Source organism: Bombina bombina, chromosome 4, assembly GCF_027579735.1.
Source record: "Bombina bombina isolate aBomBom1 chromosome 4, aBomBom1.pri, whole genome shotgun sequence".
Lineage (NCBI taxonomy): Eukaryota > Metazoa > Chordata > Amphibia > Anura > Bombinatoridae > Bombina > Bombina bombina.
The window spans coordinates 1079670812-1079814990 of record NC_069502.1 but is presented as its reverse complement, the minus strand read 5'-3'; positions in this window follow the sequence as shown (position 1 = coordinate 1079814990).

Below are 144179 nucleotides of genomic sequence, written 5' to 3'. Positions count from 1 at the left end.
ATTCTGATTTTTCAGATGTTTTTAATCTCAAGGAAGCAGAAAATTTGCCCCCTCACCGTCCATACGACTGTCCCATTGAGACTAAACCAGGTACCACTATCCCTTTTGGTCGTATTTTTCCTTTGTCCCAAAAGGAATTAATATATCTTAGAGATTATCTTGATGATAATTTAAGAAAGGGATTTATCTCTACCTCAACCTCACCCGCTGCCGCGGGGATATTCTTCGTAACTAACAAGGACGGAACCCTTAGGCCTATTATTGATTATAGAGGTCTAAACGCAATCACAATTAAAAACAGGCATCCCCTGCCTCTTATCCCTGAATTGCTAGAAAGGCTGACAGACGCTACTGTTTTTACCAAGTTAGACCTCAAGGGGGCGTATAATCTTATCAGAATGCGAAAAGGGGATGAATGGAAAACAGCCTTCAGGACCCGTTATGGGCTATTCCAGTATAACGTCATGCCGTTTGGCTTAACAAATGCCCCCGCCACATTCCAATTTTTTTTCCAATTTTTTATCAACAATATATTCAAAGATCTAATGGATGTGTGCGTAGTTATATATCTAGATGATATATTGATTTTTTCTAAAAATATCACTGAACATGTTAAGCACGTACGTTGGGTCCTTACAAGATTAAGAGAACATAGTTTATATGCCAAAGCTGAGAAATGTGAATTCCACGCAAATACAATTAAATTTCTTGGATACATCATCACCCCAACTGGAATCCTTATGGATCCTGACAAGGTGGAAGCCGTACTTAATTGGCCAACACCCACAGCGCTTAAATCTTTACAAAGATTTTTAGGCTTCTCAAATTTCTATAGAAAATTCATACAAGGGTTTTCAACAATAGTTCAACCATTAACTAAGCTCACTGGCAAACAAAAATTCAAATGGACAGACTCAGCTCAGGAAGCATTTGACCTATTAAAGAAAAGTTTTTCTATAGCACCAGTTTTGCAGTTACCGAACCCTGATTCTCAGTTCACCTTGGAAGTAGATGCTTCAAATATAGGTCTTGGAGCCATTCTGTCTCAACAGCGCAAAGGAACTCAAGACCGTCATCCTGTTGCCTACTATTCTCGATTACTTACCACTGCTGAAAAGAATTATTCCATTGGAGATCTGGAGTTATTAGCAATAAAGAGTGCCCTTGAGCATTGGAGGCACCTACTAGAAGGAACTGAAGAACCTTTCCAGGTATTAACTGACCACAAGAACTTACAATATCTAAAAAGAAACAAGACTCTTTCTTCAAGACAAGTACGCTGGTCACTTTTTTTTGACCGCTTTAACTTTCAGCTAAGTTACAGACCCGGGTCAAGAAACATCCAGGCCGACGCTCTATCAAGATCCTTAATTCCACACTATGAGTCAGAGGAAGTCAGATCTATCATCCCTTCGCACAAGATCTTAGCAACAGCAAGCACCTTCTTATCAGACCTACACACTGCTCAAGATATGGACAACTCCATACCAACATCATGCTCGAAAGATACTGTTTCAGGGTTGTTCCATTTTAATGAACTCATATACGTACCATCATCTCTACGCAAGGAACTTCTTCAACATATTCATGACCCCCCGATGTCTGGACATCCAGGAATGAATAAAACCCACGACTTATTAAATAGACAATACTGGTGGCCACACATGAAGGCGGATGTCATTTCTTACATACGAAACTGCGATGTTTGCGCAAGAAACAAAAAGGCACATCATAAACCTTTTGGCTTATTAAACCCTCTACCTGTACCAGAAGTTCCATGGACCATGATTGGCATGGATTTTATCGTAGATTTACCTAACTCACAAAATTTCACAACCATTTTGGTAGTGGTTGATCATTTGACTCGTTTGGCACATATCATACCTCTGAAGAAGACCCCTAATGCAATAACAACCGCAAATGTGTTCTTCTCAAATATCGTTAAACTACACGGTTTACCCACGTCCATCGTAACCGACCGAGGAACACAGTTCACCTCCAGGTTTTGGAAAAAACTCTTTCACCTACTCAAGATAACTCCTAGAATGTCAACAGCTTTTCACCCTCAGTCAAATGGCCTAACGGAGCGTCTTAATCAGACCTTGGAACAATACTTAAGATGTTATGTATCACATATTCAAGATGACTGGGTAGACTGGTTACCCATGGCTGAGTTCTCATATAATAACACCTACAATTCATCCATAAAAATGTCTCCCTTTTTTGCCACATATGGATTCCATCCTTCGACATTACCCAAAACGTCTGCTACATCATCTACTCCTTATGTAGAGGATCATCTTACCAATATCAAGGCATCCATGTTGACATTGAGGAAACATCTTCAAGACGCAAAAGATAACCAGAAACTTTATTTTGATAAAAAAACATAAAGCACCTCCCTCTTATAAACTAGGAGATCTAGTGTGGCTCTCTACGAAAAATCTCAAACTCAAAGTGCCAGCGAAGAAATTAGCAAATCAATACATCGGACCATTCAAGGTTATAAAGATCATTAATAGTAATGCTTTAACTTTACGTTTACCATCAACATTGAGAATCCATCCATCCTTCCACCTCTCCCTGCTAAAACCTTATCTTGGATCAACAGATTCATTATCTCACACTGATACCACCTTAATTGTTGATGATCAAACTGAATACGAGGTTGAGAAGATTCTTGACTCTCGTCTGCGACATAATAAGTTGGAATATTTGGTTCATTGGACTGGGTACGGTGTAGAGGAGGATTTTTGGATACCTCTGAAAGATATTCATGCTCCCCGTTTACTTAATGAATTTTATAGTCATTATCCTTCCAAACCGGCTCCGAAAACACGATACGCCCCTTCCTGAAAGGGGGGATCTGTCACGATACTGTCTCTTTAAGAAGATCCATTACCTGCTCTAAGTTCACTCCCCTTAAATAGCTTGATCAGAACACCTGTAGTTGCTTGTTTATTGAATCACACTTGCTGACAACTTTCAAGCCAGTCAGACCTACCTGCTAAGGTGAATCGTTACCTGTATTCAAGTCTGAAAGCTCTTACACTGAACTATCTTGTTCTTGGAACTTGGACAATCTTATTGGAATAACCTCTGTATTCGCTCTGGATTAAAAGCACTACAGGAAAAGTTTATTCTCTCCAAAACATTACCGCTGCACTACTAAATCCGGAACGCTGTTCAGCTGACGTCATCTGCTCTCTGTCAGTGCACAGAGCGCCTTCCTTCTCACGCTGCCGGATCTCTCCTCCTCTCTGCAGCACAGATCTACAGCTCCTCGCTGAACAGCTGACAGGCAATCAGCACGCATTCGGTTTGACACAGAAGAGCCTATTTGTTTCCGCAAGTATTTTGTAACATAGTCACTTTATATTAAGTTACTTTCTTAATATCACTTATTGCAATAACACATGACCGGATTGAGTATGAACTGTTACTTGCTGCTAGAATATTGACTCTCAGTTTCTCTTTGTATGCTAAGCAATATCCTCACTAAACCTTGCACTGAATTAATGAAACACAGTACAGACGAACAGGTTGTTATTTTTCTAATATCCTCATACCTGGATCTAATTTCTGTGTTAGCCTAAATATGTTTACTAATTAATACAATTCCTGCAATTGAAAACCATTCAGTTGTGAAAGAAGGATATATTTCTTTTTATAATTCATTGAACTGCTTACTAGTTCGAATATCCACATATCAAGCAAAGGAATATATGCTGGAAATTCCTACTCAAGCTACAAAACCTCATTTTTATGAGACTAGTTTAATTATTTTACTAAACATTCTCAGCATATCATAGAATAAACAAGCCTAAAAAAGATGGATCCAGCTTCTATGGCTACCGAAATAACTACTTTAAATCAAAAAGTAGAAATTCTGGCACAAGGTCTAAATGAGTTAAAAAATGAAAACAAATTACTATTTTTCACAGAAAACAACAGAGCATCCAGAACCTCATATTAACCCTCCTCCTATTTTTTCTGGCATATGTTCACGTTTCCGTGAGTTTAGAAACGCTTGTATATTGATGTTCACAATGAAACCTAAAACATACCATACTGACAGAATAAGAGTATGTACTGTTATTTCGTTTCTCAATGGAGAGCCCAGATCATGGGCAGACAGGTTTTTCGAAACCTCTGATCCTATCTTGGAGTCTTTAGATGATTTCTTTAAGGCTATGTCTGTTTTATATGAAGACAGTAATACTCAAATCACTGCCGAGAACAATCTAAGGACTCTGAGACAAGGAAAAAGACCAGTGGAAAATTATGTAGCAGAGTTCCAGTTATGGGCCACAGACTCACAGTGGAATTCTGTGAGTCTAAGAAACCAATTTAGATTGGGACTCTCAGAACATTTAAAAGATGAATTGTCTCGAATTGATTTTCCAGAGTCCTTAGACGCTCTTATTAAAATATGTATTCAGATGGACCGCAGATACAGAGAACGACGCTCTGAGAAACAACACACTGAACCCTATCCAAAGAAATATACAACTAATCACCCTGACAGAGGTAACATAACACCAGTCCCTATGGAGATAGGCACTATCAAGGGTCCACTTTCCCAATATGAAAAGTCTAGAAGAAGACAAGCAAATTTATGCATGTATTGTGGTCAAAAGGATCTAATTGTTCTATCTTGAACCGACAAAAATGGGGTAAGATTTTATCAGTTAACCCTAAAACTGTATTTAGTTGTGATACATGCATAAAAATACCGTTGTCTTTGCAGTGGGATCAACATCTTCTCAAGAACGTGGCTATGATTGACTCCGGTGCTTATGGAATGTTCATTGATAAAAACCTTGTAAATAAAAATAAAATACCTTGTGTGCTCAAGCAATATCCTGTGTATGTGAAGGTAATTGATGGTTCCACTTATTTAAAAGGGCCTATTACACACCATACAATACCTCTCTTAGTTACAACTGACAAAAATCACAAGGAATATATCACCTTTGATGTAATTCCTAGTTCTCTACACCCCATTATATTGGGATTCCCATGGTTACAAAAACACAACCCTATAATAGATTGGTGCAAAAACTCTTTCATCTTCAACTCATCCTATTGTTCCACTACATGTTACCCGTATGTAGAAATTAATCATATTCAAAAACAGATACCCTCAGAATATTCTGATTTTTCAGATGTTTTTAATCTCAAGGAAGCAGAAAATTTGCCCCCTCACCGTCCATACGACTGTCCCATTGAGACTAAACCAGGTACCACTATCCCTTTTGGTCGTATTTTTCCTTTGTCCCAAAAGGAATTAATATATCTTAGAGATTATCTTGATGATAATTTAAGAAAGGGATTTATCTCTACCTCAACCTCACCCGCTGCCGCGGGGATATTCTTCGTAACTAACAAGGACGGAACCCTTAGGCCTATTATTGATTATAGAGGTCTAAACGCAATCACAATTAAAAACAGGCATCCCCTGCCTCTTATCCCTGAATTGCTAGAAAGGCTGACAGACGCTACTGTTTTTACCAAGTTAGACCTCAAGGGGGCGTATAATCTTATCAGAATGCGAAAAGGGGATGAATGGAAAACAGCCTTCAGGACCCGTTATGGGCTATTCCAGTATAACGTCATGCCGTTTGGCTTAACAAATGCCCCCGCCACATTCCAATTTTTTTTCCAATTTTTTATCAACAATATATTCAAAGATCTAATGGATGTGTGCGTAGTTATATATCTAGATGATATATTGATTTTTTCTAAAAATATCACTGAACATGTTAAGCACGTACGTTGGGTCCTTACAAGATTAAGAGAACATAGTTTATATGCCAAAGCTGAGAAATGTGAATTCCACGCAAATACAATTAAATTTCTTGGATACATCATCACCCCAACTGGAATCCTTATGGATCCTGACAAGGTGGAAGCCGTACTTAATTGGCCAACACCCACAGCGCTTAAATCTTTACAAAGATTTTTAGGCTTCTCAAATTTCTATAGAAAATTCATACAAGGGTTTTCAACAATAGTTCAACCATTAACTAAGCTCACTGGCAAACAAAAATTCAAATGGACAGACTCAGCTCAGGAAGCATTTGACCTATTAAAGAAAAGTTTTTCTATAGCACCAGTTTTGCAGTTACCGAACCCTGATTCTCAGTTCACCTTGGAAGTAGATGCTTCAAATATAGGTCTTGGTGCCATTCTGTCTCAACAGCGCAAAGGAACTCAAGACCGTCATCCTGTTGCCTACTATTCTCGATTACTTACCACTGCTGAAAAGAATTATTCCATTGGAGATCTGGAGTTATTAGCAATAAAGAGTGCCCTTGAGCATTGGAGGCACCTACTAGAAGGAACTGAAGAACCTTTCCAGGTATTAACTGACCACAAGAACTTACAATATCTAAAAAGAAACAAGACTCTTTCTTCAAGACAAGTACGCTGGTCACTTTTTTTTGACCGCTTTAACTTTCAGCTAAGTTACAGACCCGGGTCAAGAAACATCCAGGCCGACGCTCTATCAAGATCCTTAATTCCACACTATGAGTCAGAGGAAGTCAGATCTATCATCCCTTCGCACAAGATCTTAGCAACAGCAAGCACCTTCTTATCAGACCTACACACTGCTCAAGATATGGACAACTCCATACCAACATCATGCTCGAAAGATACTGTTTCAGGGTTGTTCCATTTTAATGAACTCATATACGTACCATCATCTCTACGCAAGGAACTTCTTCAACATATTCATGACCCCCCGATGTCTGGACATCCAGGAATGAATAAAACCCACGACTTATTAAATAGACAATACTGGTGGCCACACATGAAGGCGGATGTCATTTCTTACATACGAAACTGCGATGTTTGCGCAAGAAACAAAAAGGCACATCATAAACCTTTTGGCTTATTAAACCCTCTACCTGTACCAGAAGTTCCATGGACCATGATTGGCATGGATTTTATCGTAGATTTACCTAACTCACAAAATTTCACAACCATTTTGGTAGTGGTTGATCATTTGACTCGTTTGGCACATATCATACCTCTGAAGAAGACCCCTAATGCAATAACAACCGCAAATGTGTTCTTCTCAAATATCGTTAAACTACACGGTTTACCCACGTCCATCGTAACCGACCGAGGAACACAGTTCACCTCCAGGTTTTGGAAAAAACTCTTTCACCTACTCAAGATAACTCCTAGAATGTCAACAGCTTTTCACCCTCAGTCAAATGGCCTAACGGAGCGTCTTAATCAGACCTTGGAACAATACTTAAGATGTTATGTATCACATATTCAAGATGACTGGGTAGACTGGTTACCCATGGCTGAGTTCTCATATAATAACACCTACAATTCATCCATAAAAATGTCTCCCTTTTTTGCCACATATGGATTCCATCCTTCGACATTACCCAAAACGTCTGCTACATCATCTACTCCTTATGTAGAGGATCATCTTACCAATATCAAGGCATCCATGTTGACATTGAGGAAACATCTTCAAGACGCAAAAGATAACCAGAAACTTTATTTTGATAAAAAAACATAAAGCACCTCCCTCTTATAAACTAGGAGATCTAGTGTGGCTCTCTACGAAAAATCTCAAACTCAAAGTGCCAGCGAAGAAATTAGCAAATCAATACATCGGACCATTCAAGGTTATAAAGATCATTAATAGTAATGCTTTAACTTTACGTTTACCATCAACATTGAGAATCCATCCATCCTTCCACCTCTCCCTGCTAAAACCTTATCTTGGATCAACAGATTCATTATCTCACACTGATACCACCTTAATTGTTGATGATCAAACTGAATACGAGGTTGAGAAGATTCTTGACTCTCGTCTGCGACATAATAAGTTGGAATATTTGGTTCATTGGACTGGGTACGGTGTAGAGGAGGATTTTTGGATACCTCTGAAAGATATTCATGCTCCCCGTTTACTTAATGAATTTTATAGTCATTATCCTTCCAAACCGGCTCCGAAAACACGATACGCCCCTTCCTGAAAGGGGGGATCTGTCACGATACTGTCTCTTTAAGAAGATCCATTACCTGCTCTAAGTTCACTCCCCTTAAATAGCTTGATCAGAACACCTGTAGTTGCTTGTTTATTGAATCACACTTGCTGACAACTTTCAAGCCAGTCAGACCTACCTGCTAAGGTGAATCGTTACCTGTATTCAAGTCTGAAAGCTCTTACACTGAACTATCTTGTTCTTGGAACTTGGACAATCTTATTGGAATAACCTCTGTATTCGCTCTGGATTAAAAGCACTACAGGAAAAGTTTATTCTCTCCAAAACATTACCGCTGCACTACTAAATCCGGAACGCTGTTCAGCTGACGTCATCTGCTCTCTGTCAGTGCACAGAGCGCCTTCCTTCTCACGCTGCCGGATCTCTCCTCCTCTCTGCAGCACAGATCTACAGCTCCTCGCTGAACAGCTGACAGGCAATCAGCACGCATTCGGTTTGACACAGAAGAGCCTATTTGTTTCCGCAAGTATTTTGTAACATAGTCACTTTATATTAAGTTACTTTCTTAATATCACTTATTGCAATAACACATGACCGGATTGAGTATGAACTGTTACTTGCTGCTAGAATATTGACTCTCAGTTTCTCTTTGTATGCTAAGCAATATCCTCACTAAACCTTGCACTGAATTAATGAAACACAGTACAGACGAACAGGTTGTTATTTTTCTAATATCCTCATACCTGGATCTAATTTCTGTGTTAGCCTAAATATGTTTACTAATTAATACAATTCCTGCAATTGAAAACCATTCAGTTGTGAAAGAAGGATATATTTCTTTTTATAATTCATTGAACTGCTTACTAGTTCGAATATCCACATATCAAGCAAAGGAATATATGCTGGAAATTCCTACTCAAGCTACAAAACCTCATTTTTATGAGACTAGTTTAATTATTTTACTAAACATTCTCAGCATATCATAGAATAAACAAGCCTAAAAAAGATGGATCCAGCTTCTATGGCTACCGAAATAACTACTTTAAATCAAAAAGTAGAAATTCTGGCACAAGGTCTAAATGAGTTAAAAAATGAAAACAAATTACTATTTTTCACAGAAAACAACAGAGCATCCAGAACCTCATATTAACCCTCCTCCTATTTTTTCTGGCATATGTTCACGTTTCCGTGAGTTTAGAAACGCTTGTATATTGATGTTCACAATGAAACCTAAAACATACCATACTGACAGAATAAGAGTATGTACTGTTATTTCGTTTCTCAATGGAGAGCCCAGATCATGGGCAGACAGGTTTTTCGAAACCTCTGATCCTATCTTGGAGTCTTTAGATGATTTCTTTAAGGCTATGTCTGTTTTATATGAAGACAGTAATACTCAAATCACTGCCGAGAACAATCTAAGGACTCTGAGACAAGGAAAAAGACCAGTGGAAAATTATGTAGCAGAGTTCCAGTTATGGGCCACAGACTCACAGTGGAATTCTGTGAGTCTAAGAAACCAATTTAGATTGGGACTCTCAGAACATTTAAAAGATGAATTGTCTCGAATTGATTTTCCAGAGTCCTTAGACGCTCTTATTAAAATATGTATTCAGATGGACCGCAGATACAGAGAACGACGCTCTGAGAAACAACACACTGAACCCTATCCAAAGAAATATACAACTAATCACCCTGACAGAGGTAACATAACACCAGTCCCTATGGAGATAGGCACTATCAAGGGTCCACTTTCCCAATATGAAAAGTCTAGAAGAAGACAAGCAAATTTATGCATGTATTGTGGTCAAAAGGATCTAATTGTTCTATCTTGAACCGACAAAAATGGGGTAAGATTTTATCAGTTAACCCTAAAACTGTATTTAGTTGTGATACATGCATAAAAATACCGTTGTCTTTGCAGTGGGATCAACATCTTCTCAAGAACGTGGCTATGATTGACTCCGGTGCTTATGGAATGTTCATTGATAAAAACCTTGTAAATAAAAATAAAATACCTTGTGTGCTCAAGCAATATCCTGTGTATGTGAAGGTAATTGATGGTTCCACTTATTTAAAAGGGCCTATTACACACCATACAATACCTCTCTTAGTTACAACTGACAAAAATCACAAGGAATATATCACCTTTGATGTAATTCCTAGTTCTCTACACCCCATTATATTGGGATTCCCATGGTTACAAAAACACAACCCTATAATAGATTGGTGCAAAAACTCTTTCATCTTCAACTCATCCTATTGTTCCACTACATGTTACCCGTATGTAGAAATTAATCATATTCAAAAACAGATACCCTCAGAATATTCTGATTTTTCAGATGTTTTTAATCTCAAGGAAGCAGAAAATTTGCCCCCTCACCGTCCATACGACTGTCCCATTGAGACTAAACCAGGTACCACTATCCCTTTTGGTCGTATTTTTCCTTTGTCCCAAAAGGAATTAATATATCTTAGAGATTATCTTGATGATAATTTAAGAAAGGGATTTATCTCTACCTCAACCTCACCCGCTGCCGCGGGGATATTCTTCGTAACTAACAAGGACGGAACCCTTAGGCCTATTATTGATTATAGAGGTCTAAACGCAATCACAATTAAAAACAGGCATCCCCTGCCTCTTATCCCTGAATTGCTAGAAAGGCTGACAGACGCTACTGTTTTTACCAAGTTAGACCTCAAGGGGGCGTATAATCTTATCAGAATGCGAAAAGGGGATGAATGGAAAACAGCCTTCAGGACCCGTTATGGGCTATTCCAGTATAACGTCATGCCGTTTGGCTTAACAAATGCCCCCGCCACATTCCAATTTTTTTTCCAATTTTTTATCAACAATATATTCAAAGATCTAATGGATGTGTGCGTAGTTATATATCTAGATGATATATTGATTTTTTCTAAAAATATCACTGAACATGTTAAGCACGTACGTTGGGTCCTTACAAGATTAAGAGAACATAGTTTATATGCCAAAGCTGAGAAATGTGAATTCCACGCAAATACAATTAAATTTCTTGGATACATCATCACCCCAACTGGAATCCTTATGGATCCTGACAAGGTGGAAGCCGTACTTAATTGGCCAACACCCACAGCGCTTAAATCTTTACAAAGATTTTTAGGCTTCTCAAATTTCTATAGAAAATTCATACAAGGGTTTTCAACAATAGTTCAACCATTAACTAAGCTCACTGGCAAACAAAAATTCAAATGGACAGACTCAGCTCAGGAAGCATTTGACCTATTAAAGAAAAGTTTTTCTATAGCACCAGTTTTGCAGTTACCGAACCCTGATTCTCAGTTCACCTTGGAAGTAGATGCTTCAAATATAGGTCTTGGTGCCATTCTGTCTCAACAGCGCAAAGGAACTCAAGACCGTCATCCTGTTGCCTACTATTCTCGATTACTTACCACTGCTGAAAAGAATTATTCCATTGGAGATCTGGAGTTATTAGCAATAAAGAGTGCCCTTGAGCATTGGAGGCACCTACTAGAAGGAACTGAAGAACCTTTCCAGGTATTAACTGACCACAAGAACTTACAATATCTAAAAAGAAACAAGACTCTTTCTTCAAGACAAGTACGCTGGTCACTTTTTTTTGACCGCTTTAACTTTCAGCTAAGTTACAGACCCGGGTCAAGAAACATCCAGGCCGACGCTCTATCAAGATCCTTAATTCCACACTATGAGTCAGAGGAAGTCAGATCTATCATCCCTTCGCACAAGATCTTAGCAACAGCAAGCACCTTCTTATCAGACCTACACACTGCTCAAGATATGGACAACTCCATACCAACATCATGCTCGAAAGATACTGTTTCAGGGTTGTTCCGTTTTAATGAACTCATATACGTACCATCATCTCTACGCAAGGAACTTCTTCAACATATTCATGACCCCCCGATGTCTGGACATCCAGGAATGAATAAAACCCACGACTTATTAAATAGACAATACTGGTGGCCACACATGAAGGCGGATGTCATTTCTTACATACGAAACTGCGATGTTTGCGCAAGAAACAAAAAGGCACATCATAAACCTTTTGGCTTATTAAACCCTCTACCTGTACCAGAAGTTCCATGGACCATGATTGGCATGGATTTTATCGTAGATTTACCTAACTCACAAAATTTCACAACCATTTTGGTAGTGGTTGATCATTTGACTCGTTTGGCACATTTCATACCTCTGAAGAAGACCCCTAATGCAATAACAACCGCAAATGTGTTCTTCTCAAATATCGTTAAACTACACGGTTTACCCACGTCCATCGTAACCGACCGAGGAACACAGTTCACCTCCAGGTTTTGGAAAAAACTCTTTCACCTACTCAAGATAACTCCTAGAATGTCAACAGCTTTTCACCCTCAGTCAAATGGCCTAACGGAGCGTCTTAATCAGACCTTGGAACAATACTTAAGATGTTATGTATCACATATTCAAGATGACTGGGTAGACTGGTTACCCATGGCTGAGTTCTCATATAATAACACCTACAATTCATCCATAAAAATGTCTCCCTTTTTTGCCACATATGGATTCCATCCTTCGACATTACCCAAAACGTCTGCTACATCATCTACTCCTTATGTAGAGGATCATCTTACCAATATCAAGGCATCCATGTTGACATTGAGGAAACATCTTCAAGACGCAAAAGATAACCAGAAACTTTATTTTGATAAAAAAACATAAAGCACCTCCCTCTTATAAACTAGGAGATCTAGTGTGGCTCTCTACGAAAAATCTCAAACTCAAAGTGCCAGCGAAGAAATTAGCAAATCAATACATCGGACCATTCAAGGTTATAAAGATCATTAATAGTAATGCTTTAACTTTACGTTTACCATCAACATTGAGAATCCATCCATCCTTCCACCTCTCCCTGCTAAAACCTTATCTTGGATCAACAGATTCATTATCTCACACTGATACCACCTTAATTGTTGATGATCAAACTGAATACGAGGTTGAGAAGATTCTTGACTCTCGTCTGCGACATAATAAGTTGGAATATTTGGTTCATTGGACTGGGTACGGTGTAGAGGAGGATTTTTGGATACCTCTGAAAGATATTCATGCTCCCCGTTTACTTAATGAATTTTATAGTCATTATCCTTCCAAACCGGCTCCGAAAACACGATACGCCCCTTCCTGAAAGGGGGGATCTGTCACGATACTGTCTCTTTAAGAAGATCCATTACCTGCTCTAAGTTCACTCCCCTTAAATAGCTTGATCAGAACACCTGTAGTTGCTTGTTTATTGAATCACACTTGCTGACAACTTTCAAGCCAGTCAGACCTACCTGCTAAGGTGAATCGTTACCTGTATTCAAGTCTGAAAGCTCTTACACTGAACTATCTTGTTCTTGGAACTTGGACAATCTTATTGGAATAACCTCTGTATTCGCTCTGGATTAAAAGCACTACAGGAAAAGTTTATTCTCTCCAAAACATTACCGCTGCACTACTAAATCCGGAACGCTATTCAGCTGACGTCATCTGCTCTCTGTCAGTGCACAGAGCGCCTTCCTTCTCACGCTGCCGGATCTCTCCTCCTCTCTGCAGCACAGATCTACAGCTCCTCGCTGAACAGCTGACAGGCAATCAGCATGCATTCGGTTTGACACAGAAGAGCCTATTTGTTTCCGCAAGTATTTTGTAACATAGTCACTTTATATTAAGTTACTTTCTTAATATCACTTATTGCAATAACACATGACCGGATTGAGTATGAACTGTTACTTGCTGCTAGAATATTGACTCTCAGTTTCTCTTTGTATGCTAAGCAATATCCTCACTAAACCTTGCACTGAATTAATGAAACACAGTACAGACGAACAGGTTGTTATTTTTCTAATATCCTCATACCTGGATCTAATTTCTGTGTTAGCCTAAATCTGTTTACTAATTAATACAATTCCTGCAATTGAAAACCATTCAGTTGTGAAAGAAGGATATATTTATTTTTATAATTCATTGAACTGCTTACTAGTTCGAATATCCACATATCAAGCAAAGGAATATATGCTGGAAATTCCTACTCAAGCTACAAAACCTCATTTTTATGAGACTAGTTTAATTATTTTACTAAACATTCTCAGCATATGATACTATGTTAGGGCTTGTTTCCATTGAGCTGCCATTGGGTTTTCACAAGGTCTCAAAACAAAAAAACTTCTGTTGGAAGCCATTACGATTATCAACAGTTTGCGACAGCGTGTTTTCTTTCATTACCACATCCTATAGAAAATAATAGAAGCCAAAAAGCGCAAAATTGCACCTGGTTTCCACTGAACACGCAAACAGGTAAAACACTGACGAAAGTTGTGGATAAGGTATCAAACATTTCCGCATACTTAACTAGGTGTAAAAGAGGAAAAATAAGCTTCTCGAGGCTTAGTTCCCATTGCGATATTAGATAGATAGATTACAAACAATGCAAGTGTTTAACTTTACACATTTATTGTTATATGTAATATTTATTTCTGCCACAGGTACAGGACCAGTTGGAGTTATGTTCCTACTTAAATATCAATATGTATTTACATATAGAAATATAATCAAGCACATATCTCCATAATTCCAACAAGGCCTATGCCTAGGGTAACAACATTTACTACATATATCAATAAATTTAAAAATGTAATAATAAATTATTTTCCTTAAATAATTTTTTTTTTTTATATTTTGTATCTTTCGTTTTGTGACCTACATAACTTCTGTGTCTTTCTCTCTAGAGTCAATCCCAGGTAAGGAGTGCAGGCGTTTAACATAACTTTTATAGTGTTAGGATGGGTTACCATAGCTGTGAAACTTGTTAAGGTGCAATTTTCAAGAAATCCAACGTTGGATGGAAGTGTTAACACAACGTTAACTTACACATACACAAAAAAACTGACTGCACGCACTGCGCAAAATATTTTAATGGAAAACTGGTACTAAAATGGAGCGGTTTACTATTTTTAGCTGTTAGCAACTTTGGTAGCTTACTGCTCAATTTTTAATGACTTGGAAACAAGTTCTGAGTTGGTTAAGTCTAGCCTGTCAACAAAATCAAATTTACACAGTTCACAAAAGGTATAAATCAATCTCACCTTCAACATTACATTTAAAGCACATTTTCATTACAATAAAAATGTAATGTAAAAAGGAAAAAAAAAACATTCTTAAATTTGATTAGTTTATTAGTGACAACACATTGCTAAGAACATTTAAAAACAATAATCACAATAAAGAGAGAATGATAGAAACGCATTTAATAAACTTTTCTTTCTTATGCAAACTTTCCCTTCACGCCATATTACAAGATGTTACAACTACTACAATAAAGAAACAGTTTGGCCTACTTAACTTGGAAGTTAAGCATCCTTGGCAAATACATCTCTTTATTCTCTAGTATTTACTTCCCAAAGTACAGTATTCTCTGATTACTCCCTCATAATTACATATCTTCAGTCAAAAGTCTTGAAACTTTTCCAATGGAAAATGCATTAAATTCATAGCAGAAATGTTCATCATAAGACAAACACAAATCTACTAGATGCAAGCCAATTTATACAAACAGCTCATTCATGCTAGGAAAGCACTGAATGTTAGTTATTAGGAAACAGATATTTAAAAAGCACTGAAAAGTGAGGGGGAAATGAATACTATTTTAAATGTGAATTGAGCTTATTAAATTAGATGAAGCAATAATTATGTAATGTATAAAACTCCACTTGCGGAAACAATAGTTTATGCAAGACAGACTGTAGTTTTAATAAACATAGCCACATATCTGCCCATCTTCTTGTAGTGGCTCAACCCCACTAATAAAGTACTGGGAATCCTTAAATTGTCTTTTTTTCTTTTCTTTTTTCTTCTAATGGGAGATGGGTGAATGAACACCAAAACAATAGAGGAAAGGAATGAACATTTTTCTTCAATTTGGACCAGTACTATGCAAATAACTACAACAAGTACATACATAGCAGTGACTCTCACCGGTAAAGATTAGCCCTTTTTATAGGGCTAAAGAGAAACCTTAAAGGGACAGTCTAGTTTAAAATAAACTTTAATGATTCAGATAGAGAATGTAATTTTAAATTGTTTACAATTTACTTTTATCACCAATTTTGCTTTCTTCTCTTGGTATTCTTAGTTGAAAGATAAACCTAGAAGGCCGCCTCTTCTCTCAGGGCATTTTGACAGTTTTTCACCACTAGAGGGTGTTAGTTCATGTGTGTCATATAGTAAACACTGTGCTCACGCACGTGGAGTTCCAGTGAGCCAGCTCTAAATTGGCTAAAATGGATGTCTGTCAAAAGAACTGAAATAAGGGGCAGTTTGCAGAGGCTTAGATACAGTGTAATCACAGAGGTAAAAAGTGTAATTATATGACTGTGTTGGTTATGCAAAACTAGGGAATGGGTAATAAAGGGATTATCTATCTTTTTAAACAATAAAAATCCTGTTGTAAACTGTCCCTTTTAGTTAAAAAACCCAGCATTTACAGGTGGCTATACGGATCCTCCCCTTCCCCTCACTGAATACATTAGTTTATTTTATTTTGCTTTATCCTACTATCATACACAAGCAAAGATTTTCCAACTAGTACAGTGGGTGCACTTTCTTCATCAAACTCCTAATTTGAAATTTGTAATATCTCAGTATCAGCTATTAAATAGATGTCTAAAAAAAATGGATGGTCAAATAATCACAAGTATAATTGAACTGAAGGTCAAACTCCGTAGAATTCAGGATCCTCTTTAGTGTATTTCATTTGAAGTATGCAAACATTATTAAGGGCATGGCCCCAGAAGTTGTTCATGATAGCTGGAACTTGGAATAAATTGATAGAACTGAAGTGAGTGCTGCTCCTTTTTTTGTTGGACTTTTGTTGGAGGTTTTGTGCAATGCCCCTTGCAGAATTGCCCAGCTACTAGTCACAATGTGCTAGACTTTTCATGTTTATCCATTCTCTATAGAGCTTTTAACTTAATATTAAGTCATCTATGAAAGAAAACAATATAAATAGGTGATGAGAAGTGATTACTGCCAGAATAAATGTGGCACAGCTCCCAGAAACCCACTGTAGCTTCTATATAAGCAGCATATATACATTAGACCCTAATACAAGACCCCTGACCCTGAAGCTCCATACCCATATTTATTAAGCAAAATAAATAGGTAAGAAGTGATTACTGCTAGAATAAATGTGGCACAGATCCCAGTAACCCATTTGTCAGAATGGTGTAGGATAATGGTCTGAGATCTCTAACTGATAATATTTTACTTAATGTTACTTTGACATTCCTGATCAAAATATTTAAGCTTATTTGTAAATATACTAATTGTCTTTTAATTTGTTTTCCCTGATAGGCGTTGTATCATGTCAATAACTTAATCAGGGATGCTGAACATTTTATTTAAATGCTATCCCAGAGATTTGTGAAATTAGACGATTCAGTTTCATTTGTAGGAAACTTTGTGGTCATTAAATCTCTAGGGTTTTGAAAAATTGTTGGATATTTCCAGTAAAAAAATAATGTCAAATTTAAGTCTCATGTCCAATAGAATCTAGGTTAACAGGTAATAAAAAAATGTAATAAATGTATATAATTATCAATGTGATGACAGACAAATTTTAAAATTGTAACTGGTAATCAAAACCCAAATAGGAAAAGGAAATCTGCCTAAAAGTAGATTGTGCCTCCCCCACTAGAAAATAAATCAAATATTGTTTAATTAGTTAATTACATTAATTACCTCACTGGTACTATTCTTAAGTATACACCAAGATGAAAACACACAGATTTAAAGAAGCGCCCAACGATGTGTACTATTCAAAAAATAGCTTCCAAAACACAGACACACATGTTCACATCTGCAGCCAGAAGTTTTCAAAATGGCAGTGTAGGTATAGCCAAATGTTCCACAGCCAGCTAGCTTCCATATATAAAGTAAGCTGTTTAGTATTTCCAAATGTACAAATATAAAAGCATATACATTGCATACATAATGAACAATTTAGATAAATGCACATAGAATAAGCTTGATTTTTTTTCTACATGAGGCCCCAAAGTGAATAGTATAAGTGTGCTTGTCTTATAGCCAAACTTCCTGTGGATGGAACCAGAAAACAAACAGTACCTGAAGGTTGAAGGACAAATAAGAGTTTACGGCAGGAACAGGAGTTGTCCTATTTTCACTTAAAATTTTGAGATCTCAGGCTTTGGGTTTCTGTACAGTCATAGGCCTCTGCAGTTTTTTTTTAAGGGGGAGGCAAAAATAGAAATAAAATAACATAATCATAATAATGTTGCATCACACTAGGCATTTTTTCACATGCTCACTGTCAGCATTGGGTTTAGCACCCAGGGTAGTGGATAACCATTGGTGTGTACTGGGGAGGGACATACACAACTAGTAAACTGATAGAAATATGCAGCTATTATGCAGGGAAACATGTGACTCCTCCCCTGTAGTGGTCCATGTGTCCCTAAAGCTCCATACCCACATTAGATCTCAGATCAGATCCATGTCTCTGCAGTCTCTTTCTCAGTTACATACCCATATCTATAAAAAAAAAATCAGTAATGAAACTCAATTATCAGGATGGTGTAGGATGAGATAATAATCTGAGACTGATAATATTTTACTTAATGTTACTATCATATTCCTGATCAAAACAGTTAAGCTTATTTGAAAATATACTAATTGTCTTTTAATTTGTTTTCCTGCGCTGCGGAATCTATTGGCACTCTACAAATAACCGATAATAATAATAATAATAATGTTTCTTAGCTCTGTGTTCTAATTCTTAGCAATATCCCTCTAAGGCAGGGATGAGCAACTATCGGCCTTCCAGATGTTATGGAAGGTTATGCCAGCATTATAGGAGATGTAGTCCATAACACCTGGAGGGCAGATAATTGCCCACCCCTGCTCTAAAGACATGCATGTCTTATGTAGGTTCTTATATCCTCAGCTATGTTCATCCAATTTTGAGATCCATCATTTCCTCAGCTTAATGGTCCCATTACTTAATGAAAACTACTTCATCCAAACTAAAGGTTCTTTACATAAACATATATGTATTGCAGACAAATTCAAACTGATCTTTCTTTTACCTACAATATATAAATAAAAAATTTAAAAGACAGTGGATTTTTACCAGGACATTATAAGTGAAAGGTACTGTTAAATGTTGGAAGTCAGAGAGAAATGAATGCTACTAGGATGTACTGGAGGTTTGCCCTAAAATAAAAGATAAAAAGTCCAAAATCCTTAGTTCCTTTATTTCATTCTTCCTTTATTACAGTAAGTTTCTTTCATATTCATATTTTTCAGAGATTAAGATTTGTTTTGGGAATAGGACCCCTCCTGAGAACTTAAAACCTCTCCCACCACTAATTTATGGACTCGTTTGGACCATTGTATTTTTTTTTTGTCCAATTGTATATTTGGGATGCTTCTGAATAATGCATTTTTAAAGGTAAAGTAAAAAAAAAAAAACTTTTATAGTTGATAGAGAATGTAATTTTAAACAACTTCCCAATTTACTTCTATTCTCAAATTTGCTTTGGTATCCTTTTTTGAAGAGTAAACCTTTGGTAGGGTCATAGGAGCTCAGGAACATGCATCTGTCTTTAGCACTCTATGGCAGCAGTTTTTGCAAATATGCTATAAACATTGTTGCAGACACTGTTGCCATAGAGTGCTAAAGACACGTGCACGCTCCTAAACCTTCCTAGGTTTACTCATCAACAAAGTATACCAAGAAAATAAAGCAAATAGAAGTAAATTGTAAAGTTGTTTAAAATTACATGTTCTGTCTTAACCATGAAAGTTTAATTTTAACGTTACTGTCCCTTTAAGTATGAATCACTATAATACAAACTAATGGTCACTGTGTGGATACTATAGTCATGAACACTTAGCATTGTGTATTTCAAATTCTTACAATGATGCTAAATTCATATACTGTATTGATCATGATTGAAGTCTATGGAGATTTTGTATATTAGCACCAGTTTTTAGTTATTGAAAACATATTTATTACATACGATATTGATTATTTACCTTCATGTAACCTCTGTGGGCTCTGCACTTGTGTATATTGTTCCTTCTCAACTTGCACAACAGTTTCTGAGATGACATTACACAGCATCTCCTCCCATGCCTTGTATTGGCCAACTTGGCCCACCATCTGTACCACTGGCATAGAGTGCCTGGCATAGAGTGCTTGCTTTGCTATCTTTGCCTTTACTTCTCTACGATAGTCATGGTATATACAGTATGTGTAATACTGGCCAATGATTTTTTTTAAAAGCACAAAAAGAAAGGAGCACCAGACGGGAGTATAAAAAACTATAAACTTTATTATAAAGTTGTTTAAAAGCCAGGTTACACAGGCTAAAAAATTATGTGCAAAAGGAGGTGAGCATGCAACAGCTGATAGAGGACCTGGATAACAGGGGCTATCGTCAAAACCTGAGAATTAGGGGAATCCCCGAAAATGCAACATCCAATGACCTCCCACAATATATACAAAACCTATATGACACTATAATTCTAGATAGAGTCCATAGAGCTCTGCAACCTAAACCATCGGTCTCATGTCCGCCAAGAGATGTCATATTGAAATGTCATTATTTCCAGGAAAAGGAGAAGATTCTGGCTATGGCAGCCAGGAAAAAATCACCAATACAAAGGGAAAGATCAACCCTACAAATATATGCAGATCTGAGCCCTCTTACACTAACAAAACATAAATAAATAGGGTTTCTCACAGCAAACTTAAGAGGACTTGGCATTCCATATCGCTGGGGCTTCCCTTTCTCATGTAAAGTGCTAAAAGACAATAAAGAAGCGATATACCAAGATCTAGATGACCTAGAACAATTCTGTTCCCAATTTAACATTCCATGACTGAACATACCTTAACTGGAAGACATGACACAATACACCCAGAATCAAAAAGCTACTCATTCCAAACCGCAACGCCAAAAGTGGACTACAATACCCAAGAAACAGAAACCTTCCAGTTCTACAAATCAATCCATGAATCCTCGCTGTAAAACACTGCCCTGAGAGCCTATCTACTCCAGTCGGATGGATATAACATGGGCATATCAGACTGTATCCTGTTGCCAGAAAAGGAAATATTATGGGTCACCTTCTTAGGTTCCCTAGCAGTACACTCTGTTAGTTACCTTAATTTCCTCCACAGACATTCATTACCCCTCTTAGGAAATAGTTGAATAGAAGAAAACCAAGCTTGTTGATAACTATTACACATATAGAGGTAGTCAACTATTTTACCCCCCTGAGCTCAAAATAAGTCATGAGTTAAGCTCAAGGAGCAGTAGCAGTGTTCAGCTGCTACAATACCCCCCCCCCCCCAATTGCTTGTGTTTATTATTGGTAATGTTTTTAGTTTCATTATTGTATTTCTAGTTTGCTCAATGTTCATTGTTTATTTGATCATTCTAGCTGCCTTGACTAATCAGGTGAACAACATATGCTGTACCATCCTACAAAAGTAATTTCCCTCTCCCTGTCTCCCAGATCCCAATGTGGAGAATAAAACACCTGCTCTCGCAACCTCATACCAAGATAAGACACTACATATAATCCCACACAGATTTAACCTCCCACACATATACACATCATGAATAGATCCATACGTATAATTTTACAAAACACTAAAGGCCTTAACTCACCCAAAAAATGCTCCATCGCCCTGAGGTGGTTCGCAAAACAGAAAAGCTCAATAGTTTTTGTACAGGAAATCCATTTCCATAAATCTGCAGAACCAAAATTCTCCTTTAAAGAATTACCAACAGGATATTCCCAACAGGATATGAAAGGAAAAAGAATGGAGTAGGAATTCTCATTCACCGTAATGTCCCTTTTCAATTACTAAGCACTACTTCAGATAAGGAAGGTAGAATCCTAATAGTGGTGGGACCAATGTTTAATAGGCCCATCACTGTGGTCAAATATAACCTCCTTCTTTAGACATTTGCTATCTCTGGTACTAGAGACCAGGAAGGATACATTGGTTTTAGGAGGAGACCTAAATGTAACGATGGATCCAGCATTGGACTCATTGTCCAGACCCCCTGACTCAGTCTTTAACTGTTGTAAGCATCTAGTACTAGTGGACGCATGGAGGATTCAACATCCCCAGCAATGGAACTACACATTTTACTCACATCCTTGGTCTTTGTACTATATAATTGATTACTTATATATAGACCAATCTAGCCTTCCACTTATTTCTGACACAGACATACACCCGAAAGCCTCGACAGATCACTCTATGATTACACTTGAGCTAAGGTAGCGTGACTCCCCAATACACCCATTTATATGGAAATTAGAAGATTACCTACTACATCACCCACTGACTCTCCAATGATTACAAACCTCTATCACAGAATTCTTTCAGTTTAACAACACCCTCGACTCTTCACCCCTCACACTATGGGAAGCACATAAGGCAGTTAAATAAGGAGAATGTATTAAAGAAAAGGCTCATCTCAAAAAAATATAACTCTACAATGAATACGTTAACTGCTAGGCTGCGATGGCTAGAACTACACCACAAAAATTCTCCCAAAAATGCTAACCTTTTAATACTATGGAAGTGTATAGGTCTCCAGCGCCAAAGAGTATTACTACTATAGCTCCTAGGTGCAAGATCTCTCGACCTGATCTTGGTTTGATATCAGAGAATGGTGGCTGTTAGAAGCGCTGAGATCACCTAATAATAGGGTTCTCTGCTAAGTAGAGTCAGGGATATCCCCAAAAAATTTTTTTGAAAAATTCTAAGTAAGCCAACCTTAAAAGATATACATATTTATTGCAACAAAGGATGAACTAAAAAATTATTTAAAAGACAATGATATTAGACATTGACTCTGAACCAATATTCGTGCTCCTGAATAATGATCAAGCTTCTAAATGATATAATTACAGTAATATAATGTATTGCAAATTTTCACATGTGAAACAATCATATATTGTGGAAATAAAAATTCAATCAACCATAAAATTAGGTGTACACCTTTAAAAATTAAAAAACAAAAATCAAAAATCAAAAAATGTATTCTCTTTGTGAATATATCTGTGAAAAAATTTGAAAAAATGTGAAGAAATGAAAAAATGTGATGAAATGAAAAAAGTTTTTCCTTGAAAAATCCTTAAAAAATCCTTAAAAAATGTTTTTGAAAGTAAACGATAATTAGTCTATATGTATGTGAAGTTAATAACAAAAAGTCTCTTGCTGTGAATATTTAAATTTCTTCCAAGGGATATGTGTCCAATTATATCCTCTTTGGGATGTTATTATTGGTGTTTGTCTTATGTTCCTAATAATCCGTTGATCAAGGTGCGATTTTAAAGCTTCTTTATTGTCCTAAATAAAACATAAAAGTACATAGTGCAATATTGTAGTAGAAAATGTGGCTATAATTGGTAAAAAACTCACCGGATGGGGACCTGAGCCGTTTATACCAGTGTATTGTCTACGCGTTTCAATCCTACTGGATCTTTCTCAAGACTGGTAAGGCTCTAATAGGTCCCTTGTCTTAAATAGGCCGTTTGGCCCAAAAAACGCCAAATGAGTTTTGCGCGCCAAAAAATGCGCTATTCTCATTAGTACATATGGACCCGGAATTTTAAAGGCTGTTTCGCTGATCCGGATGTTTATAGTATACCAGATATGTGTTATTCTGTTCTTACATCGCTGTCTATGTCCTCTATGGTATCTCGCAAACAAATCTTTGTTGTGCTACAAAGCAAAACCGGAAGTGGTGTTCTGCGTGTTACGTCACTTCCGGAGTTTTGATTTCTTTGTGTGTCATCTAGAGGGAATAACATCCCTAGGGCGGTATGATGGCTCAAGTCCCTCATCGGGAGTCTCTTTACCTTACATTATATAGCCACAGGTGTTAACGGTCTAAGTTATATCAATACCAGTGCGATCCTTTAACATAATAATGTTCCTAATAGAAAGCTGGGTTACATTCGTGTATAGATAGAGTTACATTCTTATTATAAACACACATTCATCCACTGTTATAGGTGGAAATATAAATGTTTTTACGATGTTTCTATTCATCCAAGAAATACATCTTTAAAGCCTTTAGATCAAATTACATTTATAGCTCATATACCAATTCAATATAAAATACATTCAAATGTCCATAAAAAACCCATATAAATAGTCATATATATAAAAAGTCAATATATTTGTAAAATCTTATATAAACAAGGTTATATAAAAAAGGTTATACGAAAAATGGCTTATATGGTACATGGATTAATATTTAAAACTTAATAACATGTTCTTAAAAACTGATGTGTATAATCCCATATACTTATGTCCTAAAGATATGTTCAAGCCACATGTGATGTTAAGCTAATCTAATCATTCATTCATGGAATGATTAAATTCGTTCTAGAATTGGATAAAATTTAATATAATTTATTCTAGAAATAGATAAAAAACATTAAAAAATGGATAGAATTTATAAAATGGTGGTAAAAAAATACAATATATTAAATCCATAGACGGTTGGAGTATCTGTCCATAGAGAAGTCCTTATTTCAAAAGATTTGTAATTGAATAAAAATATATAGCAGACAGTAAAAATCATTTTTAAAAACTTTTAAAACTTTTAAAAAAGGTAAACTTGTTTTTGGACTTAAAATTTGAACATAAAAAATCAATAAAATTTGGACAAGAAAGAAATCAATATAATTGGAGATATAAAAAATTAGAGATATAAAAAATTGGAGATAAAAAAGGAAGATAGGGTTATGGCTTTATTTATAATAGATGCAATATTTCTGTGTTACCATTAAAACCCTTGGGGAATAGGCAGTCTAAATTAAAAATCCATTTGGATTCTTCTCTCAAAAGTGACTTTTCAAAATCCCCTCCTCTCCAATTTTTCTTAATTTTGCTTATTCCCATATATCTAAGAGTTTTGTTGGAGCTGTTGTGGACTTCTTTAAAATGTTTGTATAAAGGAAAATCATCCTTTTTCCACTTAATCTGTAACAGGTGTTCTCTTATCCTGTCTTTAAGTTTCCTGGAGGTTTGACCTATATATTGAAGTCCACATCCACACTCTATTAGATAAATAATGCCACTATCTTGGCATTTAATCATATCTCTTATATTAAAAACCTCTCCTGTTGTTCTAGATTTAAAAGTCCTTGTTTTTCTACCATGTTTACACGCTTTGCATACGTGACATGGGAAAAAACCTTTCAGTTGGTTACCTAAAACGTCGTTTGATCTGTTTTTTAAAATCTTTGGGACGCTTGGTGTGGTGCGAGGATACTTTTCAAATTCCTTGTCTTCCTATAGATGAACCTGGGTGTTTCATTCAGGTCTTTTCCAATAATGTTATCCTCCTTTAAATAGTGCCAATTATTTCTTATGATGTTTTCAATTAGGAATCGATTCTCACTGTATTCAGTTATGAACGGTACTTCCAGTCCTATAGTCTCTTCACATTTCTTCTTTGATTTATATTGTAACATCGGTGTCCTGTCCATGTTCTCGATTTCTTCTATGGTTTTGTCTAGGGTATTCTCTTCATACCCCCTTTCGAGGAATCTCTTCTTTATAATCTTTGACTGTTCCCTCCATTTCCCGTCATCTGAGCAATTCTTTCTGATCCTCATCATTTGACCTTTGGGAATATTGGTCTTCCATCTTTGGAGATGGCAACTGGTTTGGTGGATATAATTGCAAGAGTCCACTTCTTTGAAGTACGTTGCAGTAGATATCTTGCCTTTCTCCACATATATGTCCAAATCTAGAAAATGGATATTGGTCTTGCTTAGTTCGTGGGTGAATCTTAAATTTGCGGTGTTCTTATTCATTACATATATAGTGTGTTCCAAATCTTCAATACTGCCCTTCCATACTAGTAGGATGTCGTCTATATACCTTTTGAAGAGGACCAGGTCTGCGCCTGCTGGGCAGGAGTCCCAAAAAAGGTTCTCCCACTTTCCCATGTACAAGTTTGCATAGCTAGGCGCATGCAAACTTGTACATTCAAACAGAAAAGCTCAACCGTTTTTGTACAGGAAATCCATTTCCATAAATCTGCAGAACCAAAATTCTCCTTTAAAGAATTACCAACAGGATATTCCCAACAAGATATGAAAGGAAAAAGAATGGAGTAGGAATTCTCATTCACCGTAATGTCCCTTTTCAATTACTAAGCACTACTTCAGATAAGGAAGGTAGAATCCTAATAGTGGTGGGACCAATGTTTAATAGGCCCATCACTGTGGTCAAATATAACCTCCTTCTTTAGACATTTGCTATCTCTGGTACTAGAGACCAGGAAGGATACACTGGTTTTAGGAGGAGACCTAAATGTAACGATGGATCCAGCATTGGACTCATTGTCCAGACCCCCTGGCTCAGTCTTTAACTGTTGTAAGCATCTAGTACTAGTGGACGCATGGAGGATTCAACATCCCCAGCAATGGAACTACACATTTTACTCACATCCTTGGTCTTTGTACTATATAATTGATTACTTATATATAGACCAATCTAGCCTTCCACTTATTTCTGACACAGACATACACCCGAAAGCCTCGACAGATCACTCTATGATTACACTTGAGCTAAGGTAGCGTGACTCCCCAATACACCCATTTATATGGAAATTAGAAGATTACCTACTACATCACCCACTGACTCTCCAATGATTACAAACCTCTATCACAGAATTCTTTCAGTTTAACAACACCCTCGACTCTTCACCCCTCACACTATGGGAAGCACATAAGGCAGTTAAATAAGGAGAATGTATTAAAGAAAAGGCTCATCTCAAAAAAATATAACTCTACAATGAATACGTTAACTGCTAGGCTGCGATGGCTAGAACTACACCACAAAAATTCTCCCAAAAATGCTAACCTTTTAATACTATGGAAGTGTATAGGTCTCCAGCGCCAAAGAGTATTACTACTATAGCTCCTAGGTGCAAGATCTCTCGACCTGATCTTGGTTTGATATCAGAGAATGGTGGCTGTTAGAAGCGCTGAGATCACCTAATAATAGGGTTCTCTGCTAAGTAGAGTCAGGGATATCCCCAAAAAATTTTTTTGAAAAATTCTAAGTAAGCCAACCTTAAAAGATATACATATTTATTGCAACAAAGGATGAACTAAAAAATTATTTAAAAGACAATGATATTAGACATTGACTCTGAACCAATATTCGTGCTCCTGAATAATGATCAAGCTTCTAAATGATATAATTACAGTAATATAATGTATTGCAAATTTTCACATGTGAAACAATCATATATTGTGGAAATAAAAATTCAATCAACCATAAAATTAGGTGTACACCTTTAAAAATTAAAAAACAAAAATCAAAAATCAAAAAATGTATTCTCTTTGTGAATATATCTGTGAAAAAATTTGAAAAAATGTGAAGAAATGAAAAAATGTGATGAAATGAAAAAAGTTTTTCCTTGAAAAATCCTTAAAAAATCCTTAAAAAATGTTTTTGAAAGTAAACGATAATTAGTCTATATGTATGTGAAGTTAATAACAAAAAGTCTCTTGCTGTGAATATTTAAATTTCTTCCAAGGGATATGTGTCCAATTATATCCTCTTTGGGATGTTATTATTGGTGTTTGTCTTATGTTCCTAATAATCCGTTGATCAAGGTGCGATTTTAAAGCTTCTTTATTGTCCTAAATAAAACATAAAAGTACATAGTGCAATATTGTAGTAGAAAATGTGGCTATAATTGGTAAAAAACTCACCGGATGGGGACCTGAGCCGTTTATACCAGTGTATTGTCTACGCGTTTCAATCCTACTGGATCTTTCTCAAGACTGGTAAGGCTCTAATAGGTCCCTTGTCTTAAATAGGCCGTTTGGCCCAAAAAACGCCAAATGAGTTTTGCGCGCCAAAAAATGCGCTATTCTCATTAGTACATATGGACCCGGAATTTTAAAGGCTGTTTCGCTGATCCGGATGTTTATAGTATACCAGATATGTGTTATTCTGTTCTTACATCGCTGTCTATGTCCTCTATGGTATCTCGCAAACAAATCTTTGTTGTGCTACAAAGCAAAACCGGAAGTGGTGTTCTGCGTGTTACGTCACTTCCGGAGTTTTGTTTTCTTTGTGTGTCATCTAGAGGGAATAACATCCCTAGGGCGGTATGATGGCTCAAGTCCCTCATCGGGAGTCTCTTTACCTTACATTATATAGCCACAGGTGTTAACGGTCTAAGTTATATCAATACCAGTGCGATCCTTTAACATAATAATGTTCCTAATAGAAAGCTGGGTTACATTCGTGTATAGATAGAGTTACATTCTTATTATAAACACACATTCATCCACTGTTATAGGTGGAAATATAAATGTTTTTACGATGTTTCTATTCATCCAAGAAATACATCTTTAAAGCCTTTAGATCAAATTACATTTATAGCTCATATACCAATTCAATATAAAATACATTCAAATGTCCATAAAAAACCCATATAAATAGTCATATATATAAAAAGTCAATATATTTGTAAAATCTTATATAAACAAGGTTATATAAAAAAGGTTATACGAAAAATGGCTTATATGGTACATGGATTAATATTTAAAACTTAATAACATGTTCTTAAAAACTGATGTGTATAATCCCATATACTTATGTCCTAAAGATATGTTCAAGCCACATGTGATGTTAAGCTAATCTAATCATTCATTCATGGAATGATTAAATTCGTTCTAGAATTGGATAAAATTTAATATAATTTATTCTAGAAATAGATAAAAAAACATTAAAAAATGGATAGAATTTATAAAATGGTGGTAAAAAAATACAATATATTAAATCCATAGACGGTTGGAGTATCTGTCCATAGAGAAGTCCTTATTTCAAAAGATTTGTAATTGAATAAAAATATATAGCAGACAGTAAAAATCATTTTTAAAAACTTTTAAAACTTTTAAAAAAGGTAAACTTGTTTTTGGACTTAAAATTTGAACATAAAAAATCAATAAAATTTGGACAAGAAAGAAATCAATATAATTGGAGATATAAAAAATTAGAGATATAAAAAATTGGAGATAAAAAAGGAAGATAGGGTTATGGCTTTATTTATAATAGATGCAATATTTCTGTGTTACCATTAAAACCCTTGGGGAATAGGCAGTCTAAATTAAAAATCCATTTGGATTCTTCTCTCAAAAGTGACTTTTCAAAATCCCCTCCTCTCCAATTTTTCTTAATTTTGCTTATTCCCATATATCTAAGAGTTTTGTTGGAGCTGTTGTGGACTTCTTTAAAATGTTTGTATAAAGGAAAATCATCCTTTTTCCACTTAATCTGTAACAGGTGTTCTCTTATCCTGTCTTTAAGTTTCCTGGAGGTTTGACCTATATATTGAAGTCCACATCCACACTCTATTAGATAAATAATGCCACTATCTTGGCATTTAATCATATCTCTTATATTAAAAACCTCTCCTGTTGTTCTAGATTTAAAAGTCCTTGTTTTTCTACCATGTTTACACGCTTTGCATACGTGACATGGGAAAAAACCTTTCAGTTGGTTACCTAAAACGTCGTTTGATCTGTTTTTTAAAATCTTTGGGACGCTTGGTGTGGTGCGAGGATACTTTTCAAATTCCTTGTCTTCCTATAGATGAACCTGGGTGTTTCATTCAGGTCTTTTCCAATAATGTTATCCTCCTTTAAATAGTGCCAATTATTTCTTATGATGTTTTCAATTAGGAATCGATTCTCACTGTATTCAGTTATGAACGGTACTTCCAGTCCTATAGTCTCTTCACATTTCTTCTTTGATTTATATTGTAACATCGGTTTCCTGTCCATGTTCTCGATTTCTTCTATGGTTTTGTCTAGGGTATTCTCTTCATACCCCCTTTCGAGGAATCTCTTCTTTATAATCTTTGACTGTTCCCTCCATTTCCCGTCATCTGAGCAATTCTTTCTGATCCTCATCATTTGACCTTTGGGAATATTGGTCTTCCATCTTTGGAGATGGCAACTGGTTTGGTGGATATAATTGCAAGAGTCCACTTCTTTGAAGTACGTTGCAGTAGATATCTTGCCTTTCTCCACATATATGTCCAAATCTAGAAAATGGATATTGGTCTTGCTTAGTTCGTGGGTGAATCTTAAATTTGCGGTGTTCTTATTCATTACATATATAGTGTGTTCCAAATCTTCAATACTGCCCTTCCATACTAGTAGGATGTCGTCTATATACCTTTTGAAGAGGACCAGGTCTGCGCCTGCTGGGCAGGAGTCCCAAAAAAGGTTCTCCCACTTTCCCATGTACAAGTTTGCATAGCTAGGCGCATGCAAACTTGTACATTCAAACAGAAAAGCTCAACCGTTTTTGTACAGGAAATCCATTTCCATAAATCTGCAGAACCAAAATTCTCCTTTAAAGAATTACCAACAGGATATTCCCAACAAGATATGAAAGGAAAAAGAATGGAGTAGGAATTCTCATTCACCGTAATGTCCCTTTTCAATTACTAAGCACTACTTCAGATAAGGAAGGTAGAATCCTAATAGTGGTGGGACCAATGTTTAATAGGCCCATCACTGTGGTCAAATATAACCTCCTTCTTTAGACATTTGCTATCTCTGGTACTAGAGACCAGGAAGGATACACTGGTTTTAGGAGGAGACCTAAATGTAACGATGGATCCAGCATTGGACTCATTGTCCAGACCCCCTGGCTCAGTCTTTAACTGTTGTAAGTATCTAGTACTAGTGGACGCATGGAGGATTCAACATCCCCAGCAATGGAACTACACATTTTACTCACATCCTTGGTCTTTGTACTATATAATTGATTACTTATATATAGACCAATCTAGCCTTCCACTTATTTCTGACACAGACATACACCCGAAAGCCTCGACAGATCACTCTATGATTACACTTGAGCTAAGGTAGCGTGACTCCCCAATACACCCATTTATATGGAAATTAGAAGATTACCTACTACATCACCCACTGACTCTCCAATGATTACAAACCTCTATCACAGAATTCTTTCAGTTTAACAACACCCTCGACTCTTCACCCCTCACACTATGGGAAGCACATAAGGCAGTTAAACAATGAGAATGTATTAAAGAAAAGGCTCATCTCAAAAAAATATAACTCTACAATGAATACGTTAACTGCTAGGCTGCGATGGCTAGAACTACACCACAAAAATTCTCCCAAAAATGCTAACCTTTTAATACTACTCACGGCCACTCGGAAAGAAATTAACAATATTCTTCATAAAGAAGCACAAAGGAAAGCCCTAATTCTAAGGAAACCCTTCTTTATGAAGGTAACCGGCCAGGCCCACTCCTAGCGAGAGCTTTAAAAGCAAAAATGAGCCTTACACATATACACAAACTAAAAAAAAAAACAGACAATACATACATTTATGACAGTAAAGGTATTACAAATCATCTTAGCGATTTTTAAAAAGAGCTATATAACCTGAAGACTCCAACATCACAGGAACATTTCAATAATACAAAACAATATGTAAAGATGGCGGGTCTGAACAGGTTAACTCCAACCCAAGCTAATGACCTAGACAAACCAATATCTTTGACTAAAATACGAACAGTTATATCACAACTACCATTGGGTAAGAACCCAGGACCGGATGGCTTTACTAATTATTATTACAAGACCTTTAAAGACCTTCTAGCCCCTCACCTTCTAACCCTTTTCCGCGATATAGATAACTCCTCCAAATTCTCACCGTAATACTTAAACCAGAGAAACCACCAGATGACTCCAGCAGCTATTGACCTATCTCATTATTAAACACAGACATTAAGATCTTCAGCAAAATATTATCAAACCACATTAACACTGTCCTCAATTAATTAATACATGCAGATCAGGTGGGTTTTGTCCCTCATTGCAAAGCTCGGGACAATACACTTAGAGCTCTAACACTCATAGAGTTTGACAAATTTCACAATATTTAATCGGTCCTAATCACAACAGACGCCGAAAAGGCATTCGACAGAACAAGCTGGCAAGGTCTTATGAACACACTGACGTCATTTGGACTCAGAACCAAAATAATTTCATGGATCCTTAGTCTTTATTCCCAACTTAGCGCTAGAGTGAACGCTAATGTTATATTATCAGAGACTTTTCTCATACAAAACGGTACACGTCAGGGATGTCCTCTATCCCCTATCTGGTGGTTCATTTTGACCATGGAAGTCTTAGCATCTTATATCCGTAACAACAAAAATATAAAAGGTATCCCAATAGGACCCAATAACTTTAAAATTGCCATGTATGCTGAGAATGTTCTGTTCTTGGTCGCGTCTATCTCATCCCCCATACCAGCTATAATGCACGAAATAGACAAATTCTGCCTTTACTCCAATTTCATAGTGAATAAATCAAATCAGAAATTCTAAGCATATCCCTATCACCGACTGAGTTCCGTAGATTCTCTTCCATTAGCCCACTATGCTTATAATCAGACTCCATCAAATATCTGGGAATTCACCTATCCCCCTTTTCTCAACTCTTTTTGAAAAGAACTATAACACCTTACTATTTAACACATATAGAGATCTTACCAACTGGGCGACTAAACCCCTCTCCTGGTGGGGATGGATTCAATCCATTAAAATGACCACCCTTCCCAAAATCCTCTACATTCTTTAAGCCTTACCTATACACTTACCCAATTGGTTCATATGCCGTATGCAAAGTTGTATCAACTCCTACATATGGGGAAAATGCAACCACAGAATCACCTGTAACACCCTCTATAGATCGACGACACACAGAGGTTTAGGATTCCCAAAAATTGAAGACATCTATCATGCTGTAACACTGCAGAGAGTTTTAGACTGGCATGGAGCCGGGATCACAAAGCATGGGTCTCCATAGATTCTCACATCCTGAAAGCACCACTTGTGCATGCCTTATGCTGGGTGCAAAATGATCTTAGACCCCCACAATGCCAATATTTAGAAACCCATAAACACTTTTTCGAAAACAGGGACAAGATCATAACAACCACACATCACATAACCTCAAGTAGATCTCCCTTATTTCCCTTACTACTGAACACTGAGATGATTGTGGGCCTGGACAAAAGATTTCGAAGACTGACTGAATGGGGGTACACAATTCCGTTATGCAGATTTACAGAGGGAGGGAAACTATGGAAGAGACACAAACTTGATAACCTAGCAGAGGGAAGATTCACAAGCTGGTTAAAATATGCACAACTGCACCACTTTATTCAGAGAACACCACATAAAACAGGTTTGCTACAACCACTCACTCCCTTTGAGAGCCTGTGTGACAGCTGGAACACAATTCAACACCCATTATCAATCTTCCGCAAGTTATTGCTAGAGCACCACAAAACACAACTACCACCATATACGATCAAATGGTCTAACGACCTGAATATTCAGATGGGACAGAAAGACTGGGACAGAATTTTTCAATACACCAAAAAATCCTCAACATCACCACAATTACTTGAAATGAACTATAAAATATTGTTGCAATGGTACCTCACACCAACTAGACTAGACGCCATATATCCTGATTCATCACACACATGTTGGAGGGGGTGTGGAGAACCTGGTAGTCTACTGCATATGTGGTGGCACTGCACTAAAATGAAACCTTTATAGAAGGAGGTAGAACATTTTTAGTCTATGCTAGGGGGAAAATTCAAACTAACCCCTAGCACAGCATTATTGAATGATCTTCCCAAACTCCCTTGTAAATTAAAATCCCTTCTCCTACAGATAGGACTTAATAGTGCAAGATCCCTAATTGCCCAAGCATGGAAAACACCAGAATCACCTACAACGTCTAAATGGATAGAAAGGATGTCAGAGCTGTTGGGTCTAGAGGAATATGGATACCTAAAACATAACAAACTAACATTCTTCTTGAATGCCAGATTTCTCTGGGAGGAATCACTCCATACACCACCCACCACAAACACCACTGACACCAACATACCTGCTCAACAGCAACAACACTATCTTGCCAAGGGTGGGGAAACTCCAACCTTGGGACGTGAGACAACCATTTTTCCCTCAGCAATACCATCTTCCCTTCACCTACCCGAGTGCCCCTATCGCTTTACCCTCTTGATATGACTTCTTTTTTTTTTTACCCTTTTTAACCAGCACACTAACCGAAATTGTACTCTTAATGTCCTCATGTGTGAACATTATTCTGAGAACAACTTTTTATACTGAAAGTACGGACAATAAGCACTGGAAGCTAATATGGACTCTTGCATTCCCACCTGTGGACTCACTTGAAAAGAAAAATCGGTAGGCTAGAGTATAATAACGAACATAAGAATTGAGTAACTTGTTAGAAGTTAATTGTTATTTATTATTATCACTGTAACCTGAACAAGGCTTTGTAACAAAAGCTTTCATAATGACACCTCTTTGCCTAATGTATAATGCAAAATGAAAAAAATTAATAAATAAATGAACAAACCTAGATCTAAGAATAAAAAGAGAAGGGATACATTTAAAAAAATAACAAAAGAAAAAAAAATATTATATAAAAAAGGGGTATGTGATAGGTAAGGGTAAGGTTTTTAAAGGGCAGATGGGGAGGGAACAAGGGGCCCGATGATCTAAAGGTCTCTGGGCTGGTGAGATTATTAAAGAATGCTTGCCAGTGCTTCTATTTCCCTGGTGGGTCGCTAAGGGGCGTATACTGCATTTTCGTATGGGGAGGAGATGCAGACATTACAAAACTGCAAAATAAAATGTAAAATCTTACAAATTAATAATTAAACTATTCACACAAAAATATGCAGAAAAAAATTGTGCATCAAAAATCATAACAAAATTCTTGAACAAAAATCTTATTTGATCAAAATATAAAAATTTCATGTAAATTAATCAGGAGTAAATCGTATTAAAAATGAACAGCGTAAATCGAAATTTAAGTAAACTGGATATGCACTTTTCATACTTTAAAGTACAAAATATAAAGCATAATTGTTGCTTTTTCATAAAATGGGCTGAATATGGGCGTTCCATGTGCGTATTTGAAATTGTCTCTCTAATCCCAACGTAATTTTGTAAAGATTTTCGTACTACAGATCTCACAGGATGGCGATCTTTTCTCAAACACTCAAAATAAATATAACCCTAATAGAAAAACAAAAGCATATGAAAATTAGGTGAATGTAAGATGCTATACACAGAAAACATCATAATGTGATTTTATTCGCTACAGGATTTCATTTTTAAAGTGCACCCCCTGCTCACTGCTAAAGTCCCTCCCCTGTGTGAAGTGTCTCTTTACAGTGAGCTCATTTACTTTCAATAGGAAACATCCAGTCGCAGAGACTGCCCCTTTTATATGATAATTCCACCAGGGCAGCCCCTTTGAGGGTCAGAAAGAAAAGCCACATCTGAAATTGCAGGGTTTGATCATAGATGTGGTTAGTGGAGGGAACGTTAGTGTGAGATAAGGCTGGGATACTGGGTTAATGCGATGGAAAAAAAAATCTAGACCTAAAAAGGGATGGGATAAATTTATAAAATAAAGGGAAAATATTATAATATAAAAAGGGATATGAATTGGGCAAGGGTAGGGTAGTTAAAGGGCAATGGGGAGATGACAAATATGTGGTTAGTAGGGTAATGTGAGATAAGGCAGATGGGACTGGGATATGGGGTTAATAAATTGAAAATAAAAATGTAAAATATGTATGAATGTTATGTGTGATTGGTATAAAATGTAAAAATAAATGTGTGTTTGTATATATGTGTGAGGTTGTGTGTGTGTATATATTAACTAATGTATGGATGTGTGTTACTAAATGTGGTACTAAAATAGAGCCATAAACTACTTTTAGCTGTTGGCAAATTTGGAAGCATACAGCTCCATTTATACTGACTCAGTGGAAACTAGCCCAAAGTTGGATAAATGCCATGACATGCTAAAACACATTTTCCATTATTTTTGGACTTCTTAGAATCACTGATGGTATAGAGAGTATGTTGGCAGAGTTCTACAACAGAAAAATTGAGGTGAGTGGACCGAGCGCTAGAAGAAGGGGCCTTAAGCTTACTAACAGACTAGACTCCTAGTAGGCTAATAGAAAAGGAACACGAGAAAGGGTGATAGTAAGTGCTAAAAAAGCTTAAAAGGCTAAATTAAATGGGTACAATTTAATACAATAAAAATGTTTGCCTCACACATAGAAATTGAAATAGAATTAAAACAAATTGCATGGATCCATGTCTGACAGATAATAAAAACACATGAAGACAGTCTAGCATATATAAAACATACCAAAAAGTAAAAAATGAGAGATATCTCTAATGATGATGTAGCGCACGATGAGTGGACTAGAGTGATAAGTAGGGGGCTCTACCGTGTGAAAAAAGTGTGTATAAAACCGTAGTGTGTCAAAACAACAAGTCAAACTGAACTCCCAATTGTAAATAAGTACAAATGTAAACCATAAAAATACCAAAAAGTTAAACAAAAACCAAAGAAACCTTAATAAAGTAAATTGGAAAAACTCCAGTGGGGAGTGTATTTCCTCTAAGTAATTCCAATAACGCTGAAATGTCAATATAGTCACAATAATGATAGTCCCATGTAAGTCTGTTGAAGGGTCCTCCAGGTGTCGTGAAGATGTGCTGATACGGATAAAAAGTGTTTTAAAAAATTCCAAACTTCAAACTCCAAATCCAAAACACAGTGTAAAACAAGGGCAGTGTGTAGAACGTCTGAAAATAGTAAATGAACTTATTCAAAATGTCAAATCCAAAAAATATAAAATATCAAATCCAAAAAATACAAAACATCAGATGTGTGTGAAAAAACTGTGAAAAATAAAAATATATAATATAAAAAGAAACCTAGAAAAAATAATAAGTGACAGAGTCACATATGCAAGAATAAAGACTGGATGTCTGAAGTCAAATACTCATAAGAAAATCCTCAAAACGTGAAAAGCCTAAAGGGAAAAAAAGAGAAAAACAAATAGTGCAACACTGTATACAATAAACAATATTGATAATTAAAAACAAGCTCACCAGTATGCCAACGCGTTTCGGCCTAGATTAGGCCTTTCTCAAGACTATACTGTATAATTGAGTCTGGGAGCTTTTGTAGGGTAAGTGTAAAGATGATTGGTGATGTTTTGGCACCAAAGGTGGAAGGCCCTCCCCTTCCTGTTTGGCCCAGTGCATCTCTGGGAAATTCCCTAGTAACATTTTCTGTCTTATGTTACTTGTTATCTACACCAGCCTGAATAAACGTATGTGTATGGAGATCGAACTTTAATTCTAAGCCTGAATTGTTTGCTTAAATTTCACTACTTCTAAAATCGTGAATCTTTGCCGCTTATCGTTATGTTGGCGGTAAATTAGTGTAGTTCCATACTGAAGCTCATATTATGGCTCTGTTGTAAATCTAAGTAACACCATCCACTTGGGATCTTCATAACATATTGCTCCTCATGGACTGGGTATATTGCGATCCCTTACTACTGATAATATGGTGAAGGAATATCCTTTAATTTCTGTCTCAATCTTTGTTATTAAAACAAGTTTCGGCTATAGACCAGATTTGACCGGATGTGGTAATGCTGACTTACGCTTTGACTTCTGGGACATGTAGTCCACTACTGAACCCGTCTGAGTGTGACTAAAGCGGGTTATGGCTAAATCCCGGCTCTAACCGTATGTGACGATGGCGGTTGCCATATTGTCCTCTGGGATATGTAGTCAGCTAACTTACCGGCCTAAATGTTATACCAATTACATTAAGTGTGTGTATTTTAATCGGTAGTTAGGAAAGATTGCATGTTATTTGGATCATGTCCTTCAAATCCCTATCTTATTCCATTACGCTATCTCCTCAGTCATATCCGTCACTCCTTGTCAAAAAAGTGTCCATAACTAGAATTGTCATTTCCTTGCTGTTTGTCTGTTTCTTATTTTGATATTTTCGTAAAGAACTTCCGAAACTACTTTTGTGTTTTAAAATATGTTGGTACTAACGTCTGGAGTGGTAAAATATTCTTCCATCTTTATAATTTGTAGTTGTAACCACTAACTTTATAAACAGTGTGTGTCAAAAACTGATAAAAATTCCGAGAGTTATAAAACCATTATCATCCCATAGTGTCTGAATGTTCACTATCTATCTCAAATGCCTAATTATCAGTTTAGGGAAAAGGTTTGTTAAGGACAGTGTCATAGTCTATACCTTAAAAAGGGGGGGGGGGTAAGCTGCGAGAGAGTATAAAGGAGAACTGCAAGTAAAATCTCTATGTAAATATACTCCTTAGAATGATTGATCTTTAGCTGTGGGCTGATACAGGGTAAATAATATTATGATCTTTTAGTTACAATGTTTCACTTCATGTACCAATTATATGTTGGTAAGCTGTATAGAATGAATGGAAGGCTTCATCTATCTCCAGAAATGTGAAAGTATGTAATGCCTTTAATGCTCATACGCATAAATGGATATTATAGTACTCTATGACTTACTATGCTGAATGTGTTGTCCCATTTATAGCTAATTTCCAGATCTTATATATGGATCTGTTGTCGGATGTTAAATCCTAAATAACACTTGTACTATTGTGTCTCTAAGCTGAGAAGATCTTATATTCAGTGCTATGGTCTTTACTTAAGTGTTATCGTGCTCTTGGTAGACGCCTAGCTCCTACAGTATAAAATGATTGTGTTTAACAAATTCAAGTGTGTATTTAGCTTATTTGTAATTTTCAATTTAATCTTTTGTTCTATGCTTATCAGTCCAGTGATAGGTGGGTTTTTTCGATGGTTTACCCCACTTTGAGTTGCATCTTGACATGAACGCACTTGCATCTTTTAGTCTATATAATTCATGTCTATCAAGGAGACTTCATTGCTACTTGGATTGGAAAGGTAAGTGTCATTGGTGACTTCCTAGATTAGGACACTGTTATGGAGGACACCAGTTTTGCCAGAATATCAGTGTACCGAAAGGATCAGTGCTATTTAATAGAGAGCAGATGTGCAAGGTCTTCCTTGTGGTTCAGACCTTTAGGATAAAGACAATCCATCATAAAAATCCATCTGGACTCATTGAATAATAGTCTCTGTTCATGGTTCCCTCCTCGCCAGTTTTTCTTAACCTTTTGTATCCCAACATAACTGAAGTCTTTCACATTTCCCTTGTGAGTAGTCGCAAAGTGTTTGTATAGTGGAGTATCTATTTTTCCTTTCTCTATACATAGGATGTGTTCCCTAATCCTATCTTTAAGGGCTCTCTATGTCTGCCCTATGTACTGTAGACGGCAGGAGCAGGAGATTAGATAAATGATGTTTTTATCGCTACATCTGATCAACTCTTTGATCCTATGTTTCTCATTTCTGTTATATGATGAGAATGTGTCTGTTTTGTATCCATTTTTACATGCCTTACAACTTGGACATGGAAAGAAACCTTTAATGTTTTTGCCTTGATGATTGGTGATGTTATTGGTATCCCCTTTTCTTGGGATACTAGGAGCTATAATCGTTTTTAAATTCCTGGTTTTCCTATAGATGAATTTCGGTTGGGAAATCAGCTTCTCCCTATACTCAAGATATATAGACGACATCTTTATGATCTGGAGTTGAACATTGGAAGATCTGTTACACACCATCAGTGTAATGAACCACAACGAGAAGAATCTGAAGTTCACATACCAATACAGTCATGAAAGACTGGACTTCCTGGACTTAAGAATAGAAGTGAAGAATGGAAAAATCGAGACGTCAACCTTCTTTAAGGAGGTTGACTGTAACAACTACATTCACAACACAAGCTGCCATCATCCCACATGGAAGTCAAATATTCCCAAAGGACAATTCCTAAGGGTCAGGAAGAACTGCTCTACCACAGAACAATGGATTAAACAGGCGGACATACTAAAACAGCGTTTTCTGGATAGAGGGTATGACAAAGACACCCTAGATGAAAAGATCAAGGAAGTAAGCAAGGTTGACAGAAAGAATCTCCTTGGTTATAAAACCAAACCAGGGAAAACTTGGAATGATAGGCTAATTGACATACCTATGATAACTGAATATTGTGAGAATAGACACATTCTAGAGAAGATCATTAAAAGACATTGGGCGATACTGAAAGAAGATGACGTGATTGGGGAGAAGCTGATTTCCCAACCGAAATTCATCTATAGGAAAACCAGGAATTTAAAAACGATTATAGCTCCTAGTATCCCAAGAAAAGGGGATACCAATAACATCACCAATCATCAAGGCAAAAACATTAAAGGTTTCTTTCCATGTCCAAGTTGTAAGGCATGTAAAAATGGATACAAAACAGACACGTTCTCATCATATCACAGAAATGAGAAACATAGGATCAAAGAGTTGATCAGATGTAGCGATAAAAACGTCATTTATCTAATCTCCTGCTCCTGCGGTCTACAGTACATAGGGCAGACATCAAGAGACTTAAAGATAGGATTAGGGAACACATCCTATGTATAGAGAAAGGAAAAATAGATACTCCACTATACACTTTTTCGACTACTCACAAGGCAGATACGGATAGGGTATAGCGCTAGACCAAAAGCCTACTTAGCCTCACTAAAGGTTATTGTCTCCTCCCTAGACAATAGAGAATTAAGAATGTAAAATCAGTGGATATAGGAGGCGCTATGGAGCCGTAGGATATATAGATATAAATAAATGTAAAATTCACTGTGTCGTTACCAGTTAAAACAATCCAAAAAATTAAAAATCCAAAAATCCCAATGACCCTTAAGGGATAAGTTAAAATACTATTTATGTGCAAAATCTGTGATAAAAAATCAGTGATAATTAAAAATAAAGGAAAATATCTACGTACATATATATAAAAACAATTTATCCAAGTGAAAAATCAAAGTGAAATAAATGCAGTATATCAAAGTGTGATCAATGATCAAGTGACAATATTTAGTAAAACACAGATGTGATATTTAATAAGTCAATGCATAAAAAGTTGACACATACAATCCATATAACAATAAATCATACATAAAATAAAACCGGTTTAAACATACACACTATACATAACCCCTCAGATTCCCCAAATCAAATGTGGCTGGTGGAGAAAACCTATAATGACTGTGTTCTAATCTTGGTGTTAGTAATTCAAGGGGATCCCCCAAAAAAAGATGGTCCGGAATGATAATGTGGGTTTAATTATTGTAAATCCAAAGATATAAATGTTAATGTTTCTGAATGGTGCCGTTATATCCCCAGTCTTTTTTGGTCACAAATAAAAGCCCACGATGGTATAGAGCTCCTTCCTTAATGTTCTCTTAGTTAATAGGCAATTAAGTATTTATAACTTAGCCGGGAGGCTCTCCTACCTTCTTACAAGTGTCTGCCAGCGATCTCCTTACCTGGCCCGACACTCCGGCTGCTCCTTTAGATGTCTGCTCAGCGAAAATCCTGTGAGTGACGTCACCCGGTTCCGGGTCCTAGGTGACCACTTGCCCAAGTGTTTGTTTCCACAGGATGTCCTCTGTACGCCAGGGTACAGAGAGTTCACTTCAGCTTCGGTCCTCCAAAAAATCACAAACAGTAGCAGGTAAGTCCTTTACGCGTTTCAACCCCTTCTGGGTCTTTTTCAAGAAAGTTCAATTGCTACTATTTTCAGACGTTCTACACACTGCCCTTGTTTTACACTGTGTTTTGCATTTGGAGTTTGAAGTTTGGAATTTTTTAAAACACTTTTTATCCGTATCAGCACATCTTCACGACACCTGGAGGACCCTTCAACAGACTTACATTGGACTATCATTATTGTGACTATATTGACATTTCAGCGTTATTGGAATTACTTAGAGGAAATACACTCCCCACTGGAGTTTTTCCAATTTACCTTATTAAGGTTTCTTTGGTTTTTGTCTAACTTTTTGGTATTTTTATGGTTTACATTTGTACTTATTTACAATTGGGAGTTCAGTTTGACTTGTTGTTTTGACACACTACGGTTTTATACACACTTTTTTCACACGGTAGAGCCCCCTACTTATCACTCTAGTCCACTCATCGTGCGCTACATCATCATTAGAGATATCTCTCATTTTTTACTTTTTGGTATGTTTTATATATGCTAGACTGTATTCATGTGTTTTTATTATCTGTCAGACATGGATCCATGCAATTTGTTTTAATTCTATTTCAATTTCTATGTGTGAGGCAAACATTTTTATTGTATTAAATTGTACCCATTTAATTTAGCCTTTTAAGCTTTTTTTTCGCTTACTATCACCCTTTCTCAGAGTTCTACAACAGTCCAATTCTTTTACCTGGACAAATTTCTTTTGTTTAATGTATGGTTTTTAGCTGTATACTTTTAAGCTAAAGCTCTAAAGGCAGAATGTACTGGTATAGAAAAAAATACACTGGCCTCTATTTATCAAGGTCTGTCGGACCTGATCCGACAGTGCGGATCAGGTCCGACAGACCTCGCTGAATACAGCGAGCAATACGCTCGCCGTATTCAGCATTGCACCAGCAGCTCACAAGAGCTGCTGGTGCAACACCGCCTCCTGCAGACTCGCAGCCAATGGGCCGCCAGCAGGGGGATGTCAATCAACCCGATCGTACTCGATCGGGTTGATTTCCGGCGATGTCTGTCCGCCTACTCAGAGCAGGCGGAAAGGTTATGGAGCAGCAGTCTTTGTGACCGCTGCTTCATAACTGCTGCTTCGGAGCTTGATAAATATGCCCCACTGCCTTTAATGGATCAAAACTGCATCCTTCATTACTGTAAAATCTTAACCTTTGTAACAAAATTATTGAAGCATTAAAGTATAGGGGATACATGAATGGACATAGTATATATACATATCCCCTTAAGTGCGCATCCGCACATTGTATTTACTGTGGATGACGACCACGTGTGGTCATGGAAGGGGGGTGCTCTCAGAGTTTATCGAAGCCTCCCCTCACAGTCTCACCTAATTCCTGGTGGTCTAGTGTGCAGCATCGCCTGGGGAGTCCAAGGATGTCATCATGCCCCCAGAAACCCGTAAGTGTCTCAGAAGGGAAGAGGGCTTAAGGGAGCTGGTTGGAGGGGATGTTGTTTAATCCCCTCAATCTCAGCTCCCTTAATCCTTAGAACCCTCCAAGACCTACCATGTGAAAGGTATTTCATGCTCTTTCAAATGGTCTTGGTTTAATATAAACACATTTTTTTAAATGAAAAAAAAAACACACGTGTTAAAGCACAACATAAAAAAATCTCCCTCTAACAGGTCATTCATGTCTGTTTGCAGATATACAAAAATTTGTAATCGAGTTGCTGTTCTGGGGGGGGGGGGGCGGTAGACAAAATAAGAAGTTATATAGTATATACAACAATTGGAGGAATGGACAAATGACTGGGATCTAAAGTTTAACCCTGCAAAGTGTAAAATTATGCATTTAGGGAAGAAAAATCTAAACTTTAATTACACTTTACTGACTTACAAATGACGATGTATTGGTAGAGGTAGTTGCAGCAGAAATGGTAAGGTTCTTATGCCACTTTACAGATCATTAGTTAGGCCTCATCTTGAGTATTGTGTGCAGTTCTGTAGGCCATATATCCAGATGTATATAAACAAACTTAAATCTGTGCAAAGAAGGGCTACCAAAATGGTACATAGTCTAAAAAATAAAACGTACCAGAAGAGGCTCAATGACCTAAATATGTATAGTTTAGATGAGAGAAGGGAAAGAGGTGATGTGATAGAAAGTTTCAATTATATTAAAGGGCTAAGGCTGAGTATTTTACATAAAAAAGAAAAATTCAAGAACACAGGGTCATGATCTCAAGCTGAAGGGTAGTATATTCAGGAGTAATTTGAGGAAACACTTCTTTAGAGAAAGGGTGATTGATTCATGGGGGTAGATTTATCATAGTGCGAGCAGACATGATATGATGTAGCGTATTATGACTGCTGCACATTGATAAATGCCAACAGCATACACTGTCACCATTTATCATTACACCAGCAGTTCTTGTGAACTGCTGGTGCAATGCCGTCCCCTGCAGATTCACAGGGGGTGTCAATCAACCCGATCGTATTCGATCAGGTTGATTTCGGTCCACGGCCTCAGAGCAGGTGGACAAGTTTTGGAGCAGTGGTCTTTAGACCGCTGCTTCATAACTTCTGTTTCCGGCAAGCTTGATGGCTCGCACGGAACAGGGATAAATTGGCCCCATGGAATAAACTTCCACAAGAGGTGATAAAGACAAACACTGTGGGGGATATAAAGGGACACTGAACCCAATTTTGTTATTTCATGATTCAGATAGAGCATGCAATTTTAAGCAACTTTCTAGTTTACTCCTATTATCATTTTTTCTTTGTTCTCTTGGTATATTTATTTTACAAAACAGGAGTGGCTACATTTAGCCAACAATCAGCAAGCCCTATCCAGGTTCTGAACCAAAGTTAGACGGTCTTGTAAGCTTAAATTCCTGCTTTTTACTACAATGCTTAGCTGAGAAAAACACACACACACTACTTTTTATAACCTTGTTTATTAAAATTTGAATAAAAAATACATTTTTTTTACAGGTTTCTTACAGGTCATGGTATATTCATAAAATAATGGTATAACTCGAATCTTCTGGGTGTCCTGAAAAAAAATTATAATATGTGTGGGTTTCTCACTGAAAATGACCTACAGTAGGGCCTAAATATATGCAATGTAGCTTAGCAGGTGGAAATGGCTCAGCAGTTCAGCTATACAACAGTGGGTAACTGTCTCACATAAGTGTCTTGGCCTATATATTAATTGTACTGTAAATGCATTGCATGTGTATAACTGCATCCTTTCACATTTAACCTCCCTGGTTCTAAAATTAAATTTGCAAAGGTTGCACTTTACCCACCTCCCACTTATTATTTTTCATTTACTGATTGTGCTTACATTACAAATGATCCCTGTGAACTACATTGTGTTGGATTAGCACATAATAGACCCTACCCTAAATATACAGGACAACTGACATTTTTCAAAAAAGATCATCTTAATTAGAAAGATTATTTAATTTAATAAAAGTTGAAAAGGTGGTCTCTGTTTCATTTCATTTCCTGTACATACAGTCTATTATTTTGGACATTGCATTTATGGTGGCCTAATAGGGAACCTACTCCAAAGGTAGTCAATCCTTTTGAAGGCTAATTATGCCTCCCAAGAAAGCTCTTCAGCATAGCTAAAGGAAACCTGATGTTGTAGCTGTTCACTACTTATGTTTAGCATTATTTAAAGGTATTGGTAAACAATTTATTCTTTCTCAAGCACCTTAAAAAGGGAAGAACTTTTTTTGGTCTGTTTCTAGATCATTTAGATCTGTGTGTAAGTTTATCATGTATAAGGACAACAGTTTTATACAGCCTTACCATTCTTCCAAAGATATAAAAGAATTTTCATCCTCCGTTAGTCTTTAGAACAAGTTTTTAAAAGCTTGCCATTTCAACAGCCCCTTCAGTCTATCATTAGAACCTTTTAACCTGGTCTGTGGTCAGCGCCTTGGAACTTATTCAGTAAACACTAAATATATACTGCATGTCTTCATGTTATTACCCATAAAGATTACTTCAAGTGTCTCTGTTTAAGAATAATTTTATCTCTTTCTCCTGGATTGACCACTGCTCCAATTACCTTAATCACATTCTATGCCATCTATGAAAAATATAAGGTCACTTTCTGTGACTCGTATTATCTTGATAAAATTCTGGGGAAGGCTTTGTCTGCACAATTGACAGCCTGTACCACATTCAGAGTGATTCAGGCTCTTCAAGTTTTTGATTGGCAAATCAGTATATCCAAAATCTCTCATGTTTCAGAGGGTAATTCTGGACATTTCAGCCCTATAAGTTCTTTAACAATTAAAGAGATATTAAACTCTAAATTTAAAATCAAAATCTAAAATTATAAGTAATAAAAAAATGATTTCAAATATAAACAACATTGCAATGGGCCTGCTGTCCCTGGGATTTAGCTGAAAATTATGTTTTTTTCTAACACCTTTTAAGAAGCTGGAATCCATCTTACTAAATCACAAACTATGACCCTAAAACATAAATGCATTGTTTCAACATTATCCTTTCTCTCCAAGTGGCCACAGCAAAGAAGATAACTTTACAGTACTTAAAATGCTTTCAAATTGCATGTTTCTGCATATCTTGAACTCTTTGGTGGAGACTGTCCTGAAGTTTTCTGAAGTCATCTTCTGGTTTATTATACCAGGCTTCTTTCAGCACTTCCCAGAGTTATTTATTTCTTTCTCTGTCCAGGTGATCCCATACTGCCTCTATAATATTCAGGTCTGGACTCTGTAGAGGCCAGTCCATGACTGTCAGTGTTTTATTAGCTGTTTTTCTCTCCAAATATGGGATGGATATCATGCTGAAAAATGAAACCATTCCTAATCAGGCCCTTTCCAGAAGGAATGGCATGACGAATTAAAACCTGTGTGTACTTTTCAGCATTCATGATCCCATCAATTTGGACAATATTTTTTGCATATCTTAGCCTTTTCACCCTGTTCCCCTTCCGGAAAAAATGGTTTCTTGGCTGCTAAATTTCCACAAAGACCATTCCTGATCAAGCTTCTTAAGACTGTAAAAGGGTCAACTTGGTATCCTAATGAAGCTGCCAGATACTGAGCCAGGTATATAGTAAAACATTTTATTTTCTTTAATATAATATGAAACTAAATCATCTTGCAAAACAAAATTTATGTTAATATTGAACTTTTTTTTTTATTATTATAAGTTTTTATTGAGGAAATATTCAAAATACTTGTACATAGAGTCAGCAAATAAGGCAAATACAACGTAGGATATTGAGAGAACCCATAACAGCATGGAAACATTATTACAGTCTTAAAGACTATGACTGTCTCAAATACACCTAAATAGGATTGGTATAGACAGCGTGGTTAGTTAGATTAATGCACAAATCTTCTTTCTCAAAGGCAACAACCAATTATGGTGTAAAAAAGCATGTAGACAGTAACAGAACCTCAATTTTTAAAATAATATAGTTAAATTGCTAGAGTAACTCATTTTCTGGTCACTATTGGGCCAGCTAGAACCGTAAGAAAAGATTTAGATAAAAAAAAATACACACATAAATCACTCAAGATATTGGCAATAGGGGAACCTCGTACCAGGTATGTATATATATATGCTCCTTATCTAGAGAGGGTGAGCCCACATAGGGGGTACAATTGTAAGTAGAGTAGAGTCAAAGGGGGATGGAATAGTTCCAATTCACTACCATACCTAATCCCCAGATCCAACCGGTCAGTGGAGTAGTAGTAAGGAACAGTTAAACAGAGGGAACCAGAGGAGGGGCAGGGGTAAGCAAGGAAGAGTTAAGGACCAATCAGAGTCTATCTGGGGGAGCAGACAGGGGAGACAAGTGGGGGGGAGAGACCAAGAATGATGGGGGAACCTGAATGTAAAATTCAAATTCTCCAGGTATCCTGGGGACCTCTGTTAAGTCTAAGTGCCTCCAGAGTCCTCTCGTCTATGGGTCCATAAGTCCCAAATTTTCCAGTATGTGTCCATTTTATTCAAGTGCTGGTAGAATCCTCTTTCCATCCTGGCATAGGTTTCGACAATTTTTTCAATATCAGATATAGTGGGAGGGTCTATTTGTTTCCACTTCCTCGCAATGGAGGATTTGGCAGCTGCAAATATAAATATAGCCAATTGTCTATGAATTTTCAGCGTTTGTCTTGCAAAGATATTTAGGAGGGCCACCTTAGGATTCTCCGTGAGAGTAATTCCTACTGATTTACAGAGATCAAAAACGTCCCTCCACATTCTCTCCAGTAGTGGGCAAGCCCACCACATATGGAGGTCCGTGCCCACCTGCCCACAGTTTCTCCAGCAGAGGGATGACTGAGTTGGGGCCATCCGAGCCAGCCTCAGAGGAATATAATGCCATCTCAGGCATACCTTCAGGTAAAGCTCTAGTGAATTAGCACAGTGGAGAGTTTTCTTAGTGAGCAGAATTGTTTGTGACCAAGTCTTTTCAGATATTCAGAGTTTTAAATCCTTTTCCCATGCCCTCAACTGCCAAATAGTCCCTGAACATTCATCTTTCAGAATTAGCATATAATGGGAGGACAGCGGTCTTATCAAGGACTGACCTGACTCCCACCTCTGCTCCCACGCAGTAGGAGCTCTGAGGTCCTTGGGGGGGAATCCCCAGCTCAAAAGAAATCTGTGGAGGCGGAAATGTTCAAATGGAAACCACTGGGGTAGGTTCATATCGCTGCCTTGCGGGACTGGTTCCGCTAACTGTAAGGTATTTTGCTGGTATAAATGAGAGACTCTTAGGAGATTCCACTGGAGCCACCTAGTAGGATGGGAGTCTGGGAGGGCTCTAAGCAAACCAGCTATTGAATAAGTGGGAGAAGGATGTGGAGACACGTCTACATGATACCTGATAGTCTTCCAACATCCTAATGCTTGTTTCACTATGAGATTCCGGATATCAACCGACTTAATCATGTAGTCGGGAATCCAGGGGAGATCTTCCAAATGAATCCCCGCCGGTAGAAAGAACTGTTCGACTTTCATCCACCTGGAAGAGTTATCTTTTATCCCCCAGCTAGATATGTGAGATAATCTAGCTGCCTCATAGTAAGCGCCAATGTTGGGGAGTGAAACTCCTCCACAGTGATGGGGCCTTTGTAGTGTTTTCTTGGCGATCCTAGGTTTTTTTCCCTGCCAGATATATCTGGAGATTAGAGCATCAAATTTGTCTAATAGGACCGAGGAATGTTAATAGGGAGGCATCGAAAATAATAAAGGATCTTTGGAAGGAGGGTCATTTTGACCGCAGCAATGCGTCCAAGCCAGGAGATCTCACCAAAGGACCATGAGTTGAGTAGAGTTCTAGTCTCTAATAGGAGTTTGTCGTAATTTTTGGACCTGACTGTATCAATCTTTGGGCCTAATTGGACCCCCAGGTGGGTGATGGTCTCCGTTGCCAATTGAAACTGGTAAGAGTCTCGAAGAATCTCCATTTCAAAGTTAGGGATATGTATAGCTAGTGCTTCAGTCTTAGTCAAGTTAAGTTTGTAGAAACTGAGGGAGCTGAATAGCGATATTATTTCAAAAAGCGCCGGGAGGGAACCCAGAGGGCTGGTCAAGAAGAGAGTGATATCGTCTGCGAACAGCGCAATCTTTTCCCCTCCTCCTCCTTTCTCTGACTCACGCAGACTCAGCGGGACTCCTCTAATTTTAGGGGAGTTTCTAATTGCCTGAGCTAGCGGTTTGATAGCTAGTGCAAATACAATGGACGAGAGAGGACATCCTTGCCTCGTGCCATTTTTTATAGGGAAACTTTGAGAGCAAAATCCCAATCCACTCACTCTGGCACTTGGGGAACTGTATAGTGCCTGTATAGCTACTATAATTTCTCTGGGGAACCCAAAAGACGAAAAAGTCTCCCATAGATATTCCCATCTGACCCTGTCAAACGCCTTTTCGGCGTCCAATGACAGGGCCAGCATAGGCACTCTCAAACGATCTGCTTCAGAAAAAATATTTAAAATGCACCTGGTGTTGTCTGGGCCCTCTCTCCCCCAGGTAAACCCAACCTGATCCGGATGGAGGAGGCTGGGTACCAAATGGCGTAGGCGGTTCGCCCACAGCTTTGAGTAGAGTTTCACATCTAAGTTGATGAGGGAGATGGGCCTGTAACTTGCACATTGAGTAGGATCCTTATTAGGCTTTGGAATTGTAAGGATCGTTGCTTCCAGGAGTTCCGGCCTGAAGGAACCCTTTTCCCTAGCTTCCGCAAAAGACTGGAGGAGGAGCGTCGAGAGTTCTGGGCGAAAAGTCTTATAAAAGATGGCTGGAAAGCCATCCGGACCCGGAGCTTTCCCATTCTGAAGCTGAGTGATTACCATTTTCAGTTCGGCCATCGAAAAAGGAGTCATGAGTTTATCTATCTCTGACTGGGTCAGTGATGGCAGATGGAGGCCTGTAAGGAAGGCTTGGATCTCGTCTTTGGGCAGAGGTCTCAGTCCCTCCCTCGTCTGGAGGTTATAGAGATTTGAGTAGAATTTTGCGAAACCCTCTCCAATGTCTCTAGGAGAGGTGACCCGGTTGTTTCCTTGGCCCAAGGAAAGTATCCGGGAAGATGCAACTCTGCCCCTCAACTTCCTAGCTAGGATAGAGGACGCTTTATTTCCTTGATAGTACAGTAGTTGTCTAAATCTAACCACTGCCTCCTGAACTCTGTTTACCTCCATCTCCTTAATTTGGTTACGGAGAGTTGCTATTTCATCAGCTAATTTTCGATCAGGGTTATCTTTACACAGTCTTTCTTTTGAGCGAAGGGTAGCTGCTAGCAATCCTAAGGCGACGCCCGCCTGCTTTCGCCGGGATGCTTGTTTATGGATACAGACTCCTCGTATATAAGCCTTAAGGGCTGCCCATACTGTCTGGGGGGACGGGGTAGAATTGCTGTTATGAGTTAGGAATTCCAAAATGGAATCAAGGGCTGGAAGCTCGGGTCAGACCAAAGACCAGCAGGGAGCCTCCATCGCGGTCTCGGCGATGAGCCGAGCCCCGAGTCAAGGCGAATGATGAGGGCATCATGGTCAGACCATGAGCATGGTCTAATTGAAGCAGTTTTAATTGCATTGAGTGTCCAAGAATCTGAAAAAAAGTAATCCAGTCTGGAAAACGAATTATGTGGTCTAGAATAGTAAGTATAGTCTCTGGTGGTTGGGTGGCATGATCTCCAGATGTCGTATAGATCATACTCAAGTATAAGTTCACGGAACTTCTTAGCTGTTGATAACGAATATGAGTCAACAGTCCTATCCTGATTGATCTTTTTATCCCAAGAGGTGTCCCAAACCATATTGAGATCACCTCCCAGAATGAGCCTACCTGACTTAATTTTAGAAACATTATGCAGTATGGTTTTAAGAAACCTTGGCTGACTTTGGTTAGGGGCATAGACGTTCACTAACGTATATATTTGCCCATCTAGTTTACAGATCAGTACAATGTATCTACCTTCTGGGTCTATTTCCAGGTAGATTTGTTCGAAACTGACTATCCGATGGATGAGGATTGCTACCCCTCTAGTTTTATCTGAATGGGAGGCTGAAACATAGGTAGGGAAATTCTGAAATTTAAATGTTTGTGCAGGCTCACACAGCCAATGTGTCTCTTGAAGGAAAGCTACCTGTACATTATTGGATTTCATAAAATTTCCCATGAGACTGCGTTTTGTTGGGGAATTGAGACCCTTGCAATTCAGAGAAGCAAAGGTGAGAGTGGACACAGACGGTTGCATCTCGTTTGGTATAAACGGGGGCACTAGGGGCCAGAATCAAAAGCAAAAACAAGAGGGCGACCCCTAGTGCAGATCAATGATGAACCAGTGGTGGAAATCTGTTAGTGCTGACGAATGGATACTCACAGAAAAAATTGCACCCTGTAGTGCAAATGTAGCATACTAGGAATATAATAGTGTCCTAGTGCACAAATCCACCCCAAAAGGCACTGTCGTGATGGCCAATGAACTTCAAATGTATGAGATGGACGTCAGGATGGTAAAAAAGATAAAGAGAACTCCAGTATCGATATAAAAATATTTAATAAAAAGATAAAAAATGAACATACACAGATCAACAATGACATCTGTTGTAAATTTGCTACGCGTTTCTAAGCGTTAACCACGCTTTTTCCTCAGGCAAATGATACTGAATGTGCTGGAGTCTCTTACATATATACCCCTGTGTAGGCTTGATGAAATCAGCTGTAGCTTATTAGAACAGGTGCTGCATAAATTAGCTCCCTTGATAGTCTAACCGGATGTTTAAAGAAAATAACAATGTTACAATCCAATGTGTATAGCCAAATATCTAATACAATAATACTCAATAGTCCTTCTAAACATATATAAACTGAAATAAAAGACACATATAAATACCTCAAGCTTTAGGCTCTATCAGTTGTCCAGAATGTTTAAAAACCGTATTGGGAATAATCGTCATAGTATGTATACATGTATATGCAAAGTTTATTTCTGCCGATGCGCTATTTATATATCTATTTATGTTCCTTGATGGTATTTGTGGAAATGGCCCTACAAGTAGATAATGAACTGTGAAGATACGATCCTATATTTCTAAACATGAAGGGGTGTGTATCATTGAACGAATTAGAATGTTATGTGACTAGCCAGTCCGATTGCTTCGTCAGAACAGGGTGTGTTGCGCTAAGCTAATAGCCGTGTTGTATTCAAAATATCTCCATACTGTGTTGTGTTGCTTCACCTGATTGGGGCTAAGGTTGTGTATCTAATGACGTAAAGATGCGTGCATATGCACCAATGTAAACAGAAACATTAACCTCTGTTGTTAGGTGTTTGTGGTTGTGGGTGTGTATCTAATGACGTGGGGATGCGTACAAGAACACCCATGGATACAAAATCTGTTACCTATGTTGCTATGTATAAATATAGCGTGTTAACCGTAATAAATAACTGATACCTTAGTGTGCAAAAAAGAAGAAAAGCTGAGTTGGCTTTGACTATAATATTAACTACATTCCTGACAAGTGTGTATGTGACGTGAATATAAGGACCACAATGCGAATATATAAAAATAATATAAGTGTGTATAAATCTGTGTCTTAGTGATAAATGATGCGATTTATTGCATCGTTATATCTAAACAATATGTTCATTTTTTATCTTTTTATTAAATATTTTTATATCGATACTGGAGTTCTCTTTATCTTTTTTACCATCCTGACGTCCATCTCATACATTTGAAGTTCATTGGCCATCACGACAGTGCCTTTTGGGGTGGATTTGTGCACTAGGACACTATTATATTCCTAGTATGCTACATTTGCACTACAGGGTGCAATTTTTTCTGTGAGTATCCATTCGTCAGCACTAACAGATTTCCACCACTGGTTCATCATTGATCTGCACTAGGGGTCGCCCTCTTGTTTTTGCTTTTGATTTCCAGAATACAGATATCCCTTCTGCGTTTGGGAGGAGCAGCCCTCTAAGCATAGTGCACAGTCAGCTGGGACACTGTGAAGTTCCCAGACCGCTCATCTAGGCATTACCTTTGCCTCTCCACATTGTGAGTATGCTTACTTTTGCATTATCTCCTATATAAAAATTGGCTACACTAGGAGGCGCCCTTCTCTTTCCTTTCTGTTTTACTAGGGGCCAGAATGCCCGGCAAGGGGAGAATGATAGAAGAGTAAGAAAAAAGAGAAAAAGGGAGGTCACTCCACTGACTCGATTATGGAACCAGACTCGTGAAAGATTAGGAAAACTCAATCGCATGTTGTAGCTAAGTAGTATACCCTAACCCACTATGGGGTCACCCAATCCAGGGAGGAGTCAGCCTGTAGTATAAGTAAGGGTCCCTATTTTCTATATATATAAAAAAAAAAAACTCTTAAGCGTGTGATGGAATAAGCACAGTAGGTTTAGTATGGACTATTACTAGATTTAGCCTAGTTATAGCCTATACTAAGTATTTGCGGCGGCACTATTCACCGCCTTCCAAGGAATCGATAACTGGACCTAAAGGGAACGTCAATTCCTTGGACTCATTGGAGAATGAGAAATTAAGTATTGGGGGGGGGAATGGAGTAAAGATCCGAGCTAGATCTTATGTCTGAGTGTCAGTTTATAAGCTTATAAGGGGAAGTTAAGGGGAAAATCGGGAGGAATTTGGTGAGAAAAACTAAAAAGTCCAGGGACTTTAATGTAGTAGGAACAAGCAGGGATCCCCTCAAGTATCCAAAGAAGACTAAGTGGGCTTACATGGCCACAGTGTTTGTATAATTAAGGGGGGGGTGTCCCTACCTGAGTACAATTCAGTAAATTAAAGTACAAACTTGCATATAGCAACAAGTAACAGTAGTATTGTATGAAAAAAAAAAAAAAAGGAAAGAAAAACCAAGGAGAAACATCAACAGGCTCAACAAATGACATACAGAATTAACATAGTATAGTATAACTTTTAGAATATACCTTGGCCACCTCCCAGAACCCTCTGCAAGTGTAGGTAAGCCTATCTCCTGGATATATGCTGGACACTAAAACGTTAATTAATAGGAATTCACCAGGGATTACTGTGTAAAAGGTGTTTTAAGGGGTGTCTGGGCAGGTGAAGATTATGTTATGCATGTAATGTATATGTCGAATAATGTATCAGTAGGCTTGCTACTAGCTAGTGTGTGACTTAGGTTGTGTCCGTGAAACCCTGGTATACCCTTATCTAAGTGCGTATAACACAGACTGGATAGCAAAGTATGATCTTACCTTGACCAGCATACTTATTAAGGGACCGAACTAGGAATCTTCAGCCTACCTGTGGGTGGGGTAAGCCCCTCAAACTGCGGCCCACCCTGGCTGCAGAGGAGTAACCTACTGGGGTCTGGGAGGAAGCGCATAACAATTTATCAACATTAAACATGAAAGAGAAAATGACATCTACGTCTAAGGCTGTCAAATGGGAAGATCATCAACTCTAGGGAAAAGCTGACAGCTAGTATGTCACTGAGTCTGTGGATGTAACTGTCTATGTGGCTGTAAAGTTATCTCAGCCAGTTCAATCAGGCAAGTTCTTCCATGGATTGAGATCTGGGTGCAGACTTAGGTTCTCCCATCTTCGACCCTAGGGAGGGTCTTTGAGGAAGGGGAGTCCACTCCGAAGCTGAGGCCTGTAAAGAAGTAGAAGGGAAGTTCGCCTTGGTAGAATTATTCGGGAGTCTCTGCAGGTCCCATTGTTTAAGCAAGTCCATCCCATCATTCACTGAAGAAACCGTATGGGTAGAGCCATTTCTGGTGACAATGAGTTTGGTTGGGTAGCCCCAGCGATATTTCACATTATGTTGTCTGAGAATCTGTGTAAAAGGGGTGAAGGATCTTCTTCTCTGTAGTGTAAATTGTGACAGATCTGGGAAGACTAGTATGGGTTGGAATTTTTCAGGTAACTTGGGTTTGTTTGCTAGTTCACAAAGAATTTTTTCTTTATGAGTGAAATAGTGGAATCTGGCCAAAACGTCTCTAGGTTTATCAGCTGAGATGTTACGCGGCCTTGGGGTACAGTGAACTCTATCTATGAGAAAACCTGAAGAATCCAGGTCAGCCAGGAAAAGCATACAAAATTCTCTGATAAAATTTTCAAGCTCGCCAGCAGCCACCTCTTCTGGCACTCCTTGAAATCTCAGGTTATTTCTTCGTGACCTGTCTTCTAGGTCTGAGAGCTTGAGTTCCAAATCTGATATTTGGATGGCAAGTGACTGTGAGTAGGAGAGCAGATTGTCATGGTCTAGGGCCAGATCTTCCTGCTTTCGCTCCAAAGCCTCCGTTCTTTCGCCTATTACTGCCATATCTCTGCGAAGTTCAGCCGCTGACCCCTTGATAGCTTTAATGAGGGTATCCTGCAGATTATTCATGCGTTTAGATAGAGTATCCACTATAGTGGCCGCTACATTGTCCAGAGGTGGAGTCTGGAAAGAGTTGTTTAGATGAGTGGTTTCAGGATCTTGCCCGTCCAGGGAGCAGGAATTTTCAGGAGAAGAGCATCTTTCTTCACGGGCTGAAGCTTTAAAATGATCAACTACAGTCCTCCTGAGCTGTCCCATCTGTTTAGGTTTTTTCCTATGGGATTGAGACATTATGGTGAAGATACTACTGTACTTTGAACTGGCAAGGGAGTTGCTCCCTATACACGCACAATAAGGATGATGGATTGTACTTTATTCTTTCTCACCTCCTCCCGCCCCTCACCTACACCCCTAGGCCATCTTGTTGACCAGCATGGTTAGTGGGAAAATAAGCAAAATGCAGTGTCCTGACTTGATGGGGCCTCTCTCCCAGGGGGATGTGTCACCTAGTGATGATGCTGGAATAGGAAACAGGGATATGACCCACTGAGACACCCTCAATGGGAAATGAGAGGAGAGAGGCTAGTTGAGACTGCTAATGACCAGTATTGAGGAGCTGCTGTTTTATTGTCTCATCCAGGGAGACAAGTACTAGTCACTTTACTAGATCAGTTCAGGAGATCCGTGAAGCAAAAGGAAGATGGAGTTAGACCACCAGGGGACTAGGATGGGAGCTCCTTCACCTATTAGTAACTAGATCTGGTAGATCAGATATCAGGCCAAAATCCTCTCTTTCTAAAAGCAATGTTTTGAAGGCATGTGGATTTAAACAAGTGAGAGGCTGTGCAGCTTAAGTATCCCAGAGATCAAAAGGGAGTTAGGTGAGAGCTGCTGTTCAGAATGAGAGCAGAGACAGGCCTGATATAACTTTTCCCCCCTTTCAGTGTAACAGACCGTTCTTAAATTGAAGAGGCCTGAGCAGTAGCAGGGTGTAAGAGAGCTGTGGGGTGGAGGGGTATTTTATAACATTAGTCTGACCTTTAGGGCTTTAATGTGGCTTGCAGCGAGTGATGGAACTGTGAGGAGCGCTTTAAATCAGCCGGAGGGAGTCAGGTCTGGCGCAGTTCCAACTAAGGCTGGCGTGGAGGAAGGTAAGATGGCGGCTTTTCGCGCCGCACTATACTAGGTCACACAGTCTGGGTGCACTTACCCTCACAGTCCCGCACAACTTATGCAATAAGTGGAGATCTCCTTACCCCTAAACACGTTCCGGTGAGGTGCTGGAACGCTACCGCAGGACTTACAGCCAAGTCCCCTACGTAGCTTGATGTCTGTCGGGTCAGCGGCCTGTAGCGGTGCTAAAGGAGTAGGTTGCTAGTAGCGGTGTCAGCTCCGGAGCGGAGCCCCGACCCTCCGGAGCTCGATGACACAGATGGCAGCCGACGGCAGAGGTATTAGCGATGTGGCTGTGTGCGGTCTCTTCTGGCTGCAAGACGTCCGGTCTCACTGCGGCTCTTCTCAAACACCCACAGATAGCGATAAGAAGTAAAAATATAGCCACCTTATGGCTTCAGGGCTTAATGTGTAAGCTTTAAGTATAGATAGGTTTAGGTTATGGGCTTGTAATATCACAGATTAACCTTATAATACTGATCATTAACAGGAGCTCATCTCTGCTGCGACCACTCAGCTAGGCAGCTAGCTCCGCCCCCCCATATTGAACTTTTTATATGTATGTCTTTTGAAACTAAGTAAAATTATTATTTTATATTACTTGGAGTGGTTTGTCTTTTCCATTTTATATATATTTAGCTTTATGTACTGAATCAAAATCCACAAAGGGATTCCATTTAATCTACAGTCCACATCATACTGTTAAACACATAAGTAAATTACTCTGTTTAGACTGAGTAATTTCTTTTTTTAAAAACTCAGGCGCACTCAAAAACTCCCTTTTTTCATGAAATATTAAACCCAGACACAGTGTTAAAGGGCCACTAAACCCAAAATCTTTATTTCATGATTCAGATAGAGAATAGACATTTAAACAACATTACAATTTACTTCCATTATTTATTTTGCTTCATTCTTTAGATATCCTTAGTTGAAGAAAAAGCAATGCACATGGTGAGCCAATCACACAAGGCTTCTATGTGCAGCAACCAATCAGCAGCTACTGAGCATATCTAGATATGCTTTTCAGCAAAGAATATCAACAGAATAAAATAAATTAGATAATAAAAGTAAATTAAAAAGATGTTTAAAATTGCATTCACTTTCTAAAACATAAAAGAAAAAATGTGGGTGTCATGTCCCTTTAAAGGGGCAGTTCACCCAAAACTTTCTCCCCTTTAAATTATTCCCAATGATCCTTTTTACCTGCTAGAGTGTTTTAAATTAGTTGCAAGTGGCTCCTTTACTCCTATTTCAGCATTTGAAATAGCTGATTTAGCTTGTGGTTTCCCAACCTATACTGAAAGTTTTGATACTGGCGTATACGCTATTGACAAGCCTAAGTAAACACAGCCAGCAGAAGAGATTACACCCTCAGTGGGGGGCATGATAGTTAAGTAATAAAATGTTAATTTTCCATTGTTCTCTCTATGTATTGAGCTTTGGTGTTCCAGACAAATATAAGATAAGGAAGCAAGTCTGTGTACATAAAAGTGATAACATAATGAGATCTGATATTACCTGAAGCTCAACCCATTGTAATAGGCTGTGGTTTCAAAGCACAAAACCAGCTACTTAAGATACACAAATAAACCAGAAAATGCAATTTCTCAAATATTTTATACTCTGCAGTTGGTATAACAAGTCATTTAAAATACATTTATGGAAAAACAATTTTACAGTGTACTGTCCCTTTAAGGTTTTACCGTGTCCTTTTGAGCGTTTTTTTCCTTGCACAATAGCACCACCTACTGGGGAACTTAGATATATTCTCTTTCTGAGAAAATATATTTTAACAAGATACTTTTTTCTTGCTGGACTTCTTCCGGTCTCTCAAAGAAGAAACTCTGAGAAACTTATCATCAGATTTTTTTTTTTTTTAATATATTTTTTATTAAGGTTCATCAAACATTACAAAGAGAATGGAACATCCATCAATACACAACAATGACACAGAGTTTCCAATGACAGTGATGAGTACATAATCAATGATGCAAGATTAGGGTGATCGGTAAACTAACTATACATAATGAAAGCTAATCTTAAAACCCTTATAATCTCAAGTCATTTAGGAAGGTTATAGAGAATGAATGGTCCCTTATCGGGCATCTTTTCAAAGAGAGAACCCGATTTTCCATTTTTTTTCCCTTTCAAAACAAATGTTAAACATTTTTTATGCTGATAGGTATACGTGCCAGAAGGTTCTGGTGGAAAAAGGGAGGAAGAAGAAGGAGAAAGGAAGGGAGAGAGGGGAGGGGAAGGAAGAGAAAAAAAAAAAAAAAAAAAAACAGCCAAAGGCACTATATGGTTTTGTTCCAGTATGCTATTATAAGTTCATAAGTTTCTAATTTATGACTTTTCAGGTAGTGATATCTCTCGAGTAGTAACAGGTCTTCCACCTGATTTCGCCATTCTTGTTCAGAGGGGGTCGTTTGTCATTTCCAATATTTTGGAATAATCTTTTTAGCTGCTGTCAGCATCAGCAGGAACAGTGCTTGCTTACCCCTAGCTGAAAGCTGGGGCATGGAGCAGAATAGTAATGTTTCGGGCACTAACGGGACCGTTGCGCCCAATATTTCCGACATGGCCTGGAACACCCCACTCCAAAAACCCGTCAAGCGTGGGCAGCTCCACCAGATGTGAAGGAGAGAGCCTATCTCTCCACACCCTCGCCAGCAGGTGTTGGTCGTGCCAGGAAACATTTTGCTCAATCTCAGTGGGGTCAGGTACCATCGGACCGCTAGTTTGATGTGAATTTCTTGTATCCTAGCCGACACTGACGAGCGTTTAATGAGTTTAAATGCTCTCAACCAAATCTCGGGGTCTATATTTTGGTTCAATTCCCGTTGCCATGAAATTGTATATGAAGGGAGGGGGGCAGTGGGGGGAGTGACAATAAGTTTGTACAATTTGGATATCAAGTGGCTAGGATAATTAGGTTGTGTACAGAGCTTTTCAAATTGTGTGAGGGCTCTCCCAAAGTCTGGTCTGTCTTTGTGATGTGAAATATAATGAATTAGTTGGTTGTAATGGAGCCATGAGGAGAAGATTCCCCCATGGGTCTCTGCCAGAGTCTGCTGTGTTTTCAGCTTGCCCCCTTCTGAGATGAAACAGATAGAGCCGTCTCTAAGGGGGTATGGGGTCGAGAATTTATTTTTCAGTTTATGATAGGGAAGGTCTACATTCTCAAGCAACGGGGAGAGCGGGCCAAATCTAGAAGAGATATGTGTTGTAGTAGAGAGTATTTTGTCCCACTCTAGTAAGATATGCGTCGTGATGGAGTACTGTTGTATGTGTTTGAGTCTCTGTTGTGTAGGCGTCCAAGCTAGTGTTGCTACATTATTTACCTTGAAGATATCCCTGTCTAGTTGAAGCCAGATCTTGTTGTCAGAATTGTGTGCCCATTCTGCTATATGACGGAGTACAATTGCTTGTTTATAAGCCGTAAGGTTCGGAATCCCCAACCCCCCACTATCCCTGGGAAGATATTGTGTTTTCCTTGGGACTCTGGGGCTAGTGCCAGCCCATATGAACTGATCTATTATCTTTTGCAGTTGGGGGAGATAGTTATCTGGGAGCTGTATGGGTAGCACCTGCATCAGGTATAAGATACGGGGGAGGACATTCATTTTTATGACCCCTATCCTGCCTAGCCAGGACAGAGGTTTGTTTCTCCAGGAGGATAAGTCCCGTGCTATATCATTTTTCAGGGGGCTATAATTAAATTTGAATAAGTCTTGAGTATTGGTGGTCAGGTGAACACCCAAATATTTCAATGTACATGGGGCCCAAGGGACTCCATAGGTGTCTTTAATGTTCTGTAGAATTGTGGAGGACGTATTAATGTTCAATATTTCTGATTTTGAGATGTTAAGTTTAAAGTTAGATACCCTGCCATACGCTTCCAGCTCGGATAACAGTTCAGGCACAGAGCTCTCTGCCTCAGTCAGGGAGAAAAGAATGTCATCAGCGTATAGCGCTTGTTTATGTTCCAATTGGCCTATTTTGAGGCCTTTACTTATCATCAGATTTTGAAAGTTTTCTTGGCCTTCCAGCACTTTTTTTCCATGACCTCTCCCGATTCTTCAAATTTCTTTATACAGCTTGAATACCACATCTTGAGTATCCAGTGGTGCTTGCTGATTTCACTTGAGAGTGGCATTGCTGATGCAAAACTGTGATTTTATGTCTGTCAAATTCTGTGATCTTTGGCATTTTGAATGGAATGATGTGATTGAAAGTTGGTCTTATTAGCAAGCTTCCAAATAATTAAACTCATACCACATGTGTATGTAATGCTCAAGCATGTCTTGTACAAAACTGGTGTAAAAGACCTTTTTCATAGCAGTCATTTTAACATGAAATAGTAAGCAAAATACAGGTGATATTAATTACATTAATTAGGGTTTCATTCCACTTAGCTTTACAATAGCCAGGTTCCTTCTATTGCTCAAGTGTAAGGGGAGGTCACACTAAATACTTGCCACTTTAGCCTATAGAAGCTGTTTTTTCTAGGGGGGGGGTCTTTTTTTTAATACTGCATACAAATATCCTGTATTTTCTGGTTGTAATTTAATAGAGAGACTGAGAAATAATTACGTATGGTCCTTATACCATTGCTAAAAGAAAAAATCTAATGGTGGCCCAAGACTTTTGCACAGTACTATATATATATATATATATATAGATAGATAGATAGATATAGATAGATAGATAGATAGATAGATAGATAGATAGATAGATAGATAGATAGATAGATAGATACATACATACATATCATAGATACATACATACATACATACATACATACATACATACATACATACATACATACATACATACATGTTTTTAATGTGATTTTAAAGGGTTTCAAGACTGTTCAAACAATTCAAGTTCACATATCATCCTTGTGCATGGGACTGTATGGTTGCTTTGGTTTTGATGACGCCTACTTTTAACATAATCCCAATTGCAAAGTTGTATGTAACCACTGCAATGTTGCTTCCTAGGTAAATAAAAATGTGATTATCTTTTCTCAGATTATTTAAATAGGTACTTGATGAGTAAACTTCTAAATTCCAAAATATACATCATGGTGGTGATCTCAGTGACTTTCTACCTGTCAATAAAATGCAGGTACACATCATACGTACATAGAAACATAGAAACTGACGGAAGATGCCAAAAGGACCATCAAGTTGTTTTCTTAGGACAGCCTTATGCATGTCCTAGACATTTTTTAATAATTTTACAGTCCCTGTGTTTAGCAACTCTATTCGAAGTCCATGTCTGTGAGATCAGCATATTGGGAATGTAAACTGTGTCGATCTTATAAAAAGCTACTTTTTTATATGACATATATTCTAAAGTTGCTTTCCAAAGAAAATTACACATACAGTGCCTCAACATACTTTCTACTAGTTATGATAATCAGGGCCACCATCAGGGGGTGACAGGGGTGACTCCTGTCAGGGGCCCAATGGGCCAGGGGGGCCCCATGAGGCAAGAACTAAAAAAAAAAAAAATTTTTTTTTTTTTTTTTTTTTACATTTTGGCAGCCACCAGTGGGTACTACAGCAGAGTGCTAATTTAGCATGGGAAATGTTATTACAAGGAGTGAAGTATTAGCACTTGATGTGGTAGTAGTTGTATGGTGGCAATGGGTCCATAAAAAAAAATTTTTTAGCAGCAGTGTATTTATGATTATTTGACAAATGGTAGGTGCCCTTTTGGCAGATATGAGGGTTTTTTTTAATTAATATATATATTAATTACATTCCAGTTTACTGCCACTTTATGCAAGGCCTTTCCAGATGCAAGGAGGCATTTTATCTAAGACTTTTACATCTGCATAAAATGTTATACTCTCAGACTAAGATTGCTCAGTGTTTGAAATGAGACAGTTTAACTTAAAACTGTTCAGTTTACACTACAGCTGACTTAATTTTGAAATACATACCAACAAGCCTAAATCCTGCATTTAACCAGATCTAATGCTATGAGTACCACAGCTTATGGTTCCGCCAAGACCATATAGAGTACATCATTTTCAAAATCCATAAGTACAGCTGACAGATGGGAACATTTGTACACTATATTTGAAGTGGTGCTCTTGGTTGGGGAAAATTCACAGAATTACTTTTTGTTTACACATTTACAAATATGATTCTTTAAAAAGTGATCTCTTAATTTCTGCAATTTCTTATCATGCCTGTCACACACTGTTGATTTAGGGGAAGCAAGGTGCATAAATGTTTCCTCCTGTGAGTGTTTCTGTGGGTGTCTGTGTTTGTCTTTGTGCTTTGGTTTGTGTCTCTATGAGTGTGTATGTATTTTTTTTTTCAGTGGTCTGTCTGTGAGGGTGGGGTTGTATGTCTTTGTGCATTTTCTGTGGATGTCTGTGAGGGTGTGTGCATATGTCTTTTTCTATGGGTGTCTCTGCAAGGGTGTGTGTATGTTTGCCTTTGTGTATTTTCTCTGGATGCCCCTGTGAGGGTGGGTGTGTATGTCTGTGTTTTCTGTGGATGTCTCTGTGAGTGTGTTTGTATGTATGTATGTCTGTGTTTTCTGTGGATGACTCTATGACGGTGTGTGTTTTCTGTGGGTGTGTGTATGTCTTTGTGTGTTTTCTGTGGATGTCTCAGTGAGGGTGTGTGTATGTATGTCTTTCTGTGTTTTATATAGTTGTCTCTGTGTGTGTGTCTTTGTGTGTTTTCTGTGTGTGTGTGTATGTCTTTGTGAGTTTTCTGAGGCTGTCTCTGTCAGTGTTTCCTTAGGTGTATGTGCAAGTTTGAATTTGTGTGTGTGTGTGTGTCATTGTCTGTTCCTTTTTAGGACATTTTGACCTTACTACTGATTATTCACATCTTTCTAAAGACTTTGAGACTAATGAGACCTTTACGGAAGTCACCAATCCACCATTTAACCTTCAAATTATTGTTTAGGCAGTTCAGGGCCCTTCCTTTCAGCCACTGCATGCTGTTGTCATCATTTAGTTGGCATCTTCCTTTACAAAAAGATAATCAGAACTCCATATTTTGTTTTCTAAATCTCCTTTTTTTTTTTACAAAACTGTAGTCTACCTCATTACTTGTCAGGTCAGTGTAATCAAGTGCTGAGTGTCTGTTTGGGTGTCTGTGTCTGAGTGTGTTTGTGTGTTTCTTTGCGTGTCTGCTAGAGTGTCTATATGTGAATCCTTATGTGTGAGTGTGTGTGTTTCAGTGTATGAGTGTCTCTGTGTGTTTGTATGTTACTACCTTTACAACATTTCCAAGTTTAAATAGACACTTAAGAATAAAGTGCATATACGTTTTAGTCACTTGGTCAAAAATTGCACATGTCAAAGGTGGGGGGGGGGGGGGCCTGATCAATGGTTAAGTCAGGGGCCCCAAAATTTCTAGTGGCGGCCCTGATGATAATTACAGACAATATACAAAAGTGTGTTTACATAAGTATATGTTGCACTACAGCTAGAAGAAATATATTGTATGAGTAAGTCCTGATTTGACAGCAGTACATAGCAGCATTCAGCACCAACTGTGAACATAAGTAGATCACACTGATAAACCTAACAAATAAATAAATCTCAGCTTATGAGAAACTGAGCATCCTTTACCCATGGCAAGCACATAATTAATTAAAATGTAACCCTTGAATGCTATATGTAGTGAGTTAAAGAAATACTGTACATGTTTGATGATGCAACATTCTTTAGGTAAAGCCCTGTGGTCTGTATCCACAAAGAACTAGATTTACTTCCAGTGAAGTAAATCTTCTCCAATCCTGTTATTCTAGGGAACAAATCTACTAAAGTATGATATATTTGCTAAATATGATAGCATTCTGTGGCAGGGATATGCATCACTGAAGAGTTATTTCATTTCTTAGTAAATTTAGGTTACAAAGGCATAAACAGTTACTTCACTTATAGAAATTAAAGTTAAAAATGGGTAATGAGAATGTAAAGTAAAGCAGATGCTACAAGTCAGTATACAGGCATTCCTTGCTTCTTAGTTTGCACACCATAGGCCACCAAGAAACTCACATTAAAATAAGTTATTTAACCTTATATTAAAATAAGTTCAAGAAAGAGTGTATTACTCTGGTAGAATTCAGATGGTTTTTTTTTAATAATAGAAAATGAATGTTCAAAGCTTAGATTACATTCTTTCTTTCAAATTCAGTGCTTACCAGGTCAATTGAAGTTCAGGCTATACAAACAACATTGAGGTGGTTCCAGAGCTATGAACACATTAACAATTCCTAACACCACCAATATGTAGTCTGGAAGACATTCACAATAGGCTGTTGGCCAAAAATCTTCCATGTCCTTTATTTTCTCTTAATCAAATAAAAGCTGAAAGAGCCGAAAGACTTTGGCTAAATTAGTGAAAGAATGAACGACTTCAAGACTTTAGCTGTAAATGTTCAGAATGACATAAAGCAGATTTCATAAATTATCATGGTGACATTAATTATATGAAACGGGTAAAGTTCCTTTTTCTTTTTATTAGTCTGGGAATTATATTAGTAATTTAATAGATGCAACAGAATGTTGAGCATTGACGAGAAAGCGTCATTATAATTGATTCTGAGTAGAAAGAATTGTTTGAAATATTATCATAAATTAGTTTATATGAAGGTTTATTTTCCAGCACCCAACAAATGTTGTTCTAAATGTGTTTTTAATAAACATAAATAAATGAGCATTTTAAAAGAGCTGATGACAAAAACTTGTAAAAGAGATATGTGGAACTATATCTTATGTTTAAATGTCTTACACAAAAACAGTTCTGCACATAAATAAAATTCACACTTTTAATTAAACATTCCATATGTTACAATTGTATATTGCACCTATGTAATGGCACCACAGAATCTATGCTCTACAAATAAATTTTAATTATGATATTAAAAAAACACAAAATGAAAATGAAATATTTTAGCAAACTTGTGTCAAGGATTAAAATATAAGCACACTTCTTACCTTCCCAATCTTCCGACACAACTAATGTAGATATCTATTAGCAATTAACTTAGTTTCAGTCCTTGGTATAATTTCTACATTATGTCAGATTTAGGAATAAAATGGATTAGATAGTAATGAAATGAGATTGAATTCACATATCACCATATACTCTGAAGGAGTGATTAAGTTATCAAACTAAAAAAACTACAAAGATACATTTCTAATTGGATAAAATTTGCTTGCAAGGTTTTCCCTTCTTAAAAAATAGATCTATCTCTATATTTAACAAAAAATATCCACTCCTAAAGTGATGGTAAAGTTGCTCCATATTAAAAGTTGCATTGGAAACATCATTATAAATAACTATTGGTTTCTAGATTACAAGTTTTCTGTTACGGTGCATTACGGCTATACCGCTGAAAAATTGAACATTGTGCGTGGAATGACAGGTAACGCGTATTATAAGTCGCGGCGGTATTGCATACCTCAAGCATTTTAGCCTTTACGCAACACTCCATTCTGCACTCAAAAAATGTTTGAGTGTGGGGTTTTCCATAGCACCGTATTACAGGTTATGGGGTCCAGCTAAAATGCTTGTGTTACAGCCTATACCGACACAATCCATTCTGCGATCTGAGACCAGTAGTTATGGATTTTGCGTAACAAAATTTTTTCACAAAACTCATAACTAAAATGTTACAAAGTACACTAACACCCATAAACTACATAATAACCCCTAAACCGAGGCCCTCCTGCATCGCAAATACTATATTACACCTATTAACCCCTAATCCGCAGTCCACCCACATAGCCAACACTAAATAAACCTATTAACCCCTAAACCCCTGTCAACCCACATTGCAACTAATAAGCTAAACCTATTAACCCCTAAACTGCCAGCCCCCCACATCTTAACTAATACACTAAACCTATTAACCCCTAAATTGCCGGCCCCCACATCGCAAAACACTAAATAAACTATTAACCCTTAAACCTAACACCCCCCTAACTTTAAATTAAAAGTTACAATATAACTATCTTAAAATAAATAAAAACTTACCTGTGAAATAAAAAAAAACTAAGATTAAACTATAAATTAACCTAGCAATTCTAATAAAATAAAATAAACTACTAATTAAAAATCCTAAATTACATGATTAATAAAACCTAACACTAAGAAAAAATAAAAAACCTAAATTACAAATTTAAATAAACTTAAAACTACAAAACAATTAAAAAACCTAACATTACAAAAAAAAGCTAAAATTACGAAAAATAAAAAACCACTAAAATTACAAAAAAATTAAAAATTAATGATCCAAAATAATAAAAATTACACCTAATATAATAGTCCTATAAAAACAAAAAAGCCCCCCAAATATAAAAACACCCCCTAACCTAACAATAAACTACTAATAGCCCTTAAAAGGGCCTTTTGTAGTTGCATTGCCCTAAGTTAAACAGTTTTTTTACCTTACAATATTACAAAGTCCCCCCTAAAAGTAAAACCCCCACCCAAACAACCCCCCAAAATTTTACATCCAGCAAAGTAACTGTGACATAGACTATATCAGCTATAGGCCATGCCCCCATCCGGTGATGTCACATCCCACTCTTTCACATCTTCCCCTTTTTCAAAGAATAAAGCATACATTTTTTTTAGAGTACAACAAATAACAAGGTATACAAGAAGCATACTTTTTTTTTTTTTTAGCGTAAAACAAATAACAAGAAATACAATCCTGTCTTGGATATAGGGGTAGACTACCCTAGCCCACAGTGACCATGGGATTATTCTGCCCATTCTTCTGGTCACTGCTATAACCACAGTGGTAATCACGGTAGCAGGCTGGAATTTTCACCACTCTTCCACTTGACGTCATTTTACATGAACTATCCTCTGATACAGAAGAAGGTGATTGAGAGTCTGCTGGAAGCACAGAAGTATCCCCGCTGTGGTCTTGCTGTGGGGAAGTCCCCCCCTTTTAAAACAGGGGATCCCACCGGCTGTGGCTCTGAAGCATCCAGTTCCAAACTCTCAGGTACTGGATGAAGATGTCTTCTATTTCGACGTGTGACTGTCCCTCCTTCAGTAAGGACTACATAAGACCTTGCTTCTGGAAAACGTCCTATTACAGTGGCTTGCATCTTCCATTTCTTCTCATTATCCAGTTTAACTCTAATATTCTGGCTCACATTCATCTCCTGCAAGGGCCTCACAGAGTGTTTTCTGCCGTAGAAGAATCAGTATCCACTTTTGCCTCTTCATCCCTCCTAAGGACCTCCTCCTGAGGAACAGGTGGGCTGGCTGGAAGACACCCACAGAGGGAAGAGTGGTGCGGATCTGGGGTCCTAACATCAACTGGGCTGGGCTTAAACCCGTGGCTTGGATGAGAGTCACCCTATGGGCCAAGAGAGCTAGGTACGGCTCTGATTGCTTCAAAATGAACTTGGTTGTTTTAACTGCCCTTTCTGCCATTCCATTGGCCTGCGGATAATGCGGACTTGACGTAGAATGGATGAAATGATATTCACTGCATTTCTTTATCACTCACTAGCTCCATCGGTATGCCCTACCGGCCGAACAAGCTTTTGAGACGAGTGATGGCAGCCAGACTGGTGGTTTCATTCAGGGGTGCAATCTCCAAATACTTGGAATAATAGTCGATTAACCAGGTACTCCTTCCCATGGAGTTCATACAAATCTGCGGCTATCTCCTGCCACGGGCCTGCAGGCAGTGAGGTAGAAATTAATGGCTCTCTCTGAGTAGGCCAGTGTTCCCGGCAAAAGGCACATTTTGACACATGACTTGCAATGTCTGTACTGATTAAAGGCCACCATATCGCCATAGCTATTCTTTCTCTGCACTTTGTAATGCCCAATTGGCCATCGTGAATCCAGCTTAGCATCTCCTGGTGCATGAAAACAGGAATAACAATGTGGTCTTGGAACAGCACCAACCCGTCCAGCTCAGTGAGCTGTGACCTTTCTGACTGGTAAGAGCTCAAAGACATCCAAGCTGCCCGGCCCTTGTGCCAACCTTGCGTTATATACTTGATAACTTATTGAAAATCTGTGTCCAAGCGTGTCTCCTTCCTTATTTGCTCTAGCTTTCCTGACAAGATGGATTTAGATGCCAGAACTGAATCCACGTTTCACATCTGATTCCATTGAAGACCCTTCAGCAGCAACCAGCAGGAGCCTGGAAAGTATAGCCGCCACTACCAGTTGTTTCCCCAGCACATGCACTGCCTGAACGTTGAACCTGAGCAGCCTCATCAGAAGTCTCTGGCATCTGAGGGGTGTCTTGTCAATATCATAGGAATTGATCAGAGGAACTAGTGGTTTATGGTCAGTTTTAAGACTAAACTTCACCAGGCCCACTAGGTAACGCTGAAAGCGCTCATAGGCCCAAACTGCAGCCAAGCACTCTTTCTTAATCTGGACATATTTCGATTCTGCAGCTGTCAGTGTTCAAGGACAGTAGATGATGGGCTGTAGTTTGTTCTCATTCAGCTGCAGAAGAGTGGCCCCTAACACATAACTGCTTGCATTGGCACTAACCAGTCTTTTTAGAAGGGTCATAAAACCCCAGCACTGGGGAAGACCCCAGCAGGGACTTGACCTGTTTGAAAGCTTCTTCTTGTGGAGGTCCCCAGACCCAGGCAACATCTTTCTTCAACAAATCGGTAATACGGTGTAATACTGTAGAAAAATCTGGTAGGAACCTGCCCACATAATTCACAAGGTCCAATATTTGTCTCAGCTCATGTACAGCAGAAGGAACTTTCATCTGTTTAAAAGCAAGGATTCTGTTGGGGTCTGGCTTGATACCATCTCCATTTATGATGTGCCCAAAATAACATAACTCAGATTTTCTAAAAAGGCATTTTTCTTTATTTAATTTCAGGCTGGACTCTCTAATGGTCTGCAGCACACAGCTCAATCACTGAACGTGTTCTTCCAGTATGGACCTATACACTAAATTGTCATCCATGACGACTGCCGTGCCCACGTGGTCCCTCAGGATGGAACTCATCTCTCTTTGAAAGATTTCAGTGGCAGAGGATATCCCAAAGGGGAGTCTGCAGAAGCAAAACTGACCTACCGGTGTAATGAAGGTAGCCAGTTTGCGGCACTTCAGGTCTAGAGGTATCTGCCAGAAGCCACTGGAAGCATCCAGTGTTGAGAAGAATTTCGCCCCAGCCAGTTTCAGAGCTATGTCTTCAAGCATCGGCAGCACATATCTCTCCCTTTTCACCGCCTCATTCAGCCTTTTCAAATCTACGCAGATGCGTACCTTCCTGTTCTTCTTCGCAACAGCACAATGGGGGCACACCAGCCAGTTGCTTCGACAACTTCTTCAATAACTCCCATATTTTACATACGCAGAAGTTCCTTCTCTACTTGAGGCATGAGCGGGAATGGAATTTTACGAGGAGTAGTAATGCTGTATGGGACTGCATCAACTTTAAGTGCTATTCGGACTGGCTCGTAGTTTAGCAGGCCCAATTCACCAAACATTTCTTCGCTAATCTCATTTACTCTGGCGACAAGGCCCAGACTACAGGCTGCTTTCCTGCTCAATAGATTGTTAACACAGTGTCCTCTAATTACATGTACCCACATTGTGAATTTCTTCTGCTTGTTCCCCATACAATCAATGCGGCCTCCTGGACTGTGAACTTTCGGTGTAACACCGGGATGAAGAAAGAAGATGCCCTCGCGATGGATCAAGATGAAGACTTCTCGCCGCCTGGATGAAGATGGATGTCTGGACTTCAGGAAGCGTGAGTAGATTTTCTGGGGTTAGCGTTAGGTTTTTTTTTTTTAGATTAGGGATGGGTAGTAAAAGAGCTGAATGCCCTTTTAAGGACAGTAAAAGAGCTAAGGGGGGACTTTGTAATTTTGTAAGGTAAAAGAGCTGTTTAACTTAGGGCAATGCCCTACAAAAGGCCATTTTAAGGGCGATTGGTAGTTTATTGTTAGGTTAGGGAGTGCTTTTATTTTGGGGGACTTTTTTTATAGGGTTATTAGATTAGGTGTAATTTTTATTATTTTGGATAATTCATTTTTTATTTTTTGTAATCTTAGTGTTTTTTATTTTTCGTAATTTTAGCAGGTTTTTTTCTCGTAGTATTAGGTTTATTGAAATGTGTAATTTAGGATTTTTAATTGGTAGTTTATTGTATTTTATTAGAATAGTTATGTTAGGTTAATTTATAGTTTAATCTTAGGTTTTTTTTATTTCACAGGTAAGTTTTTATTTATTTTATGATAGTTATATTGTAACTTTTAATTTAAAGTTAGGGGGTGTTAGGTTTAGGGGTTAATAGTTTAATTTAGTGTTTTGTGATGTGGGGGGCAGGCGGTTTAGGGGTTTATAGGTTTAGTTTATTAGTTACGATGTGGGGGGCTGACAGTTTAGGGGTTAATACTTTATTATAGTGTTGCCAATGTGGGGGCTGGCGGTTTAGGGGTTAATAGGTTTGTTATATTTGTAGCGATGGGGGTCGGCGGCAGATTAGGTTTTAATAGGTTTATTTATTAGTTACGATGTGGGTAGCCGGTGGTTTAGGGGTTAATAGGTTTATTTAGTGTGTGCAATGTCGTCGAGTGGCAGATTAGGGGTTAATCACTTTATTTAGCGTTGGTGATGTCGAGGAGTGGCAAATTAGGGGTTAATAACTTTATTTAGTGTTGGTGATGTCGGGGAGCAGCGGATTGTGTTAGGGTGTTAGGTTTAAATGTAACTTTCTTTTCCCCATAGACATCAATGGGGTTGCATTACAGAAATTTGTCATTCCGCGATCGCAGGGAAACACGAGTTTAAACTAACCGCCCCTATATCTAGAGTGCATGCGCACATCTTATTGCATTGGGAACAATGCAATAAGATGTGCCTCAAAACTGTCAAAGTTATTGCATGAAAGGAATATCTCCTGCATCTTCCTTTGGAGTGTGCAACATCTTACATGGCTAATAAAGCAATTTTTTTACGACGGATTAAATGTTTTTTGTCAGTTGAACATGGGTTAAGATAAGGGTTCCTTTTACGGCTTATCCACATGACCAGCCTCTACATACTATTTGCCCAAGTTGAAAGGAGGGCATCTGTGCCCTCCTGTGGATGCCCTTGAATACTATATAAGTTGATTCCCTATAGCCTCCAGAATAAAACATAAATGTTGATTAAATCGGACAATAAATCCAAACTGGACGCTGCATAATCAGAGAAGCATTTTACAATTTATTTGTTTGATATATTTTCCGTGATTTCCCTGTCCCCCAGAACAAAATTACCCTAATTAATCACCACGCTATACTATGAAACACATGACTCAGTCAGGTTAGATAAATTTAATTTATTAAAGGGACATGAAAGTCAGATCTTTTGGCGTCCCTTGTTGAAAAGTATATGCAGCAATGCACTTTTTACAGCTAGCTGATGGTTGGTGGCTACACACATATGGCTCTTGTCATTGGCTGATCAAATGTGTTCAGCTAGATCCCAGTAGTGCATTGTAGCACAGGAGCTGACTTTAACCATGCAAGATAAATTTCATAGGGTTTAATTCAAAGATGCTACACTCTATCTCTTGTAGCTAATCCCATTTAAGGTGATATAACCTCAAAAAATCACCTCGATAATAGAAATGAAAGATGGATGTTAGGGACAGCGTATACAGCTAAGAGAAGGTGGAATTTAAAATCCGAAAGGATACAATATAGTTTATACTATGAAATTGATTAATTATGATGTAAAAATAAAGTAAAAAATAATGAAAAAAGGTAAAATAACCTGTTGAATGAACCTGAGTAGGTGTAGCTATTTTACTAAGACCTAGAGAGATGTACTAGGAAAGTATATATATTACGACAGGAAATACTATGCGTGAGAAATCTATAAATTGCTGTGCCTAAATGGGGATTTTCAATATGTAGGTGTATTTTGTCTAACAAATGACAGATAATTTATTACATATAAAATAAGAATATTTAATTGGTTCCTACAATACAAAAAAGTGTGTTTTGTAGGAACCAATTAAATATCCTTATTTTATATGTAATAAATGATCTGTCATTTGTTAGACAAAATACACCTACATATTGAAAATCCCCATTTAGGCACGGCAATTTATAAATATCTCACGCATAATTTAACCATGCAAGCAACGGTGCTATAATAAAATGCTCTTACCCCATAGATCATTTTCAGTTTGCATTTTATGTCCCTTTAAATATTCCAAATCAACAAATTTAAACTGCAAGTCCAACCAGCCATTTTTTCTTTAAAAAAATAAATTTGCTATTGTCTAGATGGTAAACTAACTGTCTGAGCCCTCACCTCTTTGTTGTGGACTGATTAAATATACTGTTAGTGGTATAACCATTGTATACTGTGTTATAATACAGTAATAAATACCTATAATAATAATATACTCATTTCCATTCTTTCATAATCATAATGTTACATACCACAACCTCACTTAATAAAGGTTCTGTCTTGCCTATGCTGATGGATTATCTGCAAAACACAGGGCTAGATTCATGGACCCTTGTTAGCCTGTCTAGGGGCCTTGACATTATGTAGAGATCATGTTCGGAATTCATTAAGACTCACTTGACCTACCTATTCTAGCTGATTGCAAGTCTGCATTTGTACCAATCACATACAGTATACCTTTGTATTAATAGCCCAATATATGATATTTCTGATCTCACACTGCATAGGATATTCACATGCCTGTCTTGTCGTTTTGCTGTGGATCACAGCTTTGCCTCAATATATCAAAACTGATAATGTCTAATTTTTTGTTTTATTTTATTTTTCCTGAGATGTTTTCAGTTTTTTTGTGTATATAGTTTTAATTCAATTGTTTTGTAATATTGTAAAACATGTTTTTTTATGCCAGTATCCTTGAAAGTGAAAGTCGTTTTATGTGCAGAAAGTTAGTTGACAGATTAAAATCAATGGAGTCGATATCACTACTCGTTGCTCTTACAAGGAGCAGGTTCAAATCATTATGAATTCTGCAGTTTTCATGTATTGAAACTTTTTTTCACCTGATATTAGTTTCATTTAGGATGTTTTGTGAATCTAAGCATATGTCCTCATGCCATAATCTGCTCTCTCCATAGAACTACTTTCCTATAAATAAAAGAGGATTCAATCGAATCAAAGTTTAGGAACAGCACCTCTCTGCTACTGCATGAAATTAGACAGAAGTCAGAAGCAATACAGATAAGTCACACAAAGGTTGCTCGGTTCAGAGTTGTTTTGGGTGGTACCAAGCAGTGTTTACATATGGTATGACAAAGTGTCAGGCAGTAAGCATAGCCAGGAAAAAGGCCAACAAAGTACAGATCGTTAAAGGGACACTGTACCCAAAAAAATTCTTTCGTGATTCAGATTGAGCATGAAATTTTAAGCAACTTTCTAATTTACTCCTATTATCAAATTTTCTTCATTCTCTTGGTATCTTTATTTGAAATGCAAGAATGTAAGTTTAGATGCCGGCCCATTTTTGGTGAACAACCTGGGTTGTCCTTGCTGATTGGTGGATAAATTCATCCACCAATAAAAAAGTGCTGTCCAGAGTACTGAAACCAAAAAAAGCTTAGAGGCCTTCTTTTTCAAATAATGATAGCAAGAGAACAAAGAAAAATTGATAATAGGAGTAAATTAGAAAGTTGCTTAAAATTGCATGCTCTTTCTGAATTACAAAAGAAAAAATTTGGGTACAGTGTCCCTTTAATGATATATCAGAAAGGCAGTAAAGATATGGTAAAGAAAACCACAACTTTTTTGGCATGTTAATTTCCAAAAATTATATGATATGATGGAAAAGTCTTGAGCTTTGAATGTTTTCACAAACCATAATGTGTTTTGTAGGTTATGCTAAAAAATAATTGTTGGCATTTGGTAAACAATGCAGCTGGATGAACACACAGGGGCCAATTTACCAAAGTGCGAGCAGACATGGTACAATGTCCGCCGCACATCGATAAATGCAGACAGCATGTGCTGTTGGCATTTATCATTGCACAAGCAGTTCTGGTGAACTGCTTGTGCAATGCCACCCCCTGCAGATTTGTGGCCAATCGGTGATTGCAAGGGGTGTCAATCAGCCCGATCGTATAGGATCAGGCGTATTGATGTCCGCAGCCTCAGAGCAGGCTGACGCTGCTTCATAACTACTGTTTCTGGTGAGCCTGAAGACCTGCATGGAAACAGGGGCATCAAGCTCCATTCGGAGCTTGATATTTCGGCCCCACAGTCATAAATATAATTACCTCTGCATTCAAATGTAAGCAAACAATAGATAAGGGCCAATTTATCAAGCTCCATAAGGCTCGCCGGAAACAGAAGTTATGAAGCAGCGGTCTAAAGACTGCAGCTCCATAACTTGACCGCCTGCTCTGAGGCCACGGACAGAAATAAACCCGATCAAATTGGATACGCTACATTGTATCATGTCTGCTCGCACTATGATAAATATCAATGCATACTTGTTTAATACCTAATGGTTATGGGACAAAAAAAACTATAAAGAGAAAAATTAGAAAAGCATCACTTTGTAACCTCACTCATATCTATATATATATATATACAGTATTTTGAAGCAAAAAAACTGAGAATTTGCATACCTAATTTGCATATCTTACCCACAATTCTCTTGTGCATTGGAAACATTGCATATTAAGAATTTCTGGGGGCAAGCGGGGATACTTGCTTAGATGTACTAATTTCCTATGCAAATATTTACATTGATTTAATTTTGAGACATGGAGGATTTTAATTTCAGTTTTTTATCTCCCCCCCCATAATTTTAATGAATTTTGGTTTAACCATGAAAATAGCTTTTCCAATGCAGCAATCAGAAATCTATCTCCTACTGATGAGTTCTAAAAAGAACGAAACAGGCTTGTATAGTGAGTGATTTCTGGTTTGCTGTCATATTCCTGTTTAAAAGGATCGCTGTGTTAAAACAGTATTTTGAAGCAAAAAAACTGAGAATTTGCATACCTAATTTGCATATCTTACCCACAATTCTCTTGTGCATTGGAAACATTGCATATTAAGAATTTCTGGGGGCAAGCGGGGATACTTGCTTAGATGTACTAATTTCCTATGCAAATATTTACATTGATTTAATTTTGAGACATGGAGGATTTTAATTTTAGTTTTTTATCTCCCCCCCCATAATTTTAATGAATTTTGGTTTAACCATGAAAATAGCTTTTCCAATGCAGCAATCAGAAATCTATCTCCTACTGATGAGTTCTAAAAAGAACGAAACAGGCTTGTATAGTGAGTGATTTCTGGTTTGCTGTCATATTCCTGTTTAAAAGGATCGCTGTGTTAAAACAGTATTTTGAAGCAAAAAAACTGAGAATTTGCATACCTAATTTGCATATCTTACCCACAATTCTCTTGTGCATTGGAAACATTGCATATTAAGAATTTCTGGGGGCAAGCGGGGATACTTGCTTAGATGTACTAATTTCCTATGCAAATATTTACATTGATTTATATATATATATATATATATATATATATATATATATATATATACCTCACTCATATCTATATATATATATATATACCTCACTCATATATATATATATACCTCACTCATATCTATATATATATATATACCTCACTCATATCTATATATATATATACCTCACTCATATATATATATATATATATATACCTCACTCATATCTATATATATATATATATATATATACCTCACTCATATCTATATATATATATACCTCACTCATATATATATATATATATATATACCTCCCTCATATCTATATATATATATATGGAAAAAGCAAGATAGCGTCAGCACTTCTTCATATAAAATTTCACTTTATTGAGGTTTCAGACAAAGATAAAAACAGCGACGTTTCGAGTCAACACAGACCCTTAGTCATGCAATGGATTATGGGAAAAATCACCTTCTTTTATAGCACCTGTGTATCAATTAACTTGATTTGCCTACATATAATCAAAATGCCATTTTGGAATTTTTGACCCCTAACAGGTCAGAATGATTAGTGAATAATCTTTGTATCTAAATTACAATTTTTCTTATGATGCAAGGTTTATATTTGGTGATTTTAACCCAAGACTATGTTACAACATATGTGATACAACCCACATTGTTAAAAACATATCATACAAAGTTACAAAACTATTTTACACTAATACTTATAAAAACAAATGAAGATCATAGTCTTTGTTTAGACCATTCGGACTGAGTGTTTTTAGATGCTGTATCCACCATACCTCTCTTTTCTTTAACAGTAACTCTCTGTTACCCCCTCTCCTTTGTTTTGGTATGTGGTCAATTATTTGGAATCATAGCTGGCTAACTGTATGTCCAGCATTGATAAAATGTGATGACACAGGTAGTGTCATGTCCTTACATCTGATGGAAGATTTATGGGCACTTATCCTATCCTTGATAGGGTTAATGGTCTCTCCCACATAGCCCCGCCCACATGGACATTTCAGAATATACACTACATAATCAGTATAGCATGTATATAAGCCTTTAATTTCACGTTTCTTGTTATCATTTATTTGTGCTATGTATTTACCCTTAATCATGGAATTACATTGGGCACAGTTAAGGCAGGGGTATGATCCTTTGTTAGCTGTTGTAAGATAGTTTATGGTATCTTTCTTATTGGTACCTACATCAGATTTTACAACTAGGTCTCTAATATTTTTGACCCTCTTAAAGGAATTAATTGGTGGTTTTTTAAATTCCTCAATGTGTGGATTCGTTTTGTTCAATATATACCAATGTTTTTTAAAAATTTTTGTGATATTATTACTAAATTGATTATATGTTGAAGAAAAAATAAGTTGTTTTTTATCAATCTGCTTTTTGTTTTTGCTTTTATTAGATGTTACATCATTTGGTTCTCTAGTTTTTAATTTAACTGTTTGTTCATTAGTGGTTATGACAGCTTGTGGGTAACCCCTATCTAAAAATTTCTTTCCCATTTGTTTTAATCTTACTTCTTGTAGATCTTTTTCTTTTACATTACGCATTGTTCTTATAAACTGACTCTTGGGGATGGCGTTAAATACCCTATCTGGGTGGTAGCTGTCAAAATGAAGCAATGTGTTACGATCTGTTGGTTTACAGTATAGATCCGTTACTAAACAGTCATCTTTTTTGTATACCAAAGTATCAAGATAGCTTATTTTGAACTGTGAGTGGCTGATTGTGAATTGCAAACTTGTTGTACAATTGTTTAATTCCTCCACAAAGTTCTCAAGGGACTCCAATGTGTCCCCCCATATGCCAAATATATCATCTATGTAGCATAGCCATATTTTACAGTGGCTTTGATATTCATTGTTTAAATAAACATATCTGTTTTCAAATTGGCTTACGAATATATTGGCATATGAGGGGGCCACATTGGAGCCCATGGCGGTTCCCTTCCTCTGTATATAATATGTGTCTTGGAACAAAAAATAGTTAAGATGTAATATTATATTCAACATATCTTCTATGAAATCACATTGAGCATTAGTATATATCTTATCTTTTTTGATAAGATCCAATACAGATTGAACTCCTGATTCGTGTGGAATTGAAGTGTATAGACTCACTATATCTAGTGTAAATAATATATCCTTTTCACTTATTCTTACTTCATCTATTCTAGTCAGGAAGTCCCCTGTATCTTTTAGAAATGATTGCTGGCCTGCCGCTATTGGGTTCAAAATTTTATCTAGAAAAATTGCTATGTTTGCAAAAACTGATTCCGTGCTTGCCACTATGGGTCTACCCGGTGGTTCCTTAAGATTTTTGTGAATTTTCGGGGTAGTATAAAATACAGGCGTAATGGGGTCTATTTTTATGAGAAATGTGGCTAAATTCTTAGTAATAACTTTATTTTCCAAAGCCTTGTCTATTACTGCCGTTATTTCTTTTTGATGTCTGGTAAAGGGTCATGGTCTAATATAAGATATATTCCACCATCTGATAGTTGGGACAAAATTTCCTGTATGTAATATTCCTTATCAAGGACCACTACCGCACCGCCCTTATCTGCATTTTTAATCTCAATTAGATTGTTGTTGGATAGGTTTTTTAGGGCCTTACGTTCTGCTGTAGTGACATTGGAACTCATTCCATATTTAGGTGTTATATATAATTTATGGATATCCTCTTGAACTAGCTTAATGTATGTTTCAACTCCAGAGTTGGAAGTACTGGGTACATACTTAGATTTATTTGTCAGTCCTAATGGTCTAGTGTCAAATGTGTCCCTCTCATTTATTGTGTTGCTAAATACTTTATCAGTGTCTACAATATTACCAAAGTATGCTTTCAACCTTAAATTTCTAAAAAAACGATATAGATCTTTCTCTATGGTAAATTGATTAGCATGTACAGTTGGACAAAAGGATAGCCCTTTATTAAGGACACTTAGTTCATCTTTAGTGAGTTCATATTTTGAAATATTAATGACTAATGTCTCTGCCGGGACTGGCATCTCGCACTGGTTAGTGCCATTACATATCGTATCATTTGATGTTATGCTATATACGTTACCACTCCCGGCAGTTTGTTGTAATATATCGGAAGTCCCATTTATTTCTTGCGACCCTTCGGGAACCGTTTGTTCCTCAACCTGTTCGATTGCCGGTGGTCGGGGTTTCCAGCTCTTATGTTTCCGTCCTCCCCTCCGGTATCGGTATCTGTGCCCATGTATAAAAAATCCTCCGATGAGGATGAATCTGTGGCTGTCGTTGTCTTTTCTATGGCGTGTCTCCTTCCTCGCCATGCTCCGCGTCCTCTTCCTGGTCGCCTCCATCCGACGTCATGAACCTCTTCCTCATTGGTCCAGCGGTACACGTGATTTGCCTTGTAATCCTCGTCGTCTCGATTGAACTTATTTCTCTTAATCTCCTTTAACTCCTTCTGGTAGTCGTCAAGGATCTTGTCAATCTCTTTCTTTGTCTTTAGCAAATCATCAGCAGAGAAGTGAGTATTTACTTTATTTTCACTTTCAGATACCACTCTTTTTTTCCTTGCCTTTTCCCACACTTTGACAATGCTGGCATTTGATATTCCTTTCAAAAAGTCTCTTGGACCTCTGGCTAAAGCCGTAATTCTTGAAGCATCTAAATCCGAATATGAAAAAACATCCATGTCTTCATCTGTTACCAATTTAAGGTTGAAAGCATACTTTGGTAATATTGTAGACACTGATAAAGTATTTAGCAACACAATAAATGAGAGGGACACATTTGACACTAGACCATTAGGACTGACAAATAAATCTAAGTATGTACCCAGTACTTCCAACTCTGGAGTTGAAACATACATTAAGCTAGTTCAAGAGGATATCCATAAATTATATATAACACCTAAATATGGAATGAGTTCCAATGTCACTACAGCAGAACGTAAGGCCCTAAAAAACCTATCCAACAACAATCTAATTGAGATTAAAAATGCAGATAAGGGCGGTGCGGTAGTGGTCCTTGATAAGGAATATTACATACAGGAAATTTTGTCCCAACTATCAGATGGTGGAATATATCTTATATTAGACCATGACCCTTTACCAGACATCAAAAAGAAATAACGGCAGTAATAGACAAGGCTTTGGAAAATAAAGTTATTACTAAGAATTTAGCCACATTTCTCATAAAAATAGACCCCATTACGCCTGTATTTTATACTACCCCGAAAATTCACAAAAATCTTAAGGAACCACCGGGTAGACCCATAGTGGCAAGCACGGAATCAGTTTTTGCAAACATAGCAGGGGACTTCCTGACTAGAATAGATGAAGTAAGAATAAGTGAAAAGGATATATTATTTACACTAGATATAGTGAGTCTATACACTTCAATTCCACACGAATCAGGAGTTCAATCTGTATTGGATCTTATCAAAAAAGATAAGATATATACTAATGCTCAATGTGATTTCATAGAAGATATGTTGAATATAATATTACATCTTAACTATTTTTTGTTCCAAGACACATATTATATACAGAGGAAGGGAACCGCCATGGGCTCCAATGTGGCCCCCTCATATGCCAATATATTCGTAAGCCAATTTGAAAACAGATATGTTTATTTAAACAATGAATATCAAAGCCACTGTAAAATATGGCTATGCTACATAGATGATATATTTGGCATATGGGGGGACACATTGGAGTCCCTTGAGAACTTTGTGGAGGAATTAAACAATTGTACAACAAGTTTGCAATTCACAATCAGCCACTCACAGTTCAAAATAAGCTATCTTGATACTTTGGTATACAAAAAAGATGACTGTTTAGTAACGGATCTATACTGTAAACCAACAGATCGTAACACATTGCTTCATTTTGACAGCTACCACCCAGATAGGGTATTTAACGCCATCCCCAAGAGTCAGTTTATAAGAACAATGCGTAATGTAAAAGAAAAAGATCTACAAGAAGTAAGATTAAAACAAATGGGAAAGAAATTTTTAGATAGGGGTTACCCACAAGCTGTCATAACCACTAATGAACAAACAGTTAAATTAAAAACTAGAGAACCAAATGATGTAACATCTAATAAAAGCAAAAACAAAAAGCAGATTGATAAAAAACAACTTATTTTTTCTTCAACATATAATCAATTTAGTAATAATATCACAAAAATTGTTAAAAAACATTGGTATATATTGAACAAAACGAATCCACACATTGAGGAATTTAAAAAACCACCAATTAATTCCTTTAAGAGGGTCAAAAATATTAGAGACCTAGTTGTAAAATCTGATGTAGGTACCAATAAGAAAGATACCATAAACTATCTTACAACAGCTAACAAAGGATCATACCCCTGCCTTAACTGTGCCCAATGTAATTCCATGTTTAAGGGTAAATACATAGCACAAATAAATGATAACAAGAAACGTGAAATTAAAGGCTTATATACATGCTATACTGATTATGTAGTGTATATTCTGAAATGTCCATGTGGGCGGGGCTATGTGGGAGAGACCATTAACCCTATCAAGGATAGGATAAGTGCCCATAAATCTTCCATCAGATGTAAGGACATGACACTACCTGTGTCATCACATTTTATCAATGCTGGACATACAGTTAGCCAGCTACGATTCCAAATAATTGACCACATACCAAAACAAAGGAGAGGGGGTAACAGAGAGTTACTGTTAAAGAAAAGAGAGGTATGGTGGATACAGCATCTAAAAACACTCAGTCCGAATGGTCTAAACAAAGACTATGATCTTCATTTGTTTTTATAAGTATTAGTGTAAAATAGTTTTGTAACTTTGTATGATATGTTTTTAACAATGTGGGTTGTATCACATATGTTGTAACATAGTCTTGGGTTAAAATCACCAAATATAAACCTTGCATCATAAGAAAAATTGTAATTTAGATACAAAGATTATTCGCTAATCATTCTGACCTGTTAGGGGTCAAAAATTCCAAAATGGCATTTTGATTATATGTAGGCAAATCAAGTTAATTGATACACAGGTGCTATAAAAGAAGGTGATTTTTCCCATAATCCATTGCATGACTAAGGGTCTGTGTTGACTCGAAACGTCACTGTTTTTATCTTTGTCTGAAACCTCAATAAAGTGAAATTTTATATGAAGAAGTGCTGACGCTATCTTGCTTTTTCCATATCTATAAATGTGGGCTGGCAGACCCCACTCAGTGATCGTGCACTGCTGTAATCTGAAAAAAGGTTGCTGAAAAAATGCTGAAAAAATAGCATTAAGAAAGGTGCTGGACTTACCTGTTAAAGTTGTATATATATATATATATATATATACCTCACTCATATCTATATATATATATATATATATATATATATATATATATACCTCACTCATATCTATATATATATATATACCTCACTCATATCTATATATATATATATACCTCACTCATATCTATATATATATATATATATATATATATATATATATATATATACCTCACTCATATATATATATATATATATATATATATATATATATATATACCTCACTCATATCTATATATATATATATATATATACCTCACTCATATCTATATATATATATACCTCACTCATATCTATATATATATATATATATATATATATATATATATATATATATATATATATACCTCACTCATATCTATATATATATATATATATACAGGGAGTGCAGAATTATTAGGCAAATGAGTATTTTGACCACATCATCCTCTTTATGCATGTTGTCTTACTCCAAGCTGTATAGGCTCGAAATCCTACTACCAATTAAGCATATTAGGTGAAGTGCATCTCTGTAATGAGAAGGGGTGTGGTCTAATGACATCAACACCCTATATCAGGTGTGCATAATTATTAGGCAAGTTCCTTTCCTTGGGCAAAATTGGTCAAAAGAAGGACTTGACAGGCTCAGAAAAGTCAAAAATAGTGAGATATCTTGCAGAGGGATGCAGCACTCTTAAAATTGCAAAGCTTCTGAAGCGTGATCATCGAACAATCAAGCGTTTCATTCAAAATAGTCAACAGGGTCGCAAGAAGCGTGTGGAAAAACCAAGGCGCAAAATAACTGCCCATGAACTGAGAAAATTCAAGTGTGCAGCTGCCAAGATGCCACTTGCCACCAGTTTGGCCATATTTCAGAGCTGCAACATCACTGGAGTGCCCAAAAGCACAAGGTGTGCAATACTAGAGACATGGCCAAGGTAAGAAAGGCTGAAAGACGACCACCACTGAACAAGACACACAAGCTGAAACGTCAAGACTGGGCCAAGAAATATCTCAAGACTGATTTTTCTAAGGTTTTATGGACTGATGAAATGAGAGTGAGTCTTGATGGGCCAGATGGATGGGCCCGTGGCTGGATTGGTAAAGGGCAGAGAGCTCCAGTCCGACTCAGACGCCAGCAAGGTGGAGGTGGAGTACTGGTTTGGGCTGGTATCATCAAAGATGAGCTTGTGGGGCCTTTTCGGGTTGAGGATGGAGTCAAGCTCAACTCCCAGTCCTACTGCCAGTTTCTGGAAGACACCTTCTTCAAGCAGTGGTACAGGAAGAAGTCTGCATCCTTCAAGAAAAACATGATTTTCATGCAGGACAATGCTCCATCACACGCGTCCAAGTACTCCACAGCGTGGCTGGCAACAAAGGGTATAAAAGAAGAAAATCTAATGACATGGCCTCCTTGTTCACCTGATCTGAACCCCATTGAGAACCTGTGGTCCATCATCAAATGTGAGATTTACATGGAGGGAAAACAGTACACCTCTCTGAACAGTGTCTGGGAGGCTGTGGTTGCTGCTGCACGCAATGTTGATGGCGAACAGATCAAAACACTGACAGAATCCATGGATGGCAGGCTTTTGAGTGTCCTTGCAAAGAAAGGTGGCTATATTGGTCACTGATTTGTTTTTGTTTTGTTTTTGAATGTCAGAAATGTATATTTGTGAATGTTGAGATGTTATATTGGTTTCACTGGTAAAAATAAATAATTGAAATGGGTATATATTTGTTTTTTGTTAAGTTGCCTAATAATTATGCACAGTAATAGTCACCTGCACACACAGATATCCCCCTAAAATAGCTATAACTAAAAACAAACTAAAAACTACTTCCTAAACTTTTCAGCTTTGATATTAATGAGTTTTTTGGGTTCATTGAGAACATGGTTGTTGTTCAATAATAAAATTAATCCTCAAAAATACAACTTGCCTAATAATTCTGCACTCCCTGTATATATATATATATACCTCACTCATATCTATATATAGATATATATACCTCACTCATATCTATATATATATATATATATATATATATATATATATATATACCTCACTCATATCTATATATATATATATATACCTCACTCATATATATATATATATATATATATATATATATACCTCACTCATATCTATATATATATATATATATATATATATATATATATATACCTCACTCATATATATATATATATATATATATATATATACCTCACTCATATCTATATATATATATATATATATATACCTCACTCATATCTATATATATATATATATATATATATATATATATACCTCACTCATATCTATATATATATATATATATATATATATATACCTCACTCATATCTATATATATATATATATATATATATATATATACCTCACTCATATATATATATATATATACTCATATCATATCTATATATATATATATATATATATATATATATATATATATATATATATATATATATATATATATATATAATTTTCAGTTATTTAATGTACCAGTGTTACATGCTTTTGGCCTTTATACACACAAAGAGTAATATTGGGACAAATGGGGTGCCATAGCCCCAAAGTGAGGGGGTGAACTAGTTTTCAGTACTAGTAGATATTGTTTTGTACATAGATATAATATTCAATAAAAGCTATCATAGTGTAATACTCTGAACATAAATCACATAAACGTTTTTAATGACAAAAGATTTGCATTTGGCCAGTATGTGGAAAGTCATTTGAAATTTAGCAAACAGTGTAGTTCTGTGGCAAGTAAGGTTGGTAGAATGTTTTTTAGAACTATTTCCAGCCAAAATAGTAAGATTCGTATTCCATTTCACATATCCCTAGTTAGGCTTCATATTCCAGATAGAGATACATAAACAGGAATCTGTTCTAAGAAAGGATACTAAAATGGTATATGGTCTAAAAAAATAAACTTACAAAGAAATGCTTTATGAACTAAATATGTATAGCTTAGAGGAGAGAAGGGAGGGGATATAATAAAATCTTTCAAGTATATTAAGGGGCTTAAAAAATTGAGACTAAAGTAATTTTTAATTTAAAAAAAAAAGCAACACTAGAACAAGGGGTGATGATCTCAAGTTGATGTATAGAACGCTTATAGACCAGCACTATCCACATATAATCCTTTTAATATAAATCAAGTAGTAGGAGCTAGCCTTTCAGAGCCCAGACTATATTCAGCTAAAGAAAGGCAAGGCTGCACTCTCCAGGTAAAGGTGAAATCTTATTTATTAGCTAGGAAATAGTTGCAACGTTTCAGGGCACCTGCTTGACATAAGATATCACGTTTACCTAGAGAGTGCAGCCTTCCCTTTCTTTTGCCCAAGATGATGTGTATCAGGTTGAGGAGTAGGCACTTCATTACAGAAAGTGTGGCTGACACATGAAATAAACTTTCTTTAGAGGTGGTAAAGACAAACATTGTGGGAGACTTCAAGAATGCTTGTGACAAACATAAGGCTATTATATGTACTACACAGCTAGTGGCAGACTTAAAAGATTGATTCATTCATCCAGGATGATTGACAAGCTCTGTTTCTGTGCAATGGTTTGCATGAGGGCAAAGTGCATGGATATGCAAGGAATAACTTTTGAAATCTTAAATTTAGACAATAGATTCTGTGAATGCGGGTGATCAGGTTCCCTGCCTGGGAACATAATACACCTACATGTTAATAAATGGGGGACATTTGGTGAATGCTGCTAAGTAAAAGGAGCCCTTGCAGGCCAGGCTCACTTATGCGATCACCAGACCACAACTTCTTACCATATATCCATGGGGTATAGAAATCATCCTGAACGAAAGTGTTAATAGGACCAGATTGTAAGTTCCCACAGGAATAGGGCTCTCAATTCCTCCTATATGTGTTTGTCAAATTTGGTCTTGTGTTGTATTTAAATGAATTGTACCCATGGATAGCGCTGCAGAATATGTTGGTGCTTCATAAATAAAGTATAATAATAATAATAATAATATAATAAGCAAGGGTGGTGCTGCACATACAAGCGGATTGTTCACATACAGCAGACATACAGCGGATTGTTCACTGCGAAGCCGGGCAGACAGGCTCCCAACTGGGAAACCTCATCTCCACGTGTCATTGTACATGGGGCCTAACCCTACGGCTGTGATATCCCCGCAGAATCTTGAAGCATGGTGTATCAAACTTTACTTGTTTACTGCTCTCTTGATTCGAGCACTTATTGAGTTACAATGCTTTCCCATAACTTGGCCTACTTCTCTCACTCTACTTTACTTCATAGTTGGGGAAAACTGCTTATCACGTTATCAGTTTATAGACCTTAAAGGGACACTAAACCCAAAATATTTATTTCATGATTCAGGTAGAGAATACAATTTTATACAACATTCCAATTTACTTCTATTATGTAATTTGCTTCATTCTTTAGATATCATTTGTTGAAGAAATAGCAATACACATGGGTGAGCCAATCACACAAGGCATCTATGTGCAGCCACCAATCAGGAGCTACTGAGCCTATCTAGATATGCTTTTTAGCAAAGGATATCAAGAAAATAAAGCAAATTAGATAATAGAAGTAAATTAGAAAGTTGTTTAAAATTACATGCTCTTTCAAAATCCTGAAAGAAAAAATTTGGGTTTCATGTCACTTTAAGTTCTTAAGTAAGGCATTATTGCACAATCCACTTATTTGCCTCAGTAAAAAGCTTGCTGTTTCATAGCTATGTATTCCATTTACCCCACAAATCAGTGGACCCTTAGCTTAGCAGTTTAGCTATTTGCAATCATCATTTTCCAAACCTTTTAAGATTGTGTGTGTTTACCTCTACAACATTTTGACCATTATCTCAGGCCTTTAACTCTCTATGAGATTTTGACCATTAGGTCAAGCCTTTTTGTCCTCAACAATTGTAATTAGTTTGCAAATTCTTTTATTCACTGGTTATGCTTTACAGTATGTTGGTTCATTTTTTTACTTTAAGCTTGTATAATGTTTAGCATTGTTGTACTTTACGGGTATGATTTGACATCTTCTTTGAGATGCTTTCTTGTTATATCTCATTGTGTAAATTTAAGCACCAGGAGATTATGGCATGCCTCATTGATTGTAAATATTGATAATTCAATAAAAACAATAAATTGACATTACAGGCCAATCAATATATCCTATCTGTGAATCTGGGCATGAGAGTATTCTTTTCTATTTCCCATGGGGTAAGCAGGTGGTAAAAAAGATATCCATTTAATATTGTATTTTCTCCTTCTATACTTTTCATTTTATATGAAATATAAAATACATTTTCACAGTCTTCTCATCTCTCACTGACACTAATTTTAATGTAATTTATCCCTAACAACACTGTAAACTTTGAAAAATAAGTACAAACTAACCAACACAAAGAGAAAATACTTTATTTTTTCTTCTGTGAAAGGATTTACATATAATTTTATGTAGAGACTGAAAATGAAAAAAAGATGAGTAAAGATATTAAAGAAACTAAATGGACGTACAAATACACTATACAGAATTGAACTCTAAGCAGGACAAAAAGATGACTAAACAATATGTTAAACAGCAACTTTCCTATTTCCCAGTCTATCAGTTAAAAGAATGATTATATATTAAGCAGATTGAAAAGAATACATAACAATTTTGAATTATCTTGGACAATCAATCTACATGAAGGTTTGAAATTTGGTTCTCTCACCAAGAACATTGTATAATTTCTCTGCACAAAATAAGGTTCTTTGAATGTAAATTGTTTAGTATAGTTGGCTTGGAGTATTTGAAAACCACAATGCTGATGCAAAATATTTTAAATAATGTAACATATGTAATACGCAGCTAGTCACTGGCATAGAAACCTATATGTTTCCTAAATAAGGTTATACAAACCAATTTCTGAATTCCAAAACATAAGAGCTTCATTATTTTTTTTATTGATGAGTACCAAATAGAAATAGCAGATTCCAATCAAAAGAATATAGGCAACATATCTATAACTGCTTCTTCAGATGTCCAAGTTACATATGTTTACAAAGAATTCAAACCAACTATAAAGACTCATTTGACATTACTAACTAAAATAGAAACACATTCTATTGTTTTTTTCTGGATCAGCAACTAAAATACACGCATCATATACTGACATTCCCTAGTCAAAAAGGATGATCTTCCTGGAGTCATTCTGAAGTAATCGATGACTCCAGACTAGTCATCAGAAGTCATCCTAAAATATGCTCACAGGCCAAAATATTTAAATGAGATGACTCTATAGTCATTTATTGGCTGTTCATGCTTGTGAAGTAATCTGCTAATCATTCTGATGTCATCACCCAGAATGTTTTGCCTTAGCCGATGACTTTACTAGCCTGATGATGTGCAAATGACTTCTAAAGTAGTTTGATGATCATCCAATGACTCCAGGATGGTCTCTAAAGTAATTCTGTTTGTCTTGGGATTCTGACCTATTTCATATATAAAATACTGGAAATGATTATCTTATCCCATTCATATGCCTGCTTATTTCATGGTTACTCAGTTACTACGTTAGAGGTACAAAAATATATCTAAGTTTGTTGTATCTAAAGTGAGATTTTAAAACGTTTTGTTTTGTTTTTCATTGATATTTTTATAAAATAGATTTTTCTTTACTAAGAAAATCATGTTTACTTTTAGGTTTGTTAGGCATGTCACTATTCACCAATTGCAATTGCATAATATTTTTGGACAGCTAATCACTTTAGAAGGAAACTTTGAACATTTAGGCCTATTTTACAACTGTAGAGCAAAAATGCAAGTATGGAGTGGTAACATTGTCAGCTTGCAATATACTGCACTTTTTTTGCTCTGCCCTTATCAGTGGATAGTTAATATTTATCACATGATAGTATAGTGCGCACTACATTACCCATGTCCAATAATGACAATGCATAATTTCCCTCAGTATTTTAATGAAGAATTGCACCAAAATTATTCATGTCAGATGCACAAAGGTGCAAACATTTATTTCATAGGATTTTCATTTATTTCTCTTGCATTTTAATGCACAATAGCAAGCAATAACAGTCAGTACAAAGTTTTGAAAAGCATTAAATAAGAATGGATTATGTTTGAGTGCAAAACTTATCAGACAACTTGTAATACAAGCAAAATGAGTGTGCTACTAACACATAGTATTATCAATTGAAAGTACAAGGTGTCTTAAATATGTAAATAAATAATTAAAATGCTTTGGTGAAACATTTTCATCAACAATTTTAAATACCTAATGGATCATTATTGATTATGGAGCATTATTGTGCAAAGCCGAGAACAACACACCCTGCATTTATATAGGAAATGTTTCAAATCAATGCTACAAAGTTAGCAAAACAACAAATACGCCTAGATTTAGAATTCTGCGTTAGCCATCAAAAGCAGTGTTAAGGGCTCCTAACGCTGCTTTTTACCGCCCGCTAGTATTTAGAGTCAGTCATGAAAGGGTCTAACGCTCACTTTCCAGCCGCGACTTTTCCATACCGCAGATCCCCTTACGCCAATTGTGTATCCTATCTTTTCAATGGGATCTTCCTAACGCCGGTATTTAGAGTCTTGGCTGAAGTGAGCGGTAGACCCTCTACCGACAAGACTCCAGCCGCAGAAAAAAGTCAGGAGTTAAGAGCTTTCTGGGCTAACGCTGGTTTATAAAGCTCTTAACTACAGTGCTCTAAAGTACACTAACACCCATAAACTACCTATGTACCCCTAAACTGACGTCCCCCCACATCGCTGCCACTCTAATAATTTTTTTTAACCCCTAATCTGCCGACCGGACACCGCCGCCACCTACATTATCCCTATAAACCCCTAATCTGCTGCCCCTAACACCGCCGACACCTACATAATATTAATAACCCCTAATCTGCCCCCCCCCAACGTTGCCGCTACCTACCTACACTTATTAACCCCTAATCTGCCGACCGGACCTCGCCGCTAATCAAATAAATGTATTAACCCCTAAACCGCCTCACTCCCGCCTCGCAAACCCTATAATAAATTTTATTAACCCCTAATCTGCCCTCCCTAACATCTGCGACACCTAACTTCAAGTATTAAACCCTAATCTGCCGACCGGACCTCTCCGCTACTCTAATAAATGTATTAACCCCTAAAGCTAAGTCTAACCCTAACACCCCCCTATGTTAAATATAATTTTAAAATAATAAAAAAATTATTTCTTATTAAATAAATTAATCCTATTTAAAGCTAAATACTTACCTGTAAAATAAACCCTAATATAGCTACAATATAATAATAATAATTATATTGTAGCTATTTTAGGATTTATATTTATTTTACAGGCAACTTTGTATTTATTTTAACTAGGTACAATAGCTATTAAATAGTTATTAACTATTTAATAGCTACCTAGTTAAAATAATTACAAAATAACCTGTAAACTAAATCCTAACCTAAGTTACAATTAAACCTAACACTACACTATCAATAAATTAATTAACTAAACAACCTACAATTACCTACAATTAAATCAACTAAACTAAATTACAAAAAAAAAAGATTGCAAAAATTTAAAACTAATTACACCTACTCTAAGCCCCCTAAAAAAATAACAAAGCCCCCCAAAATAAAAAAATGCCCTACCCTATTCTAAAATAAAAAGTTAACAGCTCTATTACCTTACCAGCCCTTACAAGGGCTTTTTGTGGGGCATGCTCCAAAGAAATCAGCTCTTTTACCTGTAAAAAAAACATAAAATACCCCCCCAACATTACAACCCACCCCCCACATACCCCTACTCAAACCCACCCAAACCCCCCTTAAAAAACTTAACACTAAGCCCCTGAAGATCTCCCTACCTTGTATTCACCCAACCGGGTATCACCGATCCGTCCAGAAGAGGGTCCGAAGTCTTCATCCTATCCGGCCAGAAGAGGTCCTCCAGAGGGTCCGAAGTCTTCATCCTATCCGACTAACGACAAATGAAGGTTCCTTTAAATGATGTCATCCAAGATGGCGTCCCTCGAATTCCGATTGGCTGATAGGATTCTATCAGCTAATCGGAATTAAAGTAGGAAAAATCTGATTGGCTGATTGAATCAGCCAATCAGATTCAAGTTCAATCCGATTGGCTGATTGGATCAGCCAATCAGATTGAGCTCGCATTCTATTGGCTGTTCCGATCAGCCAATAGAATGCAAGCTCAATCTGATTGGCTGATTGGATCAGCCAATCCGATTGAACTTGAATCTGATTGGCTGATTCAATCAGAAAATCAGATTTTTCCAACCTTAATTCCGATTGGCTGATATCCTATCAGCCAATCGGAATTCGAGGGACACCATCTTGGATGACGTCATTTAAAGGAACCTTCATTCGTCGTTAGTCCGTCGGGGAGGAAGGATGGCTCCGCTTTGGCTGCTTCAAGATGGACCCGCTCCGCTCCGGATGGAAGAAGATAGAAGATGCCGCCTGGATGAAGACTTCCGACCCTCTGGAGGACCTCTTCTGGCCGGATAGGAAGAAGACTTTGGATCCTCTGGAGGAGGGGGGGTTTGGGTGGGTTAGAGTAGGGGTATATGGGTGGTGGGTTGTAATGTTGGGGGGGTATTGTATTTTTTTTTACAGGCAAAAGAGCTGATTTCTTTGGGGCATGCCCCGCAAAAAGCCCTTTTAAGGGCTGGTAAGGTAATAGAGCTGTTAACTTTTTATTTTAGAATAGGGTAGGGCATTTTTTTATTTTGGGGGGCTTTGTTATTTTTTTAGGGAGCTTAGAGTAGGTGTAATTAGTTTAAAATTCTTGTAATCTTTTTTTTTGCAATTAAGTGTTGTTTTTTTATTTAGTTTAGTTGATTTAATTGTAGGTAATTGTAGTTAATTAATTTAATTTATTTATTGATAGTGTAGTGTTAGGTTTAATTGTAACTTAGGTTAAGATTTATTTTACAGGTAATTTTGTAATTATTTTAACTAGGTAGCTATTAAATAGTTTATAACTATTTAATAGCTATTGTACCTAGTTAAAATAAATACAAAGTTGCCTGTAAAATAAATATAAATCCTAAAATAGCTACAATGTAATTATTATTTATATTGTAGCTATATTAGGGTTTATTTTACAGGTAAGTATTTAGCTTTAAATATGATTAATTTATTTAATAATATTTAATTTATTTCGTTAGATTAAAATTATATTTAACTTAGGGGGGTGTTAGGGTTAGGGTTAGACTTAGCTTTAGGGGTTAATACATTTATTAGAGGAGCGGTGAGGTCCGGTCGGCAGATTAGGGGTTAATACTTGAAGTTAGGTGTTGGCGATGTTAGGGAGGGCAGATTAGGGGTTAATACTATTTATTATAGGGTTTGCGAGGCGGGAGTGAGGCGGTTTAGGGGTTAATACATTTATTATAGTGGCGGCGAGGTCCGGTCGGCAGATTAGGGGTTAATAAGTGTAGGTAAGGTAGCGGCAACATTGGGGTGGCAGATTAGGGGTTAATAAATATAATGTAGGTGTCGGCGGTGTTAGGGGCAGCAGATTAGGGGTACATAGGTATAATGTAGGTGGCGGCAGATTAGGGGTTAATAATAATATGCAGGGGTCAGCGATAGCGGGGGCGGCAGATTAGGGGTTAATAAGTGTAAGGTTAGGGGTGTTTAGACTCGGAGTTCATGTTAGGGTGTTAGGTGCAGTCTTAGGAAGTGTTTCCCCATAGGAAACAATGGGGCTGCGTTGGGAGCTTAACGCTGCTTTTTTGCAGGTGTTAGGTTTTTTTGCAGCTCAAACTGCCCCATTGTTTCCTATGGGGGAATCGTGCATGAGCACGTTTTTCAAGCTGGCCGCTACCGTAAGCAACGCTGGTATTGAGAGTTGAAGTGGCGGTAAATTATGCTCTACGCTCCCTTTTTGGAGCCTAACGCAGCCCTTCAGACAACTCTAAATACCAGGGTTATTTAAAAGGTGCGGGGGGGGGGGGGGGAACACGCGTAGCTAACGCACCCCTTTGGCCGCAAACTCTAAATCTAGCCGTGAGTGAATAAGAAAATACTGTGTCCTTGTTGTGCAACATTTACTATCTCCAATAGAGATTAAGTAACTTGCAAAACAATATCCCATTGAAGGGACATAATACCCATATTCTAAATCACTTGAAAGTGATGCAGCATAACTGTAAAAAGCTGACAAGAAAATATAACCTGAGCATCTTTATGTAAAAATAATAGATATTTTACCTCAAAATTTCTTCATTTTACAATAGTATGTTCTCTGTGAAAAAAACAAGAGCCAATCAGCTTAATCAGTGCTGATGTCACACTTTACTGTGATCTCATGAGATTTCACTGAAATCTTGTTAGATTTCATAGTAAACTTCCTTAAATTGAAGAGGGAAATAACATAACGTTGCCTACACATGCCAGATGCATGCTCCCTTGCAAGTCCTGTGACTAGCATCCAGAATGGCTGCTTAAATTCCCTTTACAATAGAATGTGAAGCTGAGGACATCAGGTGAAACAACCACAAGAGGCTTAAATGTGCCGTCGCTAATCAGCAGCTAGTGATGTTGCGAACCTAAAAATTTCGGTTCGCGAACGGCGGACGCGAACTTCCAGTATTGTTCGCGAACCCGCGAACCACCATTGACTTCAATAGGCAGGCGAACTTTAAAACCTACAAGGACTCTTTCTGGCCACAATAGTGATGGAAAAGTTGTTTCAAGGGTACTAACACCTGGACTGTGGCATGCTGGAGGGGGATCCATGGCAAAACTCCCATGGAAAATTACATGCAGAGTCTGCTTTTAAACCATAAAGGGCCTAAATCAACTAACATTCCCAAATTGTTTGCAATAACGTGCTTTAAAACATCAGTTATGATGTCGTATCTATCAGGTAGTGTAAGTGTTACGGCCGCATCACAGTGACAGAGCAAACTCCAAGTGTAATGCACCGCAAAAAAACGCAAACAGTCCACTTGCACAACCATGAGATAGATAGATTTGATAGATAGATACATAGATTACATATCTCAATCAATGCAATATACATATGATCGATACACTGTACATAGCTCAATAGATACAATATACATTTGATAGATACGAATTACATCGATCAATAGATGTAATATACATTTGATAGATACGAATGTTATCGAATCAAAGATGCAATATACATTTTATAGATACGAATGACATCACCCAAAATATGTAATATACATTTTATAGATACGAATTACATCGATCAATAGATGCAATCTACATTTGATCGATACGTTTGATAGTTCGATCGATTTGATATATAAATTAATCGATTTGAAATATATATAATTTCCCTGACAGAGTATAACAATAAGACATGTGGTCTGTGACCCTTGGTGTGTTAAGTAGTAATATTCTTAACATTTTACTACAACTTGTTACTCCCCCTATCAGATGAGGTCTATATGGCCTTCATTTTTGGAACCGGGAGATGGAAGAAGATGATTGTTCTGTCCTCCTACTTCAAATTTGTCAGAAACACAAGTGGCTGTCTCAAAACATCCCGGACAGAAGATAGATCGATAGATAGGATAGATAGAAATACATAGATTGATAGTTAGATAGAATCGATAGAAGAGAAATAGATAGATTTTTTAGATATATAATTACCCTGATAAAGTGTAATAATTAAACATGCGGTCTTGGACCCAACTAGGTTGTGTTAAGTAGTACTATTCTTCGCACTTTCAGCCCTGTAACTCCCCCTATTGGTGGAGGTCTATATGGCCTGCATGATTAGCCTGACAAAGTATAACAACAAGACACGCGGTCTGGGACCCATGTTAATTTTGTTGTGTTAAGTAAAACTTTTCTTATCACTTGAGTCCCTCTTACCCCCCCCTTTTGTTGGACCTCTATATTGCCTGCATGATTAGCCTGACAAAGTATAATAAGAAAACATCTGGTCTTGGACCCATGGTAATTAGGTTGTGTTTAAGTAGTACTATTCTTAGAACTGTAATCCCTGTTACTCCCCCTATCAAGGGAGGTCTATATGGCCTGCATGATTACCCTGACAAAGTATAACATCAAGACACACGGTGTTGGACCCATGATAACTAGCTTGTGTTAATTAGTACTTTTCTTAGCACTTTAATCCCTGTTACCCCCCTATCGGGGGTGGTCTATATGGCCTGCCTGATTACCCTGAAAAAATATACTAATAAGACATGTGGTCTGGGACCCATTTTAACTAGGTTGTGTTTTAAGTACTACCATTCTTAGCACTTTAATCTCTGTAACTCCCCCTATTTGGTGAGGTCTATACGGCCTGGATGATTACCCATACAAAATATAATAATAAGACATCTGCTCTTGGTCTGCGACCCATGGTAACTATGTTGTGTTAATTAGTAATGTCCTTAGCATTTTAATAGCTGTTACTCATACTCACCCTATCGGTGGAGGTCTATATGGCCTGCATGATTACCCTTACAAAATATAATAACCAAACATATGCTCTGGGAACCATGTTAAGTAGGTTGTGTTAAGTAGTACTGTTCTTAGCAGTTTAATACCTGTTACAACACCAAATGGTGGCAGGTCTGTCTTAGCTGCACCCAAACCCCAAAAAAAGCTGAGTGGTCTCAAACTAACACCCATGGCTTACTCGGTTGTTTCAATTAGTACTATTCTTAGCACTTTCATCCCTGTTACGGGTGGTCTACATGGCCATCATGATTAGCCGAACAAAATACTATAATCCAACCTTTGCTCAGTCTTCATAGGCCCTTCAGTGGCTGTATTTTCATATTACAGTTCTTATTATTTTAATAGGTGATACAACAACGAATGGTGACAGCTCTATATGGCCTGCATGATTAGCCTCACCCAAAACAAAAATAAAGCCAAGCGGTCTTGGATTAACACCCATGGCTAACTCGGTTGTTTCAAGTAGTACTATTCTTAGCACTTTCATCTCATCCCTGTTACTTCCAGGACTCTCGGTGGTGGTCTACATGGCCATCATGATTAGCCTAACCAAATACTACAATCCAACCTTGGCTCAGTCTTCATAAGGCCCTTCATTGGTTGTATTTTTGTATTTCTGTTCTTATTATTTAAGTAGCTGATACAACACCGAATGGTGGCAGCTCTATATGGCCTGCATGATTAGCCGCACCCAAAACAAAAATAAAGCCAAGCGGTCTTGGATTAACACCCATGGCTAACTCGGTTGTTTCAAGTAGTACTATTCTTAGCACTTTCATCTCATCCCTTTTACTTTCAGGACTCTCGGTGGTGGTCTACATGGCCATCATGATTAGCCTAACCAAATACTACAATACAACCTTGGCTCAGTCTTCATACGGCCCTTCATTGGCTGTATTTTGGTAGTTCTGTTTTTATTAGTTTAATAGCTGATACAACACCGAATGGTGGCAGCTCTATATGGCCTGCATGATTAGCCTCACCCAAAACAAAAATAAAGCCAAGCGGACTTGGATTAACACCCATGGCTAACTCGGTTGTTTCAAGTAGTACTATTCTTAGCACTTTCATCTCATCCCTGTTACTTCCAGGATTCTCGGTGGTGGTCTACATGGAAATCATGATTAGCCTAACCAAATACTACAATCCAACCTTGGCTCAGTCTTCATAAGGCCCTTCATTGGTTGTATTTTTGTAGTTCTGTTCTTATTATTATTTACATAGCTGATACAACACCGAATGGTGGCAGCTCTATATGGCCTGCATGATTAGCCGCACCCAAAACAAAAATAAAGCCAAGCGGTCTTGGATTAACACCCATGGCTAACTCGGTTGTTTCTACATGGCCATCATGATTAGCCTAACCAAATACTACAATCCAACCTTGGCTCAGTCTTCATACGGCCCTTCATTGGCTGTATTTTGGTAGTTCTGTTCTTATTAGTTTAATAGCTGATACAACACTGAATGGTTAGCAGCTCTATATGGCCTGCATGATTAGCCTCACCCAAAACAAAAATAAAGCCAAGCGGTCTTGGATTAACACCCATGGCTAACTCGGTTGTTTCAAGTAGTACTATTCTTAGCACTTTCATCTCATCCCTGTTACTTCCAGGACTCTCGGTGGTGGTCTACATGGCCATCATGATTAGCCTCACCAAAATATAACAACAATACGTGTGTGCAGGGAACCATGGTAAGGTTACTACCTTTCGCCAAATCGAGTATAACAGTTGCAGGCAGAGGTTCTGACCCTGCATTATGGCTGCACCTCTCCCTAAAAGAGGCATGCGTTACAGAGTCTGTGGGCATGTATGCAAAGAGCTGGCCTGCCTAAAAAGAGGAGCAAGGCTGTACAGGTTGTTCTCCTTCAGCCGTTTTATACGCTGTTCCACGGCCACGACCCTCAACAACCACAACAGAATGAAACACCACATATGCCATCCTTTTGAACAACAGAGTACAGGTATGGCATTGATTTTAGTTACACGGCGATATTTATTATGAACCGTGAAATTGAAAACAAAAACATGATTGGACACCCAGTACAGTACAGGTCGTTCTCCTTCGGCCTTTTTAGAATAGTGTTCCGGACCATCAACAAAAACAACAGCAGGAAAGAGGACATATGGCATCCTTTTGAACAATAGATGACAGGTAAGGCATTGATTTTAGAAAGCCATAAATAATTTTTTGGCAACTGTGAAATAAAAAAAAACATTGATTGGACACCCAGTACACTTCTTTATCCTTAGGCCTTTTTATAAGAGGGTCCCGGAGCCTCAACAGAAACAAAAGCATGAAAGAGGACATATGGCATCCTTGTGAACAATTGATTACAGTTAAGGCATTGATTTTAGAATCCCAGAGATCATTTATATGAACCGGGAAATAGAAAAAAACATTGACTGGACACCCAGTACACTTCTTTATCCTTAGGCCTTTTTATAAGAGGGTCCCGGAGCCTCAACAGAAACAACAGCATGAAAGAGGACATATGGCATCCTTTTGCATAATAGATTACAGGTAAGGCATTGATTTATGAATCCCAGAGATAATTTATCTGAACCGGGAAATAGAAAAAAACATTGATTGGACACCAAGTACACTTCTTTATCCTTAGGCCTTTTTAGCAGAGGGTCCCGGAGCCTCAACAGAAACAACAGCATGAAAGAGGATATATGGCATCCTTTAGAAAAATAGATTACAGGAAAGGCATTGATTTTAGAAACACAGAGATAATTAGTTGCAACCGTGAAATCTAAAAAAACATTGAATAGACACCCAGTACACTTATTTATCCTTAGGCCTTTTTAGCAGAGGCTCCATGACCCTCAACAAAACCAGCAGCAGGAAAGAGGACATATGGCATCCTTTTGAAAAATAGATTACAGGAAAGGAATTGATTTTAGAAACCCTGAGAAAATTTGTTGCAACCGTGAATTTGAATCACAAAAATGATTTGATGGACACCCAGTACACTTCTTTCTCCTTAGGCCTTTTTAGCAGAGGCTCCAGGACACTCAAACAAAACACCATCAGGAAAGAGGACATATTGCATCCTTTTGAAAAATAGATTACAGGAAAGGCATTGATTTTAGAAACCCAGAGATAATTTGTTGAAACCGGGAAATCTAAAAAAACATTGATTAGACACCCAGTACAATTCTTTTTCCTTAGGCCTTTTTATAAGAGGGTCCCAGAGCCTCAACAGAAACAACAGCATGAAAGAGGACATATGGTGGCATCCTTTTGAAAAGTAGATTACAGGAAAGGCATTGATTTTAGAAACACAGAGATAAATTGTTACAACCGGGAAATCTAAAAAAACATTGAATAGACACCCAGTACACTTATTTATCCTTAGGCCTTTTTAGCAGAGTCTCCAGGACCCTCAAACAAAACCCCATCAGGAAAGAGGACATATTGCATTCTTTTAAAAAATAGATTACATGAAAGGCATTGATTTTAGAAACCCAGAGATAATTTGTTGCAACCGTGAAATCTAAAAAAACATTGATTAGACACCCAGTACAATTCTTTTTCCTTAGGCCTTTTTATAAGAGGGTCCCGGAGCCTCAACAGAAACAACAGCATGAAAGAGGACATATAGCATCCTTTTGAACAATTGATTACAGGAAAGGCATTGATTTTAGAATCCCAGAGATCATTTATATGAACCGGGAAATAGAAAAAAACATTGATTGGACACCCAGTACACTTCTTTATCCTTAGGCCTTTTTATAAGAGGCTCCCGGAGCCTCAACAGAAATAACATCATGAAAGAGGACATATGGCATCCTTTTGAATAATAGATTACAGGTAAGGCATTGATTTATGAATCCCAGAGATAATTTATCTGAACCGGGAAATAGAAAAAAATATTGATTGGACAGCCAGTACACTTCTTTATCCTTAGGCCTTTTTATAAGAGGGTCCCGGAGCATCAACAGAAAAAACTGCATGAAAGAGGAGATATGGCATCCTTTAGAAAAATAGATTACAGGAAAGGCATTGATTTTAGAAACCCAGAGATCATTTATATGACCCGGGAAATAGAAAAAAACATTGATTGGACACCCAGTACACTTCTTTATCCTTAGGCCTTTTTATAAGAGGGTCCCGGAGCCTCAACAGAAACAACAGCATGAAAGAGGACATATGGCATCCTTTAGAAAAATAGATTACAGGAAAGGCATTGATTTTAGAAACCCAGAGATCATTTATATGACCCGGGAAATAGAAAAAAACATTGATTGGACACCCAGTACACTTCTTTATCCTTAGGCCTTTTTATAAGAGGGTCCCGGAGCCTCAACAGAAACAACAGCATGAAAGAGGACATATGGCATCCTTTAGAAAAATAGATTACAGGAAAGGCATTGATTTTAGAAACCCAGAGATCATTAGTTGCAACCGGGAAATAGAAAAAAACTTTGCTTAGACACCCAGTACACTTATTTATCATTAGGCCTTTTTAGCAGAGGCTCCAGGACCCTCAACAGAAACAACAGCATGAAAGAGGACATATGGCATCCTTTTGAAAAATAGATTACAGGAAAGGAATTGATTTTAGAAACCCAGAGAAAATTGATATGACCCGGGAAATAGAAAAAAAACATTGATTGGACACCCAGTACACTTCTTTATCCTTAGGCCTTTTTATAAGAGGGTCCCGGAGCCTCAACAGAAACAACAGCATGAAAGAGGACATATAGCATCCTTTTGAACAATTGATTACAGGAAAGGCATTGATTTTAGAATCCCAGAGATCATTTATATGAACCGGGAAATAGAAAAAAACATTGATTGGACACCCAGTACACTTCTTTATCCTTAGGCCTTTTTATAAGAGGCTCCCGGAGCCTCAACAGAAATAACATCATGAAAGAGGACATATGGCATCCTTTTGAATAATAGATTACAGGTAAGGCATTGATTTATGAATCCCAGAGATAATTTATCTGAACCTGGAAATAGAAAAAAATATTGATTGGACAGCCAGTACACTTCTTTATCCTTAGGCCTTTTTATAAGAGGGTCCCGGAGCATTAACAGAAACAACAGCATGAAAGAGGAGATATGGCATCCTTTAGAAAAATAGATTACAGGAAAGGCATTGATTTTAGAAACCCAGAGATCATTTATATGACCCGGGAAATAGAAAAAAACATTGATTGGACACCCAGTACACTTCTTTATCCTTAGCTCTTTTTATAAGAGGGTCCCGGAGCCTCAACAGAAACAACAGCATGAAAGAGGACATATGGAATCCTTTAGAAAAATAGATTACAGGAAAGGCATTGATTTTAGAAACCCAGAGATCATTAGTTGCAACTGGGAAATAGAAAAAAACTTTGCTTAGACACCCAGTACACTTATTTATCGTTAGGCCTTTTTAGCAGAGGCTCCAGGACCCTCAACAGAAACAACAGCATGAAAGAGGACATATGGCATCCTTTTGAAAAATAGATTACAGGAAAGGAATTGATTTTAGAAACCCAGAGAAAATTGATATGACCCGGGAAATAGAAAAAAACATTGATTGGACAACCAGTACACTTCTTTATCCTTAGGCCTTTTTATAAGAGGGTCCCGGAGATTCAACCGAAACAACAGCATGAAAGAGGACATATGTCATCCTTTTGAATAATAGATTACAGGAAAGGCATTGATTTTAGAAACCCAGAGATCATTAGTTGCAACCGGGAAATAGAAAAAAACTTTGATTAGACACCCAGTACACTTATTTATCCTTAGGCCTTTTTATAAGAGGGTCTCGGAGCCTCAACAGAAACAACAGCATGAAAGAGGACATATGTCATCCTTTTGAATAATAGATTACAGGAGAGGCATTGATTTTAGAAACCCACAGATCATTAGTTGCAACCGTGAAATAGAAAAAAACATTGATTAGACACCCAGTATACTTATTTATCCTTAGGCCTTTTTAATAAGAGGGTCCCGGAGCCTCAACCGAAACAACAGCATGAAAGAGGACATATTTTATCCTTTTGAATAATAGATTACAGGAAAGGCATTGATTTTAGAAACACAGAGATAATTAGTTGCAACCGGGAAATCTAAAAAAACATTGAACAGACACCCAGTACACTTCTTTATCCATAGGCCTTTTTAGCAGAGGCTCCAGGACCCTCAACAAAAACAAGAGCATGGAGCTGGGCATAGGAGTACAATGGAGTGTGACAATAATAATATGAAGGGGAAGATTGCGTAGTTGTGGCATTTTAATTTTGTTATCGTGGGAAGTACTTGCAATGACCTTGTTCTGGTGAATCCATATCGCAAATGTGTTTTTTAAGGCACTGTTTGTCTATTTTTTGAATATCAGGATTTGGTAAATGAAGCTCAACTTAAGGCTGGTGAGAACCGACCTTTCTTCTGGCTGTTTGCAAATGTTGTGGCTCTGGACAAACATGTGAATAAGGGGCCATCAGCCATATTCTGCACGCAACCCCTTTGATGATTGACGATAAACATGTGTCACCTGCAAGCAGAGCTCGTTACTTCTGTCTAAATCATCTTCCTGGTATGGACAGGCCACTGTTTCCCACAGCAAGTCCGAAGCTTGAACTACAAGATTGTCTTGAGTATGGTAGGAAACCAAAGTTTATTTAATTCTGTACTATCACCACAAAAGCTGAACTTCTTGAAGCAACGAAAATGCCAGCAATTTCATGTGCTTATGGATGACAAGGACGTCCTGTCCTGTGGTGCACAGAGATGGAGAGGATTTTGGGCCTCCCTGTACACTACCCAGATGTTTCCAACATCACCAGAAACACAAGACAGCGACTCTTGGGAAGTTCCTGGAGTGTTCCGGTAGCCATCTCTTTGCGCCCCGAAAGGAATACTTTATCAGTGTTTTTGTATACATCCGACAACAGCTTCGGAGACTGTGGTGACACACATGTTATTTACTGTTGTTCCAGCTGTGGCAATATCAATTGGCATTAAAAAGTTAAGATTTGGGGGGGGCGGAGCCTATAGCTGTTGCGGTAGGACGTGTGTTTGAGGAGCTCCAGGTCTTACAAGTTACTTTGGAGTTAGTTTTCAACCTTAATTTAATTTTCTTTTTGGGATTCATAGTCACACTTTCTGGGGCTATCCAAGAGGAGCCTGGAGATACCTTACTCATATCGGCTTACCTATGTTCCTCAGCTGACTGCGTTACAGCTAGCCGCGACACTGAGAGGCCTCTCTAGCCTGATAGTGCTGTCAAAGCTGCCGCCAATATACCCCCCCAGGACCCTGGGTTATCAAACCAGTTCTATAGTAACTGGACAACTCGTTAATCACAACTATTGACAAAGAGAAGGAAAAGCACTAGTCACCCCTTATATCAACGGGTACGGAGACCTGTATTTTGCCTTTCCAATATGGCGCTGGTCACCAAACTAATCCTGAATGAAAAAAAAAGGTAAGATTTGGAGACTAGTGACGCACATTTTATGCACGCTGTGGCAATTGCAATTTGCATTAAAAAGAATCGGCTAACAACCACTACCTACGACCACACCTGACTCCTCAAGTCATGCTTCAGTTATTAACTCAAGTCAAATTTATTTTTTTTATTTTTTATTATGCTCAGCAGATTCAAAACATACCATTCTTCTAGTGATATCACACGACATGTCAAAAGTGCTGCATGGAAAATGTCAGTGTGCAAAGTCATAATCTTAGTGAACCTATAAATGCATTAAATTTTCTAAAATAAACAAAAATACCGAGAGAAAAAAAAAAGGAAAGAGGACATATGGCATCCTTTTGAAAAATAGATTTCTGGAAGGGCATTGATTTTAGAAACCCGGGGATAATTTGTTTCAACCGTGAAATCTAAAAAAACATTGATTAGACACCCAGTACACATATTTATCCTTAGGCCTTTTTAGCAGAGGCTCCAGGACCCTCAACAGAAAAAACAGCAGGAAAGAGGACATATGGCATACTTTTGAAAATTAGATTACAGGAAAGGCATTGATTTTAGAAACACAGAGATCATTAGTTGCAACCGGGAAATAGAAAAAAACATTGATTAGACACCCAGTACACTTATTTATCCTTAGGCCTTTCTAATAAGAGGCTCCCGGAGCCTCAACAGAAACAACAGCATGAAAGAGGACATATGGCATCCTTGTGAATAATAGATTACAGGAAAGGCATTGATTTTAGAAACCCGGGGATAATTTGTTGCAACCGGGAAATCTAAAAAAAACTTGATTAGACACCCAGTACACTTATTTATCCTTAGGCCTTATTAGCAGAGGCTCCAGGACCCTCAACAAAACCAGCAGCAGGAAAGAGGACATATGGCATCCTTTTGAAAAATAGATTTCTGGAAAGGCATTGATTTTAGAAACCCGGGGATAATTTGTTTCAACCGGGAAATCTAAAAAAACATTGATTAGACACCCAGTACACATATTTATCCTTAGGCCTTTTTAGCAGAGGCTCCAGGACCCTCAACAGAAAAACAGCAGGAAAGAGGACATATGGCATCCTTGTGAATAATAGATTACAGGAAAGGCATTGATTTTAGAAACCCGGGGATAATTTGTTGCAACCGGGAAATCTAAAAAAACCTTGATTAGACACCCAGTACACTTATTTATCTATATGGCCTGCCTGATTACCCTGAAAAAATATACTAATAAGACATGCGGTCTGGGACCCATTTTAACTAGGTTGTGTTTTAAGTACTACCATTCTTAGCACTTTAATCTCTGTAACTCCCCCTATTTGGTGAGGTCTATACGGCCTGGATGATTACCCATACAAAATATAATAATAAGACATCTGCTCTTGGTCTGCGACCCATGGTAACTATGTTGTGTTAATTAGTAATGTCCTTAGCATTTTAATAGCTGTTACTCATACTCACCCTATCGGTGGAGGTCTATATGGCCTGCATGATTACCCTTACAAAATATAATAACCAAACATATGCTCTGGGACCCATGTTAAGTAGGTTGTGTTAAGTAGTACTGTTCTTAGCAGTTTAATACCTGTTACAACACCAAATGGTGGCAGGTCTGTGTTAGCTGCACCCAAACCCCCAAAAAAGCTGAGTGGTCTCAAACTAACACCCATGGCTAACTCGGTTGTTTCAATTAGTACTATTCTTAGCACTTTCATCCCTGTTACGGGTGGTCTACATGGCCATCATGATTAGCCGAACAAAATACTATAATCCAACCTTTGCTAAGTCTTCATAGGCCCTTCAGTGGCTGTATTTTGATATTACAGTTCTTATTATTTTAATAGGTGATACAACACCGAATGGTGGCAGCTCTATATGGCCTGCATGATTAGCCTCACCCAAAACAAAAATAAAGCCAAGCGGTCTTGGATTAACACCCATGGCTAACTCGGTTGTTTCAAGTAGTACTATTCTTAGCACTTTCATCTCATCCCTGTTACTTCCAGGACTCTCGGTGGTGGTCTACATGGCCATCATGATTAGCCTAACCAAATACTACAATCCAACCTTGGCTCAGTCTTCATAAGGCCCTTCATTGGTTGTATTTTTGTATTTCTGTTCTTATTATTTAAGTAGCTGATACAACACCGAATGGTGGCAGCTCTATATGGCCTGCATGATTAGCCGCACCCAAAACAAAAATAAAGCCAAGCGGTCTTGGATTAACACCCATGGCTAACTCGGTTGTTTCAAGTAGTACTATTCTTAGCACTTTCATCTCATCCCTTTTACTTTCAGGACTCTCGGTGGTGGTCTACATGGCCATCATGATTAGCCTAACCAAATACTACAATACAACCTTGGCTCAGTCTTCATACGGCCCTTCATTGGCTGTATTTTGGTAGTTCTGTTTTTATTAGTTTAATAGCTGATACAACACCGAATGGTGGCAGCTCTATATGGCCTGCATGATTAGCCTCACCCAAAACAAAAATAAAGCCAAGCGGACTTGGATTAACACCCATGGCTAACTCGGTTGTTTCAAGTAGTACTATTCTTAGCACTTTCATCTCATCCCTGTTACTTCCAGGATTCTCGGTGGTGGTCTACATGGAAATCATGATTAGCCTAACCAAATACTACAATCCAACCTTGGCTCAGTCTTCATAAGGCCCTTCATTGGTTGTATTTTTGTAGTTCTGTTCTTATTATTATTTACATAGCTGATACAACACCGAATGGTGGCAGCTCTATATGGCCTGCATGATTAGCCGCACCCAAAACAAAAATAAAGCCAAGCGGTCTTGGATTAACACCCATGGCTAACTCGGTTGTTTCTACATGGCCATCATGATTAGCCTAACCAAATACTACAATCCAACCTTGGCTCAGTCTTCATACGGCCCTTCATTGGCTGTATTTTGGTAGTTCTGTTCTTATTAGTTTAATAGCTGATACAACACTGAATGGTTAGCAGCTCTATATGGCCTGCATGATTAGCCTCACCCAAAACAAAAATAAAGCCAAGCGGTCTTGGATTAACACCCATGGCTAACTCGGTTGTTTCAAGTAGTACTATTCTTAGCACTTTCATCTCATCCCTGTTACTTCCAGGACTCTCGGTGGTGGTCTACATGGCCATCATGATTAGCCTCACCAAAATATAACAACAATACGTGTGTGCAGGGAACCATGGTAAGGTTACTACCTTTCGCCAAATCGAGTATAACAGTTGCAGGCAGAGGTTCTGACCCTGCATTATGGCTGCACCTCTCCCTAAAAGAGGCATGCGTTACAGAGTCTGTGGGCATGTATGCAAAGAGCTGGCCTGCCTAAAAAGAGGAGCAAGGCTGTACAGGTTGTTCTCCTTCAGCCGTTTTATACGCTGTTCCACTGCCACGACCCTCAACAACCACAACAGAATGAAACACCACATATGCCATCCTTTTGAACAACAGAGTACAGGTATGGCATTGATTTTAGTTACACGGCGATATTTATTATGAACCGTGAAATTGAAAACAAAAACATGATTGGACACCCAGTACAGTACAGGTCGTTCTCCTTCGGCCTTTTTAGAATAGTGTTCCGGACCATCAACAAAAACAACAGCAGGAAAGAGGACATATGGCATCCTTTTGAACAATAGATGACAGGTAAGGCATTGATTTTAGAAAGCCATAAATAATTTTTTGGCAACTGTGAAATAAAAAAAAACATTGATTGGACACCCAGTACACTTCTTTATCCTTAGGCCTTTTTATAAGAGGGTCCCGGAGCCTCAACAGAAACAAAAGCATGAAAGAGGACATATGGCATCCTTGTGAACAATTGATTACAGTTAAGGCATTGATTTTAGAATCCCAGAGATCATTTATATGAACCGGGAAATAGAAAAAAACATTGACTGGACACCCAGTACACTTCTTTATCCTTAGGCCTTTTTATAAGAGGGTCCCGGAGCCTCAACAGAAACAACAGCATGAAAGAGGACATATGGCATCCTTTTGCATAATAGATTACAGGTAAGGCATTGATTTATGAATCCCAGAGATAATTTATCTGAACCGGGAAATAGAAAAAAACATTGATTGGACACCAAGTACACTTCTTTATCCTTAGGCCTTTTTAGCAGAGGGTCCCGGAGCCTCAACAGAAACAACAGCATGAAAGAGGACATATGGCATCCTTTAGAAAAATAGATTACAGGAAAGGCATTGATTTTAGAAACACAGAGATAATTAGTTGCAACCGTGAAATCTAAAAAAACATTGAATAGACACCCAGTACACTTATTTATCCTTAGGCCTTTTTAGCAGAGGCTCCATGACCCTCAACAAAACCAGCAGCAGGAAAGAGGACATATGGCATCCTTTTGAAAAATAGATTACAGGAAAGGAATTGATTTTAGAAACCCTGAGAAAATTTGTTGCAACCGTGAATTTGAATCACAAAAATGATTTGATGGACACCCAGTACACTTCTTTCTCCTTAGGCCTTTTTAGCAGAGGCTCCAGGACACTCAAACAAAACACCATCAGGAAAGAGGACATATTGCATCCTTTTGAAAAATAGATTACAGGAAAGGCATTGATTTTAGAAACCCAGAGATAATTTGTTGAAACCGGGAAATCTAAAAAAACATTGATTAGACACCCAGTACAATTCTTTTTCCTTAGGCCTTTTTATAAGAGGGTCCCAGAGCCTCAACAGAAACAACAGCATGAAAGAGGACATATGGTGGCATCCTTTTGAAAAATAGATTACAGGAAAGGCATTGATTTTAGAAACACAGAGATAAATTGTTACAACCGGGAAATCTAAAAAAACATTGAATAGACACCCAGTACACTTATTTATCCTTAGGCCTTTTTAGCAGAGTCTCCAGGACCCTCAAACAAAACCCCATCAGGAAAGAGGACATATTGCATTCTTTTAAAAAATAGATTACATGAAAGGCATTGATTTTAGAAACCCAGAGATAATTTGTTGCAACCGTGAAATCTAAAAAAACATTGATTAGACACCCAGTACAATTCTTTTTCCTTAGGCCTTTTTATAAGAGGGTCCCGGAGCCTCAACAGAAACAACAGCATGAAAGAGGACATATAGCATCCTTTTGAACAATTGATTACAGGAAAGGCATTGATTTTAGAATCCCAGAGATCATTTATATGAACCGGGAAATAGAAAAAAACATTGATTGGACACCCAGTACACTTCTTTATCCTTAGGCCTTTTTATAAGAGACTCCCGGAGCCTCAACAGAAATAACATCATGAAAGAGGACATATGGCATCCTTTTGAATAATAGATTACAGGTAAGGCATTGATTTATGAATCCCAGAGATAATTTATCTGAACTGGGAAATAGAAAAAAATATTGATTGGACAGCCAGTACACTTCTTTATCCTTAGGCCTTTTTATAAGAGGGTCCCGGAGCATCAACAGAAAAAACAGCATGAAAGAGGAGATATGGCATCCTTTAGAAAAATAGATTACAGGAAAGGCATTGATTTTAGAAACCCAGAGATCATTTATATGACCCGGGAAATAGAAAAAAACATTGATTGGACACCCAGTACACTTCTTTATCCTTAGGCCTTTTTATAAGAGGGTCCCGGAGCCTCAACAGAAACAACAGCATGAAAGAGGACATATGGCATCCTTTAGAAAAATAGATTACAGGAAAGGCATTGATTTTAGAAACCCAGAGATCATTTATATGACCCGGGAAATAGAAAAAAACATTGATTGGACACCCAGTACACTTCTTTATCCTTAGGCCTTTTTATAAGAGGGTCCCGGAGCCTCAACAGAAACAACAGCATGAAAGAGGACATATGGCATCCTTTAGAAAAATAGATTACAGGAAAGGCATTGATTTTAGAAACCCAAAGATCATTAGTTGCAACCGGGAAATAGAAAAAAACTTTGCTTAGACACCCAGTACACTTATTTATCATTAGGCCTTTTTAGCAGAGGCTCCAGGACCCTCAACAGAAACAACAGCATGAAAGAGGACATATGGCATCCTTTTGAAAAATAGATTACAGGAAAGGAATTGATTTTAGAAACCCAGAGAAAATTGATATGACCCGGGAAATAGAAAAAAAACATTGATTGGACACCCAGTACACTTCTTTATCCTTAGGCCTTTTTATAAGAGGGTCCCGGAGCCTCAACAGAAACAACAGCATGAAAGAGGACATATAGCATCCTTTTGAACAATTGATTACAGGAAAGGCATTGATTTTAGAATCCCAGAGATCATTTATATGAACCGGGAAATAGAAAAAAACATTGATTGGACACCCAGTACACTTCTTTATCCTTAGGCCTTTTTATAAGAGGCTCCCGGAGCCTCAACAGAAATAACATCATGAAAGAGGACATATGGCATCCTTTTGAATAATAGATTACAGGTAAGGCATTGATTTATGAATCCCAGAGATAATTTATCTGAACCTGGAAATAGAAAAAAATATTGATTGGACAGCCAGTACACTTCTTTATCCTTAGGCCTTTTTATAAGAGGGTCCCGGAGCATTAACAGAAACAACAGCATGAAAGAGGAGATATGGCATCCTTTAGAAAAATAGATTACAGGAAAGGCATTGATTTTAGAAACCCAGAGATCATTTATATGACCCGGGAAATAGAAAAAAACATTGATTGGACACCCAGTACACTTCTTTATCCTTAGGCCTTTTTATAAGAGGGTCCCGGAGCCTCAACAGAAACAACAGCATGAAAGAGGACATATGGAATCCTTTAGAAAAATAGATTACAGGAAAGGCATTGATTTTAGAAACCCAGAGATCATTAGTTGCAACTGGGAAATAGAAAAAAACTTTGCTTAGACACCCAGTACACTTATTTATCATTAGGCCTTTTTAGCAGAGGCTCCAGGACCCTCAACAGAAACAACAGCATGAAAGAGGACATATGGCATCCTTTTGAAAAATAGATTACAGGAAAGGAATTGATTTTAGAAACCCAGAGAAAATTGATATGACCCGGGAAATAGAAAAAAACATTGATTGGACAACCAGTACACTTCTTTATCCTTAGGCCTTTTTATAAGAGGGTCCCGGAGCCTCAACCGAAACAACAGCATGAAAGAGGACATATGTCATCCTTTTGAATAATAGATTACAGGAAAGGCATTGATTTTAGAAACCCAGAGATCATTAGTTGCAACCGGGAAATAGAAAAAAACTTTGATTAGACACCCAGTACACTTATTTATCCTTAGGCCTTTTTATAAGAGGGTCTCGGAGCCTCAACAGAAACAACAGCATGAAAGAGGACATATGTCATCCTTTTGAATAATAGATTACAGGAGAGGCATTGATTTTAGAAACCCACAGATCATTAGTTGCAACCGTGAAATAGAAAAAAACATTGATTAGACACCCAGTATACTTATTTATCCTTAGGCCTTTTTAATAAGAGGGTCCCGGAGCCTCAACCGAAACAACAGCATGAAAGAGGACATATTTTATCCTTTTGAATAATAGATTACAGGAAAGGCATTGATTTTAGAAACACAGAGATAATTAGTTGCAACCGGGAAATCTAAAAAAACATTGAACAGACACCCAGTACACTTCTTTATCCATAGGCCTTTTTAGCAGAGGCTCCAGGACCCTCAACAAAAACAAGAGCATGGAGCTGGGCATAGGAGTACAATGGAGTGTGACAATAATAATATGAAGGGGAAGATTGCGTAGTTGTGGCATTTTAATTTTGTTATCGTGGGAAGTACTTGCAATGACCTTGTTCTGGTGAATCCATATCGCAAATGTGTTTTTTAAGGCACTGTTTGTCTATTTTTTGAATATCAGGATTTGGTAAATGAAGCTCAACTTAAGGCTGGTGAGAACCGACCTTTCTTCTGGCTGTTTGCAAATGTTGTGGCTCTGGACAAACATGTGAATAAGGGGCCATCAGCCATATTCTGCACGCAACCCCTTTGATGATTGACGATAAACATGTGTCACCTGCAAGCAGAGCTCGTTACTTCTGTCTAAATCATCTTCCTGGTATGGACAGGCCACTGTTTCCCACAGCAAGTCCGAAGCTTGAACTACAAGATTGTCTTGAGTATGGTAGGAAACCAAAGTTTATTTAATTCTGTACTATCACCACAAAAGCTGAACTTCTTGAAGCAACGAAAATGCCAGCAATTTCATGTGCTTATGGATGACAAGGACGTCCTGTCCTGTGGTGCACAGAGATGGAGAGGATTTTGGGCCTCCCTGTACACTACCCAGATGTCTCCAACATCACCAGAAACACAAGACAGCGACTCTTGGGAAGTTCCTGGAGTGTTCCGGTAGCCATCTCTTTGCGCCCCGAAAGGAATACTTTATCAGTGTTTTTGTATACATCCGACAACAGCTTCGGAGACTGTGGTGACACACATGTTATTTACTGTTGTTCCAGCTGTGGCAATATCAATTGGCATTAAAAAGTTAAGATTTGGGGGGGGCGGAGCCTATAGCTGTTGCGGTAGGACGTGTGTTTGAGGAGCTCCAGGTCTTACAAGTTACTTTGGAGTTAGTTTTCAACCTTAATTTAATTTTCTTTTTGGGATTCATAGTCACACTTTCTGGGGCTATCCAAGAGGAGCCTGGAGATACCTTACTCATATCGGCTTACCTATGTTCCTCAGCTGACTGCGTTACAGCTAGCCGCGACACTGAGAGGCCTCTCTAGCCTGATAGTGCTGTCAAAGCTGCCGCCAATATACCCCCCCAGGACCCTGGGTTATCAAACCAGTTCTATAGTAACTGGACAACTCGTTAATCACAACTATTGACAAAGAGAAGGAAAAGCACTAGTCACCCCTTATATCAACGGGTACGGAGACCTGTATTTTGCCTTTCCAATATGGCGCTGGTCACCAAACTAATCCTGAATGAAAAAAAAGGTAAGATTTGGAGACTAGTGACGCACATTTTATGCACGCTGTGGCAATTGCAATTTGCATTAAAAAGAATCGGCTAACAACCACTACCTACGACCACACCTGACTCCTGAAGTCATGCTTCAGTTATTAACTCAAGTCAAATTTATTTTTTTTATTTTTTATTATGCTCAGCAGATTCAAAACATACCATTCTTCTAGTGATATCACACGACATGTCAAAAGTGCTGCATGGAAAATGTCAGTGTGCAAAGTCATAATCTTAGTGAACCTATAAATGCATTAAATTTTCTAAAATAAACAAAAATACCGAGAGAAAAAAAAAAGGAAAGAGGACATATGGCATCCTTTTGAAAAATAGATTTCTGGAAGGGCATTGATTTTAGAAACCCGGGGATAATTTGTTTCAACCGTGAAATCTAAAAAAACATTGATTAGACACCCAGTACACATATTTATCCTTAGGCCTTTTTAGCAGAGGCTCCAGGACCCTCAACAGAAAAAACAGCAGGAAAGAGGACATATGGCATCCTTTTGAAAAATAGATTTCTGGAAAGGCATTGATTTTAGAAACCCGGGGATAATTTGTTTCAACCGGGAAATCTAAAAAAACATTGATTAGACACCCAGTACACATATTTATCCTTAGGCCTTTTTAGCAGAGGCTCCAGGACCCTCAACAGAAAAACAGCAGGAAAGAGGACATATGGCATCCTTGTGAATAATAGATTACAGGAAAGGCATTGATTTTAGAAACCCGGGGATAATTTGTTGCAACCGGGAAATCTAAAAAAAACTTGATTAGACACCAAGTACACTTATTTATCCTTAGGCCTTATTAACAGAGGCTCCAGGACCCGCAACAAAACCAGCAGCAGGAAAGAGGACATATGGCATCTTTTTGAAAAATAGATTTCTGGAAAGGCATTGATTTTAGAAACCCGGGGATAATTTGTTTCAACCGGGAAATCTAAAAAAACATTGATTAGACACCCAGTACACATATTTATCCTTAGGCCTTTTTAGCAGAGGCTCCAGGACCCTCAACAGAAAAACAGCAGGAAAGAGGACATATGGCATCCTTGTGAATAATAGATTACAGGAAAGGCATTGATTTTAGAAACCCGGGGATAATTTGTTGCAACCGGGAAATCTAAAAAAAACTTGATTAGACACCAAGTACACTTATTTATCCTTAGGCCTTATTAGCAGAGGCTCCAGGACCCGCAACAAAACCAGCAGCAGGAAAGAGGACATATGGCATCTTTTTGAAAAATAGATTTCTGGAAAGGCATTGATTTTAGAAACCCGGGGATAATTTGTTTCAACCGGGAAATCTAAAAAAACATTGATTAGACACCCAGTACACATATTTATCCTTAGGCCTTTTTAGCAGAGGCTCCAGGACCCTCAACAGAAAAAACTGCAGGAAAGAGGACATATGGCATACTTTTGAAAATTAGATTACAGGAAAGGCATTGATTTTAGAAATACAGAGATCATTAGTTGCAACTGGGAAATAGAAAAAAAATTGATTAGACACCCAGTACACTTATTTATCCTTAGGCCTTTTTAATAAGAGGCTCCCGGAGCCTCAACAGAAATAACATCATGAAAGAGGACATATGGCATCCTTTTGAATAATAGATTACAGGTAAGGCATTGATTTATGAATCCCAGAGATAATTTATCTGAACCGGGAAATAGAAAAAAATATTGATTGGACAGCCAGTACACTTCTTTATCCTTAGGCCTTTTTATAAGAGGGTCCCGGAGCATCAACAGAAAAAACAGCATGAAAGAGGAGATATGGCATCCTTTAGAAAAATAGATTACAGGAAAGGCATTGATTTTAGAAACCCAGAGATCATTTATATGACCCGGGAAATAGAAAAAAACATTGATTGGACACCCAGTACACTTCTTTATCCTTAAGCCTTTTTATAAGAGGGTCCCGGAGCCTCAACAGAAACAACAGCATGAAAGAGGACATATGGCATCCTTTTGAAAAATAGATTACAGGAAAGGCATTGATTTTAGAAACACAGAGATAATTTGTTACAACCGGGAAATCTAAAAAAAACATTGAATAGACACCCAGTACACTTATTTATCCTTAGGCCTTTTTAGCAGAGGCTCCAGGACACTCAACAAAACCCGCAGAAGGAAAGAGGACATATAGCATCCTTTTGAAAAAAAAGATTATAGGAAAGGCATTGATTTTAGAAACCCGGAGATAATTTGTTGCAACCGGGAATTTGAATCAAAAAAATTATTCGATGGACACCCAGTACAATTCTTTCTCCTTAGGCCTTTTTATAAGAGGGTCCAGGACCCTCAAACAAAACACCAGCAGGAAAGAGGACATATGGCATCCTTTTGAAAAATAGATTACAGGAAAGGCATTGATTTTAGAAACCCAGAGATAATTTGTTGCAAATGGAAATTTGAATCAAAAAATGATTCGATGGACACCCAGTACACTTCTTTCTCCTTAGGCCTTTTTGTTTGAGGGTCCAGGATCCTCAAACAAAACACCAGCAGGAAAGAGGACATATGGCATCCTTTTGAAAAATAGATTACAGGAAAGGCATTGATTTTAGAAACCCAGAGATAATTTGTTGCAAATGGAAATTTGAATCAAAAAAATGATTTGATGGACACCCAGTACACTTCTTTCTCCTTAGGCCTTTTTATAAGAGGTTCCAGGACCCTCAAAAAAACCAGCAGCAGGAAAGAGGACATATGTCATCCTTTTGAATAATAGATTACAGGAAAGGCATTGATTTTAGAAACCCAGAGATCATTTATTTGACCCGGGAAATAGAAAAAAACATTGATTGGACACCCAGTACACTTCTTTATCCTTAAGCCTTTTTATAAGAGGGTCCCGGAGCCTCAACAGAAACAACAGCATGAAATAGGACATATGGCATCCTTTTAAAAAATAGATTACAGGAAAGGCATTGATTTTAGAAACACAGAGATAATTTGTTACAACCGGGAAATCTAAAAAAACATTGAATAGACACCCAGTACACTTATTTATCCTTAGGCCTTTTTAGCAGAGGCTCCAGGACAATCAACAAAACCAGCAGAAGGAAAGAGGACATATGGCATCCTTTTGAAAAAAAGATTATAGGAAAGGCATTGATTTTAGAAACCCGGAGATAATTTGTTGCAACCGGGAATTTGAATCAAAAAAATGATTCGATGTACACCCAGTACAATTCTTTCTCCTTAGGCCTTTTTATAAGAGGGTCCAGGACCCTCAAACAAAACACCAGCAGGAAAGAGGACATATGGCATCCTTTTGAAAAATAGATTACAGGAAAGGCATTGATTTTAGAAACCCAGAGATAATTTGTTGCAAATGGAAATTTGAATTAAAAAAATGATTCAATGGACACCCAGTACACTTCTTTCTCCTTAGGCCTTTTTGTTTGAGGGTCCAGGATCTTCAAACAAAACACCAGCAGGAAAGAGGACATATGGCATCCTTTTGAAAAATAGATTACAGGAAAGGCATTGATTTTAGAAACCCAGAGATAATTTGTTGCAAATGGAAATTTTAATCAAAAAAATTATTCGATGGACACCCAGTACACTTCTTTCTCCTTAGGCCTTTTTATAAGAGGGTCCAGGACCCTCAAAAAAAACACCAGCAGGAAAGAGGACGTATGGCATCCTTTTGAACAATAGAGTACAGGTACAGCATTGATTTTACAAACCCAGAGATAATTTTGGTCAAATGTGAAATAGAAAAAAAAATTGAGTGGACACCCAGTACACCTCTTTCTCCTTAGGCCTTTTTATAAGAGGGTCCAGGACCCTCAAATAAAATATCAGCAGGAAAGAGAACATATGGCACACTTTTGAACAAATAGAGTACTGGTACGGCATTGATTTTAGAAACCCACAGATAATTGTTTGGAAAAGTGAAATAGCCCCAAAAACCATGCTTGGACTCCCACTCCAGATCGTTCTCCTTCAGCTTTTTTATAAGAGGGTCCAGCACACTCAACAGAAACAACTGCAGGAAACACCACCACATATGCCATCCTTTTGCACAAGCGAGTACAGGTATGGCATCCATTTTAGAAACCCAGAGATAATTGAGAGGAACCAGGAACATTTTTCTAAAAATTTGTTGGGGCACCCATTACAGGTCGTTCTCCTTCAGCCTTTTTATACCATGGGCCACGACCCGCAACAGGCACAACAGCATGAAACACCACATATGCCACCCTTTTGCACAATAGAGTACAGGTATGGCATACATGGAACACGGAGATAATTTAGAGCAACCAAGAGACGGATAAAGATGCTTGGTTGGTCCTACTCCTTCAAATTTGTGGCATTTTGCGTTCAATTTAATGGTCCACCAGATATGAGTGGTGTGCTAAGTTGTACAATTCGTAACAGTTTAATCACTAGTGTTATGTGCCTTATTTTTTTATTTGAGTTTTGTACCCACAGAGCTGCATCAGAGGCCAGAAAAATTCGGAATGTACAAATGACTGAAAAATTTGGGTATTGTTGTAGCAACTGCTGTAGCAGCGGCCAGAAAAATTGATGTTTGTAAAACATTTATAAAGTGCCCTAAAAGCTTGTGGCTTGAACACTAGTTGTTGGCGGATAAGTCAAGCAAGTCCTCCGGCTTTATAAAAAAAAAAAGGCCAGCCTGTGTACCAGTTGTAGCCCAAGCCAGCTCATCTCATCATCAGGCCTTTTTTATTCAAATGTATCGCCCAATGTCAGTGCCTTCGGGATCCAGCCCTCATTCATTTTTATAAAAGTGAGATAGTCAAGGCTTTTTGACCTAGGCGACTTCTCTTCTCAGTGACAAAACCTCCTGCTGCACTGAAAGTCCTTTCGGACAGGACACTTGAAGCGGGGCAGGCCAGAAGTTCCATTGCAAATTGGGATAGCTCAGGCCACAAGTCCAGCCTGCACACCCAGTAGTCAAGGGGTCCATCACTCCTGAGAGTGTCGAGATCCGCAGTTAAAGCTAGGTAGTCTGCTACCTGTCGGTTGAGTCTTTCTCTAAGGCTGGATCCCGAAAGGCTCTGATGGTGCATGGGAGTTAAAAAGGTACGCATGTCCTCCATCAACAAGACATCAGGAAAGCGTCCTGTCCTTGCCGCCGTGGTCGTGGGAGGAGGAGGAGGATTAATTTAATCTCTTCCCCTGTTACATTCCTGTGGTACTGTGACATCACCCTTATACGCTGTGTAAAGCATAGTTTTTAATTTATTATGAAAATGCTCTATCCTTTCCAACTTGCGGGAATTTGTTAACATTTCAGGCACTTTATGCTTATACCGGGGGTCGAGGAGCGTGGACACCCAGTACAGGTCGTTCTCCTTTAGCTTTTTTATACGAGGGTCCCTCAACAGGCACGACAGAATGAAAGAACCCATTTGAACAAGGTTGGATGCCGAGCTAATCATGTCCTGTTCCTCCTCCTCACTGATCTCACTGATGGTATCTTCTTCCCCCCAGCCACGGGTACCAGATAGGTGACAACAACGAGCACCCTGGGATGCCTGTTGTGCTCGGTCTTCCTCCTCCTCCTCCTCCTCAAAGCCACATTCCTCCTCTGACTCCTCTTCCTCACAATCCTCTTCCTGCGTTGCCGCAGGTCCAGCAAGCGATGCTGATTCGGCTGTTTGTGGGGGTGATGCACACCACAACTCTTCCTCTTCCTCTTCACGCTCATCTACTGCCTGATCCAGCACTCTTCACAGGGCACGCTCCAGGAAGAAAACAAATAGTATGATGTCGCTGATGGTGCCTTCGGTGCGACTGACAAGGTTTGTCACCTCCTCAAAAGGACGCATGAGCCTACAGGCATTGCGCATGAGCGTCCAGTAATTTGGAAAAAATATCCCCAGCTCCCCAGAGGCTGGCCTAGCACCCCGGTCATACAAATACTCATTAACAGCTTTATTTTGTTGTAGCAGGCGGTCAAACATTAGGAGTGTTGAATTCCACCTTGTCGGGCTATCGCAAATCAAGCGCCTCACTGGCAGGTTGTTTCGACGCTGGATATCGGACAAGTGCGTCATGGCTGTGTAGGAACGCCGGAAATGTCCACACACCTTCCTGGCCTGCTTCAGGACGTCCTGTAAGCCTGGGTACTTATGGACAAATCGTTGTACAATTAGATTACACACATGTGCCATGCACGGCACATGTGTTAACTTGCCCAATTTCAATGCCGCCACCAAATTACTTCCATTGTCAGAAACAACCTTGCCAATCTCCAGTTGGTGCGGAGTCAGCCACTGATCCACCTGTGCGTTCAGGGCGGTCAGGAGTGCTGGTGCGGTGTGACTCTCCGCTTTCAGGCAAGTAAACCCCAAGACGGCGTGACACTGCCGTACCCGGGATGTAGCATAGTACCTGGGGAGCTGGGGGGGGTGCCATAGATGTGGAGCAAGACGCAGAAGTTGAAGAGGACTCAGCCGAGGAAGAGGTTATGGAAGAGGATGGAGTAGGAGGAGTAGAGGAGGGTAGCAGCAGGCCTGCCTGCAAGTCGTGGCGGTGTCACCAACTCTTCTGCAGAGCCACGCATTCCATGCTTGTCAGAAGTCAGCAGGTTTACCCAATGCGCAGTGTAGGTGATGTACCTGCCCTGACCATGCTTTTCAGACCAGCTATCTGTGGTCATATGGACCCTTGCCCCAACGCTGTGTGCCAGACATGCCATAACTTCCTTTCTCACAACAGAGTACAGGTTTGGGATTGCCTTTTGTGAAAAGAAATTTCTGCCAGGTACCTTCCACTGCGGTTTCCCAATAGATACAAATTTTTTAAATGTATCAGACTCCACCAGCTTGTATAGTAAAAGCTGGCGGGCTAAGAGTTCAGACAAGCCAGCTGTCAGACGCCGGGCAAGGGGGTGACTTTGAGAAATTGGCTTCTTACGCTCAAACATGTCCTTGACAGACACCTGACTGTGGGCAGATGACCAGGAACTGCTACGTAAGAGAGACTGAGTGGAGGATGGTTGAGAGGGGGCAAGGAGGACAGCACTGGTTGACGTGGCTGAAGATGCTGGAGCAGGAGGAGGAGGACGGCTTTCATTTTGTGTGCTGCTTCTACTCATGTGTTCTTCCCATAGGCGTTTGTGATGGGAGACCATTTGCCTTCGCAAAGCAGTTGTACCTAGGTGGGTGTTGGACTTCCCACGACTCAGTTTCTTTTGGCACAGGTTGCAAATGGCATCGCTGTTGTCAGAGGCAGACACACAAAAAAAATGCCACACTGCTGAGCTCTGCGATGACGGCATTCTGGTGGTGGCAACAGCATGCGTTGATGGGCGTCGGCGTGCTGTCTGGCTGACCCCTGGTGACGATGCATGCTGTCTGACTGTGCCACTATCTCCTTGAGACGACCTCCCCATGCTTCCAAATCGTCTCCTCCTCCTCCTCTCTGTCTCCCCATCTGAACTTTCCCCCTCTTCTTCTTCTCTTCTAGCAGGCACCCACGTGACATCCACCGACACATCATCATCAACCGCTTCACTTGTATCTGAAACATCAAGAAAGGAAGCAGCAGCAGATACAACATCATCATCATCATCACACCGTACCTCCATGTCAGTAATGCTGCCTGACTGAGACTGATCACTATTATCTACATCCTCTGTCAATGATGGTTGCGCATCACTCATTTCTTCCAAATGATGTGTCAATAACTCCTGTGACAGATCAAGTGAAGCGGCTGTGGTGCTAGTGTTGGTGGTGGCAACAGGCGGGGGAGTGGCACTGGTCACTTGAGACCTGCCCAAAGCACAGCTGGACGTAGATGGTGCGTCAAGGTTAGGAGGACTAGCAGCGGAAGCTGAAGAAGATTGGGTGTCCTGTGTTAGCCATTCAACTAGGTCCTCCTCAGAAGTTTTCGCGTCCCCCCCTGGCACCCGGCATCTGAACAATGTGCATATTTGTAGGGTCTAAAGGAATCACAGCACCACGACCATGACCACGGAACCTGTGGGGTGGCCTGCCTCTGCCTGTCATTTTTTTTAAAATAGACACTAACAATACTATTACACCAATTGAGTGGTGGCACTGTGAAAGTGGGCACAGTATACGCTGTGAGACTGACAACAACAAAAAAGACAAATGTTTTAAAAATCACAAATTGTTAATTTTTTAAAATATTACAAGTACTGTGACAACAAATATGATTGTTTGGCACTAGTTGGCAAATGGGCCTGTCTGGCACACACGCTGGGAGAAAGGAAACTGCAATTCAATGGCACTAGGAGACTGAAGAATCACAGTCAAAACAGTTATGATTAACACAAATTCCAATCCTGTTACAATAAATATGATTGGTGGCACTAATTGGCTAGTTGGGACTGGCACACAGGCAGGCAGGCAGGAGGAAAATGCAATTCAAGGGCACTAGTAGACTGCAGATTGACAGTCAAAACAGTGATGATTGACAAATTTTGCAATACTGTTACAAGAAATATGATTGCTGTCACTAATTGGATAGTTGGGCCTGGCACACAGGCTGGCAGGCAGTAGAAAAGTGCAATTCAATGGCACGAGCAAACTGAGGATTAAGATCAACAATCAAAAAATTTTTTATTTTAATTAGTAACTATACTGTGACAACAATTAGGATTGGTGTAAATAGTTGGCAAGACGGCCTGGCACAAAAGCCTGGCAGGCAGGAGGTAAATGCAATTCAAGGACACTAGGAGACTGAATACTGACAGTCAAAACAGTGATGATTGACAATTTTTGCAATACTGTTAAAAGAAATATGATTGCTGGCAATAATTGGCTAGGTGGGCCTGGCACACAGCAGGCTGCAAGGCAGGAGGAAAGTGCAATTCACTGGTACCAGCAAACTGAGGATTCGCCACAAATATTACCAAACATTTTACTTTTTAATTACTAAGAATACTGTGACAACAAATATGATTGGTATAAATATTTTTCAAGTAGGCCTGGCACACAGGCTTGGAAGGCAGTAGAAAAGTGCAATTCTAGGGCACGAGCTAACTGAGGATTAAGATCTACAATCAAGAATTTTTTAATTTTAATTAGTAACTATAATGTGACAACAATTAGGATTGGTGTAAATAGTTGGCAAGGCAGCCTGGCACAAAAGGCTGGCAGGCAAGAGGTAGATGCAATTCAAGGACACTAGGAGACTGATTACTGACAGTCAAAACAGTGATGATTGACAATTTTTGCAATACTGTTAAAAGAAATATGATTGCTGCCAATAATTGGCTAGGTGGGCCTGGCACACAGCAGGCTGCAAGGCAGGAGGAAAGTGCAATTCACTGGCACCAGCAAACTGAGGATTCACCACAAATATTACCAAAAAATTTACTTTTTAATTACTAAGAATACTGTGACAACAAATATGATTGGTATAAATATTTTTCAAGTAGGCCTGGCACACAGGCTTGGAAGGCAGTAGAAAAGTGCAATTCTAGGGCATGAGCAAACTGAGGATTAAGATCAACAATCAAGAATTTTTTAATTTTAATTAGTAACTATACTGTGACAACAATTAGGATTGGTGTAAATAGTTGGCAAGACGGCCTGGCACAAAAGGCTGGCAGGCAAGAGGTAGATGCAATTCAAGGACACTAAGGCCTAGATTTGGAGTTCGGCGGTAAAAGGGCTGTTAACGCTCCGCAGGCTTTTTTCTGGCCGCACCATAAAATTAACTCTGGTATCGAGAGTTCAAACAAATGCTGCGTTAGGCTCCAAAAAAGGAGCGTAGAGAATTTTTACCGCAAATGCAACTCTCGATACCAGAGTTGCTTACGGACGCGGCCGGCCTCAAAAACGTGCTCGTGCACGATTCTCCCATAGGAAACAATGGGACTGTTTGAGCTGAAAAAAAACCTAACACCTGCAAAAAAGCAGCGTTCAGCTCCTAACGCAGCCCCATTGTTTCCTATGGGGAAACACTTCCTACGTCTGCACCTAACACCCTAACATGTACCCCGAGTCTAAACACCCCTACCCTTACACTTATTAACCCCTAATCTGCCGCCCCCCGCTATCGCTGACCCCTGCATATTTTTTTTAACCCCTAATCTGCCGCTCCGTAAACCGCCGCAACCTACGTTCTCCCTATGTACCCCTAATCTGCTACCCCTAACACCGCCGACCCCTATATTATATTTATAGATCAGCCAATAGAATGCGAACTCAATCTGATTGGCTGATTGGATCGGCCAATCGGATTGAACTAGATTCTGATTGGCTGATTCCATCAGCCAATCAGAAAATTCCTACCTTAATTCCGATTGGCTGATAGAATCCTATCAGCCAATCGGAATTCGAGGGACGCCATCTTGGATGACGTCCCTTAAAGGAACAGTCATTCGTCGTTCAGTCGTCGGTCCGGATGGATGTTCCGCGCTGGATGTCTTCAGGATCCTGCCGCTTCGCTCCGGATGGAAGAAGATTGAAGATGCCGCTTGGAGAAGATGTTTGCCGGTCCGGATGTCCTCTTCTTGCCGGATAGGAGGAAGACTTTGGAGCCTCTTCTGGACCGGATTATGGATCGCCAACCCCCGCTTGGGTTGGATGAAGATCTTGGAGCCAGGACGGATCGGTGATACCTGGATGGTGAAGACAAGGTAGGAAGATCTTCAGGGGCTTAGTGTTAGGTTTATTTAAGGGGGGTTTGGGTTAGATTAGGGGTATGTGGGTGGTGGGTTGTAATGTTGGGGGGGGGTATTGTATGTTTTTTTTTACAGGCAAGAGAGCTGAAATTCTTGGGGCATGCCCCGCAAAGGGCCCTGTTCAGGGCTGGTAAGGTAAAAGAGCTTGTAACTTTTTAAATTTAGAATAGGGTAGGGAATTTTTTATTTTGGGGGGCTTTGTTATTTTATTAGGGGGCTTAGAGTAGGTGTAATTAGTTTAAAATTGTTGTAATATTTTTCTTATGTTTGTAAATATTTTTTTATTTTCTGTAACTTAGTTCTTTTTTATTTTTTGTACTTTAGCTAGTTTATTTAATTGTATTTATTTGTAGGAATTGTGTTTAATTTATTTATTGATAGTGTAGTGTTAGGTTAATTGTAGGTAATTGTAGGTAGTTTATTTAATTATTTTATTGATAGGGTAGTGTTAGGTTTAATTATAACTTAGGTTAGGATTTATTTTACAGGTAAATTTGTTATTATTTTAACTAGGTAACTATTAAATAGTTCTTAACTATTTAATAGCTATTGTACCTGGTTAAAATAATTACAAAGTTGCCTGTAAAATAAATATTAATCCTAAAATAGCTATAATATAATTATAATTTATATTGTAGCTATATTAGGATTTATTTTACAGGTAAGTATTTAGCTTTAAATAGGAATAATTTATTTAATAAGAGTTAATTTATTTCGTTAGATGTAAATTATATTTAACTTAGGGGGGTGTTAGTGTTAGGGTTAGACTTAGCTTTAGGGGTTAATACATTTATTAGAATAGCGGTGAGGTCCGATCGGCAGATTATGGGTTAATAATTGAAGGTAGCTGTCGGCGATGTTAGGGAGGGCAGATTAGGGGTTAATACTATTTATGATAGGGTTAGTGATGCGGATTAGGGGTTAATAACTTTATTATAGTAGCGCTCAGGTCCGCTCGGCAGATTAGGGGTTAATAAGTGTAGGCAGGTGGAGGCGACGTTGAGGGGGGACAGATTAGGGGTTAATAAATATAATATAGGGGTCGGCGGTGTTAGGGGTAGCAGATTAGGGGTACATAGGGATAACGTAGGTGGCGGCGCTTTGCGGTCGGAAGATTAGGGGTTAATTATTTTAAGTAGCTGGCGGCGACGTTGTGGGGGGCAGGTTAGGGGTTAATAAATGTAATACAGGGGTCGGCGGGGTTAGGGGCAGCAGATTAGGGGTACATAAGTATAACGTAGGTGGCGGTCGGCAGATTAGGGGTTAAAAATTTTAATCGAGTGGCGGCGATGTGGGGGGAGCTCGGTTTAGGGGTACATAGGTAGTTTATGGGTGTTAGTGTACTTTAGGGTACAGTAGTTAAGAGCTTTATGAACCGGCGTTAGCCAGAAAGCTCTTAACTCCTGCTATTTTCAGGCGGCTGGAATCTTGTCGTTAGAGCTCTAACGCTCACTTCAGAAACGACTCTAAATACCAGCGTTAGAAAGATCCCATTGAAAAGATAGGCTACGCAAATGGCGTAGGGGGATCTGCGGTATGGAAAAGTCGCGGCTGAAAAGTGAGCGTTAGACCCTTTAATCACTGACTCCAAATACCAGCGGGCGGCCAAAACCAGCGTTAGGAGCCTCTAACGCTGGTTTTGACGGCTACCGCCGAACTCCAAATCTAGGCCTAGGAGACTGATTACTGACAGTCAAAACAGTGATGATTGACAATTTTTGTAATACTGTTAAAAGAAATATGATTGCTGGCAATAATTGGCTAGGTGGGCCTGGCACACAGCAGGCTGCAAGGCAGGAGGAAAGTGCAATTCACTGGCACCAGCAAACTGAAGATTCGCAACAAATATTACCAAAAAATTTAATTTTTAATTACTAAGAATACTGTGACAAGAAATATGATTGTTGTAAATATTTTTCAAGTAGGCCTGGCACACAGGCTTGGAAGGCAGTAGAAAAGTGCAATTCTAGGGCACGAGCAAACTGAGGATTAAGATCAACAATCAAGAATTTTTTAATTTTAATTAGTAACTATACTGTGACAACAATTAGGATTGGTGTAAATAGTTGGCAAGACGGCCTGCCACAAAAGGCTGGAAGGCAGGAGGTAAATGCAATTCAAGGACACTAGGAGACTGAATACTGACAGTCAAAACAGTGATGATTGACAATTTTTGCAATACTGTTAAAAGAAATATGATTGCTGGCACTAATTGGCTAGGTGGGCCTGGCACACAGCAGGCTGCAAGGCAGGTGGAAAGTACAATTCACTGGCACCAGCAAACTGAGGATTCCCAACAAATATTACAAAAAATTTTACTTTTTAATTACTAAGAATACTGTGACAACATATATGATTGGTGTAAATATTTTTCAAGTAGGCCTGGCACACAGGCTTGGAAGGCAGTAGAAAAGTGCAATTCTAGGGCACGAGCAAACTGAGGATTAAGATCAACAATCAAGAATTTTTTAATTTTAATTAGTAACTATACTGTGACAACAATTAGGATTGGTGTAAATAGTTGGCAAGACGGCCTGGCACAAAAGGCTGGCAGGCAAGAGGTAGATGCAATTCAAGGACACTAGGAGACTGATTACTGACAGTCAAACAGTGATGATTGACAATTTTTGCAATACTGTTAAAAGAAATATGATTGCTGCCAATAATTGGCTAGGTGGGCCTGGCACACAGCAGGCTGCAAGGCAGGAGGAAAGTGCAATTCACTGGCACCAGCAAACTGAGGATTCGCCACAAATATTACCAAAATTTTTAATTTTTAATTACTAAGAATACTGTGACAACAAATATGATTGGTGTAAATATTTTTCAAGTAGGCCTGGCACACAGGCTTGGAAGGCAGTAGAAAAGTGCAATTCTAGGGCACAAGCAAACTGAGGATTAAGATCAACAATCAAGAAATTTTTAATTTTAATTAGTAACTATAATGTGACAACAATTAGGATTGGTGTAAATAGTTGGCAAGGCGGCCTGGCACAAAAGGCTGGCAGGCAAGAGGTAGATGCAATTCAAGGACACTAGGAGACTGATTACTGACAGTCAAAACAGTGATGATTGACAATTTTTGCAATACTGTTAAAAGAAATATGATTGCTGGCAATAATTGGCTAGGTGGGCCTGGCACACAGCAGGCTGCAAGGCAGGAGGAAAGTGCAATTCACTGGCACCAGCAAACTGAGGATTCCCAACAAATATTACAAAAAAATTTACTTTTTAATTACTAAGAATACTGTGACAACAAATATGATTGGTGTAAATATTTTTCAAGTAGGCCTGGCACACAGGCTTGGAAGGTAGTAGAAAAGTGCAATTCTAGGGCACGAGCAAACTGAGGATTAAGATCAACAATCAAGAATTTTTTAATTTTAATTAGTAACTATACTGTGACAACAATTAGGATTGGTGTAAATAGTTGGCAAGACGGCCTGGCACAAAAGGCTGGCAGGCAAGAGGTAGATGCAATTCAAGGACACTAGGAGACTGATTACTGACAGTCAAAACAGTGATGATTGACAATTTTTGCAATACTGTTAAAAGAAATATGATTGCTGGCAATAATTGGCTAGGTGGGCCTGGCACACAGCAGGCTGCAAGGCAGGAGGAAAGTGCAATTCACTGGCACCAGCAAACTGAGGATTCACAACAAATATTACCAAAAATTTTAATTACTAAGAATACTGTGACAACAAATATGATTGGTGTAAATATTTTTCAAGTAGGCCTGGCACACAGGCTTGGAAGGCAGTAGAAAAGTGCAATTCTAGGTCACGAGCAAACTGAGGATTAAGATCAACAATCAAATATTTCTTAATTTTAATTAGTAACTATACTGTCTGTGACAACAATTATGATTGGTGTAAATAGTTGGCTAGACGGCCTGGCACAAAAGGCTGGCAGGCAGGAGGTAAATGCAATTCAATGGCACTAGGAGACTGAATATTTGCAGTCCAAAAAATAATGATTTTTATTTTTTTATATACTGTTACAAGAATTATGATTGGTGCCACTAATTGGCTAGTTGGGTCTGGCACACAGGCTGGCATATATGAGTCGTGGATGGTAGGTAGGGCAGCAATTTAACACAGTATGCTGTGTAAGTGACAAAAACACAGGCCTGATAGAAAATTAAGTTAGATTACACTAGCAAAATATTTAAAATTTTAGATTTTAATATTAAAATTATGTTAAGAAGTGCAATGCACATATGACTCTATGAGTGGTCGCACTGGCTGGCTGCTACGTAGGGCAGCAATTAACAACAGTATGCTGTGTAAGTCAGATAGACAGTTAGACACAGGCCTGATAGAAAATAACATTAGATTACACTAGCATAATGATTTAAAGACTTTTTTTGGGAATTTAAAGAAAAAGGTTAAGCACATAAATATGAGTCGTGGCTGTCTAGCCTTGGAAGGGCAGCTATTAAAAACAGAAGGCTCTGTAAGTCAGATACACATACGCCTGATAGAAAATACTATTAGATTACACTAGAAAAATGATTTAAATTATTTTTTTTTGGGGGGGGGAATTAAAAAAAGATTAAACACATATGAGTTGTGGCTCATAGACTAGGGAGGGCAGCAAGTAAACACAGTAGGCTCTGTATGTCAGCAAAACACACAGGCCTGATAGAAAATTATATTAGATAACGCTATCAAACAAATTTAAAAAAAAAAAAATTATATTTAAATTAAGGTGAAGAAGATATGAGTGCTGGGTGGATGCCTGGCACAGACCAATTAACCAAAAGACTGAAAAAAATGAGGTATATTAATGCTGAGTGAGCCTGACAGACACAGGCCTGATAGTAAATGTAATTAGATTACACTAGCAAAATATTATTATTATTTATTTTTTTTTAAATTGAAAATAATGTTATAAACGGATATTAACACTGGTGGCTGGCACAGAGCAATGAACCAGAGTATATGCTGTGTGACACCGGCCTGATAGAAAATGAAAAAAAAATTACACTAGCAAAATAATTAAATTTTTGGGTTAGTTAAATTTAAACTAATGTTGTTAGGGAGATATCAGTGGTGGCAGTAATCACATCAGCATATGCTGTGAGCCTTAAACACACAGCCTGAAAGCCAGGCAAATGCTAATAAAAAAAACGAGAAAAAAAAACCACACGAAATATAGCCCTAAAAAGGGCTTTTTGGAGGAGGCTATTTCTAAGACGGAGGGGGGAGGGCAAGCACTGACGTATGCGTGACGTGACGCACTGAGAGCCGCGCCAAGTCGGGCTGAGCGAGACGCCACTGGTCAGGCGTCCTCGCACACGCTAGAGCCCGCTACAAAGTTTGGCTACGGGGTGGAAGTGGGCTACGGACCGGGATCCACAGCCGGTCGACTCAGTCCCACCTACAAGGCCATCTACTCAGGCATATCAGTCCAGATCCTTAGGTGAGGCGAGCAAGGGGGAGGACAACGCAAGGTAAAATTCAAATTGATTTTCTCTAAAGATGTGTTTCAAGCAATAATTCTGACACCACCATGTAGCTGTTTTGTCCCCCTTGCGTAGCCTTCCAGGATCTGGCTCTTAACTTTTTATTTCTTAGAGGCTTGCCGTATTCTCACTGCAACAGCTAGCAGTGTTGAATCCCCCTATTACTATTAGGTCTGTGGAAAACAGGGGAATGTAAGTTTAATATGCCATGGCCCATTGCACACATATTTAAAGTTATACTAAAAGGACTCCTGTGCTGGAAAATCTAATTGATAAGTGGCCTGGAAGTGTAAGAGTGATTTTACTTTACCCCCTCCGCTGATACCACGAATAGGAGACGGCGCTATAAAGGGTGCTGGGTTACTGCAAAAGGTTCAGACGGGCTACCCTGGCATTTCTTGAGGCTGCTCTATTTCTACAACGTAGCTAAACGTGAAAACAGCGAGCTGGGCTGCTGAAAAAGGCCTAGCCTGCCTCACTAGGCACATTTGGGTGCCGCAACTTTTGTGAGTATTCTGTGAAAGTTTAAGCTGAATCTGCAGTTGCACTTTAAACAGATTTACACATGATTTTTTGTACTTTGTGTCTCACTTTATGCCTCTACGGCCGTGCACTTCACGCCAGAAGCAAGTCAGCTGTAAAGACATCCTGGGGAAACAGCGAGCTGGACTGCTGCTGAAGGTCCAGCCTGAAACTAACGGCACAAGAGAGTGCCTTATCAAAATGTGAGTACCCTGTGTTTACTCTATGATGGGACAATAAAGGGGGAGTGACAGATACACACATGAGGAGGCCTTGTCTTCTTTCTCTCCCTGCACAGATTGGATATCGAAGTCCGGAACCTCTCTAAATTTTCTGAGGATAACAAGTGGACATAGTCTCCTTAACTTTTGCCAATTCAGAGGGGGAATCTGGGAAGAATCAACAGACAGAAAATTCGTGCAGATTTGGAAGAGAATCCACTTGAGTATCTGATTGACTTTTGCTCTAAATTTTGTATTTGTTTTTTATATTTATGCATTTTTTGGGCAATTCTTACTAATGGCATTTTGATATAAGCAGTGTTGTGCAGGGGTTAATGATTAGACCAACAGTTCTAGGCCACTATTTACCTAAAAGTCTACAGTCAATTCCAAACTAGACAAATAAGATGCAGAAGTAACAGATAGGAAAATCCTTGCAAGATTTGGAAGTGAACTCACTTGAATATCTGAATGATTCTGGTCTCTATCTTCTTCTCCTCATCTCTCTCCTTGTATTGCTCTATATATTACTGCATTTTTTGGATATTTTTCACTAATGGCATTTTGTTATAAGAATTGTTGAGAAGGAGATAACGATAAGACCAATAACTTTAAGTCACCACTAATGCAAAAGCCTCTAGTTAAATTCAAACTAGTTAATTAAGGAAAGGTCTCCTGACTAGGAGTACATAGGGGTAAATAGAAAGTTTTAAGTTTCTCATAACCATTCTTTATGGATAAATTCCTTCTCCCTTCAGTTAACAATAAAACAGCAAGCATGGCGAGTAGAAGGCAGCAGGAAAAAAAGCTAATAAGACGCAGCACTGAAAACAGTCAGGAGATAGCACAAGAAAATGTGGTTGAAACAGTTAATAATCCTGATTTATTAAAACAAATAAGTGAATTATTTCTTCCTAAATTTGAGGCAATCCAACTAAGCATAGACTCAGTGTCACAAGATATCAAGCAGATGATTACCAGAATTGGTCTAGCAGAACAGCGAATATCAGATCTGGAAGATAGAGACATAGAGAAAGATAAGGACTTAACATATATTCAGAAACAAGTCAAATATCTTAGTGACAAAGCTGAGGATATGGAAAATAGATCTAGGAGGAATAATGTAAGAGTGATTGGAGTCTCTGAAACAGTATCTGAAAGAGAGTTAATTCATTTTGCTTCAAACCAACTGCCCTCCTTATTAAACATCAATGAGCCAACATGTACATTTACAGTAGAAAGAGCCCATAGGTTAGGCAGGGTAAGAGATCAAGAGGATGATAAGAGTAGACCTAGACCAATCATTATCAAATACCTGAACTTTCAAGAAAAGGTCAAGATTATGCAAGCTTATAGGGCACAAAAAATAGTCCTCTTCCAAAATAAGAAAATATTAATTTTCCAAGATTTTGCATTTGAAACAGCTAGTAAGAGGAAGCTATGTGCCCCCATCTGCTCACGCCTGATCCAGGAAGGCAGGATAGTTAGGCTACTATATCCAGCCAGAATCAGTATACAGACTAAAGAAGGTTTCAGGATTTTTGATAATCCTCAGGACCTAGAGGACTTCTTGAGAACAGAGCAAAGGTAAAAGTGAGCAGATGGGGGATACAAGCTCTGTATCATGGGTAGTCATGCTGAGTAAAAAGTGGATTAGGAGAAGGGAGGAGGAAGGAAATATATTTCTAGGTGCAGAAATGCGGTTAAGTAAGAAGCTAAATATTATAAGTAGGGGTCAATATAGGAAGGTCAGGTGTATGTGTGAATGGGACTCTTTCCTTTCCCTATTTTTTTTTTTTTTTCTCTCTCCTTGCTCTTTCTCTCCTTTCTTCCCACCCCCCCCCCCCCCCTTCTCTTAGTTTTCTTATGTCTCTCCCTAGAAGTAGGAAAGAAGCATAAGATATGACGGAATCATGTAAATTTGGATCATGGAACGTGGGAGGGTTTACCTCCCCGGTCAAAAGGAAAGCAATATTACAACACTTTAATAAACTTAAAATTGATATTGGCTTCTTACAAGAGACTCATTTAAATGAGTCAGAAAGTCAAAAACTTAAGTGGGGATGGGTGGGCGAAGTTATCTATTCGGCAGGAGTACAGAGAAAAAGAGGGGTAGCTATAATTTTTAGGAAATCATTAAAATATAAAATTCTGAAACAAGAAATTGATCAACAAGGGAGATTTATTATACTAGAGGTAGAACTAGGCTTAAAAAGATTCGTGTTATGCAATGTTTATGGTCCAAATGCAAAAAAAAAACGAGTTCTGGGAACCTCTCCAAAACAAATTATTGGAATATAACCAAAACATAATACTAGGAGGAGACCTGAATCTGGTAGCATTTAGCATTCTAGATAGAAATCGGAGGGGGAAAGAGGCTATATCAGGCTGTAAGGACACAAAATTTTTTAAAAAACTCTGCTTCAATCTAGGCTTATTAGATATCTGGAGGAATATCTATCCAGACAGTAAAGAATATACGTGTTTATCTAAAGTGTATAAATCTTTTTCACGAATCGATATGTTCCTAATTAGAGACAAATTGTTTTCTCTGGCAAAAAAAGTCGAAATTTTGCCTATCACAATTTCGGATCACGCCCCTATTACTATTTCTATGTCAATCTTGAATCCCAAACTAGGGAACCACAGATTATATTTTCCAACATATTTATATAATAATTTAAAATTTCGAGGCTTTTTGGTAGAGAAATGGAATCTTTATTATAATGAGAATAGAGGATCAGTATTGAATACAGAATCTTTATGGCAAGCTTTCAAAGCTGTGATAAGGGGAGAAATTCTGGCTTATATGATAAAAGCTAAAAGGAAAAATGACGCTTATTGGATCCAACTTTCTAAGCAGATCATTAACAAATTTCAAAAATATGTTGCAGATAACAGTCAAGAGAACTGGCGAAACTATCTGGAAGCCAAAAAACAAAGGGACAATTGGCATATATCAAAAGAAATTCAGCACGAGCTGAAAAGAAATAGCAATTACATGCAGTTCGGTAATAAGATAGGGAAATTCTTAGCCAGATTGGTAAGTACCAGGAAAACTAACAGTATCATATCAATAATAAAAACTAAACACAAAACTTGTACTCTCCCTCATGATATTTTAGAGGAATTCACGCACTACTTTAAACAACTATATCAGGCTCAACCTATAGATATAATAAAAAAAGATCTCTTTTGGGACAGGATTAAAATACCTCAAATAGCCAAGGATGACCTGGATCTCCTCAACTCTCCAATTAAGGAAGAGGAGATTAAAAATTCTATTATGAAACTGAAGCTAAACAAAGCGCCAGGTCCGGATGATCTTCCTGGAGAATTATACAAAATTCTTGCAGATTCGATCACCCCCATTCTATGTGAGCTTTTTAATGGTTTCCTACAAGATAATCAAATACCTTCTAAATATTTTACAGAATCTAGAATAATCTTAATCTATAAACAAGGTAAAAATAAAGAATTAATGGAGTCTTATAGACCCATCTCTTTGCTAAATGTGGATTACAAAATCCTAACCCACATCTTAGCAGACAGATTCCAAAAAGTGATTAGCGAATTGGTCCATCCTGACCAAACCGGCTTTATTAAAGGAAGGACACTTATTAAAAATCTCAGGAAACTAGAGATAGCAATTAATTATTGTGAACAAAAAAAAGAAAGGGGAGAAAAGCTCACAGAAGACGCTGCAATTATTTCGATTGATACACAGAAAGCGTTCGATACGCTACTCTGGGATCATATGCTGACAACTATTAATAAGTTTGGTATCTGGGGTAAATTCTCCCATATTATTGCCTTACTTTACTCTAATCCAGGGGCGAGTCTAAGTGTCAACTCCTTAACCTCAGAACAATTTAGGCTCCAGCGAGGAACGAGACAAGGATGTCCGCTATCCCCGTTGCTTTTTAATCTAGCGCTAGAGCCTCTGGCAATATTGTTTAGACAAGAACTGCTAGGGATAAATATCGAAGGACACAGAATAACTCAAGCCATATATGCCGATGATCTGCTTATCTTTGCTCAAAATCTCCAATACAATCTGCCTATAATTATGGAAGCTTTAGAATCTTTCCAGGCTTTTTCCGGCTTTGCAATTAATAAAGAAAAATCGGAACTTATGTGGCTTATTAAACTAAAAAGTTCTCCAGAAATCCCTTTTAAAGTAACCAAAGATCACATTACATATCTAGGGATAAAATTTGCATCTAACTCTAAGAGTTGGTATAAGTTAAATTTTGTACCAGCTATCGCATCACTCCAGGCAGATTTAGAAAGATGGAAGAACCTGCCCCTATCTCTTATGGGTCGAATACATTTAATAAAAATGATTTCTCTCCCCAAATTTTTATATATTTTTCAGGCCCTCCCACTCCTATTACTAAGGAAAGACTGTCAGTTAATCAATAAACTAATATCGCAATTTATTTGGTGCAAAAAAAAATCGAGGATAGCGTTGAAACGTTTGAGTGCCAGAAAAGAGGCTGCAGGCATGGCTCTTCCCGATTTTGAGATGTATAATATAGCTTCCAATCTAAAATTTGTTTGGGACTGGTTTTCTGAGAAAGGACATTTCTCCTTGCTTGAAATTGAAGGAGCCCTAGTAGCACCTTATGCCCTTAAAGCATTAACACACATGCCCTTAAAACTAATTCCTATAGAAACAAGGGGGATGCTTATTATAGACCAACCAATACGGGCCTGGCGTCAATTCTGTGCTAAAATTGGGATAAGCCATCGAGGTTCAGCTTTCCTCTCAATTAAAGGTAACCCTGAATTCGAGGTAGGCTATGACTCAGCTAGATTTAATGCCTGGTCAGATCTAGGGATCAACTACATTGCACAGTTACTCAAAAAGGAAGATAATTCGATTAAAACTTTTAATGAATGTAAATCTGAATTTAACATACCAAATCGCCTATTCTTTTCTTACTTACAATTACGTCACTATGCTGATCAGTGTAGGAAAATAGAGGCAATAGAATGGGACAATGATATATTAAGGCAGATAACCAGTATGTTTCAAGCAGGAAATTATTCTATCACGCACTCTTATTATGCTCTACTCACCTCTCAACAGCAAAGCGATAAAAGATATTTGGAACTTAAATGGGACATAGCAGGTGACAACTTACAAGATTCAGATTTATTTAAGAACTCTGGAGATAGGGTAGCAAAGGCAATGAGAGGGGAATATTTTAAAGAACAACAGTTAAAGATCTGGTATCAATGTTATTATACACCCAGTTGGCAGGCTCGATGGGATAAAAAACATGAGAATATAGTTTGTAGTAAGTGCAAGTACCTTGCAGCAGATATGTTCCATCTTTTCTGGTCCTGTCCTGTAATTCAAAGATTTTGGGGGAAAATCTCATTTTGGGTTACTAAAATCTTAAACCAACACTTTCAAGTAAGTAAGCATGCAGTCTTTTTCCTAGCAGACCAGGAAGAAGTTGGTCCTAGCCATTTATTAATAAATACAATGATACTGCTCGGTAGGAAACTGGTATTAAAATATTGGCAGTCTAATAAAGAACCTAAATTTTCTGAAGTTAAAAATGGGATAACATACCAAATGTTTCTAGAACAAGCCTCAGTACAGGCACAGATAGATAATAATATCAGGCTCTTTTTAAACAAATGGGGGATTTTTATTAAATCTTTGGATCAGGAAACCCAAAAATTGATCTTGCAGCCATTTAAGAACTCTCTCTTCTTACTGGAAGCTAACCTTAGAGGTGAGTGGCTGCTTGCGTGAAAGATTATGGTGGAAACTGGTAGGGGAGAGGGGGGGGTTGTATGCCCTTTCTTTTTTTTTTTTTTTTTTTCCTTTTCTCTTCTCTCTTCTTCTTTTCTTTTTCTTCTTTTCTTTCTCTTCTTTGTGTGTGTGTTAGATAGGATCTAGAGTATACAGCATTAATGGAGATCATAGTTTTGGTAGGGATTTTATGCATTAAAAAAAATTGCCAGGTCAGAGCCGTTTTTTTCTTTTCTCGAGTGGTTAGGTGAATATCTTCACCCACTTAAGGTGTCTTTTTATTTCTAAGCGAGATTGTATTCTGTTTTGTATTAACGTTTATTTTTGGAAGTATTTTGTCATCTGTTTTTTTTTTTTTTGGAATCACCTATTGTTAACTGTTTATTTTCTTGGCAAAATAAAAAGATAAAAAAAAAAAAAAAAAAAGGGCTTTTTGGGGTGCTGTGCTTGCAGCAGAGATGAGTGGAGTCCTTCTGGACTGTAAATACACTAGCCTAGCTATATTTTTCCTATTAATGTCAGGAGCAAAAACACAACACGTCCTCTCATTAAGAAAGCAAGGTCGTTATGAGTCTAAAATGGCGGATTCCGAGTAGCTGGGAGGGTCTGTGAGGGAGTGTCTGATGTTGATTGGCTCTAATGTGTCAGACGGCTGTGACATAAAGGGTCAAAGTTTCCTCAATGATGACACATAGGGGCGGATCGCCATGTGTTCGCCCACAAACACGAATGCGAACAAGCTATGTTCGCTGTGAACCGTTCGCGGGCGAACAGATCGGGACATCACTATCAGCAGCTAGCTCGCAGTAATGCATTGCTGATGCTAAGCCTACCAAAGTATACTTTTCAACAGAGAATACCAACAGAACAATGTTAATTAGATAATGCAAGTAAATTGAAAAGGTGTTTTAAATTGTATGCTCTATCTGAATCTTGAAAGAAATTTTTTGGGTTTTGTGAACCTTTAAGTTATTGAATTTTTCAGTATAGTTGGGAATACAACAGGCAAAATCTGCTATTTCAAATGACAAAATAAAGGTAATCGATTCTGGAAGAATTTAATAAATTCTACCAGGTAAAATAGATCACTGGGAATACATTAAAAGATAAAAAAATATATAATTACAATGTCCTTTTAACACTTAGAAGTATACTGTTTTTAGATCATTAGAACTGATCATTGGTCAGTTATTTTAAATTAATTTTATGTTTATATAAGTTTGATATTGTCTGCTTCTTATGTGCATGGATCCATGCTTTTTATTCTTTTAATTTGAATTTTCATTGTTGGAATAAACACTGCATTTTTAACTTCACATAGATCTTATATAGTATTTGGAGCAACTCCTTGGAGCTTTTCAGTACCTTAACCTTCCCTGGTTAGGCGCTCTGAACACTATCGTTTTACTTTCTGTTCCATATTGGTAAGCTAGGTACCATCTGTTCGGAGCTATAGGTACCATTCCTTGGGCGCTAGGTCTCCCGTACAACAATGTCCTTTTAACACCCAACATTCCAGATTATACCTTGGGATATTGTCATAATAAACTCTACCATGGTCGGTCCAAAGCACTGCTGCAAAAGCCACCAGATAAAAAAGCCAATTAATGAAATGCCAACCAAAAGATTAGAGGGCTAATCTGGTGCAACTTCAGCCACAGTTATCCTAAAACCAACTATTAAAATGTTACTAGGGACAAAAGTGCATTCAACAATACAAAAAGGCACATATTCAAAATGTAACAATTTTGAATACAGCACCTTTGAAAGAGGATGGTTTGAATAAGGTATATTCATAATGTTTGTATCGAAGATAATGGTAACTTAGGCATAGATTTGGAGTTTGGCGTTAGCCGTGAAAACCAGCGTTAGAGGCTCCTAACACTGGTTTTAGGCTACCTCCGGTATTTGGAGTCACTCAAAATAGGGTCTAACGCTCACTTTTCAGCCGCGGCTTTTCCATACCGCAGATCCCCTTACGTAAATTGCGTATCCTATCTTTTCAATGGGATTTTTCTAACTCCGGTATTTAGAGTCGTGTCTGAAGTGAGCGTTAGACATCTAACGACAAAACTCCAGCCGCAGGAAAAAAGTCAGTAGTTAAGAGCTTTATGGGCTAACGCCGGTTTATAAAGCTCTTAACTACTATACTCTAAAGTACACTAACACCCATAAACTACCTATGTACCCCTAAACCGAGGTCCCCCCCACATCGCCGACACTCGATTAAATTTTTTTAACCCCTAATCTGCCGACCGCCACCTACGTTATCCTTATGTACCCCTAATCTGCTGCCCCTAACACCGCCGACCCCTATATTATATTTATTAACCCCTAATCTGCCCCCCTCAACGTCGCCTCCACCTGCCTATACTTATTAACCCCTAATCTGCCGACCGGACCTGAGCGCTACTATAATAAAGTTATTAACCCCTAATCCGCCTCACTAACCCTATAATAAATAGTATTAACCCCTAATCTGCCCTCCCTAACATCGCCGACACCTAACTTCAATTATTAACCCCTAATCTGCCGACTGGAGCTCACCGCTATTCTAATAAATGTATTAACCCCTAAAGCTAAGTCTAACCCTAACACTAACACTAAGTTAAATATAATTTACATCTAACAAAATTAATTATCTCTTATTAAATAAATTATTCCTATTTAAAGCTAAATACTTACCTGTAAAATAAATCCTAATATAGCTACAATATAAATTATAATTATATTATAGCTATTTTAGGATTAATATTTATTTTACAGGCAACTTTATAATTATTTTAACCATGTACAATAGCTATTAAATAGTTAAGAACTATTTAATAGTTACCTAGTTAAAATAATTACAAAATTACCTGTAAAATAAATCCTAACCTAAGTTACAATTAAACCTAACACTATACTATCATTAAATTAATTAAATAAAATACCTACAATTACCTACAATTAAACCTAACACTACACTATCAATAAATAAATTAAATACAATTCCTACAAATAACTACAATGAAATAAACTAACTAAAGTACAAAAAATAAAAAAGAACTAAGTTACAAAAAAACAAAAAAATATTTACAAACATAAGAAAAATATTACAACAATTTTAAACTAATTACACCTACTCTAAGCCCCCTAATAAAATAACAAAGACCCCCAAAATAAAAAATGCCCTACCCTATTCTAAATTACTAAAATTCAAAGCTCTTTTACCTTACCAGCCCTGAACAGGGCCCTTTGCGGGGCATGCCCCAAGAAGTTCAGCTCTTTTGCATGTAAAAAAAAAACATACAATACCCCCCCCCAACATTACAACCCACCACCCACAAACCCCTAATCTAACCCAAACCCCCCTTAAATAAACCTAACACTAAGCCCCTGAAGATCATCCTACCTTGTCTTCACCTCACCAGGTATCACCGATCCGTCCTGGCTCCAAAATCTTCATCCAACCCAAGCGGGGGCTGGCGATCCATCATCCGGTGGCTGAAGAGGTCCAGAAGAGGCTCCAAAGTCTTCATCCTATCCGGGAAGAAGAGGCGATCCAGACCGGCAACCATCTTGATCCAAGCGGCATCTTCTATCTTCAGCCGATGACGACCGGCTCCATCCTGAAGACCTCCACCGCGGACCCATCTTCTTCCGGTGACGTCCAACTGAAGAATGACGGTTCCTTTAAGGGACGTCATCCAAGATGGCGTCCCTCGAATTCCGATTGGCTGATAGGATTCTATCAGCCAATCGGAATTAAGGTAGGAATATTCTGATTGGCTGATGGAATCAGCCAATCAGAATCAAGTTCAATCCGATTGGCTGATCCAATCAGCCAATCAGATTGAGCTTGCATTCTATTGGCTGATCGGAACAGCCAATAGAATGTGAGCTCAATCTGATTGGCTGATTGGATCAGCCAATCGGATTGAACTTGATTCTGATTGGCTGATTGCATCAGCCAATCAGAATATTCCTACCTTAATTCTGATTGGCTGATAGAATCCTATCAGCCAATCGGAATTCGAGGGACGCCATCTTGAATGACGTCATTTAAAGGAACCGTCATTCGTCGTTCAGTCGTCGGCCAGGATGGATGTTCTGCGTCGGAGGTCTTCAGGATCCTGCCGCTCCGCTCCGGATGGATGACCATAGAAGATCCCGCTTGGATGAAGACTTCAATCGGATGGAAGACCTCTTCTGCCCCGCTTGGATGAAGACTTCAGCCGGATCATGGACCTCTTCAGCCCCCCGCTTGGGCTTGGATCAGGACATCGGAGGAGCTCTTCTGGATCGATCGGTGAACCTGGTATGGTGAAGATAAGGTAGGAAGATCTTCAGGGGCTTAGTGTTAGGTTTATTTAAGGGGGGTTTGGGTTAGATTAGGGGTATGTGGGTGGTGGGTTGTAATGTTGGGGGGGGGTATTGTATGTTTTTTTTTACAGGCAAAAGAGCTGAACTTCTTGGGGCATGCCCCGCAAAGGGCCCTGTTCAGGGCTGGTAAGGTAAAAGAGCTTTGAACTTTAGTAATTTAGAATAGGGTAGGGCATTTTTTTATTTTGGGGGGCTTTGTTATTTTATTAGGGGGCTTAGAGTAGGTGTAATTAGTTTAAAATTGTTGTAATATTTTTCTTATGTTTGTAAATATTTTTTTATTTTTTGTAACTTAGTTCTTTTTTATTTTTTGTACTTTAGATAGTTTATTTCATTGTAGTTATTTGTAGGTATTGTATTTAATTAATTTATTGATAGTATAGTGTTAGGTTTAATTGTAACTTAGGTTAGGATTTATTTTACAGGTGATTTTGTAATTATTTTAACTATTTTAGCTATTAAATAGTTCTTAACTATTTAATAGCTATTGTACCTGGTTAAAATAAATACAAAGTTACCTGTAAAATAAATATTAATCCTACAATAGCTATAATATAATTATAATTTATATTGTAGCTATATTAGGATTTATTTTACAGGTAAGTATTTAGCTTTAAATAGGAATAATTTATTTAATAAGAGTTAATTAATTTCGTTAGATTAAAATTATATTTAATTTAGGGGGGTGTTAGTGTTAGGGTTAGACTTAGCTTTAGGGGTTAATCCATTTATTAGAATAGCGGTGAGCTCCAGTCGGCAGATTAGGGGTCAATAATTGAAGTTAGGTGTCGGCGATGTTAGGGAGGGCAGATTAGGGGTTAATACTATTTATTATAGGGTTAGTGAGGCGGATTAGGGGTTAATAACTTTATTATAGTAGCGCTCAGGTCCGATCGGCAGATTAGGGGTTAATAAGTGTAGGCAGGTGGAGGCGACGTTGTGGGGGGCAGATTAGGGGGTTAATAAATATAATATAGGGGTCGGCGATGTTAGGGCAGCAGATTAGGGGTACATAGGGATAATGTAAGTAGCGGCGGTTTACGGAGTGGCAGATTAGGGGTTAATAATAATATGCAGGGGTCAGCGATAGCGGGGGCAGCAGATTAGGGGTTAATAAGTGTAAGGTTAGGGGTGTTTAGACTCGGGGTACATGTTAGAGTGTTAGGTGCAGACTTAGGAAGTGTTTCCGCATAGCAAACAATGGGGCTGCGTTAGGAGCTGAACGCGTTTTTTTGCAGGTGTTAGTTTTTTTTTTCAGCTCAAACAGCCCCATTGTTTCCTATGGGGGAATCGTGCACGAGCACGTTTTTGAGGCTGGCCTCTTGCGTAAGCAACTCTGGTATCGAGAGTTGAAGCTGCGTTAAAAATGCTCTACGCTCCTTTTTTGGAGCCTAACGCAGCCTTTATGTGGACTCTCAATACCAGAGTTATTTTTATGGTGCGGCCAGAAAAAAGCCGGCGTTAGCTACGCGGGTCGTTACCGACAAAACTCCAAATCTAGGCCTTAGAATGGTGTGTGCTGGAAATTATCAAATTCATTTTCAAAATAGCAAGAATAATAATTGAAGTGTTCTCTAGCCATCTTAAATGGATAGGAATGTCAAAATTATACTTCCATGATTCAGATAGTTCATGTAATTTTAAACCACTTTTAAATTCACTTCTGTTTTCAAATGTGTTTTGTTCCTTGGTATCCTTGATTTCTGCACATATTTGTCTATTGTGATTGACTGGCTAAATGTGTTTAGCCAACTGCCAGTAGTGCAATGCTGTTCCTTCAGCAAATGATAATAAGATAATGAAGCAAATTGGAAAATAGAAGTAAATTGGAAAGTTGTTTAAAATCATGAAAGACAATTTTGGGGTTTCCTGTCCCTTTAATTCCATGGCTGCATGACCTCTCTGTTAGCTGAGAGTTAAAGGATTACTTTCTGTTATAATTTTTAAGCTAAACAACTAACATATTAAAGTTAATAAACATTAATTAAAACCTACTGACATATATTTTCTCCAAAACAAAGTTTCATAACGTTCTAAAAGTTATATCTTTTATTCACCGATGATGTCACATTATCCTGCCCACTATTTTCAGCACTGTGTGTTCAAAATACTTAAACCAATAACTTTGCGTTTAAAGCGCCATTTTGAAACCTAGGTATTGTAAACGGATTGGTACAGAGCAAAGGATACCCACGGAGTGGGTTTGGAAAACAATTAAATTTGCAGACAAGATTTCTGATATACGGTAGAGATATGTTAATGAAATGCTATTGATAAAAAGCGTATTTGGGGTAGTTAGTTAGTAACAGGCATAGAAAATATTTACTTACAGTGGCCCTTTAAACTAACAATAGTGTTATACCTACTATTAACCATAGCTCTAACCCATGCCCTAATCTTAACCCTAAATTTGTCCTTAAACCTAACCTAAACGACCTGACCTTAGCGTATAGCCCTAAACTAGCCCTAATTCAAATATATTAGAATAATATGTTAAATACTTAAAATACGATAAGGGTCCCTAAATCTGTTTAGAACATTTGACTTATCAAATGGCATTCATTCAAAAACAGCAAACATGACGTTTCTGCCTCCTAAACCATATGAATGCTATCTGTATGTTGATATGATTGACATACTATACACGATTGTTTAATCACTATACAGTCACTTTTACTATTTGACAAGTATTGTTTTTAACAATACTGTATATCATTTTAATTTTTGTAAAAGCACCATTTCCGGTTTGGAGTGATCTTACAACAAAGATGGAGACTATGGGCCAGATTATGAGTGGAGTACAAAATATTGCTTAAGCGAGCGTGCTATTTGTGCTCCACTCAGTAATACCAGCACACGCAAATGTGCACTGATATTACAAATTAGTTGAAAGGCAACATGACCACGTTCGTGAGACATGGCAGAGAACCTAGCGCAGCAAAGGGGGAAAATTGTGCATCAATGGGCAGCAAACCTGAAATATATACAGTATTTATATAAATATATACATATATACATAGTTTACATGTGTATATACACATAGTAACACAGACATATATAAGTATATGTTATGAGTAAAGTAAGAAATCCGGGTAATCCTAGGTAAAACGGACATTACCCAAGCAGCTGTGGGTAAAGCCCCATCTACACTATTTATTTTGCCTCCACCTGGGGGGGTTCAAGGAAGACGCCCCGCTGATCCTCTGGCATCCACCCCAATTGAACCTTGGGGAATGAGGTTTACAAGGAAGGCTTTGTGAAGATAGTGAAGATGGGGGAATTACAGTGCATGCTATATATGTTTGATGCAGTGACTCCGCACTCTGAGGGGATTTATGATCGTACATTGGGTAACGTCTGTTTTACCCGGGTAATCCTAGGATTACCCAATATCTAACTTTACCTGCAACGTATATAAGCATATACATATATATTTATAGAGAACACACAGTTCCATAGACAGCAATGTAAAGGCTCTTTTCAGTGCCATTTTTTTCTAACACCTCACACCCGCTACTTTAACCCCTAAAAATTGCTTTGTGCAGTTATTTAAAAAACAAAATTAAAGCTGCTATATTTTATTATTAAAAAAGGAACCTAACACTTAAAGGGAAACTAAACCCCAAAATTTTCTTTCATGATTCAGATAGAGAATACAATTTTAAACAAAATTCCAATTTACTTCTATTATCTAATTTGCTTTATTCTTTAGATATCCTTTGTTGAAGAAATAGCATTGCACATGGGTGAGCCAATCAGACGAGGCATTTATGTGCAGCAACCAATCAGCAGCTACTGAGCCTATCTAGATATGTTTTTCAGCAAAGTATATCAAGAGAATGAAGCAAATTAGACAATAGAAGTAAAATAGAAAAATGTTTAAAATGGCATGCTCTTTCTAAATCATGTAAGAAAAATTTTGGGTTTAATGTCCCTTTAAGTTTCTGGGCAATTGGGGCACATTTTGAAAATTAACCAAATATCTTATCTCTGGTTAAATTTCAGAGCGCTAATTGCTACCTCAAGCTTGTGGTATCAATAACCAGCCACTTGTAATGGCTGGTTATTTATAAACGGTGAATTTGTCCGTTTACAGGCGCGCAATAAATTAGCGCTCCACTTGCAATCTAGCCCTATTAGTTTCTTTTGAAATTGTTTATGATATTTTTTTGTAACTATAATATTGTCTATAAATTTATTAATTTGTAAAAGGTTTATATTCACCAAACTGATAAACTAATACAGTTATATTTTGTGATGGTCAAAATTAATAAGCTTGGTTGTACTGTTGATATAAACCTAATTTGCATATATTGTAAGCAAATTGTCAGAGTACATACCATTAACATAAAAAAATGATAAGGTATAAATATATGATTGTGAGATAGCAGGATGTAACCACTTTTTTTCAGGAGACTTTTAATTAAAATTCTATCAAATTTATTATGTCTAGACATTTTTTCATTTTTATTTTTCAATCTCTGTATGGTTCAAAGATCTAACATGGTACATTTTTATATAACAATCCAGCTGCACTAACTCCTACACTCGAATGATGTAACTTTCTTTCATGCTACTCAGAACAGATCATAATATGTCTCAATTCCAGCTATATAGAGAAACAAAGAGGAAAAAAAGAGCTGTGTTATTATTCATCTGTTGATGTTAAGCAGAAGGATAAAGAAATAGTTATAATAATGGTGAAACTTTTGTAAATTATTTAATCCCAAATGTCAAATTGTTGGTTTAAAAAATGAGATGGTTCACTGTAAAGTCTGACTAAGAACCTGAGAAGCTATTATTTCAAAATTA